General features: G+C 42.4%; 1 protein-coding gene and 2 long non-coding RNA genes across 5 annotated transcripts; 2 read left to right on the top strand and 1 right to left on the bottom strand.

Annotated features, from left to right (window-relative positions):
- Positions 1-43,798: 43,798 nt before the first annotated feature.
- LOC116797809 lies at positions 43,799-46,986 on the top strand. Of its 3 annotated transcripts, none has more exons than XR_004360758.1 (3): positions 43,799-43,993; positions 45,327-45,518; positions 46,307-46,986. It is a non-coding gene; the product is annotated as an uncharacterized LOC116797809 (long non-coding RNA). The 3 variants fall into 3 exon arrangements; XR_004360757.1 differs by having other exon boundaries at positions 45,310-45,518; XR_004360756.1 differs by having other exon boundaries at positions 43,799-44,057; positions 45,310-45,518.
- A 5,355-nt stretch (positions 46,987-52,341) lies between these two features.
- ST3GAL1 (ST3 beta-galactoside alpha-2,3-sialyltransferase 1) lies at positions 52,342-130,046 on the bottom strand. Its single transcript, XM_032709650.1, has 7 exons — positions 129,906-130,046; positions 77,701-78,534; positions 67,624-67,820; positions 64,340-64,519; positions 59,497-59,542; positions 57,243-57,362; positions 52,342-55,770 (listed from the first exon to the last, which is right to left on the bottom strand). Exons 2-7 carry the CDS (start codon positions 78,007-78,009, stop codon positions 55,597-55,599), a joined length of 1,026 nt encoding a protein of 341 aa, XP_032565541.1. The 5' UTR covers positions 78,010-78,534; positions 129,906-130,046; the 3' UTR covers positions 52,342-55,596.
- On the top strand, positions 129,639-141,791 carry LOC116797820. The gene is made up of 3 exons (XR_004360759.1): positions 129,639-129,838; positions 140,558-140,656; positions 141,680-141,791. It is a non-coding gene; the product is annotated as an uncharacterized LOC116797820 (long non-coding RNA).
- The last annotated feature ends 2,388 nt before the right edge of the window (positions 141,792-144,179 follow it).

Genomic DNA, 144,179 nt, shown 5'->3' with positions numbered 1-144,179 from the left:
ACACTCAGATTTCATACTTCTGGGTTTTTCCCTAAGACAGAGTCCTTGCTTATGGGGCTGGAAAGGCTGAAGGAGTTTTGGTCAGAGGGTCTCTAGACTCGTCAAGCTGGCTCAGTATGGAGTTGATGGTTGCTCAGATCCCCATCTTTGCAGGTGCTCTCCACAATGCAGACACTTACAGAAAAAATCTCCACCTGGCCACTTGTGCCAGAGTCTCATCCATGAGCCTGCTCTTACCACGCAAACCTGACTGTATGCTCCAGCAGACAAGCTATTCTGCTGTGGGCAGAGAGGAAAGGGCGGATGTCTGAGGTGAAATCTCTTCCTATGTTTTTCTGCCTGCATTTTTGTACCATTCTCATCTCCATGTTTCCTTTTAGTTCCTCTCACCTGGGCTGATCATAGTCCTCCATTCATAGGAACAGAGAATACTGTATGGCCCCATGCATTTTATTTTAGGCCATGAGGGTTGCATTACAGATGAGGATTGCCTAATCCAACACATCATCCAGCCAAATTGGCCAAGCATGTTACTGAGGGATTTTCTTATTTTGCTCAACCAAGGAGCTAAATGCTTTCTCTGCCTGGAAAAATTATCAAGAAATATTGTTTCATCTCAAGTGGGGATTAGACTTGTTTTAACTGGGGTAATCTGGAGTTGGAAAGCTGCACAGACATCTGAGAGAACCTGGTGACATGTGGAAGCGTAAAGGTGAGACTGACTCATAAAAGTGCACTCAAGGCTGTTTTACAACAGCATTTCACAGCATATCTGATCCAAAACAAAAGAGGGTTTGCTTGCCCGCAGGGATCACCGTGTACATACAGAGGAAACAAAGGGCTTACATCTTTCAACACAAAATATTTCAGTATAAATAGCTCACAGGAACGCAGCTAATCTCTAAGGCCTTCTGTCAACCAGCTGCAGAAGAGGGAGGAAAGAAAAAGCTTTTAGTGAAGGGCATCTTCAACGTGCAGGGTGGGCTTTTTTGTAGCCAAAAAACCCCATTGGTTTTTGCTTGGTGGTTGGTGTTTGAATCTAAAAAACAAGAGGGGTGACTATTTTAACCAGGAAATCCCCTTTCAAAAACCAGGGACTCTGTCTTCTCTGTCTCTGAGAGAGGACTGTACAATAAGCTCTGAACAGTTGGATCTCCCACCTGTGCTCCAGTATTATGTCTGCCTTACCAAATAAAAATCATCCAGGGAAGAAACTGAGGCAACTCAGACTGCTCACACTTCAAAACCATTTCTTTTCTCCTAGGATCTGTTAAAGAACAACCCAAGTAGCTCTAGCCAAGACAAAAGCCTGGTGTTGTGTGGGTGACACCTCCCCTAAGAAACCTTCCCCACTGGCAGTGAGGGTGAGACCAAATCAGATGCCTTATGTTGCCTTTATCATCACTCTTGTTTTGAACCCCCAGGTTCTCATGCTTTCCCATAGGAATGAGCCCTCAGGTTTGTATTACAAAATCACCACCTTGGTCTACCTTGCGATAGGAATGGAGAATCGATTCCTAGAGAGGATAAATTTTTAGTGCCCCACAGGGCAACAAGGCTGGTTCCCTGACGGCTGGTCTACTTTTCAGTGAAACTGTAGCATTTTAGGGGCAGAAAGACAAATTCTATTAGCCAGTTTGTCCATCTGCTGTCAGCCACAGAAGGCTGTTCAAGAGGGATGCAAGAAAGAAGATTATCTAAAAGTAAAGCAAGGGCAGGCAGGTAGAGTGGGCTTTGTGTGTACACACCTCTGACTTGTAAGAACAGCCTAAAATTTCCATTCAAACATTAATTCAGAATCCTGGAAAGCATCTAAGCACAAATTTAGGAGTTAATCTCAAAAAGGTCTTGCTTATGTGCTTATGTGCTAGGTTAACAAGGTCTACAGACCTGGTGTTAGCTCCTCAGGTTACTCAAACCAGGTGACTGCAAAACCTCAGAGGAATGAACTGATTTTCAAATGTTTGTGGAAAAAATTAATGAAAATCAAGAGTAGATTTCCACAGGCATGGGGGATAAGACAGAACAGACGAGGTCTGAGGGCGTTTTTGCCTATTTGCTGGATACACGTACAGACCACATGGTTTTCTCAGCTTTGCTTCAAGATGGTTTAATTGTCAACTTGTTAGCCTGGGAAGGAAGAGCAGCTGACAGAGGGTTTAAAAACATCCTATTCCATGGATACCTTGGCTGGTGGTGTAGCTACTGAGTAGGCAAGCTGTGCCATGGCACTGTGGTCCAGAGGCCTCAGCATTTGTTGGTGTAGAGTCAAGATGGGGGACATCCATGGCAATCAGGTGGGTTGGTGGTCTCAGCACTTTCCTTCTACCAGGACTGTCACTGTTACATGCAACACAAGAGAACCAAGCCTATTCTTCAGTTTGACAGCAAATGGAAGGAGGTTGTTCATGCCACAATGACAGTGTGACTGATGTGGTGATGGTTGCAAACAAGCCAAATTGCTCATGAGAGTAATGACATTGTGAAAAACGGTTTCTGCCAGCTTAGTTTGTCTCTTTTTGATATGCACAGACCCTGAGGTGGTGAGCAGAGATGACTATATGTAAGGAAAGGCCAGGAATAGCTCAGTGGTCTGTTTAATATTTCAGCTGCACAGGGACTAAGACTGTTCTATACAAAGCAGAAATATTGTGGAAAGTAAATGACTAATCCCTCACTGAGATATGCTCTACTTTTACTTGAATCCTCATCAAAAACATGGTGCTCCATGGTGGGGCTCCATGTTCAGCTCTTAGGTGGAACACAAGGTAGCAGAAGCACATTTCATGTACAGTGACAGATGACACTGCAACAAAACAAACTGTTCTCAGAGGACCTGTGGCCAGACGTTGCCCAGCCCTCAGGAATGCCAAGGCTCGGTCTTTATGTACACAGTCCTCACAATGAAATCCAGACACAAGATTCCCTAAACAGTGCATAAACATGATCTAAACATGAAGAACAAGCACTGCCTACCTGACAGGAACATGAAGTTCATGGGTTTACTGCACTGCTGTCCTACTCTGGATTTATATACCTAAAGTGGAAGAGAAATGGAATTATCGCTATCTGCTGGGGATGAAGGCCCTTCTCCTGAGAGCAGATGACTGCCATGTAGGGACTGCTCTCCTGGACCCAAGCACCTTCTGCTCTTGGCTATACCATGACTCATACTCCAGAGGAGTACCGGAGAAGTGTCTCATTCAGAATTGTCCATCACTTATTTTAGGGTACCTTATAGGCAGGTAGAGGATGTGCTATACAAAAGGTGTTCCTGTATAAAAGATGCCTGTCATTATTCATGATATAACAGTGCTGCTGAGGTGAGCAGGAATTGTGCAAAGGAGCTGTGAAATTGTTGAAGAGATATTCTGCCTGCATATCCTGTCTTTCTTTCCACTGTGGCCCAAACTAAAACTGGCGTGTCCTTCTACCTACCTAATCTCTAGATTGCAGGAATCAGTCTCCCCTTGCTGTGGCAATTATCAAGGCTCACAGTTCACAGCTTGGTGCACTAGACTCTAGGGAGCTACTGTGGTTGAGTGAAGTGAGGGAACAAAAGGTTTCTAGGCTTCAGCTGGTGGTTTTACAATTTTTGAGGTCTTATTGTTGGACTCTGCTGTCCCTACTGTCCTTCCCCTGCTATCCTGGCTGTCACTGACTGCCAACCACCCTACAGGCAGAGCAATATACAGTAGCACTCTTCAGTCAGCTGCTGAAGAAAATCAGCTCAGACCAACAAGCTGAACAATGAAAGTAATTCAGCTGATTTTCCACAAGGAAAAGAAACAACACTCCCACAAATGGCTCATCCAGTAGATTGGCAGTGACAAACATGTAGAAGGGATAACTACTGACATAAGTGCATCCCAGAAGCATGTCTAACAAGATGGACATTTCTGCTTGGGTCTCTATCAACCTGTCCTCTGCCTAAAAGGGAGTGTTTCCAGGAGAAGCAAAGCCTAGTAGAGATCCTTTCCTGCCTATGCATTCATTACTCTAACACACTTCAGAAAGAGATCTATTTCAGTTGAGATCTATTCTACAAATTATACGTTCAGGGCAAGACTCTTTCAGAGGGCTTTGCTTTGCATGTTAATTTGAATTATCTCCGAACTGCTTTCATGCCATTGAGCTCACTTTGGAAACTGATCTCTAAACATTCCAGCTCCTGATCAGTTGACAGAGCATTTCTTTCAGTTCCCATTTAAACACGCACATATGTTCTTCTCCTTGGAGTCTGCACAAAGCCCTGCATTGTGGGCTGTACAGGGTACTAAAGCTAGCACAGTTGGCTTAAACTTGCCTTTTTTAGATTTGCCCTGCCTCTTTAGAGCAAAACAAAGTCTTTTGTATCCTTGTGGCCAAAATGATTCAAGGGGAACCACAAGGATGAAAAGCCCCCAACTTCTCTCCCATTGCAATTTGCAGTCCGTTTCCCAGACCAGTGTGAATACAAGGGACAATCACATGGAACTGTCCTGTATAATTTGCTTTTAGGACATTCCAGAAGGGAATATCTGAGAGCAGAGGTGAATGTTCACACCACTTCTTCAGCCAGTCTCCAGAGCTGGAAGCAGTGTAGGTTTCCTTCCCCTTCCTATAATAAAGGATTCCTGTAACATCAGCATTGTGTGTTGGTTTACCCTCTGAACCTCCAACATCTTCATGATTTTCATAATGACTTTTGGCAGTGAGCAAGGTTACCATACTAAAATTAGAAAAGTATGTTTTGAAATCAAGATGTGATTGATGGCGTTTCTCTGGAAATGAAACAACAGAGGTTTGGTAGGGAGAGGGTAGGACAGGAGGAGAAAGAATGCATTAAAAATAAGGCATAGGGAAGAGAAGATCAGAGAGGTAGAGTTGACTTAAGACTGTGCCAAACACAGACACAAACAAATGCCTGCAGTTGCAATGTTTTGCTTCCTGAATAAGCCTGACCACAGAACTAGTTCAGTGACTGATCCTTGCGAAAGAGCAAGCGAGTGCAGAGGCTGTGAACAACCAGTTCCCTATGCTGAAAGGGGTGTACTATGTTGATACTACAGTGGTATCAACAGCAACACTCATGTTGTCTTGGGGAAACCCAAGAGCAGCAGTGGCAGCCTATGAAGGTCGAACATGAACATGCAAGGAAAGCTCTTATCACAATACTGGGTAAGAAAGCACGTGAAGTTTTAGCTGTGCCTGTTCAGTTGCCTGGCACCTTCTGTTGAAACCAGTCCTTCCAACCTACCCTGGATCCCAACCAAAACAAAAGGTTTTGGAAAGTCCCCCTTTTGCACAGGGGACTTTCAGTATAGAAAATCTCTAGCAGAGAGACTCCTGCTCCTCTGTGGCATGGGAGGACATGCTCCACTGATCATGGTGGTCCATACAGGAGGTACATGAAAAACAACAGCACAGTATAGATACAGTATGTGACATGACCTTGTCAAGGGATGAGAAATGTTACCTTTATTTGTGTCCTGGCAAGTTGTGAATTTACGAAATGTTATGTAAATTCTGTCCCTATTCTCTGTATGCATGTAGCTATGTATGCATGTAGCTGTGGTGTTGCGCAGTGAAGTATGGAGGGCACTAACCCATCCCTTCCCTAAGGACATGTTATATGGAGATTAGAGTAAGGCAGAGCCTAAGAATTTAATTTTTGCTAAACATATGAAGTTGGGTTCTGTATCAGTTCATCTAATAAAAAAAATAAAATAAGGATGACTTTGCTGCAAAAAAGCAGCAGCAAGTGCCTCAGACATGGATGAGGGGCAGCAGCAGGACCTCCTAGGCACTGGCTCACTGCTCACTGCTTTGTAGAGCTGCCTCAGTGCTACTCTTGTTACAGCTGCACAAGGCTCCTCTGACTGTCCTGGGTGGCTTTGGCAGGACAGAGCCCCTCTCCCATGGAGATGGGGTGTGCTGGGAGGCAGCACCAGGCATCTGGGAGAAGGGTGGCAATTCAGAGCAGACCCTGAAGGAAACCAAGCTGCAGCAATGGTCTCAGCTAGAGCTTTCCACTTCACAGGGGCAGCAGCCAGCTTTTGTGCTGAACTCCTGGAAGTGTTCAGGAGGCAATAATTCTCCAGCCTTCAAGGACTGCTAATGAATAGCTGATAAATTTAGGACAAGTTACCTTTGTCTGCAGAAGGTGGCATTAGATGGTCCAGGTCGTTAATGAGGCTGGAAAATACATAGTTTACTCACAAATCTGAATCATTAATTATCTTCATTGCAGAGTCTTGTGCCAGGTCATATGGTTGAATACAAATTATAGTTGTTTGCTTGATTGTTTTTTTAATCCATTTTATATTTGGCCTATAAACAGATATATTGTGATTGAAAGCCTAATCTCCCCCATATATCTATTAAAGTCATATTCCATAACTTGAAGGAAAAAAGCTCATTGTAATGCAGTGACTAAAATACTCCTTTAAAAACACTTTACCATGCCTGAACATTTCTCAGTTGGGAAAATATATTATTCACCCATTGTACAGCTAGATAGCTTTGGGCACAGGACTGTAAAGGAACTAGTCCATTCTGAGCAGGTATGTATCATAACTGGAAACACTTCAACCTTAAAAATAGACTCATGAAACTATAGCCTTATAGTTTACCCTGATTAGCCAGTGACAGACCTTCTGGCCCTTTGGCTAGATTACTTTTTGTGTCTGAGCTTTCATTTAGTTCATGTTGGGTGCAGTGTAGACATTCATTTTCAGTGAATCAGTGACAGAACCATAAGTCATCCAGGATGGCTGACTCACAGTCCCATGATTTTTAACAACAGACATAGTGGACGGTTTTAAATAAATGGTAGTAGTACCATTTCACTGACATCAATGTTTTGGAAAAAAAGGCAGATCAATTCCTCAGAGATAATCCCCACATTAAGTAGTGCAACACAGAGTTGAGTCTCATTCACCACCTAGTTACCCGAATTGCTTTGACTGGTAGGTCAGCTATAAAAATTTTAAATCAAATTAAACAATTTCTCTCCAGGTTTTTTGCTTCAAATGGCTTTAAAACACAAGGTACAATTCCTCCTAGACAATCCTGGGAGAAAGTAAATATGCTGTAAATGATTAACTAACTCGACCTACGCTTTTGGTGGAACAATGTCTTTTATATGGAAAGTTGGAAAACGCCAGTGAAAACTGATGTGTGACTGCAATTAACATTGCTGATTACTGTTGCTGCTTTGCCACCCACATTCTTTAAGAGGCCACTAGAAAAATGATCTCTTTTCAAAGCTCATTTAGCAATGCTATCACATGAGGTGCACAGGTCATGGTTTTCACAGTGGCACAGCACACTGATCTTCCATGCTCTGCAGTATTTTGTGCACAGGCCTGTGTTTCTCCACTTGAGCAACAACACACCAGATTTGGTTACTCGATTTACTCCAGGGAGAGGACATTCACCCCCCCTTTGCCACTGCTGTTGTTCACAGCATGAAATACTGTCTGTAGTTACCAAGAATGAAACCTGGGTGAAGGAGCTCAGCTAGGCAAAGAAGCCTCGGTAAAAAAAAAAGGCAGGTTTGGTGGCAACTTGAAAATAATGCTAACATGACAAGGTACTGGTGTCCTACAAGAAAGAGTTTCCCAGAAGGGCCCTAGAGCAGTGGCTTGTGTCAGCAATAGTGTGACCAGCAGGACCAGGACAGTGATTGCCCCCTGTACTTGGCACCAGTGAAGCCACACCTCAACTCCTGTGTTCAGTTTTGGGTCCCTCACCACACCTCAACTCCTATGTTCAGTTTTGGGTCCCTCACTACAAGAAAGACACTGAGGTTCTGGAGTGTGTCCAAGGAAAGGCAAGAGAACTGGGAAAGAGTCTGGAGAATAAATCCTATGAGGAGCTGCTGAGGGAGTTGGGGATGTTAAGTCTGGAGAAGAGAAGGCTGGGGCGGACCTTCTCTCTCTCTACAACTCTCTGGAAGGAGGCTGTGCTGAGGTGGGGGTTGGTCTCTTCTCCCAAGTAGCAAGTGATAGAAAAAGAGGGAATGGCCTTAAGTTACACCAGAGGATGTTTAGATAGAATATTGGGAACAATTTCTTCATGGAAGAGGTTGTCAAGTCCTGGAACAGGCTGCCCACAGAAGGGATTGCCTAGCCATCTCTGGCGGTATTTAAAAGACGTGTAGATGTGGCTCCTGGGGACAGGGTTTAATGGTGAACATAGTGGTGCTGGGTTAATGGCTGGACTTGATGATCTTGCAGGTCTTTTCCAAACTTAATGATTCTATGATTCAACGATTGTGTGACTCAGGTGTTAGGAGGGAAAGGGTGGGACAGGGAGAAAAAGAAGACAAGCATGAGCTAAGCAAGAGTGGAAATACAGGAAAGACTTTGGCAGTGTCAATGAGCTTAAATGGAGCAAGAGTTTAGAGCACATGAATGGGAGGATGGTGAAAAAGAAGGAAATTTTTAGACTTTGTCCATTGGCATTATATGAAGATGTGTATCATTTATCTCTGTACTTGGGAGTTCACCACTGGAGATATTTTACCTGGGTAGGAATCCGGGCAGCTGACATGGTGGGCAACACAGGGACATGTTTTCTGTTCTGGCAGAGAGGGGGTTGATATTTGGACTTTGAAAGAGCTGAGAGAAAGGGGGTTGATATTTGGACTTTGGAAGGGCTGAGAGAAGTGGACTCATGGACAGTGATTTCAGTATGGGTGTAGCTGTGGCACACAAATAACGCTTAGACCAAATAAATGCTCAAAATATTGACACAGCAATGACACTGCTATGTCAGCATAGAGACAAAATAATATGATCTGGTGGGCACATGGAGTTTGTTCAGTGTTTGTGTGTAGGACAGACACAAAAAATTAGACATGAAATCAGGAATTTGTAAGATATAAACTGTTTGTTCCCTTAAAGAGCTACTTCAGGGTGACTGTGGACACAAGGAACCTCAATCCACATGGAGGCCTCATAAGAACTTGTCCATCACACTGTCCATAGGACTGTCAACAGAGCCTGTACCTCAGCAAAGTTAACAGCATTGAGGCTGCCTGAAGCCATGTTAAGCCTTCTAAAATGGTACAATAGCTTAGATTGGAAATGACCTGCAAGATCACCAAGTCCTACCATTAACCCAGCATCACCATGTTCACAACCAAACCATGTCCCCAAGTGCCACATCTACATGTCTTTTAAATCCCCCCAGGGATGCCGACTCTACCACTCCCCTGGGCAGCCTGTTCCAATGCTTGACAAGTGTTTTGGTGAAGAAATTTTTCTCAATATCTAATCTAAATCTTCCTTGACACAACTTGAGACCATTTCCTCTTGTCCTATTGCTTGTTACCTGGGAGAAAAGACTGACCCCCTACAGTCAACCTTCCTTCAGGTAGTTGTAGAAAGAGGTAAGGTGCCCTCTGAGTTTCCTTCTCTCCAGGTTAAATAACCACATGAGTTGGATGAGTCTAAGGACTCTGGTAAACATGGCTTTAAATCTAATTCCCTCTAACTCTTGCTAGGGAAATGCTTCTGCATCTGCACAGTGGATGACTGTGGAGCACCCCTGTCGAAAGCACCTGGCATTCCCAGAGAAGCAGCCAGACTCAGATGGACAGAAGAAGTTGATAACTCATAGGAGCTGACCTGTAAAGGTCCAAACATGCAGTACTTAAGTCAAATACCAAGAAACAGGAGATAGAGTCTTTACAAGCAGAAAGGAAATGCTTAATGACACAGTCCAGCTGTCGGGTTTTTTTAGTGATGTGAAGATCTATAGATCAAAAACAAATCAAAGACTTCTTTTTTTTCTCCCTTTGTTTCTTATGAACAAAAGGAGAATCTGAAACTCTTCCTGTGAAAGATAAGGTTGAAAAGAGATGATGGTTTAGCACAACAGAGCTAAGACAAAAGAGAGGTCCTCCGAGAGATAAATATGTGTATAAAAACATTTACCATAAACACTACATTTACTGAGAGAAAAACAACTAGGCAATTCACATCTTGTATGTTTGCCAACAAGATCCATAGCAAAAGTAGTAAATCAATTGTTTACCTTTGATCACTCATGAAGACCAGGAACAGCTGCTCTTTGCCATATACAGCCTTTCTCAATATTAAAATGAAGGAATATTAAATCACACCTTTCATGACCAAAAAGATGCCAACAATACATATTTTATTGTAATGTGTTTGTTGGTCAGATGTTTCCAAACATTTAACAATCAATTATTAATTAAAGGGAGGTACTGTTGCTTGGTAGAGCTGATGATTTGGAGACAACAGACCCAAAGTCTTTCCCCAGACCTGCAATTGCCTTTTTCTGTCTTTTCTTGGCAAGCAATTCAGTTTTATGAGTTTCAATTTGTCTATCTGTAAATAGAGATAACATCTGCACTATAATAAATTTAGCTTTTCCTTCCATTCACAATCTGTCCATGAGCAGTCTGGTTCTGTATGTGAATCATCTCTGGTCAACAAATTTCTTTACATTTGCTGGTTACAAGCACAATGTTTCTTATCTAAAACTGAAACACTGATAATGACAACTGTTTTGACTCACTACTTCCATTTTTTCTGTAGTTAAAAAATATAATACTAATCTCTCTTGGGCACACTGGGGGTGGGACAGGGAGTGTGGAGGGAGAAGACATATATAATTTAAAGGAAGGATGTGCTTAACATGGAGTAAACCAAATCCTTTCATTGACATCTTATTTAAAAATGTACCACTGGCAGGTTTGCAGGAGATTAGTGTTGCTGAATGAGAAACAAGTTAGTTTCTGACTCCAGGGCTGCAAAGTAGAGCTGTTCACCACTACATTGCTCCATTCACAGTTCAGTCTTAGTGTCACTTAACATGTGCCAGGCAGAAAGAAAATCATAAATGCCTGCACTAATTTTTAAGAGTAATGATTAAAATCCCAATAGAGGGGCAAATCCCACCTTCTTCTGTACAGCAGTGGACGAATGAATAGGGGCAAATAGATGCTATTCTTTCCTCCACATGAGCTGGAGACTTTCCAAATCTGGTGCTTAACAGAGTGGTAAGCAGAACATCAATTAAATAGGACATGGGCACAGTTCGTACACTGTGACCCGGGGAGGTCAAGCTCTCAGCCCTAAGCTGAATCTGAATTACTGTGGTGCATCTTACAGGCAGTTTCCCATCGCCTCCTCGCTAAGCAAAAAAAAAGGAAAGCTCTGCCTGTATTTTTCTGACTACTTATGTATTTTCATTTTGTAGCACTAGTCAAATTTAAGGGCAATTCATGTTGTGGCCTTGGGAGTTGTGGGAGCTGCAAATAGTCAACAACAGAATCTGTGTTTATTTTTTATGTCTGGGTTAATAAAACCAAATCAACTGTATTCCTTCCATAGAGAGGGGAAATTTTCATCATGGCACATTGCAGTCTCCCACGTTGTCACAGATTTGATCTTTAATAAAGATGTCTTTAAAGAAACTGATACCTGGACCAGAGTTTTAGCAGTCTCAACATGTACCTGTTCTGTTTTACTGCACTTCCTATAAAATCCATTTTCACACTCCTATAGATGTTGCTCAGGGTGTAGAGTTTTGATCAGAAGTGTCTTTTAGGAAACCACCAAAATAACCAGGGTTCTGGTTTTTTATCACAAACATGTAGAAAATTCATTTCACCTCATTTTAAGCTGTCTTAAATGTATGCATCATCAAAATAAACTTGTGAGACCAGAAAATATTGTGACCTCCTTTACATTCTTAAAGAAGCTGAGGAAGGAACAGTCAATCAGTAATATTCCAAAATAGCACTCAGCTCCCAAAAAGAGAACTTAGAAATTGGGTGTTAAACCCAAGGAGATACCCACAAAATAGCCACTAGATAAATTTGGAGCCCAGAATTTCCATGAAATTACCTTCAAACATGTAGACTGTGGCACTGAGGCTACAGCAGGCAGTAGGGATTGAAGTCATCACAGCTCACTGTTCCCACACCAACACTGCTGAGCCCCTGCCATGAGAGCCATGAGCCCTCAGCAGCAAGCTGAACATGTAAAAGTCCATGCTTTTCCTAGTGTCCCAGCCTCAGAGTGCATGCAGAAGGATCAATGAACATCTCTGCTCCTCTAGCCCAGAGGACTCTACTGTACTCAGTGGGGAGGGCATGCACAGGAGAGGAGTCCTTAAAGCAGGGACCAAGGGAAACAAAGAATGGGAGTAAAACAGTCTCTACCCTCCCCTTGAGGATGCACTGCCTAAAATGAAAGGTTTAGGGAGCAACAGAGTGTAAGATGCTCAAGTCAGCAAGGAAGTCTCCTATCCCTGAGCAGGCAAACTAGTTTTCCATTTACTTCTTGGATTGTTTATGTATTTTTCTTAAAAAAAGTCACTGGGGGAAAAAAAGTGATAGCAGGCACACAGGAATCATAAAGACTGATTTCCAGGGAAAACCTCATGTTAAACTGGAGTAAAAGCCACAGGAGGACGGGAGGAGAAAGATGAACCTCAGTAGAATTTTGTAATTACAAGCACCAAACCACCCAGTTTATGTTCAACCACAAAATATATTGTGGCAAGAAGTCTATGTCCCAGGGAAAGTCATGCCTCTGAAGGCCTTTTGTACACCCGCAGTAGGACTTTACCCCACCCTGAGAAGAAAGACTTCAAGTTTTCCTTAGGTGGCTGGTGGCAGTGCCCCAAGTTAACTGAAGGCCTTCAAGTTCAAAACAAAACAGAACAATTCCTTCCTGGGGAGTTTCTTCCCATCAAGCATTTTTGTGAGGAATCCAACCTCTCCTGAGAGATCTGGCAGTCAAAATCCAGAAAGAAAATATTTAAGTGCTTCCCCTGCCCTTCTCTAGCTCCTTGGCTGCTCTGGTCAGGATGATGCTTTTATTGTGTTCAGGGTGACTTATTTTGGAGGAAGGCTGTAAGGCTGGAATTCCCAGGCCTCTTTGAGCCAGTAAAAGGAAGCTTTGATATATTTTGAGGCTGTCAGATGAGGCCAGGGCTTTCTCTGACCATGGGTGACCAGCCTGGGACTGATTCCTCTTTGACTTCTTGCTTGTCACCTGCTGTTGAGCCCCTCATCTTGCAGAGCAGGCTTACAGAGCCATATGCACCTAAGGGGGCTTGCACACAATACCTTATCACCCTAAAGCATCCTCCTGGGGAAGGAAATGCAATGAAGCACAGAGTAGAGGTTCAATTGTGGCACCTCAACAGCCTCGCTGATTCAGGGAATGGAAGTAGGCCAACATCTCTAGAAGATAGCTTGGTTAAACCATGTGCTTAGGGAGAGAAGGTTTCTTTTCTCTTTCAAGCAGGAAGATTGACCTCCCTTCTCCATTTCCTAAAGTCAGTTTGTTTCCCAGGACACTGCAGGGGAAGGAAACCAGCTCTGTCAAGACCACCCAACCTGCCCCAGCACCAACTCAATGGTAGGGACACAGCGGGGCTGGTTCTTACTTTGGCTCTTCTGTCCACCTGGGAGACAACCACCATGCTGACCAAGGGGAAACCTTGCAGCTTTGAAACTGCTGGAGTCAATGCAAAACTGAAATACCCAGTGGTTCTGAAGTTGCTGCACATCACAAACGCAGCCTTCTTTTACGACTGGTTTCTGTGATTTCTGTTACTTCAAATTTTTGACTCTGTTTGACTGCTTTGACCACTTCCTGCCTATGATGACAGCAACAGACACGAGTGAAATCCCACCTCCCTCTGATCCTAGGAGAAAAATTTCACTCAAGTGACCTGTAGATCTTAGAGGATCTCACAAGGATTTTAAGAATATTTGTTCCTTATACCTGTCTCAGAGTGGCAGCTGTGTAGCATCAATCCAAACACTCCATGATACACAAGAAGCTGAGACACCTGTATGACAGACTCCTGTTTACCTGCCAGCCTCCCTGCTTCTGCTGGGAGCATTGGACTTTCACAACTCACCCAGCATCCTAGTGGCTTCCAGTATTTTGGAATTCCTCTTACCCTTTTAGCAGCATTGTCCCTTAACAGCTTGTATGAAGTAGGCAACAAAAATCATCTGGTTTAACCTCATTGGTCTGATTGCTTATGAATCCAAAGTGTGAGAATGATTTACATTGAAATTATGGTTAACAGAAATTGAAAACTTACAAAGACGATGAAGACATAATTTTTCAAAGTATACATATTTTTTCCTTACAGTTCCAAGTACATAGATATGTCTATTCTATGTATGCATCTGTGTATATTATATATGCATATAATTTAGTATACATAAATACATTCATGTGTGATTTGCACTGTGCAGTGTGCAACAACAAAATCGATTTCTTGAACATGAAGCATTGCTGTCATTCTGTGCTGGCAGAATCTGAACTGGATCCTGTCATTGCAGTGAACTTTAGGTGGACATAATTTCTACCATTGCAGGGTCTTTGAGTAGCTGAGACTGCAGCAAAGTCTCCACTTGCACATTTTAGTTTCGTGGCCCATTATCCAAGTGTCTGAGGTGCCCTATTTAGATCTTAACATTGGATTTTGTGTACACACTTCTGCATCTACAGACATTTTACAATCAAGTCTATGTACCAAAAGATGTACAGAGCTGAAGCTCCTACAAAAACAGTGGATCTTATCCAAACCAGAGGCTTGTCTGCAGTGAAATATTTGATCTATCTGCTGTACTCTGAATATTGGTCTTAGACAATCATCTCCCTCTCGTGATTAGAACATGGAAGAAAAAGGGAGCTATGGAGAAACTTTCAAGTTGTTTGCAGAAAAGTACTTTGGATTGCCTCTTAGATTTTTATTTGGCTCGCAGATATATGTTGTCTATTTAAAGGTTCTGTTCTCTGCCACAGACATGTTTATTTAACATGGTCAGTGTTTTCTTTTTTTCTGACATTATAATTATATTAGCATTGCAGATTGAAGATTTAATCTAAACCACATTTTTTTTTATTCGGGCAGTGCTATATCCAAAGATTATTCCTTGGCTTTAGATATAGCTCTCTTTAATCTATGGGTCATATTTTCAACAGCTATTTTGTACTGATTTGCACCTGCTGAATTGCAGGGTCGTTGTAGTCCTCTGAGGACTACTAGCTGAGGTCTAAACTAATTGTCAATGTCTCATTAGCCAACTTCACAGACAATCCAGTCCTGGTGGATTTATACATTTGCACAGGTCTTGAAAGCAAGGGCAGGGAAAATAATATTGTGATTCTTCTCAATAAAATTAATACTGTGATTTCTTGCAGCTATCATATACTGATACAGACGCTACATTTTTTTCTCTTGTTACTAATAGCTGATTTCAGTGATACAATATAATTAGCAAAACCTCGCTTGTTAGGCATGAGTAGGGCGACCAGCCCCGCCCATGACACCGAAAGTCCCTGCCCAAAATGCTTATGATCTCAACAAGATAGTCACAGAGCAGACAGTGGAAAACATAATGAAGGAGCTGGTTTAAGGGACAAATAGCTATAAATTATTATAATCACTATTATAATAATTTGATCTAATTACACAAGAGACCGTTACCTGTTTGATGATACAGCAAGCATTGGTTTGTTCTCTGGCCAAGAATAAGTTAGTGACAAGAGTATCCTAGCTGTCTTTCCTGACTTGTAATGCCAACAGCTTCTATTCAGCAGTTGACTCTAATAAAATCATCTAGCTTTTTTGAAAAAGCAGGAGGGGAAGGCAGCAGCTTGATGGGTGACCTCAATTCGCTGAGCTTCAAGGCCAGTTTTTTGGACTCCCCTTCTATAAATGCTGCAATTATCTTCTGTACATAATTCCAGTTACAATTCTGATTGGAAAATGGAGCTGCTTAGGGGAGCTTACAAGACAACATCTGTTCAACAACAGACATCTGTGCCAGAACAGCAAACCAGGGCTGCCCGAGGTGGGGTGCTCGAGTAAGACACATGAAGAGAGTCACATCTGTATGTGCTGACATGGGCGAAAATTGGTTTTCCATCCGCATCTGTTTGTAACCCAGACCAAGTACTCTTTTACTCTCTGCATTCCAACATCAGTCATTAAGGAATGCTTTAAAAAAAATCTTATTAAAGAAACTTCCCTGGCTGTTATGTACAGCAATTCTTTAAATAAAATTACTTCAACAGATAACCATCCCCTACCCAGTGCAGAGAACCAAAAACAGACTAGTAAAACTAGTTTTCAAGTATCTTTTGATGAATCTTTGGACTTGTTTCATCTTTTGCTAGAGGATGGCTAGTGAATTAGCTGATTTCTCCACTAGCCCAGTGCCACCCTACGCTGTCAGCCTGCATCTGCAGTATCCCTGCCTGGCGACCAACAGCAAGCCCACTAGTTACACAGGGGTCTATTTGACTGCATTTAAGAGAAGATGTTGGAGCAAGTAACCCTTCCAACTGCTGTTGCTCCAGCCCAAGCCCTTGTGTCGTGTGTTGGGCTACTTGGTGAGTTATAGACAGCTCTCACTGAGTTTTATCATACTTTTGCTTGTCCTCAGGTTTATCCCACGGGACTTTCCAATTCTTGTATCTTTGTGCCTTTGCCAGGGTAAAGCACTGGTTAACAGCTGTGGATGGAGTCTGCCCTGACTCCTAAGACTCATATGTGCCAGCAAATTGGCCAGTTCTGCCTGTAAACAGGTATTGCAAATTGTTGTAGTATGTGGCTCGAGTAAAATGAAAAAATACTCTCCTCTCCCAGTATTTCCTCCTCCATCCCCTCACTACTGACAGAGCCAAATTATGGTCTTTTTCTCCTCATTCAGACAAAAGTCACAAGGTCTGCTGCTAAGTGAATAAGAATTTTTTTAATGAGGAAACCAAGAAAATACATAAACAAGCCAAAAACCAAAGAGAAAAACTTTTAATACTAAGCCATGTTTGAATAAAAATGACCAAAATTGTTATTTATGTGACAAGACATTGCTCTAAGAACTCACACTGATAAGTTTCTTTTTCAAGGGTAGTTGAGAAGTGCAATCTAGAGCACACAGTATTGTGCAACAGAGTAATACTTGACATAGTGAATAATATGAGGAAGATTTATCGCGTGCACTGTAAAAAATTGCTGAACTGCCTGATGAGTCTGTCCTGTCTCACACCATCTCCTTAGAAACACTCAGTGATGGGTGGCTCTAAGAGTCACAAATCACGACACCCTGTCATACCTGACCCACTTCCTTGCTTCAGTTGTACTGCTGGAAATGTGAAAGTGCATCACTGGTCCCACCCCTGCATTATCTTCTCAGATAAGCTCTTTCTGAAGCCAATGTGCCAATTTTAGACAAAGATCTGCCTATGCTGTCTGCTGGACCTTCTGAAACCTTCTGAAACTGGAAAATGGAGAATGGGGAAGGAAGGAAGGAAGGAAGAAAGGAAGGGTTCTCTTCCAGGTAATTTTAGTTCCCTCCCCTCTCTCTTTGGTGACCTTCCAGCTGGATAAGGACAGGGCTGTGGAACCAGTCTTTGTCTCAGTGTCCATGTTGTCTACACGCTGCTGTTTCACTTTAACAGCTCTCCTGTAAGGTCTGTCTCCTATAATTTCCCCATGCTATTTACCATGTGCACTACAACAGGACTTAATTGGGACCAGACCCCATTATACTGGACTCTGTGCAAACATCTACAAAGAGTATTTCAGGACTGGAAGAATTTCAAATGTCTGCCAACCTGAATGTAAATCTCTCTGTTGCCAACAAATTGTTAATTTCAAATGACAGTGGTTTGATGTGCAAATACAAACCCTCTATCTCCAAAAGTAGCGCTTCTCCCTCCAAATTTTTGGGGCATGATCTCCTGCAAAGTCAAGTGCGGGAAAGCCCAAGAAGATCAGTTCTCTCTGAATCTTACCTCTGCCAAGAGACTGTAGAAGAGTGTTTGTGGACCTGAACTTCAGATGAGTTAGATGTCAGCCAGCAGATTCACTGAACCTTTTTGCCTGGACCATTGCCCAGTTGTCTGCAAGAAGCTGGTTATTATATTGTCCCTAGCTCAGCCTCAAGAGTCTGGAGTGGAAGTGATTAGACATGTGAGCTGTGGTTTGGGAGACACACTTGCTGTGTGCCAAGGGACGTGCAGACAATCACGTAAAACAGAAATGCACACACTCACGCACTGCTGCTCTTGCTGGTGAGATGAACCTCCTATTGCAGCAGCTGTGACTCAGAGCAGCATTTGCATATCCTTGATCAAGAAAAAAATAAAAAAGGACCAGGAGCTGAAGAAGGGTGGGATGATCAGGGAACAGCCAAGATGAAAAGCATGTTCAGAAGTGGGTGAGGTTTTCCTCACCTGGGACGTGCTGCTTTGCACCTACAAATGTCTGCCTGGGCACAGCCCCACTCTCCTCCCCAAGTGCAATATTCCCATGCAGGCTGATACAAGCAACCAAGGGGCGGTGGGATCTGGCTTAACCTTGTCTGGGCAAGGTGAACCTTTTGGGATCTATATTTCAGCGGGAGGGAATTATGCGCATAACGGTAGTTATCTACATGAGTATTTTTACACCATTAAACTCAAAGATGGATGTTTAATTTCCCCTTACTCTGGTTCCCAGGAGTTAGGCATTATAAGGCTGTTGACTTTTGAGATTTTCTGTTAAAGGCATAATTGCTGAAACCCCATGAGGTTTGAAATAAGATACTGTATTATTTTCACACACCCACATACACACAAAGCAATTTTACTAACTGAAATTAAGACTATTTCTCTTAATTAACAGAGCCTGTAAAAAGAATGCTGCTACTTCAAGTGTAAACTTATATAGGGGTGAAAACAACCTCTTCTGGAGGCACAAATAAATGTTGCAGTGCTTTTAAAGGTAGCTCATTTGTTTAACAATGAGATCAGGAGAAAAGGGAGCACCACACTTTCACCTCGGTGAAAATTCTTCTCCCCCTTACAGTGGTGACAGAAACATATGTCCAGCTACAGAAACATGTAACTCAAGATGCTTATGTTGGAAGAATTCATGAGGTGCAATAAAACGTGTTTCATTTCTGTTCCTAAACAAAGGGACCAAATCCCACTCTCAGCTGGAAATCTCATCACCAGCCTTTCAAAGGAAGGGTTGGGCCCTGCTCTGACAGGGGTAGGAAGGGATAGGCATCCATCCCAGAGAGGCTTTAACTGAAGCAGGCTTTTAAGGAAGGAGAGGCAAAATCCTGTGCAGAGGGTATCTGAAAGGTTCCTTTGGACCACTGGTGTCAACACCATGTCTGGACGCAGGTATCTGCCTTAGGGTGTCCCTGCATATAACATAGCATGCCCCAGATGGAGGATTTGCATGTCCCAACAAAAAGCATCTGCAGCCTGGTTAAGCTAGAGTGGTGTCTGGGGGGAACAGGATTTGCTGGGCAGATAGAAAGGCTAAAGGAGACTTGTAGAAGACCCAAATAGGTCCATTTGTCTCTGTGTGTACTTCTGGATTGGGTAGAAGGGTTGCTTCATAGAGCTCCTTATAACCAGGGAAAAGGGGGCTGGTGAAGTGCCTCAAGCCCATGGTCACTGTCAGAAGCCACACAGGTCCAACAAAAGGGGCTCCAGTGTTGTTGCAAAACTCTGTGCTGCAGCAGGTTTCACTCCTGCAGAATAAGCAACAGTTTGTACATTCTGGCAAGGTTTTCTAGGCCGGGGCAGGGTGATCTGCAATAAAGGCACCCTGTGAAAGTTTCAATGAGTCCACCTCAGCTTTTCAGATCTTCTCCAGAGATACTAGGACAACAAAGCCCTAACAAAAGCAATCCTCTGATAGAAATCAGCATCATAAAGCTGCTCTGGTGTGAGGGCTATAGGGTGAAGCAGCATTTAAAGCACCCTTGGCAAAAAAAACCCATATAGAGCAAATGTGAGAAAATTATTGTTAAAGCTATCCTAGAGAGTTTAACATGGTAGTAACTGAAAACTGGCAGCTACATGGCCTTGCAGCCCACTTGTGAGATACTGAGATTTTTTGGTTATGGTTTTTTTTTTCTTTTGCAGATAGTTTTCTCAAGATCATCTTACAGAATCATGCTGGAGTAGACAACAAAGGTTTTATTATTCCCATGTTCTCTTTTTCTCTGTAGGCCCTGGACACACATTCTTTTACCTCCAAATATAAGTACGTTAGTTGACCTTGTTTCCTAACATTAATTCAATCTTTGCTTAAGGGAATGTTGCAACTGGATATTGATTTTTTTAAAAGAAGTAGGACAAGTCATTTCAATTCTTCATGAAACTCATCTTCCCTGTTGTTCTGGCACAACCTGAGGATGGAGGACCACCTCTCGCTCTGTCTCACTGCACTCCATGTTTTTTCTCAGCCTCTTCTTGCATCAAGTCCTTCTCTCCACTGTAGTCAGCTTTCTTGTTTTTGTTTTTTTGATGGTCTCTTCCCTTTCTGTGGGTGGCAGACCTGTCCTTCCCTGTTCTATTTCTGTTCCTTTCCTTCCTTCCCTTTTTTAGATCTTTGTGTCTAATTTTGGCCGAATGCTTCTACAAGAAACTCAAAGCAAACCTAAAACCACAAGAAAAGCAAGCAAACAAAATGTCTTAAGATTCAAACCTTGAAGTTCAGACTCATTTAAGGCATGGACACAACATGGAAAATTGCAGCCCAGTGTCATGAAATTTAGCAGTATTCCTAGAGATTAAACAGAAGGTTTGGGGCCTAAGTGTCAGGTCAGTGTGAAAAACCAGAAGCGGTCCCAGCTCGACCCATCTCTGTTTCCCATACAGTTTGATGGAAATGTCTACTCTCTTAGGTCTGATCACCCAGCACATGAGCTGCCTAATTTTACTTGGGATGTTGAAGCAGAAAGTATGACAGTTATTTTTGTTACCTTATTGTTTTCATCCCTTACTTAGCAATAGCTTCGATTTTTTTTCAAATGTAACAGTCCTTTCCATTGGACTTTGATGTTTGGCATGTAGGTACTTATTAACCAGTCAAAGCTAATCATTTGGACATCACCGGCTTTGTTTCTTATCTTGAACATATATTGTGATCACATTTCATATGCATTTATAAATGCATGTACACAACAGAAAGGCAGATCCCGCTAAGTCCAGAAAAATGCTTCCATTTGTAGGGAACATGCCTGCAGGCCTCCCTACTAATGCATATTTTCACCACAATATCTCCGCAAGAGCAGAAATTGCTTCATCTTTAAATGCACAGATCCTACCACAGACTCCTCAAGAGCCACAGACTGGTAACTGTCAGTCCAAAAGACATCTGTGTTTGGCAAAATACACATTGTAAAAATAGGACTGCACATGGAATTTTTTCAGCCCATGCTTTGTGGCACAAAAGCACTTGTATGTTACCAGTCCTTGTGTCTTTCCCATCCTCTATCAAAATGATCAAATCTCACATCCTGGGCCCAGATTATGGGCTTGTCCCTTGCAGAGTCCCATACTCCAACATAGAATCACAGAATCATTGAGTGGTTTGTGTTGGAAGTGACTTCAAAGATCATCTGGTTCCAAATCCCCTGCCGTGAGCAGGAATATATTCCATTAAACCAGATTCCTCAAAGCCCCAGACAACCTGACCTTCAACATTTTCAGGGATGGGGCATCTACAGCTTCTCTGGGCAAGCTGCTCCAGTGCCTCACCGCCCTCACAGTGAAGAATTTCTTCTGAGTATCTAATCTAAATCTTTTGGTTTGAAGCCATTGATGGGGAGGTCTGGCTGTGCTCCTGCTCTCTTATTCCATTCTCCCCTCAGCGGTAGTTCCTGAAAAAGGGTCACATGTGTGTTCAGTTATTATTATTATTAGTAAAGCTAACTGCATTTTTTCCAGTGAAAAGGTTCCATAAAACATTCCTGTCTTCACGTGTCTTTGATTAAAAATTTTCAGTGGTTTTGTCTTCTCAAATAGCAAAATGCTTCATTTTCAATTCTAGAATTCCAGAGAGCAATTTTCAGGACGTTATTGAACCAGATATAATAGAAAATACAGATAAACTTGGGAGCCAGATCTGCTTGTCAGGATTATCTTGTATCTGTCCTATAACAGCTCATTTATGATCAACCTGGGGATAGCTGAAGATTGGACCTGATGGTCCACTTAAGCTCTTTCACAGATGATTACGGCAGTGCTGCTGAGAGCAGGAGAGCAAGGTCTCAGCTAACAAAACTCATTTGAGCGAAAAAATGCATGAAGAGCGATGTGACACAGAGACTGCTGTTTATTACCAGTGATGTTCAGGTGAATCAAGCTACACGGACTTATATGATGGATGCAATGAAGGTGGTGGAACCCATCAATCTCTAAATCAGGGCTGGCTGCTGCTGGCAGGTTGACTCTGTACAGTTCTTGGACAATTACGTGCCTTCCTACAACCTTCAGAGCTTAAAGAGAGCATAAATGAGTACAAAATACATTGTCCATGCAGAACCAATAATAATAATACAAAAAACCCACAAATGTTGACCTCAGGTTTCAGACACCATGGGAAAAATTGGAAGTGCCAAGGGGAGATGTAGTGTCTGATAGATATTGTTTCAATCACCAAATCAGAGGAGTAATATCTGCTTACAGCACAGTTAATCAGGCACCGAATAATAACCATTTTCAGCCTAAAAAGCCATATTATCAGTGACAATGAAGATGTACTGCTGCAACTTTAAGGTTCATGCTTTTGAGATACTTGTTAATTCCAAGAGAAAGGCAGGAGGACTAGGCAACACACATAGACTTGGTTCATTTAGCCAGTAATGACAGAGTTCATGTTGACAAAAGCATTTGATCAAATTTCCCCCCAGACTGCATCAGTTGTAAATATACATATAAATAGGCTCCCTTTGCACGTATATCTTGCCTCTCTGTGCAGAGTTTTGCATGTGATATTACTACTTTAGTTTACACTACTATTCTTTCCCGCTCCTGATCAGTGCAGCGATGCCACTAAATTTTTGTATTTCAGATCTGCCCTGACCTGGAATTTTGATGGAGCGTTGTGATGCTTCCTGATGTGCTTGGGTACAAGTCTCGACTGGTCTGGTCACAGCTTAGATGTTTGATCCTTCACTTCAACCCTTCAGTCACCAAAAGTCAGGATTTTGGAGATGGGTTAGTAGCTATGTAGCTCTCAGCTAACATATTGAATTGCCATGTAACTTGGTGCTGGGAGTTTCCAGTGACGTTTACTGTGGGGTATGGATCCAGAATGCTGCTGGCTGAGGAGATACTCAGCGCATCTCAGATGTGGAATTGCTCTTGCAAAGAGGTTGCTGGGTAAGGGAATCCCTGGACTGTTATTTGCTGTTGTTTGCAGGATCAGATATTTGTGAATCCATTAAAATAAATAGGAATAACCTCAAGAAGTAGCTGACTCCAGGCAATTTCTCTCCATTCCATAAGAAGAAATTGCAAACCTCAAGCAGGTGCTAAATGATGTATCAACAGGACATGAAACATAATTTCTTTGCTTTTATGTTTTTTTAAAAATCTAAATGTTTGAACTTAGCCCAATTATCAGGACATGGCTGGAAGAAGGACTGTAGCAGCCCAGTGTTCAGCACTGGCCCGAAGACCAAATTCTGTGCAGCAAAAATGGCTTGAAAGTGCTCATTCAAATCTATTTGTTACATGAAGCATCAATGTGTAAATCTATTTCTTTTGGATTTTGCTCCTCATACTGTTTATAATGAAGATTAAGGATAGAATATTGTTTTAGCCAGGCCACAAGGAATCTGAGATGCTTATTTTTATCTTAGTTCTCCGTTCAGGTTTGCAATTATTTTTGCTGGCAAAAAAGTGATTTCAATTTTCTGTTTAATGAAAGAAGAAAAAGCTCTATTGCACATGATATTTTTCTTTGGGAAGTGCCTAAAGCCCAATGTTTTGTTCTACCTTCTGCTGCATGCTGAGCGTTCATGGTGAAGAAGAGCTGTATCATATCAGATTTCAGGAAGAAAGTGAACTTTGGACTCTGGAAACTTTTTCCACTTTCAAACTACAAAATTGTCCTCTGATACATCATTTCTCAAAACAGGATAATAAAGAGTTTTGGACATGCTGTTGAAAAACTTCAGCTTTTGTGTCATGAGTTTCCATGCACTGATTAGTTTGTTGATGGAAAGAAATTCAGAAAAGAAAGAAAGAAAAGAAAGAAATTCAAGAAACTGGATATTAAACTGAATATTGATAACACTGGAACAGAACTGGAGAGTCTTGACACACTGAACCAGATTCCCGAAAGGATTTGCTCCATAGACTATGGAAGATAAAGCAGCTGAATAGCGGATCAAAGACTATCAAACCAATGAATCACAATGTCAAGCTCTCTCTGGTTTAATGTTAATTAATTATTGTATGTACAGTGTTAGTGATTAAATACAGTTGGAGCAGTTGTACAAGGGAATATCCTGTAGACTATGAAAATACTCTCTGGAAAAAACTCTTCTGAAGAAAACAGGGACAAAGACTAGATCATATTAATCACTGGGCTTCTGATTAAAGAGCAAAGGCAGCTTGGAAATGATTAATTTTAGCAGTGTTTTACCAGCTTTTTAGGCTGCCATCAAGTCAAAGCAACCCAAAGGAGGGAGAAACTTCAAGGTGATGATTCACACCGCTTCTTCTTTTTTGCCTTTTTTTTTTCCCTTGGTTCATTGCTTGGGTTTTTTTTCCTATTAAGGAAAACAAACAGAGCAAAGAAATGAGGTGTCAGGAAGAGCAAAACAGCAGAGCAAGAAGTGGAACAAATGTCAGGAAAAGGGCAGGACCAAACTGTAAGAAGTTGTAATGTTCAAAAGATGTCACAGGGCAAAGTAAGAGGACGAGCCATGGACACGGGTCAGGCAAGTCTCAATACAATTGATGTCTGGCTGTCTGCTGGGCAGCCAAACTCACCACTGAGAAAAGCAAGGAGCTCCCCACAGTGTGGGGCTGGATGGGGTTTGTATTTGAAATGATACTGAGCTGCTTCTGAGCAGAAGTTTAAATGGGATAGCAGATATAACATGGAAAGCACGAAGTGCCAGGAGTTCTAGGTTTCTTCAGATGCAACAAAATGATTTTGAAGTTTCTCTTGGCTCTTGAACTGTTCTTTCCCTTAGTGTTTATAACCAATGCATTGAAAGGAGCTTTGATCTTTAAAAAATAACAGTAGCCACCCTAAATTGTAGCTGTGCAATCCCGAAGGCAGGTTTTTACTGTAGATTACTATAAAACCTCCACTTAAAGCAGTATCAAGAGTGAACTGATATGGTAGCCTTCTGGTCAGGTGAATCTATTTAATAAACAACAGCTATAAATAGACACTCCGTAAAATTTCATATAAAGGCTTAGCCCTTCCCAGGGCAGAGGCAAGGAGGGAGTTGTAATGTTGACAAGTGACACAGTGTCTGATGTTTTTGCCATTTACTGCTGAGATGGCTCAGTTTCAGTGCAGAGTTGAGATAATTCAGAGTAGCTAGGCATTGTTTGTTTGGTTTTGTGTTTTTTTTACCTCAGTGTATGTAATTTAAAAGTGGAATTCTTCTCTACTAAAAGACACATCAGTCATTTCCAGGCAATGCAGAAGCATCTAAGCAAGATTATCCATCACATCCCCAAAGGAGTGTCTAAGAGGGGTTGCATTGTCCTCCCATGTGTTTATTTTTTGCACTAATTACAGAGGGAGAGTACAAGATCAGTTTGCATTAAATATCAAACATTTAGGTGGGCAAAATTAGATAATCTCATCCTTGAAAGTCCTTCTATGAACAACAGGGAGAGATCATCAGAACTCCTTTTATGAGAGCAGGTATCATAGTGAGACCTCACATGTAGCTTACTAGAGGTTTGTGGAAAGCCTTTGCCTGCTCTGGCTTAAAAATCCAAGCATTTCACATGGAGAGAACATGTGAAGCCCATGTGAAGCCCACCAGGTCCTGCTCTGCATTTCCACAGGAAAGAACCACACTGTACCATCCAAAGGGTGCTGTCCTCCAGCATTTTTTGTCACAGCTGGGAAACAGTGGGCTGTGGCTGGGACTGCTAGGCACGACCTCAGAACAAATTAAAAGTCAGGATTCAATTAGCTGCAGGTTCCAAGTATCTCGTAAAACAATGAAGCAATACTTTAATAAAATATGAAAAATAAAGAAAACCCCCAGTGATTACACTAATGTTTGTTTGTGCCTGTATTGCTACTGCCAAGAAAAGACCGAATCTGACTGAATGAGGCTGCCAGAAGTTGGATTGTTTTGTCTTTGTGCATTAGGGAAGCATGTGATTTTTTTTGTGTCCTTCATAAAGCTTGACTTTATGCTCAAAAAATCCCAAGCCTGTTTCAGTTGCTCTTGTAAGTGCAGTACTGCCCACCACTCAGGAAAAGGTAGGTAAGTTCTGTGTATTGACCATAAAAAGATATAAGTAAAGAGAAAAAAAATAAATTTTTACTTGGACAAAATCAGAGTAAGACATCCCTGTATCTTATCTGAAGTTGTAAAGAAGAACTTTCTTAACTCTTCAAACAAGATGAACAAATTTGAACAAAAAAGAATGGCAGTTTGGTAATTTGTGATGTGTGTTTTAGGAAGAGTCTACAAACAACTGTTATCAAAAAAAATTGACAATATAATTAGTTTCTTAAGTAGAATTTGTTTTAATATCTGTTTCGTTTACAGTGTGTTGAACACTGGACTCTCTTTGCTCCACTGGCAAAAAAAAAAAAAGTCACAAAAACCCCTCAGTAAAATTCAAGCATGGTAAGAATCCAAAGAACCATATTAAAATTAAAGGTGGACATGAACTGAAATCTTGGATCCATATGTAGTGAACTATAAATATTTTTACTATTTCCATAGAGAAACATCAGAGAAAATATTCTGAAATTTTAATTCCTTGATCTAAATATGTTGGAAAAACTCTTATATTTCAGACACTTAGAATAAAGAAAATTTGTGTTTAGGATCATAAAATGATAGAATCATTTAGATCAGAAATGACCTCTAGGATCATTCAGTCCAACCATTAACCAAGAACTGCCAAATCCACCACTAAACCATATCCCCACATGCCACATCTACATGTTTTTTAAATCCCTCCACTACTTCTCTGGGCAGCCTGTTCCAATGCTTGATTGTTGAAGAAATTCTTCTCAATACCCAGTCTAAACCTCCCCTGGCAAAACTTCAGACCATTTCCTCTCCTACTGTCATTAGTTACCTGGGAGAAGAAACAGACCTCCATCTCACTACAACCTCCTTTCAGAGAGTTGTAGAGAGTGACAAGGTGACTTTTTAAAAGGAGTGGCCATACTTTGATTTTGAGAGGAGCCTGATCTTTCCAGGATGATGGTCTTGATGGCACAGAAAATGAAACTGGACCCTCAGGGGACAGAGCCAGGGCCCAGTATGGTTTCAAAACTGAGTGAACATGGGGATAAGGTGGCTGATTGCTTGGATAGGGCAGCTGAGTTCATGTGCAGAAGCTGATCAGTAGTCTGATTAACTGAGTGATGATTGAGGATTATTGAACATCCACAGCTGCCAAAGTCCTGTTGTATATGTCTTCATCTTTTTTTGCCAAAGGGCCATACAAAAATTTTAGGTGCAGTGTTTTGAGTGTAATCTTGAAGCAGTCCAAGCCTAAAATGAGAGTATGACCAAGATTAAGGCTAGAATTGACTGACCGGGACATGTAAAAACATTTCATTTGAGTGTCTGAGAGCTGCACAGAAACACAGGGAATAAACAATTTACACTGAAGGATTAATATGACCCTAGGCTCCAATAAATGCTTGACAAGATTAAATTTGATTTTTCTTTCCTGATGTCAAGCTGTTCTTTGTTCCAGGAAATTTATTTAACCATGTTCACCTCCTCAGAGATGTATTTTATGTACACTCTCCATGCATTGCAGCTAAACCCAAGTCACCCTGTAATATTGTATTATGAATGGACAACTCCTTGTTTGACCAGTGAATGACCTCTCACTCCACCCCAAATAAGTATGAAGTATTCTTCTCTGTGGCAAGAGCACTTACTATTATTAGTGCCTCAGAAATATTGCTGTAGTTGTATATTTATATATGGTGCAGGTAGAAGGGTGTAGCAGGTACGTGTGCATACTCATGTGTGTGCATGCAAGAGAACTCTTAAAATTAATTGCCTTGGCTCACAAAACCTTCTGGATCTGTTTACATTCCTGAGGCAAATTCCTTAATATATCTGTAGTTAAAGTGTTCCACAGCCTCTAAATGCATGGCTTTGGTATGCTACCCACCTTCCCTATGCAAGGAATCGCTGGGAACATTTAGTTCTTGCTGAGAATAAATGTGCCCCTGATATAACCACAGCAGCAATGTGTTAATATGCTCTGCTGATGCTACTTGATCCTGAGGATAATGTATTGGATTTTCTGCATATTATCTTAATATAGCATGGGAAAGGGAAATTTTTAGTTTGGAGTATGGAGCAGTGGGCAGGAGGAGGAGGAGGGAAGGGAGTGGAAAGTTTGAATACCTTCAGTAATGACCTCGGTGCTGATGGGGGACTCCCAGTCACATCAGGGTTTATGCTTAGTGTTTGAATTGAGGAAGGTTTGCCCAGTAATGTCAGATAATTTGTATTGTTATGGGCTGGGCAATGCTCATTCAAGATAACAGTAAGAAGTGATTGCACTCCTACAGGAGAGAGGGAGGGGGGTTCCTTCCCCAGCCCTCAAGGCCATATCAGTGCCATTCCCAGTGACCTTTCAAGGCCAAGAGTATCAGCTGAAAGATAAAGGTCTGGAAATCAGCCTTACTCATGCAGCCCTGATTTTCTCCCAGCAACCTGAGAGCTGACCCTCTTCTATATGGGTTTGTAATTCAGAATAGGGCAGTCCCATGAGTACCATGCTGTTCTCTGGCCTTAGATGACTGAAATGGGGATCTTATCTGCATAGCTGGTAAGTGTGCAGCATTTGAGAAAGGTGCTCGAGTGTTCTCCTGGCTCTGCTGCATGAGAAAAAAAAATAAAGGTCTGGAGAAGATGAAACAGAAGCAGTTCTACAGCTCCAAACACAGTGGCTCAGAGAAATACAGGAGACAGATACTTTTGGGCAGAGTGCTGGGCTGGAAAGGCAAACATGGGTCTGTACCCCTTCTTTTCTGACTCCTCTTACTTTGGTCTGCAGGATCACCTCTGAGTAATATCTTTTTCCACCATCACTTTGGTAGAGCACATCCTCCATTTGGCCTAACTTCTCAGTAAAGTCAATAGCAGCATGTTACAACTTCTCAACAGAATATATGTATGCATCGTGTTTTCTTTTCCAGAGTAAAGATCCCATCAAAAGAGTCAGCTATGCAAGGGATGTTTCAAATGGTGTAGCACAGTGCTGCTACAAATTAACTTATTCAGCTTATCAGTCTTCTGGTGTTGGATGCTAGTATTTGGGAATGTGATGTTCACCAAGATGGTGAGTTTATGCAACAAGTGCTTTATATAATACCTTACCTGGTTTTTTTAAGTGCAAGGTAAAGAAATAAAGAAATCACTTTAGTATGATGGAAGTATATATTTGTATTGGGGAGAAAAGGTCACATGTCAGAAGTTCCTTTTATTTTGAGTTTTTGTAAGACTAACACTTTTTTATTTGGTGTCAATTATTTTCATAGAGGCAGAGTTCAGAAACCCCCACATTGCTGAGGGCTCCAGGGTGGAAACTGCAGAGAGGGCTCTACAACATCTCCAACTCCTTTCTGGTTGCCCCACCCACCATTGCAAAGCCAGAATCCCATCTTCGCAAGCAGTAACAAGTGCTGGGGCTTCTGCTTGTGATTATAGCTCCAAGCTGCTTCCAGCAGCTCCCTGTGCCTCCTTGACCCAGCCTGGTGCTCTTTCCCCCGCATCATGATGAAAATGGAGACAGATTGAATGTTACCTGTTTACAATGATCACAGCTTGGAATAACACCATGGGAAGAGTGATGGGTCAGTAAAAAAAATACCACACAAGGAAAACAAGCAACCAAGTCTTCGTCAGTTATGGAAATCAAAAGCTCTGATGGACTCTAAATGTACCCTGTGCACACCTAAGGGAGGAAACCTCTTTCACAAGATGTGTGTTTGTAGCCACAGCTCAAAGTGCCAAAGGAATAGGAGTTGACTGAGGTCATTGCTGAACCTGTGAGGGATACAGTGCTAACTACAGACCTGTACCTCCTCCTTTCGGGATCAATGTCTGCTTGTTTCACCTTGCACACCTCCAAAATTAGAACTACCATATTGATACCAACCAAGAGATAAACTACTGCTCCTGGAGACACTACTGTTCTGGAGACACTATTTATTAGCACACTTGGACTCACTCCCCCTTGCATGTGTTTATTCAGAGCAGTCATGTGCTTGAGCAAAGATCAGTGGTGATTTGTGATGTCTGCTGCAAATCTCCTGAAAATCAGTTATTGATTAAATTCTCATTATCATTTGTAATATATTACTGTGCTAAGGGAGCTCTCAACACACTCGATGGGATTTACTGGGGGATAATGCAAAGCTTGGTCAACACCATCCTGAAATTAAGTACTGCTTTACTGTACTTTGCTTTCTGCTCAACAGGCATTTATGAGAGTTCAAAATGTAAACATGACGTTATTACTTCAGATAAGAATGCTTATCCAGAAATATGTGTTAATTACTCAGTTGTTTGCATTCATCTGCCTTTCTGTTCCTTTGTTGCTTTGAGACAGGTCTTTATCTCTCCTTTATATTTTAATAGTGACCATAATAGTAACCACCCGGCTACTACAGGGAACACATCATTCAGGGGTGTGTAACTGCAACACTGACAGGGATGAACAAGATAGGAGAAAAATAAAGCTTGCTTGATAAAAGTGCCACAACCCAGCTGTTGGTGCAGCAACTTGAACCTGTCACCCCGGGACCTGAGTGGAAAGGGATGAGGGAGGAAACAAGGTGAGATGGACTCCAATGGGAGCAGAAGCCAGGTTTGTGTCACTCAGTGTCCCTGCTCCATACAAACAAGTATCAACCTGTTGAAAGCCTGCACTGCTTACCCAAACAAACGGCTCATCTGCACCAGTACTGGAGCAGCTCTGGCTCCAAGGGCCACACCATCCTGTCCAAACTGTCCGAGTCTGACCAAAGATAACCTTTCCTGAAGGACACTAGTATTTTGAAACCTCAGACAGCTACTCAGTCTGCCCACTGACCTTTACCGAGAGGCCAGCCGGGAGCAGATACACATTTATCGAGACCTTGCACTGCATTTCTCAGAAGCTAAAATACCTTCTAACACGATTCACCATTCTTCAAAATGCTGCCTCAGTTAAGGGGAAGTATTATTTCCCCCACATAACTTGTAATCAAAACAATGAACATTATTATACTGTGTGAATGTGAGTGGGAGAAAGGGAGTCACAAGTTTTACTTACTAGACGAATTGTTTGATTGCCTCTTAAAAACATCACTAAATCTAGGACAGCAAAGCTGCAGCCACAGTTAGCTTTCAGGTTTTGCATTCCTCCAGAAAAGGATTTATCACTTGAACTAATGGCAGACATATGTCTCACCACTGAGTCACAGTGAATTACTCATTTTACCTTGTTTCCCACAAATGTACAGGATTTTTTCAACTGTGCCTCTGTCATTTGATTTTTCAGGTGTATTTTAGTGTTTAAAAATAAATAAATTAAAACAGAATGTGGGAAGCAAACAAACTAGTTGAAGACTTCACATGCTGGAGTATCCATTACTGAGTAGGGAAAGTGTTCTTAGGACTTTCTGTGGCTATGAATGTCAGAGTGTCATTTCAGAAGTGACGTGACATCTATGCAAATCTCTAAATGTGATGGAGACAAAGTCTGTATGAAGAGGTTATATTTCTACCTACTGCAGTTGGGTAAACCATACCAACTTGGAGAAGGGTTTGCAGTCCAGAAGCACCTTCTGCCTTTTCCAGCTGTGTCAAATAAATTGATAAAGGTCATCTCCCCTTAACCTCCTTGTCTCACAGTCTAGTTTTGCTGTTCCGGCATCCTTTAAACACAGCTGCAAGGCTGACCTTCTCTGTTTACTGCTCCCTGACCTCTCCCATCATCCCTCACCCCATCTTCGTGATCCTGCCCAGAGATGCCTGACCCACAGGGCAGGGCAAGCTGGGACAGGACATCACCATGGCATCAGTGGCAGCCCTGTCTCTGCTCCTCCTCCAGCTCCTCACTGATTGTCTGCTCACTCTTGCTAGTTCTGTGCTCACAGACTGCAAAAAACTTCTCTTCCTCTCTCATCTGACACAAGTTTTTACCCAGAGGTCCCCCAGGCTGGAAAGTCTTTGCTAAAGTCTCAATGCTGAGACGTTGTCCAAAATTCACTAGGTATAAAGCTCCCTGGATTTCCTGAGACTTGAGTCTCTTGATCTTTGAGGGCTCCTGCCTGCCCAGGTGCTGCACAAAGCAACCCCAGCTCCACAAAGCAACTCTGAATTATGAAAGAAAAGGCCATTTGTAAGTTGGAGTCCTGATTTTTTGCATTGGAAAAGAGAACAGAACTTTCCACTTGAGGTGATGATTAAGTGCATTATTTCTTTCTTGGCACTTCTGTCTGAAATGACAAATTCTTTAATCATTCTCTCCTAGGATATATTTTGAATTTATTTGCATCTGCATTTTCCCATGAAAGATGAAGATTTCTCAGAAGATTACCAGCAGGGTGTAAACACAACCCCACATTACCTGAGGTCTGCTGTGGGTGCAGAGTATATGTAGAATTCCCACAGCATGCACACACATACACACTTCTCCCTCCCCCTCCAGCCCCCCAAAAGGATATTTCTCCTATACACTACAGATAAATAATTAATATTAATATATTATTCATTAACAATAATTAATATTTAATATAATGACCCTGTGAGGATGGGACTAGATTTAAAAAAACCCCGACCAGACTGGTTCCGGCAGGCTGGATTAGAAGTCTGTGGAAGTGGGCACATTCCACTGTAATGGGACTCTCCGGGAGAAGTCACTGGGGAGAGGCATTACTGTAGGTAATATGGCATCACCAGCACCTTCCTGGATGTGTTCAAAGAGTAGGAAACCCTAGATAAGGTAAGAGAGGAAAGCACAGGGCAGTACCCTACAGATAACATGCCAGATAACACTGAAATCCTTTACATATTTAAACAGGATGGACCCCAGGATAAGTGATCCACCCAACAACTATTTCAGGAATGCACTTGGGATCCTGCAGGGAATAGCCCAGCCCTCAGTAGATGAGGCCCAACCTACTTTTAACGGGAAAAAAATCCTGAGACAGTTCCCTGGGTGTGAGGCCAAGGCACTGGAGCCTGAAGGAAACATTATACTGAATTGCAAGTACTTGCTCTTTGCAAATAAATCCTGTAAGGTCTGATAGAAGATTATACACCTGAAAGGAAGATTTGAGATGTCCTCTAGGAATTTACCCTTTTGCTATATATTTTACAGAAGTCAGGGTAGGGTGCGGCATTCTTGCTTCGCTGCAGAAAGCTAAATGCTCATAAAGTTTTTTGGAGTTTTGACAGGGAGGAAAAAAAACCCCGGATTTCGTATCACAGTATAATTTCCAGGGCACTACGTGAGGTCCACAGAAGTGGACTGCTCTGTCACAGCTGTTCTGTCACAGCTGGGCATGGTAGGATGCCCCATGCTAGAAGGAGTGGTAGGACCTGCCTGCTGTTGCGGAGCAGAACGGAGGTGTGGGGGATTTCTAAGAGCCTGGATGGAAAGCAGACCCACAGAGGAGGGTGGGGAAGGAAGATTTCTGCTTCTCCTGACACAAACTTTCAATTTCTTTGGGTGGAGCTCTCAGGAGGGATGAAAATAGCATAGCTGCCAGAAAACTTGTGAGAAAGCCTGTTGTAGGCTAGATTTATTTACCGGATAACATCCAGTACAGGTAACTTGCAGCCTGCCTTACACTGAAGGTTAAACATTTCTCTGTCTGTCACTGAAATTCAATTTACAGGTATGCTAATTATCCTATCTGGGATTCTCAGTGAGACTTGGGGCCATATTTTATTCCTTTTTACCTCCTAGAGAGTCTTTACATTGTAGAAAGATCAGGCGTCTAACAACTACCACTGGGGAATTGCATTTCTGAAGTATTTGAATAGTGCTATTCTAGCCCATTTGCTGCAGGTTTTGTTTTCACAAAAATGACATAATCATCATAAATAGCATTTTTTGTATTGCATTGTGCATGCTGTGAATTCATATGGTAATTCCCTGAAGCATCTGTTCTTCCATATTCATAGGTCCTTTAAAGGATCCCAGTCTACTATAGATCTTTGCATCTCAATATTTCCTGAATTCTACCGTAGACTAAGAGCATATTTCTCCTATGCATGCCAGTGAAATATGGAATATGTTAAAGACACCTCAGATAGATGCTCTCTGAAAGATCTTCCTAACTCTATCCTCTTGAAAGGACTTTTTGGAGGACAAGGCAGAAGGAGTGTGTAAAGTATTTTGTGAGGAGGTAGGTGGTATTGAATCTGCAGCTGTCTTGGGAAAATCTGGCATCAAGAAGCAGCGTTGGCAATGCTGACACAGACTGATGCTCTCTAGAACTTGGTTAAGTGTTTTCCTCTATAGAAAACCATTTTCCAGGCATAATTTTCACTAGAACTCCTTGCACATTTAAAAGAAATCACACTGCTGTGTAACAGTGATCTTCCTGATACCAGTTTTCTATGTCACTGCTGGTTTACAGACTTTGGTAGGTTTTGTATGGTCAGGTAGCTGGTCTGAGTTGGGCCCTGCAGTGCTTTAGTGAAGAAACAAAAGGAAAGAAAACATTTAACAACTGATAAGCTCCTCGGAGATCAACTGTTAAACCCCCAAAGTTTTATGCCAATAGCTTCATCATCCTGGGCTCTACTGAGTTTAGCTCTTCTTTGATGGAGTTGGTGCTATCGTTATGTGTTTGGGCACTTGTATAGCAAAGAGAAGACCTGGGCATCAGCCTGGGCTCCACTGAATGCTATTCAGTTTTATATTGCCATTTCTGAATTGCAGCAATATCCAGTCACTCAACTAGTCTGATCCCATCCCAACTTATACAGGATCTCTGCTTTTCAACAAAAAAGATTCTTAGTGCAGGACAGTAGGACAAGTAGTAACAACTTGAATTTCATCAGGAGAACATCTCTTTCCCTTTCAGCATACAAAGATATAGAGCCGGGCATGTGAGAACAGACACATCCTCATGATCTGTGTCTGGAGCACCATTAATTTTGTTGCTCTCTGTTTGGGGATGGAGAGTATTCGAGATCCGGAGAAACCAAGAAGGTATTTTCTTTGTACAGCGTATTACAGCTGATTCATCATGAACTCAGAGAGCCCCAGTTTAAAGTTCTAAAATCAAATCTACAGTGTGTTAATAATTCCTCAGGCTCTTCATAAATTCCTTACTCCTCTGCCATACTGAGCTCCCCCTACTAACACAAGACCCTCCTCTTAGTGATGACCCTTCAGGATGCACTGTTTGCACGGGGGGTTCATGTCACCATTATCTCCTTTTTACTGTTCTGTGAAGATGGTGCCAAACAGAACATTTAACCTATTCTATGTTGCTTTACTGTTTTTCTAGCAAGTGATCAATTTTAATTCTTTGTTGTGAAACCACAGCAGGGATTTCCCATTCAAATCCTGGGCAGGTTCAGGCTTAGCTCCTATTAGGAAGAGTGTTCAGACCATTAAATATAAGAGTTTATTCAATTTTTTGATACTAAAAATAGCAGTAAAATTGAGATGGTACTGCTGCATCTATGTGTGAAGCGTGGTACCGCTGGCACCTGTACAATCCTTGTGTGACTAAAAGAGGCCTATATCCTGGTCCACACTCATTTCCTCGAGGTCATCACCTCTGTTCCCTTTTGTCATATGTTTAGGCTGATTTTTTTCTCTTCTGACCCCGGGCCTGCTGACTTCAAAGGAAGGATTTTGCAAAGTGACCTAAAAGAGTTTATGTCTTGGATAACCCTGACTCTCTTAATCTCTCAGCTCTGAATTGAGACATGCTGTGCTGTTTGAATATCAGCACATGTGCACCACACAGATTACAGGCATGATTCTGGTATGAGGAAGCTGATGTGCAAATCAAGATTTTTTCTTTGTAGCCATCCTTGATGACAAAAGAGTGTCTCACCTTTCGTAGAGGAGCAAGGTGAGTCATCAAATCTGATGACTTCATCCTACCCACACACAGAGGCAGGGTAAAGTTCATGTCTTTTCCTTTCCTTATGTGCTGGAGGGCATTTTGGAGGGTGAAATGTCTCCGACACAAGCTCAGGGAAATACAGGATGTTTTAAAACAGAAGAGAGGTGGAACTTGCCAAGATTCACAGAAACCACGAAGCAGGAGGGGGAAGAGATGGAAATTGTTTTATCAAGATGAAGAACTGATATCAGAGAAGGAGAAAGGCACCTAAGAATTCAGAGATCTGCCACAGAGGACATGACTGGAAGCACCTAATTTTTTATTTTTTGGGGGTCTTAGTTTGTTATTATATTGATACATGAAGAGAAATGATGAATTCAGAAACCCAGTGTGAAACTCCCATGTGTTGGTGTCTGTGCATGTCTGTGTGTTGCATACTGCCCTTGTGCACCTCCCAGAATGGCAGTGGTGGTAAAAGCCGCCCTGAATGTACAGGGAAATCTGAGAGCTGCTCACCAGGCACAGGAGGGGGTGTACATACAAATGCTAAGATTATGTTAGGCCTTTCCAGGTTGCCTAGAGTTCAAGGCAAGACTAATGTTGAATTTCGTCCAAGAATCTCCATTGGTTTAAATGAAACTGAGCCTTGGGAATGCCTTGGATCTTATGAGTGGCTGCTCTGGGGAGGAGGATGAAAATTGGACCTAGAAATGCCCTCCGGGTAGTTATCAGGAGCAGTCATCTCCAGCCTCCTGCTCTTCGACTTCTAGTCCTTGTACATGTAAACACACAGTTAGGAAGTTCTGTGTCTGGCATTGGCAGGAACTGGAATATTATTGCTTGATTGGTCACTTTTCCCCATGTCTGGTTTCAACTTTCCAGAAATAAAACAACGATTAGTTGCAGAGGAGAGAAGTGGAGGCAAAGTTGAAAGTTAGCAGATTATAAATCTTGCTAGATTTGGTGAGTTCCAAGCTGAGCTGTGTAGTGTTAGGAAAGTAAAGTAAAATTTTAACTCAGACGAAAATCCCAGTGGTGAATCAGCAACTGATTCTCTAAAATCACGTCCCTGCAAGCACGTCCATAATGTCTCAAAGGAGTGAGTGATACCTTTTCCTGGGACATACACCTTTTATGTGATATTTCTGAGTTTAGTGCTAAAAGAAGAACAATGCTGCCTGGTGTGTTTTGACCTGTGTGAGCTCTGAGCACATCATTGCCTCTAATGAACTGTTCTCTTTCATCTTCCCTCTTCCATTCTTAATTGTTTTTGAGAATTAAGGTTGTGGTCATAAAAAGTGCTTCTGCTCGTATCTGTTGACTTCAGGTCTGGTGTGATTTTTTTCCATCTGAATATATTGTTATGTTTCTGAAAGATAATGCCTTTTCTCACAATGCAGATAAAAAGAGTATCTGTCTTCAGGCAAGGCAAACTGTGAAGAAAAGCTTTCCAAGTACAGCAAATTAGCTTTCCTGATTTGCAGGTCATATGTGCCTGTAATACCTGGTTCTGCCATGAGCAGTGTTTATCAGAAGATTTCAGAAGAGATTACAATGTAAGGGCATCTACTTGGGAAAACTTAATGGGAAATAAGTGGGAAACTAAGGGAATTTACTGTCTTGCCCCTTGTCTGTTGCAGCCATCCAGTCATCTCCTACCTCCATGGGTGGCCTACAGCCTGTGTGTGCTTTTCTCACCTGCAATCATTTGACTGAAGGTACCCACCAGAAATGATGACGTGTCACTGACTGAGCAGAAGAGATAAATTGGTTGCACAAGTAGTAGCTGAATGTAGACAGAAATGTACAAATTTGTTACTGACTTGTTAGCAACCATTGAATGGGGCAACATAGTTGTGGCTTGGTCACAGGTTTTCTTGGCATGTTCTGTGGAGGCTGATTTCTGCTCGTGCTGCAGAACATGGACCTCTGCTTGTTCTTTATTGTTCTGTTCTTTGAGGCCAAACTACTCCTCTACCTCCAGCAAATGGCAAATGGAAAATTACTGACCCCCTTTTTTGTGAGATCTCTCCCTCCTTTGCTATTCCTTTCTTTTGCCTCTTTCACCTCACTGCATATAACTGACAGAGTTAATAAAAAAATTGGTAACACAAAAATATTGTTTCCTCTTATCTCACTAGGGAGCTGGGGCTTTTCAGGCAGTTTAATAAATAGTACCATAAACGTAGGGCTGTTTTTGCAATAGATGACTTTATTTAGTGTTTAATTTAGGCTGGAAAGAGAGAAGCGAACTTCAGAATCAATGCTAGGAAGCTGGTAACATCATTGCCAGGTCAAGAGAGTTTCTTCTCTCAAAAGCAACCATGAAATTTGCCCAGCACAGTTCTGGATTTGTTGTTTCTGGCTGTCTGTGGTTAGACTTTTCCATCTTACAAGAAGAATATGCTCATCAATCCATCCTTCTTTTCCCAGTATCACTCCTTTAAACTCAGCCTGGGCTGCTGGCATCCAGCTCTGTGCTTTCAGGCTTGGCCAGCATCACCAGGAGTACACACTGCAGAAGCATTGCTGCCTTCATTTGCATACGTGCTTTTATTTTGGGTGGGCTCAGGCCCGTGTTCACAGTCTGATCTGCTGGACATCATGTGACTGAGAAAAGGCTCCGGGGAAGACAGCCCCACCAGGAAAGTGGAATTAAGTTAAAGAGAGAGCTGTAGCACTTCTGCTGAGCAAAGAGGAGTTAAACCTGGATTATTGCATGGCATTATCAGTAGTGAGAAAAGTGGATTATGAATATACACAAAGCTTTGACACCATGAACTTTTTAACAGTTGCTTTAAAAACTGTATTTTGAAGAAAGAGAGAGAGAGAAAAATAGCCAAAACCAGTGAGGACTTGGGGAGAAATGAAACACAAGAAGGAATCAGAATGATAGAGTGAGAAGAGGCATGGAGAGATGAGCTTCAGGAAGAATTGCATAAAAAATTCATAATATTGCTTAGTGTTGCCTTAACACACTTTTATAAATGTTAAAAACCTTCATGCTCAGCTGATTTACCATTGCAGTGCTCCTGGACCACACAGCAAAACTGGGAACAACAGGTCCTCCCCTATAGAAAGCACCTAATCCAAAATTCACTCTACAATAAAAATTTTTAACCTCCTTGCTCCTGTCCCAGTAAATGAAAACAGTGACATAGAGCAGAGGGAAGACATGTGGGCCACAAAACCTCTGGAGATCTCTCTGCTCCCCATGTTTCTGTGGTTCTGTGTGAACAGATGGAAAGGAAAGAACAACAGGAGATATTGAGAGAATATATAATGGGTAAAGTCATACTGGGGTGTGCATGGAGATTCATGTCTAAAAAACATCACTGAACTAGGAAGTTGCTAGACTAGAAGTGGAACAGACTGGTCTGTACTGAAGAGACTCAACTCTTTTTTTCTCTAGAAACACTTGAATTTTCCTTTCCATGTGTTAATGAATGTGGGATACAGCTGCTTACAGTCAAAATGGCCACCACTAAAAGTCCCAATATGTTGAGAGAACAGGTGTATTTAATCCCCTTCCCAGTAGTTACTCATTAAATGAAGGCAGAATAACCCAAACCAGCAGGTATTGCAACTGAGGAAAAAAATAGTTAAACGTGCAAGTGATAAACATCTGAGTTACTGATTAACTCCTGGCTTTTGTAACCCCAGCAGTTCTTCAGTTGGTTTACTAGGAGACCAAAACACAGAACTGTGCCACTTTAATAACTCATCGTGCACTTTATCTCTCCTTGGCACAGGTGTCCCTGGGCTGTGACAGTGAGAACAGCACTGCCCTCTCTTGATGGAAAGAGTTCAGACCTTTTTCAATGCCTGCAGAGCCTTTCAACGTGAGTCAAAACAGCAAGAGAAATCCACGTAGGACAGAATGGATTGAAGTATAACACCTTCTTTGGTGTGTCAACTGCCAGAAGTTGAGAGAGAATAGAAGGAATAATTGACTTGCTGTGTGTGCACATTCTCAGGCATCTGCTCCAGGATGTCCATTGCAGATGGGATGCTGGGGCAGCTGAGCCTTTTGTCTGGCCCTCTATGGCCAAGCTTAAGCTCTCAGGGAAAAATCTGGGCAGGAAGGGAACATGGAGACTTAAGACATTTCTGGAGCAATCAGAGTAAAAGCAATGCAACATGCGTGGCAGGATGGAAAACAGGCTGATGCTCACTGTGAGGAAGAAAAGGGTGATTTGATATGTCTTCTTCCACTTGCAGTGTCTTGTTTGCCCTCCTGCTTCCAACCAACTCCATTCAGTCCGGAGTGTCGCCTCAAGCAATATCTCTCCCTCACTGTCACTCCTGATGTATTCACTTGTTATTGCAGCCTGTCACTCAGTTTAATTGAGCACATGCTGTTTGCCATCTGGAGGAAAGTCTGAGAAGTGAGGTGGCAATACTCACCGTGATCAGGGGTTCAGCTGAGCCTCCTCAGAAGCTGGCTCTTCCATATCTTCACTGACTGGAACATCCTGAGCCATTGCAGAGTGTGAGGAAACTCCTGAAGATGTGTGACCCTGAAATGGGACAGCCTTGCCCTGTGGTGCAGAGGAAATCCTTCCAAAGTTTAATAACTGTGTTTTTCACTAATACAACTTGTGCTTAAGCAAAGTTGCTCTGGAAAGGAACTGATCCTGCAACACCACAATCTCTGTTTCACTCAGAGGAGGTAAATTTGAAGAAACAAGCAGGAGCACTCAGCTCCCTCAGCACAGATGGACACAGGATTCCTGGATGAGCAAGATGTCCAGAAATGGTGGAAGTCAGGGGCCTGGCAGGCTGGGAGTGGATGCTAGATTGTGGTGAGTTAACCCAAGGAGGGCCTAGCTGTGTCTGTGAGGACAAAGGCTGCCCTGTGAAATGAGCCTGAAAAGGTGCAAGCCTAATTTGTGTTCTGTCTTACTTCTGCTCAGACTCTTATAAAACAAACCCCTCATCTCTAAGCCAAAAATAACAATAGCCATTAAAAACCCCAAATTCTTGTTTGTCACCATCAGCTGTCACAGAAGGCAAAAATGGCCATTTGCTGGACCAGCTCATTCTGCTGCTTGACCTGCCTTTGCTATGCTCAGTTTTAATCTTTTTCACTTAGAATTTCACAGTAAGGCTCTATTTTCCTGGTCCCAAACAAACAGCAGGGTGCACGCTGAACAATAGCAAAGGGTTTGGCAGAGTGCGGGTTCCTCGTCTGTGCCAGAAAAGCTTCTCCGATAGCTCTGAGTTCCTCTTCACCCCCCTCTACCAGGGGCTGACATCAGAGAAAGAGAAAATACAATTGAATACCATCAAGAGTAGTGTCCTGTTTATTTTCCTGCTAACAGAATTATTTTCAGGACATCTCAGAAGTCAGAAATGGGAGCAAGGAGAGGGGTGAAAAAATCAGAACAAGCCCACACTGGGATTTCATTAGCTGTTACCAGAGAAGCCACTATAATCAGGACCAAAATGCAGGTCAGGGACAGAATAAATGAAACTGTACATATGTCACATGTCCTTGCCTACCCTTCTGGAAGAAGACCACAAAGAACTGGAGAGGTTTCTCTGCCAGAAGCAGGATAGTCTAATCTGTTAATTATGCTTGTTGCTTATTGCTGCTTCCTATAGCTGTGTGGGACAGCCAATCCAGAGCAGGTCTGGCACAAGTATGGATTTACTAAGGGAAAAAAAATCCAGTAGATATGGGCTCTTCATGAGCAGTGGCTGCTGCTGTTTGCTCCTGTGTCCAGAGATGTGGTTATGCAGCTGCACAGCCTCTTCCTTGCAACACGAAAAGGGAGAACCAGTCTGGCATCTCTTGGATCTTGAAAGGGACAGATTTCACTCTCTCTTTTCACATTCCCTCCTTCCCTTGCCCACAGTTGCAACATTACACTCCTGCTGCCTTGAACAACCTCTGGTTCTAATTAGATGGGAAGGGTTAAAAATCAAGCATCAGTTGGTTGGAGCTCTACCGGCTTCTGTAAAACAATTTCTTTTTTTTGTTCAGTAAGACTACTGTGTGAAAACCTGCTTTTTTAGCTCTTAACAGTGGAGGTCCTAGTCTGTTCTTCTTCAGAAAAAGTGTTCTGACTTAAAACCTGCTTATTTATCCCTTAAAATGAACGATCTTAGGATTCTGAGCTCTCTTATCCAGCACAGAGCAGAAGGACACATGGACTACCCGGATCATCTCAGGGTTAGTGGAATGTGCTGCATGTCTTCTTGCATGAGTAGGGGCTTCTTGTCCAAAAGCTATGTGGCTGTCAGAGATGCTCAGTTCTGCCTTCCAGGCTTTTGAACAGTCCTTAGGAGTTCAAGTGATCTCTTTCTTTTCAGGTCAGGAGAAATGAGGTGAGACACACATGCAATGAGATGTGGGTTGAGGAATATGGGATGATCTGCGTGGTTTGAAAAGGGGAAATCAGAGACCAATTATACTGCTCCTGACCACACAGTCTCTGGACCACCTCTGCCCACTTCTGTGTGAGAGATGTACCTCTTCTGGAAACCACCACAGGTTACGCTGTTCCCACTGCTCTAATTGTGATTCCCATCTCTGCAATTACAACTGCTGTAAGTGACGTGGATCAATAACAAACCGATGAGCCAGAGCCTTTCCTGAGGCTACTGCATGGAGCAGGGGATGAGGAACGGAATAGGAGGCTTTGCAGCTTCCAGTTCACTCCCTCCAGTCCTAGCAAGGTCAGTAACAACCCTAAATCAGGTGGAGTGAAGGGCTGATTCAGCAGGACATCCTGATGGGGCTGCTTCCTGCTCCCCTCTGAGCTGACCACACTGCAGATGATGCAGAGGGAATGTTGGACCTGTCACCTCCTCATGGCAGGCTGGTATCAGCCGTGGTCTTAACTGAGGATGGGATCATGTGTAGAATAGAAAAACCTGATGTCTCTCTCTCTTTCTCCATTCCCCAGGCCAGTTCAGGGATGTCTTTCCACAGCTAAATGGGCAATGAAATGAACAGACTATTTTCTAAAAGAAGTAATTCTTTCCATAGGAAAGAGTGAATGAAGCCATGAAATGACATTTCCTTTATGCATCATCAAGACCCGCACCTCAATTAACCTTCCAACCTGGACAATCTTTACTAATCTGAGTACTGTGAACTCCCTTCCCTTACCCATTCCCATTTTGGTAGAGACTACGTTCATGGCATCTTTTTCTTTCTACAACTATTTTTCAGCATAAATCTCTTTTCACTGTTCCAGCCCAACCACACAGTGGAAAAAAAAAACAAACGTGTATGGGTTTTGATTTTCATCTGTCTTGCTAGTAAAGAAGAAATACCAAGTCTGGTCTCTGAGTGGATCTAACAGTGGATTGATTGCCAGCATCTGCTCTGCAGTGGGGACGAAAGGTGATGGTGATGGCGAAGAACATGGGGGTGGCTCTTCCTGCCCCTGGCAGAGTTGCACTTCCCACAGCTTAGTAGTGCGTTGGTGGGACTTGGGTTTGAGCTCGAATTGGGCCCATAGTGATAAACAAAAGAAAACACAGACTAAAACCCTGCCCACAGTTGTCACTGCTACTTGGTTGCTTATGCTCTTTCTGGCCTGGTTTTGGGGGCCTTTCCCACGAGGAAGCACCTAGTATGTGGATCTAAATGCAGCCAGCTGGGTGGACGTGAGCTGTGCTGTTTCATAGAAGCAACAGCAGGGAAAGTTCTGTGGATTTTGACACGGACATCACCTGCAGTCCTCATCCAAACGTGTCACATCCTAAACTGAATTCAGGCCAACATGGGATCAGACCAACCTCACATAAGCAGCTTTAGGCTGATGTCAGCAGAGCGGTTGGTACAAATTCCCAGCAGCAGCAGGGTCAGTGCTGTGGGGTGAGGGCTTCCTGAAAGCTGGGACAGATGCTGGGGGTCCAATCCATGAATTTACAACTGTGAGCATGACACAGTCCAGTCAGGGTACATTTCAGAAGAGTGGCCTGGATAAGGGTTAATGACTGCTCTACAGAATAAATTATTGCAGGTGCAATGCATTAACCCCATGCTTAAAGCACCCTCATTGTGCCCTCGCTCCACAGAGGAGGGTTCTTTCAAAAGGGAATGGGACTTCACAAATAATTATTTTTTCCAGGGAAAATTTTCGCTTTGCTCCGGTGCTTTTTTCTATGTTGTAAAAACTGGTGATTTTTACTCTTTTCTCTGACCCTCAAAATTATTCCACAACTCCTAAAAATTTGGAATGGGGAAAAAAAAGATTGGGACAGCACATTAAAAAAAATTAAAACTCAGGCTCAAAGGATAGGTGAACTTTTGCTGCATAAATACATGTGTATTTCCATGCATCTCACTCTCTATATACAAAGAAGATGTTTAAGAAAATTTTGAAAATTATCTAGTCATTAATTCTTTTATTGATTATTCATGGTAGAACAGTAGATATATTAAATACTTACCTGGCCTGTGTATCTTGGGGATAGGAATATTTCTTTGTTCTGAGTTTGTACCTCTTCTGGTACTGGGGACAGACACTACATTACTGAAGGCTCTCAACACCTGTGGTGCAGCAAGAAGGACTCACCATGTCACTATCATTTCAGTGACCACCTGTGACCCTGTTGCATGCTATTAAGTGACAGGATTTTTAGGAACCTGTTGAGATGCAACATAACATTTGACTGGCCGGGTTTTGCTGAGTATTTTTTTTCATGGCTACTGAGCAGATCAAAACTGTCTGGTCAAGGCCCAGACCCTCCTGTGTTAAGCACGAGGCAGAGGTCTGATAAAAGACAAGCTCAAACAGTTAGATGGAAAGGAAGACAGGGTATGGAATATGGCATTTCCATAAATCCAGATCCAGAAAGTTAAATTTAGAAAGAGAGTTCAGGTGATGACAAAAATTGATTTTTTTTTCTTTTTTTTTTTTTGGAAAAAAGTGGAAAATGGAAAATCCTACCGACTGGTGTAAATTGATGTAGCTTTGACCTCTGGGAAGAACATGGCCAAGTAATACTGTGCTGTGTGACTGCACAGGAGAGGAGGGTCTGAAGGGCACTGTTATCAAAGGAAGCGAATACCTGAAACGCAACGATCTAAAGTTTTTCTGTACCAGCCATGAGGCCAACTTTTGTTCCTGTAAGCACAGTAATCTTTCTGTCCTTCCTGCAAAACACAGCCTCTCCCAAAAACAACTGGATGACAGAGACTCTTCACTGATGGGTTTAATTAAATCTTTCTGTGTTTTGTTCACAACCCTGCAATGTCACCTGGTTCAACAGAGTCATTCTCCAACTAGGGAAGCCTGCTGCCATAACCCCACAACCCCAACCTTGCAAATCAATAGAAAAATGCTGTTCACCAGAGATTTTTAGACACTTCAGCTGAAAGGACTCCCTGAAGGTGTTTAACCCAAGGTGGAATCCACAGTGCTGTATCAGACCAAACCTGGCTTTTTCTAGCTATGCCTTGATGTCCTACAAAGACAGAGGTACCATTTCTTCTCTTGGCTGACCTGTTATATTCTCACCCTCCTAGTGAGAAAAGCATTTTGCTTAATGTCCAGCCTGAACTTCCCAAGCTGCAGTGCATGGCCATTATTACTTTTACTGCCATTTGATACTACAGAAATGAACTTGTCTCAGCCATCTTCACCTCTTCCCTCTCCTTAATAGAAGGGCAAGGGCATCAAAGCCAGACAGTACTTTTTGGCCCTTTATTTATTGCTTGCTCATATTGTACAAAAGAAGGCACAGGCTACATATGCAGGCTAGAGACTAACTAGGACCCAACATCATCCATGTTATTAAGTCCATAGTCTGCTTCCTGGCACTGTTTTAGCTCATAGATTCTCATCCCCTCAGAGAGTATGCCCTGGCTTAGCCTGGGACACAGCATGAGCCAAGGACTGTTCCCAAAAGACAGTATAGATAAAACCATCCAGTATTTTTAAGACACTGTGCAGTCATACTCCATGCTACATCTGTACCCTCAGTCACAAGAATGTGACCTGACCTATCTTATTATATCCTATTTTTATGTTTACATATCTCTCTATATAAACATCTCCCAGAATATGCCTACTCTTAAGTGCCAGCTGCCAGCTCACCCTTCGCACTCTCCACTATTCCCTTCATGCCACCCTCTGGGGACACAATGTAAACATTCAGCTTTATGTCATAGGAATCACACTTTGATGGTGCTGCTGCAGTGCTCTTACATTATTTCATATACTTTTGTTTAAATATATAAGAGTTTAAGTAAGAACTTTATTTGAAGTCACAGGAACAGTGCTTGGGGACTACAAGAGATGCAGGATCAGGTGCTCAGCAAAGCAGATATGGTCAGTCAGCTGGAGAGAACTAGTCCTCATCAGTGTGGGTGAGATCAACTCCAGAAGATGATATATAAGCAGTGCTGATGTAGCCACAGGAATGAATGGCTCGTTATTCCTGGAAAGATGTCTAGGACTGGAAGATGAGCCATACTGTGTTTTCCATTATTATGAAGGAAGCATTGGGCAAACTTACTCTTGTGAATGCAGGTCAGCATGATCACGAAAACACATCACGGGTCTCCTGAGATGCAGGTGATCCAGTGCAGGATTATTCTCAATAAGTGTACACTCAAAAAGGAAAAGTCACATTACAAACCTCAGCACATCCTTTCCTTGCCTGCTCTGGGATTTTGCTACTCAGGAGATAAGAGTAAGAATGAGCTGCCATGTCATTGAAAATAGTAAACGTCACTGGAAGTAGAGCAAAGCAACAACAGCTGCAAAATCTGCAAGCCAGGCTGGTGAATTTTGCCCTGGACTATAATTCTGCATCACCTGTGATCAGTCATGAGAGTTTGGTCAATGAGATGGGAGTTGTTGGGCTTGGTGAAGGACCTCACACTCATATCTGACATGGGCAAAGAACAAGAACAATAAATAAAAATTCTTCAGTTTGAAAGGAGTGGACTGTGGGAATATTCATCACAGGAGATGAAGTGGAACAATTATTCACCGTGCTAATATCACAATATGGAATACCTGGGAGCCTGATGAAGCATTTGAATAGAAAATTTAAAACTGAAGGTAGTAGCTGTTCAAATAACACAGTTTTAAACAGGGGAACTTACTGCCTCAGGCCAGGGTGAGAGTCTGGCATTGCTATGGGAGGTGCAACTTTCCCATGTGGGCTGAGTGTGCTGCACTGGGTCCCTTTTGCTGGATTCTCAACCTGGTACAAACCTGGCATAAGCCCGTGAGATGGGTGGGAGGCAGCTCTGCAGCCATCTGGGGGATAATGGGCGATGCTGGTGTGGCCCAGCCAGAGCCACGTACCAGAGTGCTGGGGACGGGAACACCTTCCCCCACGGTGGACAGGCAATGGGATGTGGTGTGATCACCCAGCAGAGCTACCCTGAGAGAGGAGTCCGGATGGATCCCTGCCATTGACCATGGCATGCTCCCCAACTCTAGGGCATGAGCATATGTGCTGCTGGCAGTCAGCAGCCAGATAGAGCCTCTGCTTTCATTGAACCCTGCTAATTAATTTACAGCATTGATTGCTTTTTACAATATATCTGTCCCTCATTTAACATTTGGGTACTACAGCTGAGAACAAATATATCCAAAACTGTACAAGCTGATGATATTGGTGGCATAACATGAAAGTCCTGTTAGAAACAACTGAGTTGCTTTTATGGTCCACAAAGGACATTTTGATCTGCTATAGCTAAAGCCTTTTACATCCCAAACTAAAATGATTTGAGCATTGCAACAGAGCCAGGAGCCCCACATATTTGTCCCTTGTTAGGAAATTAGGTTTCAAGGGAAGAATTTTCTTTTTCTTTTTCTTTTTCTTTTTTTTTTTAGTTGTGAGCATTTCCAAAGGGTCAGTAAACACCACCCCCTCCCACCCCCCCTTCCCTAGCTAGGAGTGTTGTCCCCTTTCAAACAGGAAAGGAAAACTGTAGAGATAACAGTGAACCCTCAGAGTATGAAGCCTTGAAGGACTTATCCCCTCTTCCTTCTCATCCCTTTCATGGCCTGTGGGCTCCTGCGTTTAGTTCTTACCCAGAGGCCAAAATGGATAAATTTAGCAAATAAATCCCAAGCCTTACAGCTGTGAAGATAGTAGCGCCAGGACGGAATAAACTTTGAGCCCGTGATGTGACACACACTGCTGTAAGAGAGCTGAGCGCACCAGGAGTCACCGGATAACTCATGGGAACAGGAAAACAGCACGCTCTAGTGGGGAAATTATTAAAGTCTACTAGAAAAATCTAGTAGAAAACAAATCAGTGCGCTCCGTGTGAAAGCAGCCATTGCTTCCTATCTCTATCCGGTGTTTCTTCTCCCATCACTGTGCATCTCACATCATTTGTTGCCCCTGTTACCCACTAGCCCAGGCAGGGGGACAGTCCTTCCAAGGTTCTCCCACCTACAGTCTCAGAGCTTGGGTTGATTCCATTTTCAGGAAACAGAATTGGGTCCACTCCCTCTGACTTGCTGAGTGCACTTGGCACAGTGCATGTTTTTCCATGCCAGGGTGGCAGGGCCAGTTCCCAGGGTGCGGGAGGGCAGTGGGGTCAGTGACAGGCAGTGGCGAGGTGCCCCATTAGCACGGTAATCAGGGGGCTCCTTCCCTCTCCCTTTCACTGTCACCCACTGGAAAACTCTGTCTCCATTAAGAAGGAGAACTCATTACTGGCAAAACAGACACTAATCAGGTATTAGTTGTAACCATTAATGAAAAAGCTAATGAGGTGCTGAGATTCCCAGCGCTGACTGAAATGAGTTAATCACGTCTCACTGCTCAAAGGCCTGTTAGTCTGCGTGCATGCTGATGCTTCCCATTCCGTTGCTTATTATAGGAAATAAAAACTTCACTCCGGCTTCATTTACTTGCATCTGCTGGATCTCTCTGCTAAGCTGTAAAGTCATGTATTGTGGGCCAAACTTGCAACTTTTGCTGCCAAGCAGCAAAGTTCCCTTGGCCCCCACGAAGCCACCCCAGAGAGGGCTGTCACTGGTGGAATAGCACCCAGGGAAGGAAGCATTGTGCTGACCTGGGGAGGGAAGCAAACACCATGCCCACAGTCACATGAAACAGTGATTTCTCATGGCCTCTGGCTGTTGGTTTAAAATGTTATTCCAGCTCCCACAGTAACAAGAACTGAAGTGTCACCAATGTCCCAGCTGCACTCCTCCTGAAGCAGCTCCTGGTTTTTGTTTCAGTTGGTATCCTGTCATTCCTGCTAGTGGTGAGTAATAATCTCACCAGAATCCAGTGCTATCTGGGATGAACGAGTCATTGGAAACAACTAGCAACTGAGGTAATTTGGTTAAATTTGACCCAAAGATTTATCTCAAGTGTTGTTGGTAATACCGGCTCTCAGACTTCAGGAAAGGTCTTAGGACCCCTTGAATTCACAGGCGCCTTTAAGAATCTAGTTTATTTTAATCTGGTGGAATGGAGGTAGGTTTCTTCCTAGCAGCCCATATAGTGCTGAGTTTGGGATTGGTGGTGGGGGAATGTGAGTGAGCGGCTGTGTGGGTGCTTGGCTGCTGGCCAGGGTCAAATCAAAATGCATGCTCAAAAGTGTCGCCAGCCTAATTCTCTTCTGGTTCATCAACTTTGATGGACCAAACAAAGGGGTAAACCCCTACTTTTCTTCAAAAGGTTTCCTAGAAGATCCATTTGGTTTTATTTTTATGTATCCTGTCTTCACCCTAATGTCTGTTTATTTCTATTTCCTTACCTTCCTATTCAAATCAAACCCTTAAATGACAGCCTGTCATCTTGCAGAATTTATCCCTGCAGCCAACTCTTTGATGTCTCTCATGATGAACCATCAGTCATCAGTCTCTCCCATGACTTTGCCTGTGATTCCACCACTGCAGGCAGAAACTCATCAGCATCTTGGGGAACTTGCTCATGCATATCCACCTGATATCTGAACGTGAGGATGTGTTGTAAAAAATACTTGAATGTTTAAAGGAGAGTGGAAATAGTGATAGGACAAGGGGGAGCCATTTTAATTTAAAAGACTGGAGATTTATGTTAGATGTTATGAAGAAATTATTTACCGTGAGAATGGTGAGGCAATGGTTACCCAGAGAAGTTGTGGATGCCCCATCTCTGGAAGTGTTCAAGGCCAGAGTGGATGTGACTTTGAGCCACCTGGTCTAGTGCAAGGAGTCCCTGCCCATGGCAGCTTGGTTGGAATGAAATTATCTTGAAGATCCCTTCCAACCAAGCCATTCTATGATTCTGGGATTGATTCTATGAAATCACTCTTTCCATTTTTTTCTGCCGTACAAAACCCACTCAGGTATTTGCGCAGGCTGAACACAGGATGTGGCTGCAATCTGGACATGCTTCAAAGCACAACCCAAGTATGGCCAATGCATTCAAATATGCAGCAGGATGGGGCTGGGGGAGCAAAGTGCAGCTCCCCTGGGTGGTGGCAGCTCTTTGGGGCCAGCCTCAGGAAAGAAGGGAGGGGAACAAAACAATCCACGTGGGGAGAAACTGCCTTAAAGGTGTCCTTGACATAACACTTGAGTTGAAGGCAGTTGGGGCATTCTTGGAGGAACACCATGGTGCTGCAGGATGCAGCATTAGTGGCACAGGTTAGGACACTTTTCTCAGTGACCTAGTGTCTGGGTGGACAGGGAAGCAGCTGCAGTTGCCGTGTAAATCTGGAGTCTCTGATTATGTGGGAAAAGTAACTATTGTGGGAAACGTACTGTCAGAGTAGAAGATTTAAGTGAAAACACAGATTTACCTCTGCATACAAGTACCTAAGAAATTTTCATTTTGTGAACCATATTTTATTTCATATTGCCTGATGATAACAAAATGTAGTGAGATCTGTTCCCTGAAATTCTGTAGGAGAGATAAGTGAAAACAGAGATTTTTACCTTTTTGTTTGTTGAGTTTAATTGTTATTCTGACTGTGTGCCATCAGAGGAACCCACGCCATGAACTGAAGCCATATACTTCCCCTGTGGGTACTTACTTTCTTCATTTGATGCTGTTAGCAAAGTCCTTTGTCCAAGTCCTGTCGGTCCATCTGTCTGCGTGTTGCTGCTGCATGTCTTACTAGTCTCAGGCATTTTTTCAGTTGTAATTCTATGCAAATTACTTTCCTGACAAAATAATTTCAGACCTGGAAGCTGCATTTCTTATGAGTGGACATGAAGCAAAATGCAAAATGATGTTCAAGAGCAAGCTGTTACCTTCTGACAAAGGAGCAAGGGATTTGCATCTCCTCTGCACCTGAAGTGACTGGGACAGCTCCTCAGGCTTCTGTGCCTCTGCTTCCTACTCATTTTCAACAAGTGTGATTCTGGCTGGTTTGTATCTGTTAATGGTGGTTAATATGTCAGTGATGTAGCATGTCCAGAACCTGGGTTAAAAAGCAAAATGTAAAGCAGCTTCTGAGAATCCGATCCTCTGAAGGTCATACTGCACAGCAGCTCTTACTGTGACCGTCAGATCATTGCCCATCTCTGAATAGGAACTTCTCGAGCTGCCCTCTGATGGCTTTTTGACTTTCTTACCACTAAGCAACCAGGATAGTTGCATTTCAATGGATAACTTCTATCACTGCTAGATCATCTACCCTAGTCACTCGATTAAACAATAAAAGGAAACAGTACATAAAGAAAGTGAGCTGTTGATGGGGTCCATAATAGCTCAGGTGGAGTCTCCATATGGTCATGCAGATGCAGTGGTGTGGCCTGCTGAAGCGATGCCTGATCAAAGACATCATCTCCTACATGGGGTTCTTCTAATGCACATTTGGCCCATCTGTGACTGAAGGGTTCGTGTGATCACAGCAGATGAATTAGGCCCTTAAAACAGGGATCTGGTGTGGATACTCAGCATCTCAGTCAGCTCTGTGGGTCACAGAGGAGACAGACAAGTTGAGTCTCTTCTCAAGTAACTGATTTCTGAGCTTGCCTTAATTTCCCTTACATATTACCTAAATAGAGCACAGATTCGTCAGGAGACCACAGGCATATAAAGCTCAGGTTTTTTTCTCCAGAGAGGCCTAGAGCTGCCAGAAGGTGAGCAGCGTGATGCCCAAGACCACAAGGTTTCTAGCAGCCTGAAACATAGCAAGGTCACCCGAGGGATCAAGGTATCATAAAAGTAGGAAAAGACTTCTAAGACCATTGAGTCCAACTGGATGGGAGGGAGGGAAGTCATATAAGGTTTCATTACACTGTTATGTGACAGAGGAGGTTCTAGAAGATAATGAAAATACTGTGGAAAGAAGAAGTGTGTACAGAGAGAAACACCTTTGATTTGATTATAAGAAAAAATTTATTTGATTCATACCATACTGAAAAATTAAATAAATAAAATGACAAGAATGATCGAGACTCTCCACCACCAGAGAAAAAAAAATCATAACTGAATTGTGTAGTCAGACAAAATAGGAAGAGAATCTGGTCATGGGAAGAAAAAAGTGCTCAAGATATTTGGCTTTGGTAAAAAACATAACACACACTCAAGGAGTGCTTCAGAGACTTTGCAGTGGTGGCAAATACAGTCCAAGAGTTTGTTGCTGAATTTTTTCCTTGGTTGTTCTTTATAAAACAAAATAAACCCAGAAGTTTCTATCAAGAACAGAGTCTTCAACAATGGCAGTGGAAATTAATTCTTCCCTCAGCATCATCTGTTGGTATCTCAAAGGCATTTGAAAGAGCAGTAAAATTGTGGAGAACTGAGACAAAGATCTAGCACCACAGTCAGCTGCCTAAAGAACTCTAGAAAATGTTCCTCTGGAATAGAATGTGATAGCACAGACTATTCTTCATACTACACCTGGAGACATCCACCTCTGCTCTCCTCATACTCTGAAAAATGAACATCAGTGTACACAGTTACTGCTTGCTGATGGTAAGAAAATTAATGGGAATTTCAGCTGTTCCATGATGAAGACACAAAATTTATCCGCAATAGTATGAGCCATAAGGTTTATATGTGCTGTTAGAGGCAGAATATTCAGGGAAAATGGGAAATTTAATTAGAACAGGAAAGGAAACTTCCAAAACGACACAGACTAGAATATATCTTGGCTTCTTTTACCACGTTCTTTGATTCTAAACTGCCTCCTGTGATAAAAAAATATATCAATGGGATATGGGTACTGAACCACCATGAGTTTTCTTCTAAATCCTTCTAAAAATGACTGAAAGAGCACTTCTGAATTCCTGACATCTTTCCATGAAAAAAACCCCAGCATTTGAGGATCCAAAATCCAGCACAGTGTGAAGATACCACTGGGGTCTTCCATGTAGTCTTTTTCCTTTTCAAGTTGTTTTGCTCATATTACTGCACCATCTCACCAGAAGCATATTGATTAACATCAATTTAAACAGCAGGAATGCTTAAAGCAAACAAACATGGCTCGGTAGAAATGTTCATTCTTTACATAGGACATATAGAAGACAGTAAGCCCGTTCAATTTGCTGTGCCTATGACATGCAGGTGAGTTCTGCTGGCTACCATGCTGGGAAAGGGCTTCTTGACATAAGGATCATCAACAAGGCTCAACATGAGGGTTTGACATCCTGCCATTTCCATATTGCTAAGCTGAGGGGTCACAGGTAGATGCAAAGGGAGCTCAATATCCACATGTTCATTTGGCATTCTCGGCTCTTTGTACACCAAGGGTGCACCTCATACCCATGTGGGTAAAGCAGTTTATGTTGGTGAGTGGTGCTGTGGCCCAAAATTGCAGCTGACCATGCCATTATGCCATGTCTTGCTGCCTTGGCGGGCACCTCCCTCTTACCAGCTGCCACAGAAAGACAAGGGGATAAATCTTGGATGAAGCATGTCACTGATTCAAGGGCTTTCACTGAGCTCAAAATACTCATTTGCTTGGACATCCTGCCACAACTGGTGCACGGAAGAGGCGATATTTAGATGATGATTTCTTTTGCCATAAACCCCAGCCACTGTGATATATTAAAAATTAAATATGCCATTTTTAACAAGCCTGATTGGAAGTCCCTTGAAGTCTCTGGCAGACTTCACTAGAGCTGAAACTGGGTCAATAACCCAGGAGTCCTGTTTTCATGAAATCAGAAGAAAACACCACTGTTTTCCATTCTTCACCTGCCTGAACTTGGATTCATACTTTATCTAGTCCTTGAGGCTTAAATGTGTAGATTCCAGCAAAAATCTGTGGATATAAAACCTCTACTGTAACCTCCCTTCTCTCACTGCCTAGAGGTCTGACATTAACATGCTCATTCCTCCAGAGATGCACATAATTTTGAAGTCTTATGCTGTAAGATCAGCTTCCACAGATTGTGTCTTGTAGGTGCTGCTACAGAGCAAACAATTCTTATTGTATTACTAGTTGGTGTCCCAACCCATGATATTTTTCCCATTTTGAATAGAGACCTTGTAAAGAGATACACCTTTTTTAAATTTGTAAAAAAATAAGAAGAAAAGTTTCCTTGGGACTTTGGATATTTTCTCATAAAAAAGGTAAAAGCTACCTTTAAAAATTAGTCTTGTTTGTGTTTGCTCAAATGCAACATAGGAGTTGCTATTATTGGTTTTGACTACAAAAATGTACCAGATAGAAGATAAACTTTGGTTAATTTCCCCCCCTTTTATAAAAAAGTTTAATTTACGGTTTGTCATCTTAAAAAAAAATCACATTTGTTGCACAATTATAAAAGGCACATATAAATGACTTAAAGAAGAAAGTCCACTTTCCAACTTTAAATTGATTAAATAAAAAGAGCATTCCAGAGTATTTTCCACCAAAAAAAAACCGAAAAAAGAAAAAAAAGAAGAACAAAAATTACATATAACCAAACAAGACAAATAAGTGGCTAAAAAGGCCTTTTTTTTTTCTAGAGTTTTCAGTATTGTTTTCTCCCATCATTATGGCTGTATAGGAAGCAATATTAAATACTACAAGATAAGAAATGTTTTGATTCATATTTTCTAGACTCTATCAATGCAGAATGAGGCAATGGCTCAAATATTTACTACTCCAGGCAACTTCATCATGTTTTTCCTTAATACAGCATGGAAACAGAAGTAATAGAAAAAACAGAAGAAACAGTTCAAAAGAAGATCAACAGCAGAAGTGAATTCATTTCTTGAGGTAATCCTTACTATGATGTTCACAGCTGCCTAATGGGTCTCAGGTCCCAAAAGTCGTTTTCACTCTTCTTTCAGGGATCTCCTGCCTGCTCAAGGAAAGAATGGACACACAGACAGCAGTTCCTGTGCCCAGGTTTCCTCTAATTGCAACAGGCAGATCTTTCATCAGGAATTCAAGAATCAAGCCGCAGAGCCTAAGCAGAGACTAATTTATTCCCACAACTGATTGATAGCTCCCGGCTGTTCGTGGATAGGAAATCATGTGCAGCATGGAGGCCGGTCCTTGGCCCAGTTCCCTGCAGTCTGAGATGCTCCGATTCCACCGCAGGTCCACGCCTTCAAACCTGGCTGGCGCCCAGATCATCTTCACTGAGCTTTGCTCTGCTGCATGTTGGAAATTGCAGCCCCCACTCCTCCCCGTGGCCAGGGTCATCTGCCCTTGAAAAATTTAATTTTTTCAATGGAGGCAAGAGTCAAAGTTATATTGAACTCAAAATCCCCATCATGGACGCCTGTCTTCCGGAAAGCCCCACCTGAAGTGTTGTTTTCCCAGTAGTGATGCCAGTGTCCTTTGCTGTCTGCTCCAAAGCCGTACACACTCACCTAGGATGTAAGAGGTAACTAGTGTTATGGACTAGAAAGTAATTGGTCTTCATCTAAAATGCTGAAGAAACTCTCTTAATTCTCAGTGTATTTATAGGCAGCAGCACCTGAGGACATCAGTGGCATGCCAAGTTCTTCTACTGCATGACATGATGCAACCACAGATTAATGGCCCAAGGCCTCCTCAAGGGATGTTACATCCTAAGCTATGCTGAGACACAACCATACCTGGATTCAAAGAGAAAAGGAAATTTCTATCCATTCATTCTTGTTCAGCAATATGAAAACCACATTTCTACCCCTTAAGCATGATGTTTGACCTCGAGACATCAGTGGCTTGGGATGGGAATGTCTTTTTTAGCTGATTAAGGCCACAAAGAGTGAAAAAATTTTGGTTTGGTCCTAGTCTTCCAAGTAATTACCGATGTTGACCCCACTTACATGCGTAATTATATGATACTTGCAGTTACTTCAGAGAGGGATATTATGTTCCTTGTTTGTATACACCTACAACCTTTCCTCTCCCAGAGGCTTGTTCATCAATGGCTATGCTTGTATCCTCTGGTGGTAAAAGTCTAAACATCACAGTTAATTTATTTAAACTAAAAGTGATGATATGGCTGGGCTTGAATGGGTCATAACCACAAAACAAAATCCCTAAACCACCCACACATGGGCCCACCCAAATATGAGCTGGTTTTAAGTCATTTTTGCTAACGTCAGAGCCCTGTTCACTGCCTGCTCACCAGAAAACAGGCTCCACCCAAGCCACCCATACTTTCTCCTGGGTACCATTTTTAGTATTTCCACCACCTTTCCAAGGTGCAACACAGTCCTGGGTGACCAAAACTCTTTCATCAGCAGATCAGTATCCAGGACAGAGATTTTGCCACCACAGTGATTTTTATCCCCCATACTGACAAGCCCATGCTTGTGGGATTTTGCAGAGCTGACCTGGCCTTACTCTAACTAGCTGAGTCTTCAGTCACCTAGGAGCACATTACCTCAGTCAAACTAGGGAATTTCCTCAAGGAACTGCTGAAGTGGAGGCACTTTCTATAACCTACTGTATAAACCCACAAGCTTGAGTTTAAAAATAGACCAGGGCAACAGCAACTGCTCTTAGTCTTTAAGAGCTAGACAAAATATAATTCTTCACTAGCAAGATGGGCACAGACACCCTCCATGTTTAGATGTCTTTTGATACCAAGTGGAATCTCTGTTTATGTTTAATTATATTCTCCTGGAATGCATCTTAAACTCTACCACTTGCTGACATTAAAAAATCCATCAGTCAGTTGAGTGTGTCTGCATGTTACTGAAGAATTTGTATATGTTTGAATAAGTAAATGGCAGAGAAGGTGGAGAAGGGAAAACAAAGGCTGAGTCAGTGCCCAGGGGTTGTTCCTGGCTCTTCAGTGTGAAATGTCCTGATTTTCTATCCATATATCCAAAACACAGTCAGACTTTACCTCATCGCATACATGGAGAGCAAACATCAAAGACAGAAGGCCTGTGGAGGGATATCTCCCATGATGCTCGAGCCAGTTTTCATAGATGTATTTCATAAAAGCTGGATTGTAAACCAGGATCTAGGCAAAATTGCAGTGAAAGACTCGTTAGTAAAATACCCTAGGGAAATTAGGGTTAGGGAAAAAACAATGATTGCACATTATTCCTTAGGGTCACTGGGATAAGGGATTGGGTGAGAAAGGAATAATAGTTATTCCTTGAGGGCAGGTGAAAGGCAAAAAGATCCATATAAAGTGCATTCAGGAACACTTCTCATGTGCAATTACATATGAATAGTCCTTCTTTGGTCTTGATATCCCACCTGCTTACACTAACGTAAATTCTAGTGATTCCTACTGAAAGCAAAAGGTATGAAATGGTACAAGGGAGATGGAGATGTAGATTAGACATCAGGCATTCAACTCTCCCTGAGTTCTGGGAGGCTGGAGTTCTGAGCAAGGCAAGCATGAGACGCCATGACACTTTTCATAGAATTACAGATTAATTTAGGTTGGAAAAGACTCTGAAGATCATTAAGCTCAACTGTAATTTGAGTTTTCTCCACAATATACCAACCACGTCTTGATATCTCTATAGGTACAGATCTCAGGAAACCAAGGATCAGGTGTAAACTATAAGGAAGTCTGTCAGGTAGTGTCAGCTGCTTTCCCCCTGTTTCTCAAACGTGCTATTTTCCTATGCTTTATACTTTTTCTTACGAGACATAAAATACACTTGATTATCTCCTGGAAAATTATGAGTTATCTCACAGAGATGGAACATTTAAGATCAGACATGAGCATACAGTAAATCCAAGGAATGGTGGTATTCCTTGGTTTCAACACCCTCCCCTGAATGAGGCAAATGGAGGCTTATCCCTCCTCCATGCTGTGTTTTTAATTAGAGTGACAGCATTTCAGTGCTATTTTTTTAGCTGCAGGGCTTTTCCTTTTACAAAGTCAGAAGCTAATTGCTGATATCACATCCATGTGTAATAGCCTCTCACAGGGTGTTTTGCATTGCACAGTGTGGGAAGAGATACAAGCTCTCATCTCCCCATTTGGGAAGCTGCTGTGTATCACCAGCTGCACCCTGGGCTGCTGCTACTCAACAACTCACCCTAGTGCATCTCACAGGGGTTTTGCAGAGGTTATCATGTTCATCACAACAGTTGGGATGAGCTAAGGGATTATTTAATGCACCCTAGAAGTCCATGGTTTGAAGCATAGGGATATAAACTTGTTCTAGTTCAAGGTCTCATCTGAAGCCTTTGCCAAAACCTGGTTTCTTGAATGAAGGGTGTGTGCTCTGTAATTTTAATGCTCTGGAACTAAAGTCATATTTTAAGAGCCCTTGAGACATTAGACTCCTTTTGAAAGTCAGCCTCTCCAAAGGCTGATTGAATGAGATTTTTATTTTGCTGGAAGCTCTATGGAAGATGTTTTTCCTCTCCCTACACAGCCTACCTTGTTTATGTCCTCAAACCAGGAAGCTACAACAACAGAAGTCTTTGCAGGGTGGCTTAGGGTCCAACATGGGAATCAGCATCCTGACTCATGGAAATCCTACCTCCAGCCTGTCCCTGTACAAAGCAGGGAATACTCCCTGGTCTGTGCTGTCCTCCAAAACATGCTCCAAACTTGTTTAATTGGTAAAGGTAGTTACTACAGCTTAGCTGTGGGCTAAGACCCTACATTCGGGAATTTTCCACTGACTTAGAAACTCATAGTTTTATTTGTTCAGAGTTCACTTAGCTCCTTATTACAAGGAGCAGACCTGGGAATGAGAAACATCCTAGGTGTTCAAATAGCAACATGATTTAGAAAAAAACCCTCCAAAATCTCTCCACAGTGCCATTAAATCCAAATGACTGCAATAGGTGGTAACAGAGCAACTGCTGTGGAGGACAACGATGCACTTTTAATGTCCCTGAGCAGCACCAGAGGAAGTGACGCAACCTTCAGAACAATGTTCGTACAATGGAATCACAAGAGCAATTTCTTTCCAACCTCAGTTATTTTGTGGTTGTCTATGGCCTAAAATGGCACACAGGAGCTAAATCTTAGCTAGCTGAGCCTTGTAAAGTGTCTGTATTTTGGCTGCAACTTTTTATGAATGTCAAGGGCTTGCTTAGATTCTTGCAGCCTCTGAAAGAGGTAAATGACCTACAAGTGAATTAGCAGAACATATAATGCCCAAACCAGCCTCGCTCACCTTTTCTTTTTTGACTTTGATCTTCCGTGGAACTGGAACATATGTGCTGTTAAAAGAAAAACAAAAACAGCAGTAAGATAAATAAAAAGCCCAACTTATCAGTATTTTCAAGTAATTCCAAATAAAGAATATTCTTTATGCACCATAATAAATTCAAATTAATTGAAAGTAGTAAATTCAAGAAGTTTTTGTAAAATGAAGCTGCAGTTAAGTAACATAGCAAGAAAAGAATTGAGCTGTCACTGAAGCAAGTTTATAGGAAACCATTTTGTTCTTAAATTTTCAAACTAATTATTGAAAGTAGGACAACGAAGATTTAGCTAAGAATATACCGTAGAGACAATACTATGTTGAGCTCAAGACTCCTAATTCTTGCATCGTGACTGTTGTAGTCTTTGCACTTTGAGGATGGGAAGGACTTTCAATTTAATTGCATGGCAGAAAAACCTTTTTCCACCAGGGGGAGACCTTTCCCCTCCTAATATTTGGAGGTACCTCACAGTTTTCCAAGTCTGTGGCAGCAGAGTTCATAATTTCTGTGGCTATGTGCAACTCGGCGCTCCCAGTACACAGCCCCTCACCAGCAAGCTACTCCCCTCCTCCCCAGGGTAATGTTGAAGGCTTCCTGCGGTTCCCAGCATAAAAATTCCAAGTTATGCCTTATGACTGGATTGAAATCACAAGTCATGACTTGAAAACAAAAAACTTTTAGTTCCCATATCTCTTGCACAGTGTGTGCTGGCATTGCACAGTTCATCACGAGTGCTGTAAAAAAAAAAAATCTCCCTGAGTTCGTTTCAAGTAAAAAAATTCTGGTGAACTGGCCTCGTAATTGAAGTACATCCCAAAATATACTTTGCATACTTTTTAGATGTGTTGTGGTAAGTCACCAAAGCCATTAGATTAATGTAAATGTTTTCACTTGGTTTTTGGTAACTACAAGGCTCCTGTCATTAATGTTTTATTTTCTTTGAACCGTGGAACATAAACACTTTGAAACCTTAGTCTAAATCTTCCCAAGCCAGTGGTGACCTGTCAACGTTCTTGTCTCCTTAGGGCATCATCTTGTCTCCTTGTCTCCTTCTGGGTATCCCTGACCTGCGATTCCTGCTCTAGGTTGGATGCACTGAGAAAGATGATGGGTGGTTCCTGCCCTTCTGAGAGGTGACACAAGATGCTAATGGGGAAAGGGACACTCATGCAGACTTCTTGATCTGCTCTCAGAAAAATATACCCTTGAAGCTGCTTCCCGTGTCTGACCTTGGTTAGCAAATCAGCAGACATAGTCTTGGTGATCCCATGTCCTTTTTGTGGTTATGAAGACAAAAAGGGCTTCTTTCAGGAGGAATACCCAAGTTCTGTTGTCACTTGGCTGCAGAATTTCATAAAATTGCACAGAAAATATTGGTACACTGATAAACACCAAATGGAGACCTATGCTCTTACGATTATGTAAAACCTGGGCTGCAGGGCTGCCAGGGACTGAGTGACCCAGTAAGTACCACATAGGAGTGAGAGAGAGTGTCCTGTGATGAAGGTGGCTACAGATGGTATAATATATCATTTGGGAAACACCTTCTAGGAGCCACTTTGAAGGGCTCTAGTGAAGCCTGCCATTGTTCCTGGACACCTTGCACAAGACATTTACTGAACCCTTGAAGCAAGAAGAAGATGTGCAACATTTCAAGGAATACAAACATAGTCCTTGCCAAACCAAGTGGAGCTTTTTTTGCACTATGCAGATTCCTAGAAGATGTAGAAGGCAAGTTAAGGCAACTAGGCTAAATATATGGCCGATGAAGGCCTGAAGGTTTCCTATCCCTGAAAAGGCTTTTCTTAGTCTTTTCTGGGATAATGCTTAGTCTTAGAGAGACACTTTAAGATGGGACATATATCAGTCAAATGGGATATGGCTCAGAAAATCATTCAGCTATCAATTCAAAGTAATATTAAGACAATCTGCGGTTTAGATTTTGGTTTGAACCGAAAAAACCCTTGGTATATTACCGGGAGCAGAATATGTTTAATTCACAAGTTTTGAGTTTTAGGAAATTATTCTTTCATTTGAATGGGATACAGAAAATTAAACCCTGTGTAAAAGTCTAACCAATACAGGATGTTTATCTTTTTTGACTGTGAGTGTATTTAGATTCTTATTAGCCTAAACTCAGTTGACACTATGCAGCCTGTGCACAAGACATGATGACCAACCAGGTCAGGGAAGGGAAGTAAGTACTTCTTTTCTTCTGAATTGCCAGTTTTCAGATGTGTTTTTGTCATGGTTTGAGATAGCCCAAAATCCAATTCCTAGCTCCATTCCCCCTCCCACATCTCAACCCAATGTGAGATGGGTTTTTCCAGACAAAACACACCCAGTTTTATTTTTATTTCATGCCTTCTCCCCTTTAAAAACGTACACTAAACATTTTCCTTATACACAGTATCCGACATGGTGTGTTTAATGTGCGCTCATAGGTTAATTCTGCTAGCCTAAAATTATGTTACATATATTGCTATGATTTGTGTGCTTATGATTCCCTGCTTTTATTATTCTAGAATTATACCAGCTTATTAATTATGCAATTTCCCTGCTTTGAGTATGGAAAAAATAATAAAATACTGGTATTTCTTCTGTGTGGTTAAATACTCACACACTAATTTATGCCAGGTGCTTAACAAGCCCATGTATACAGTCTACTTATAAATATATAATATATCCTGTGATTTATTAAGCAAAAATATTTTCCCTTTCATGTGCTGTGACTGTATTATAGTCAACCAGTTATATCTTCCTAATAGGCTAAAGGCTCACTCGACTTGCAGTGCAGACTTCAGAGCTCAGGAAGTGCCTAGAGCTTTCTCCTGGGGCAAGGATAGGCAGTAGATCTGCTTGCAAAAGGTGTGCCCAGGTGAATTATAGAACCATAGAATCATAGAATCATTTAAATTGGAAAGACCTCTAAGATCATTGAGTCAGAAGTTAACTCAGCACTGCCAAGTCATCACTAAACCATATCCCCAAGTGCCACACCTACATGTCTTTTAAATCTCTCCAGGGATGGTGGCTCCACCACTCTCCTGGACATCCTGTTCCAATGCTAGACAGCCCTGTTGGTGAAGAAATTGTTCCTAATGTCTAATTGAAAACTCCTCTGGTACAGCTTCAGGCCATGTCCTCTGGTGTTATCGCTTGCTACGTGGGAGAAGAGACTGACCCCCACCTCACCACAAACCTCTTTTCAGGTAGTTTCAGAAAGCAATAAGGTCTCCCTTGACCCTCTCTTACTCCAGACTATCTGGAGTATCCCTGCTATCCCAGTTGCTCCTGATCAGACTTGTGCTCCAGACCATTCACCAGCTCTACTGCCCTTCTCTGGACAGGCTCCAGTACCTCACTGTCTTTCTGAGCTGTCCAGTTTCCTAAGTGACCTGATTTTTCCAAGTTACAAGGGTATCCTGAGGGTGGATTTTTTTCAAGACAACTTACCACTATATAGATTAAATGCTGGTGGTGAAAAGGGTAAAAGGAAACTAACCCAGATTTGTTACAAGTTAAGAAAATCTTAATAAGAAGTGTAAATAATCTAAAATGCAAATGCAAAGAGAGAAAAGAAAAAAAAAAGAATATATAAACTTCATTTTTTGTTCCATCAAAAAGCTTTCTGTAAAATTGCAAAGTGGGTCTTATGCCCAGTCAACATGCCCAGGACATATTTTTCCAAGCTGTAAATGTTCTGAGACTTTGAAATTGGGAAAAAAGTTGAAATGTCTTGAAATACTTCTCTCTGGAATCAAGTAATCTGATCTGCTCTTTTTGTCTGTGTGTTGCAGGGTGCCACCAAGTAATCCCACAAGGCTGTGGCTTTACATACAGCAGATAACTTCACACACAGTACAAATGTCACATACTTCATTCTCTGGATTAGGAAAAGCCAGCTTATGGGAGGGAGAAATCTGGTAAGTAGGCGTCCAGCAGAAACATGCATTTTGATTGCATTTCTAATTCTGGTGCTGCCATATTAAGCAGGACAACCTTTACTTCTGACAGCACTCATAAAGAAGTACTGGAGAATAAATTCCAGTGTGGCACATTATTGACAAGAAGAACACTTGAATTTAAGGCTAAGACATGCAGGTGACACACAGAACGTTGTCTCCTCTGCACAGTTCTCAATCACATTCCACCAGGAAAGACAGACCAAACTCCTGACCAACCTGTCCAGGGGAGAATGCTGTGGATGGGACACAAAGTGCTGAGGTCTGCATCTGCTCTCACTGCTCAGGTGAGCAACCTGCACACACCTCTCCCTCCCTATCCTCTTCTACAAGTGGAATATTGTATGTTGGAGGACCATTTGGCCACCCAAGTGTCTTGGGTGGGATAATGTAGGTGTCTAGGACCACCACTAAATGAATAACCCACCGAACACTCGATTCTGCAGATGGCTTTCTGATGGGTACATGCTGGCTGCACTCACTGTACTCCCAAGGGACCAGAGACAAGGAAAGATGAGCAGAAACCCAAAATGAGGCACTGAATCCCAAAGCTCAGGAGGCTTCTGCTCAAACTGGCTGCCTTCAGCAGCAAAAACTCCCCTTTTCATATCTCTGAGAACACTGTGTAGGGTTGTGAAGAAATGGGTCTGGATCTTTGCCTCAATTACTGCACCATAACATTAAGCTTTTCCTAGAAAATAAGTGTTCAGGGCTGAACTCTGATTTGAGAGGGCTGTAAAGCACCCCTAGGCCTTATCAGAAGGGATTTGTTCCATGTAAGCTATGATCTCCTACAGCAGCAACATGAAGTATGGAGCTCCCACCCTCTGTGCCTGCCTCTACTCACAAGTTGATGGTGCCTGTGGTGAGAGCGGTGACAACCCAGCGCAGGTCCAAGGTTTTGAAGGGGATCAGGATCATGCTCACATTTGCTGCCAGCTCTTTGTAGCTCTCAGGATAAACAAAGTGGTGAGTGGTCTTGCTCCCAACATCTGATTCGTAGCCAGCGGTGGGGGCACGGTTCATTCTGTAGCCAAAAAGTAAAAAGTGAAAAAGTGAAGAAACAGAAGAGGAATTAGGTAGGTACAAACACATGTGAAAGTCATTTGCTTGAGGGGCAGGAACATGCTCCTATGGCTCTTCACACAGCCTTGACTGGGTGTTGGGGTCCTCAAGCAAGCTGGAATGATCATCACCCATATAGATAAACACTAAATGAAAGCTCAGCTTTGGTGTGGAATTTCTTGATTGAATAGGAGTGTCTACCAAGAAGGTATATCTCTGAGCATATTCCTGATTTCCCTTTACAATCAGAAGAGAGCTGATTAAAAGAGTGGTGAGTCCAGGACATATCTCATTTCATCCTAAAGCTGCATCCTCCAGTTGGTGAGAAAAACATTGCCCTGAAGTACATCAGCTTGACTTCTTGCAGTTTCTTTCCCCCCACTTCTACAGGTGTATTTGAATGTCTAGAATCAAAGATGTTATGTGTGATGAGGAGCAGCCAATACTCCTTATGGTTGTCCCATGAAAAGACATCAAAGCCACAGTGACAAATACAGGACCTGCGGCTGCCCCTTCATGTACTCAAACCTTACTTTGTAGTGTTTCCTCCAACATTGATACGTCCACTCAGGGTGACTGTGCACACATGTGAGCTGCTTTAGGCAACCCTGGGGTCAGTGCATGGAGATCTGCCCAGGGCCACCAGGGCTCAGTCAAGACGTGTTCGCAAAACAGGGCTACCCCACCTTGTGTTGTGTGTATCAGGAAACAGAGAGGGAGATTTTGAACTTAAGGGGTTTTGGAACTGCAGAAATGCCTTTATGCTTGTGTTCACTTCTGAAAGCAAATCTAGGAACACATCAGCAATTCTTTCCCCTGATGCTTTAGCCCCTTGGTGGTAGATTTGCATATTTCTGTGGTGCACCAAAGTGCACATCAAAGATCCCCAAAGCAACTTGCACAAATCCATGGTGCTGTGAAACACCATGGAGAAACCCTTCATCTGTCTCTGAGCACAATGGGGTTTTTCTGCAGTGACATTAGCTCACTCCTGGCAGAAGCACAAGGAAGACAAGAAAGGATGTGGCTGATGAGGTGATGAGGAGCATCGTACGTTGCCAGATAATATGCTGCCCTGGATGCTGCTAACAGGGGAGGCAAAATCTGCTTATCAAGTCTATGCCAGGCTGTGTTATTGCAGTGCTCTCCCAGGTGAATTACTTAGGTTTCTTCTAACTCCCTATGAGGGAGTTATTAGCGTAGGCAGAATAGCCTGCCAGCCTACATGGATTTCTTATTGAGTTCCCTGTTATTGGGTTCCCTGCCAGTGACCCTTATCAGTGTAAAAATACCAGTAAAGCTTGAGACTTTCTATGTTTTATCTTGAGATTAGTCAGTTGAAGGTATAAAATATGGAGGTTTGTTTCTATCAAGATGATGACAATGGCGACATCTTAGTTATCTTGCAACCTTGCAACCTGCCCTCAGATCTATGTACCTTTCCTACGATCCGTGGTGGGGCTGCCTGTACCACATGGCAGAAGGCAGTGTTCACACGCAGTCTCATCAGGAAGGACTGAGCAGGAATTTCCCTTCTGTCATGAAAGTAGATAGTTATGCAAATAAAAGTGGACTGGAACACGCTGTAAGGAAAGGTGTCCCCTCAGACTCTCTGGCTCTTCCTTACACTCGGTTGTGTTGCCAGAGCACGTGGAAGTGAGTATCAGGTTACCATAGATTTTGTGTTTGACGCACAGAGGGATCACCTTCTCTGCACAAATTCCCATGGTGAATCCTAAAACCTTGCGCAATCCTTTCAGATCTGGCTTAAGATTGCTGAAATATAAATCCGAGACTGGAAGGTTCAATTTCAAGTCCCAGAGAGTTCTGCCCTTGCCAGGGATGCATGGCTGTGGGATGGGCAAGGCCTCAGAGCAGAAACATGTACCTGAGTGTGTTACTCTTTAGTTATCACTTTAAGTCAAGCAAAGCCTTTTCTGTATCAATCTGGAAACATAGGCCAGACAATATAAAAAAGTCCACGCAGGAATGAGACGGTCTCCATAGGGATGGACACAAAGTTTGGCATAAATGCACCACAGCTTCCCACATTTGCAGCTGCCCCACATTTGCAACCTGTAGGACTAGTGTTGAGGGCTCTCCCTTTCCCTTTGTGGATCTCAAGACCAGGTTGGCTGCCTCTGCCTTTGGGGAGATACTTTTGGCAGGGAGCAAGATACACAGCTGAAAGAAGCAACTCCTGAAGTGATTTGTTGTGAACATTTAGATGTCATCTGAAGACTCTATGGTATGTCTGAGTCACACTGGAAGCCAAGATGGCTTAACAGTTCAAATAGTGCTTATCTTTTTTGATTTACTCTTGGTTTCAGTGCACAGCTTCCTACTGAGTGTTTTGTTGTTTCTGAAAGTGTAATCCTACTTGTGGTATTTTCAATCCCTCCCTTCCTGCCCTTTATTTCTCTCCAAATTGTACTGTACTGGTAGGTGTGGTGTGAAAGGCAGATGATATGTTGGAGATTAATTTAGTCAGTCCAGGAATCTTGGCTGCCATCTGGATGATTAGCTCTGCTTACCTAGTTCCCGCTTGCATCTCAGTGGGACAAAGTAGCCAACTTCATTGCCTCAAAAGGGAAAGGAGATGTGATCCTTTAAAAAAGTACTTGCAGCCAAACAGCTGCCTCCTGTCCACTGAAAAGTGATTTTGGCTTCCTCACCCCACCATTGCTTGAGAATGAACCAGTGCAAGAAAGTAAAATCTGATACAGTCAGTTAAATGTCTAAAAGATACTTTGTGAGTAATAGCTGCAGAAGTAGTTTTTATTCAAAACTGACAATTTCTTTTCCACCTCTGTTTTTTAACACGGATGATTATGGATCATGCAGAACAAGCTACAGTATCAACAGCTATTAACACTTTTTTTTTCCAAGCTAAAACATGGGGTCATATCTCCAACACACATAATTTATATTCCTGGAACTTAGATTTGACTTTAGCACCAGATTTCACTAGGTAGCCCCTGAAGTCTTGTTTGCTCAATTGTCACTCAAAATACCAGTGAATTTTAGACAAAAAAGGGATCTGGAGCTGAGGTGGTTTTTACTTACCTGAGCACAAAGTCATGGGAGTCAATATCTCGGCCATACTGCGACTGCCGGAGGTTCCCAGAGTTGCCCACGACAGCGCATCGTCTGCACGTGTAAGTACCTCTCTCCTGCAGGGGATCCCCGTCCCCGGGAATGACCCCAAACAGTTCTGTGAGAGTAGTGTTCAAATTCCTTGGAGCTTTCTCTGCTTGCAATTTCTGTTAGGGAGGAAAATCATTTCAGGTTATCAATACAGAAAGCTTTTCTGTGAGCTAGACACAGCTTCAAATGTCTCCTCAAAGATCATTCTTGGGTCCACCTGAAGACACTGCTTTCTGCAGCACAAGGCTTGAGGCTGGGAGCCAAAGTGTGAAAAAAATAAAGTAAAAACCATTTCCCATTAACTTTTTAAACTTGTCTCCCCTTTTCTCCTCCATCTCCTCAGATTCCCACACATCCTCAGACTGTCTAGCCGTGAAGGAACAGATCACACATTCTCCCCAAGGCTGGCCTTAGCAGAATAAATGTTCCTCTGGTCTCTGTAAGCCTACACTCACCCTGGGCCAGGTATCTTCTGGTAGGACTTGTATAATGTCTTTCAGCTCTTCTAAAAAGGACAGAAAAGTCTCAGGGAACCTGAGGGAACACAGAAATGGCTTATATCCCTTCCACATATTTTGGCATATGCTAGAAGTGGGAGAGGGAGATGGGAAGTGAAGTGTGGAGGAACCAGCTGCTTGTGCAATAGAAAACTACAGTAGAGTTAGCCCTGAGGGCTGGAGATGCAAAATCATCTAAAAAAAATCTCCAGGATGAGGAAAACCACCCGGACCTTGGTCATTGTGTCTGTTGCCATGGAGGGAAACTGTTTTGTAGCAGCTCTATGGTGCATGGTGGAAACAATGGCTGGATTGGGAAGGTACAGGCAAGGTGCAGGGTGTGTGATGGTCAGACACTCCCTTTCTGGGGCTCAGCTCTCTGAGGTCTACTAAAAAGTTTGGGAGTGCTGGCAGGCTCACAGACACCATTGTCCACCCTCTTGGTGTTACTTGCTTGCAAGCTCACAAAGGGAGAATGGCTCCAGCACAAAATGGGCCAAAAAGGCTCTGTCTTGCTCTGCCAGCCCAGGGCGAGGAGAGACAGGGAGGAAGAGAAGAGAAACACCTTTTCCCACAACTCCCAGGAACGGCCTGGGGGAATTTGGCTTTAGTTTCCAATGCGTTTCCCTTGGCTGCACCAGGAACTGTTAATTTGTCCTTGTATCTCCCTCTCTCACACAAACAGATGTAGTACTGTAATTTTTGTTTAAATTCCGTGCTGTCTCCTTGCAGAACGTTATTTGCACTGAAATGAACAACAGGTCTGTGGAGTTCAGAGCTACAAGATGATGTTAAGACCAAGAACTCGAAACAAAGAAGACAAAGACATTTTGCATACATAATCTTCTGACTAATCCTTCCTAGTCTATATAGAACTGTATCTTGCAAAATACACCATCTAAGGAGTCTTTCTGCTGCGCCTTTTGCAATCAGATATGTCTATCACGTATTGGCCTCATAAGCCACCAGCGTGCCTGTAGCAAATGTGGATAGTGCCTTCCCAAATCTTCGTTCGCGAAGCCTAGCCATGAATATACTTGCATATGGACTGCAGAAGGTGATTAGGATGCAAAGTAATTAGGATGTCCAAACAAATACTACACTAATGATCACATATGTCACTGTTCAGTGGATGGCTCAATTATTTAAGTGAAAAAGGTTGTCTTCCAAATTCCTGTGTGATAATAAAAACACATGGCCACATAACTAAACTGTTGTGTATTCTTTGTGAATCCAATCTAACCTGATATTACTCTGAATATGTGAAAACCAATGTTAGGAAGCGTGCAGCCTTCAAAATAATTGGAGATTTCATAGATGTCATAGAGTGTAGTAGCAGGTGTATAATGTAGTAAAATCTGACCTTTTTTAAAAAAAGGAACCTGTTTTGAGTTATTTGAATACACATTTGCACACACCCATGTATACTCTCTCTCTGTAAAGGTGAGCTGATTTTAACCGTATTTAAGAAATGAAAGGCAAAACCACCGAAATCTTATTCTTGAACTGATTTTGCCTGAGAAAATTCAGATGTGGAAGGTAATTTTGAGAAAATTCTAAAATTCTACCTGGGCTCCCTTTTTAGGTTAAATTGCCTTTTCATTCAGAATGACAGAATCATGAAAGGACCTGGAGTATTGATGCATTTTTGATGCATTAAAATGGTAAAAAACATCCTGGATAGGCACCTGCATTTGCACAAAACAGGTATCTGCCTTTCTATTATGCTGCTGTCAGTGTAGAGTAACTACTGCAAACAAGTTGAAACATGGGCACCAACATAAGCCTGAAAGCAGGATACCATCATCCTACAATCTCTCAGTTGTGCACAACTCCAACAGGAAAGACTATTATTAATGTTAGAAATCCTCTCAGTGACCTCAAGTAGGATGATGACCTGACTGCACTGTGTGCTGGACATTCATACAATGAGACATTTGTCTTTAACTCATTTCAAGTCCTCTGTTTAAATTTCCTCAATGATCATCTGATTGAACTTTACTTTTCAGGTCTAATCTTCAATTAACACTAGTCAGTCTTTGATTTTTCAACAAAACAGAGAAGAGTAGGGAACAAAGGTGGTTAACTCCAAAGCATATCTAACTTCTAAAAGTTCAGATCTAATGCACAGCCAATGCCTTATTGCACAATGTTTACTTGGCTTATTGAAAAAGACCATTTTAATAGCATTAAAATTACAAGCCGATTATAGTTCACTTTCCCACACCAAACTTTTGTCCTATTTTTTTTGAATAATGTAATTTTATTTTTTTTTTACAAAGTCTGGCCTTTCCCATAAATCAACAGAAGCATTGGGTGAAAGTCTGTCCACTCTGTGCAAGGCAGAGCCATAACAGTGCCATGTGGCATTGCTGGGACAACATCCTCTCTCGAAGTTCTGTAGTTGTGTGACAGGGATATGCATACGGATATAGCTGCTAGAAGTGGCCTTATATACACTGAAATACCTGATCCCTGTGTCCTGAGTGAAGTGGCTGCTTTTCTCAGAAGTCTGTACAAGCAATACCTGTGTCTAAAGAAGCAGTTTAACCTCTTGCCCAAGATCACAAAACATCTTCATCCACCTTCTGTCCATATATAAAATATTAATGGATCACTTAACTCTCCAGCTTCCCTGCATAAAATATTTGTCTGGCACTTGAGAATTAACTCTTCACCTTAGATTGTTAAAAATCGTAATCAGGAGTTCAGATTGAGAAGTTTCCTAATCATCTTCACAGGGAAGATGTTATCTAAGCTGTTATCCAGCCTTAAAAACTCTGCATTTCACATACAGAAATTTACTAGTTGGATTTACATCTTCTTATTTTAAAAAAATCAAGCAAGAAAAAAAAAAAAAGGAAAGTAAGAAAAAGAACCATCAAAGTTTATGCTCTTTCTTTCTTTAGCCATGAATGGCTTTCCAAGGAAGTGCTTGTTCCTTCTCTCATCACTATACATGCACCTTCATTAAGGATAAGGGATTTGCTGCTTTTATAAACTGCTCAGAAGGCTTTACTGAGCTCTCTGGTAGATCACATTGACAACTACTGCAAGAAGCAATACCCAAAAACTTGGCTAAGGGGTTGCAAAGGGAGAATGTAAATTCAGCCAAGGCTGCTCAGAGCTAATAGCTTGGAGTGGTGATGATACAGCTACAGCCATTGAACCATAGAATACTAGAATGGGTTGAGTTGGAAGGGACCTTAGAGATCATCTGATTACAACCCCCCTGCCATGGGTAGACACAGGTCCCACTAGATCAGGTTGCCCCAAGCCCCATCCAACCTGGCCTTGAACACTACCAGGGATGGGGCATCCACTTCTCTGGGTAACCTGGGCCAGTGCCTCACCACACTCAAAGGAAAGAATTTCTTCCTAATAACTAATCTTAAAACTATCCTCTTCCAGGTTAAAGCCATTACCCCTTGTCCTACCACTACATGCCCTTGTGAAAAGTCCCTCTCCAGCTTTCTTGTAGCCCCCTTTAGGTATTGAAAGGCTGCAATAAGATCTCTCTGGAGCCTTTTCTTTTCCAAGTTCAACAACCCCAACACTCTCAATCTATCTTTGTAGGAAAGGTATTCCAGCCTCTGAGTGTCTTCCCAACCTCCTCTGGACTTGGCCTAAGAGATCCACATCCTTCTTATGTTGAGGCCTCAAAGGAATGCTGTCCTGGTGCCTGTGCACCCTGCACAAACGGTCAAGTTTGGCAGTGTATTAAACACAACATCAAAATCCCAAATTATTAGCAGGTTGAATAGATTAACTTGTAATCTTTGGTGTGATGTGGATGCAGGTAGAACACATATGAAGGCAGAGGAGTATAGGTGTGGGTCTGGCAGCAGCCAGCACTGATGAGGCATCACTGCCGGCACACAGCCAGGCAGCTGGGGGAAGTTGGTGCAGCAGTAATGGGGTTTGTGGCTTTTCTAAATTTTTGAACTGTTTTAAAAAGTTTAAGAGGGAATAAAGTCCCATGAGAACCTCTTTTGCACAGCTACTAATTGCCTTGCTGCAGCAGTTTGGAGGTATTACACTCATGCAACACTATAAGACATTATACATTATATGAAGATTAATCCTAGCAACGCCGGTGGGGCAAACCCAGGTAATCTCCATTTTGCAGACTGAAGGGGAGGTTAAAAGGAAACCATCGATTTTTAAAATTCCCCCTTGATTTGGAAAATATGGCATTATATTGTCCTGTAACTCCTATGCATCAAAGAGTTGGAAGGGGAAGAATATAGACGCCTTCATGAGTCTGGTCTTTATTTAATGATTTGTGTCATCAAAAAATTTACACTCTCACATATGAATGCATATGTGCATATATTATGTAAATAGCACACAATAAAATGCATATGCCAAATTGTGTGATTTCTGACTGCCATGGCAGATATGAGTCACCTCTACGCCACTCTTGTGTCAAGACAATGCCTGTGCAAGCTCTGTGTGCCCTTGTTTCTGGCTTCAGGGTGTTTGCAGCTCAGGACAGTGCATCACAGTGCTTAGAGAGACCTGTGAGCTTGGACCACCTTCACATCCATCTATCTTCACCATAGGAGGAGCAGCTCCACCCCAGCAGGACTCGTGTTGTGGCTGCCACTGGGGGTAAGAGGTCAGGTTCTTCCAGTATGCCCAAATCTGATCTAAATGTCATCCTTCCAACCAAGTAGTGCAACAGCAGGAGGGACTGGTATGTGGCAGGTACTGGGAGCAGAGCCTGGGACCTGGCCTGGATTCAGTACCACCTTCTGCAGAGGTCTGGTAGCTACACGCTTCTTTCAGTGCGCTGAACCCTTCAAAGTGTCACCGAGAGCGTCCCAGTTTAAAGAAAACTTCTGGTGATCAAAGCACTTGGGCACATTTTCTACAAAGAGCATTCAAAATGCATGACTCAGGTGCCAAGAAGCTCTGCCACTGTCTTAAAAATAAGTGCAGCTTCCACAGCTTCCCCAGGGTACGTGTTGGGGATGTCCTTTTGTTCACTAGCTGATTAGCAAATTTTTAAGCCATATATTACATTTTTTCCTACAAATATAATGACTTAAAATTAATATTTTCCTTTAGATACACCAATAACATGGCCTCAAGAGCTGAGCTATCTTCCAAAAACAAAAGAAGGCAAAACTCTCAAATATCATAAGACTCAAGATAAAAATTGCTATAACACGATAGTTTATGAACAATGTGCTACAGATAAGATTGCCAGGAAACTCTGAGCCTGAATTTGCTTATCACACCTTTAATCCATCAACCTCAACACACTTATTTTGAATTTAGAACAGCATGTTCTGATCTCATATTTTTAATATTTTATGACCACTAAGAACAATGCATCCACCCTGAAACAAAACAAGGAAAACTATAAATAAATGCCTGTGCTGCGTTACAGCATGTAATTCTTGATATGTTTCCTTATATGGGGGTTACTAAGTTTAGTGAGAACATCCACAGCATTTGTGTCATAGTAAAACAATGGAAAACTTGCAGGTGGACCAGCTCAGGGAGGTGGGAAAGAAAATATAAACAGAAAGGAATGTATCATGTAACAGCAGGTGCCACCTTCCAAACACTGAGACTCTCACAGTCCCTGAGAATAAGGTGAGGGAAAGTAAAGAGAGAGAGGAGGTGAGAGACCGGAAGGGAGGGAAGGACGCGAAGGGAAGGAAAGAAGGAAGTAAGGAAGGAAGTTCTGACAAAATGGCTACAGCCTGGAGTGTTATTAAGGCCCAGATCCTTCCCCAGAGCAGAGGACTTGAATTCAACTTTAAGTCAGAAAGAGTACAGAGCAGCTGCAGGGGTGTATCCAGGAGGAGAATTTTGGCCATTATGTGCTACCAGACAAAAGTAATGAAGACAGAGTTTATCAGCTGTGTAGATTTAAGCAAATGAAAAGCAATGAGCAGTCCTGACAACATCCCTCTTGTTTCCGTGAACTCAGAAACAGCCAGGTACGTTTTCAGGTGCTTCTCCAGAGCAGCCCTGCCTCGTGCAGCGGGATGGTGGCACTGACCTTCTCTTCCCTGCTCCTTCTCACCTTCATAGGTGGTAGCACTAAATCCAGTATGGACAAACAACTTTATTCAGAGCAGGCAGGAATATTTCCTTCCAAAAGGCCACATTCCTCCAAGATTAAAGAGTTTAAACCATATATTCTCCAAATAAACCATGAAGCAGCCTGGCAGCCATGTAAGCAAGTGAAACCATCCCATTCTTCAGCCCCAAATACCACTTTGTCTCCAATATTGGCCATTAGTCTCTGAAATCAGTCCTAACTTTCCTAGCAGTGGAAGGATACTAATGCTGCAGGACCATTTGGATGAATAACATTCACATGTACAGCAACAGAGCTAAAGGGGGTGGGAGGCCAGACTGAGCTTGGTAGATGGGCAGCTCTCCAGCAAGGGCTCTGCCTGCATTTAGTCCAAACACAACCCATGACAGGAAAGTCACAGCCATGTAATTAATAACTCCAGTGAAGTCACCATCACCTCAGAGTCTCAGTTACAGCACAAGGAAACCACCACACTGTCTGAAGGCAGTTCCTGAGAGCGAACACAGTCATTTCTCCCCTGAATAGAAGTTTGAGCAATCTCAGGTCTCCTCATGCCTCATCTTTATGTACAAATATAGTAAAAAGTGACAAATTACTGTGTTGGCAAAACCCACAAGAGTAAAGCATGGCCATGAGCAATGTTTTCTTAAAGACTGGCTGAAATCTCAGAATCACTTTGAAGATGAACCTAAAAATGAACAGTGAAAAGGGAGTGCCATCAGGATGCACCTGGGAGTTATTTACTGCAAAAATGACACTGACTGTCTTGAAAAAGCTTAACCAAAACAACATGTACATTAGAAATCAGTAGCAATGAGGAGGTGAGGCCACATTGTGTCTGGGTTTACCCAAGACCATCTTTCAAAGGAGTCAGGGCACTTTCTCCATTTATCATGGGTTAGGGCAAAGATTTCCAGTAAGTTACTGACTTCCAATACACAAACCAGTTTTGGGGGACACCAAGAAATTTCACACATCATGGTGGAGGATACAAAATGTCTAGAAATATTAAAAGATTTATTTTTACCATCTGAAAAAAAAGAATGCTTTGATTTTGTATTCTGAAGTGGTATATTCCCTTTGAACTTGATCTGAATTAAAAAAAAAAAGAAAGAAGAAAACACTAAAATAGGGTTAGACAGCTCTGAAAACTAATGAACAGCTTTTATTTGGGGCAGAGAAGGGAAGACTTTTGACTGTTCTGAAAGTCACTGTTTTTTTTCATTTTGCTGAAAAAGAAACAGACCTTCCCTGAAAGAATCTGTTTCAGGTTAAGCTGAATTTTTAATGCACTGGTGAGGTCACATCTTGACTACTGTGTCCAGTTCCGGGCCCCTCACTTCAAGAAGGACACTGAGGCTCTGAGTGAGTCCAAAGAAGGGCAATGAAGCTGGTGAAGGGTCTGGAGCACAAGTTCAATGAGGAGTGACTGAGCGAACTGCAGTTGTTTAGCCTGAAGAAGAAGAGGCTCAGGGGTGACCTTAGCATTGTCTACAACTGCCTGAAAGGAGGTTGTAGCCAGGTAGGGGTTGGTCTCTTCTCCCCGGCAACTAGGGACAGGATAAGAGGACATAGTCTAAAACTGCACTGGGGAGGCTTAGGTTGGACATTAGGAGGACTTTCTTCACAGAAAGTCCGATTAGATATTGGAATGGGCTGCTTAGGGAGGTGATGGAGTCACTGTCCTTGGAGGTGTTTAAGGAAAGCCTGGACATGGCATCAGTGTCATGGTCTAATTGACAAGGTGGTGTTCTGTCACAGGTTGGACTCAATTATCTCAAAGGTCTTTTCTAACCTAATTGATTCTGTGAATTCAGATGTCTTTTTTTTTTCTCTCAGTTTCACTACAAGAAGGAGAATCACAAATTTAGTGTACTGAGTGTCCCAAGCTTTTTCTTCATTTTTTTTTTTAAGAGAGAATGCATTTAAACCTCTTGTTTAAATCAGTGAGTTCTCAATGCAGAATGCAGTGTGGCTTTACTTGGGGTACTGTGCAAGTGATCCACTAAGCTCAATTTGGGGTATGCCCCTTCCTCTGAAAACTGCCAGTTGTTAGCTCAGCTCAGCTCCCTGATGAAATCTCAAGCCAGGGCAAGGGGAACTTGGACCTGAGCTTGCCATGTTCCCTTCTCACAACTTCAGCAGAGCCCAGCTAGGAAACCCCCACAATGGGGACCACAAGGAAAAGTGTCTGGAGGCTGCAAGAAAAAACACAAGCAATGGGAAATCAGAGTCATGGCCAAGGAGCAGGTGAAAGGATACAGCACCTGGAGTACACGAGACTCATAGCAAAAACAATGGTTTCATCATAAAACAATCATATCATTTGTACAACAATTAAAAATGTCAGAGTTCAGTGGCATTTATTTTTCACCAGTAAATGCAACAGTGAGAAGAGTGAGAAGTGATAAATCCAATACAGCCTCATTCCCACAGCACTAGACATCCCCTCCAAAACCTAAATGTCCCCACCACAATAATGGGTGCCTATCAGAAAGGCCCCCTCAGGGTGCCATAGAAGGGCTGAAAGCCCTGGATTCAATAACAAGGATTATGATTGCCACAAGACACCAAGTTGGAGGCTGTTGTGTGTTCAAAGAAAGGCACAGGGGACTATTTTTCCCAAAGAGGGGGAAAACAAGTGCAATACAACTGTGATTTCACTGGGGTCGCTGCAGCCAGAACTTGTGCTTTAGCAGCTCGACAGTGCATGCCACGAGTAGATTATTCAATCGAGGTCTTGTTTCAAGAGAATATAAAAGGGGCTTTTACTGGGCAAAACATCAGGATGGACCTTTTTCCCTTTTGTGCTTTTTGAACAAGGTATCCACTAGCTTTCATGGTACTTGGATCATGCTCCAAGGGTGGTTGGACCGTCCTGCTCAAGGATATGCTGGGGCTGCTCCTTCTCAGCAACCCACAGCCACCCATGTGCTTTCCAGGCCTGTTTTACATCATCAGCCATAATGGAGAATGTTTTCATATGCATGCAATTAATCATTTTTCATTTAATCCTGCTAATTATTTACACATCTTATGCGAGGGAGAGCCCCAGGAAAATTACACACTTCACAATGAGTTTGCTTTGCTACCTCGGCGGATGGCAAAAAACCCATCTGATGCAAAACCAGCCGGCTTACAAATTCTGGTCTTTCAAAGAGAAGGGAGAAAACTGCAATATTGACACTTGCAAATTCTGGATTTACCACCTAACTCTGTCAGGGACTTTTCTAGCTTGGAGCAAGTGAACGTGCACTACAAGCCCCTCTGAGCTAAACAGCAGCACAAACACCCAATTCCTCCCACCTCTGCCTTCCTTGTCAGCTGAGACAGCAAATGCTTTTGGCAGAAACTATCTCTTATCTGCTCAGCATCACTTGAAGCCTGAAACTGTGACTGTCACTCAAACTCTGGGCTGTATCCACAAGTCCCACTTACCAACCACCACCTGTAGCTGTCTTCTGGGATCAAGGCATTTTGTGAGGTCAAGAAAGGTTGCATAGTTGAATTAAACCTCTGATCGAACCAGAGCGAATGTCCCATCTCCGAAATGCACGTGCGACAGCTGCAAGATCTCCTGGGGTACTTGAAGAGTTTTTGGACTTGCTCTGAAAACTGCATGACGAGATGCCTGGGATCCCAGGTGGTTGTGGTCACTTGGTGTGTGTAGTTCAGCAGAAACGATGTTACCGTGATGAGCAAAAAGGCGAATGTAAACATTTTCACATTTCTCCTCCTTACAACCATCTTTCCCACTCAGGTTCTGCCACCACTGCTGATCAAGTACAATGCAGGGTCCAGTGTAAGGCAAAAGGAAAAGGTGCAGCACGCACCGATCAGTTACCACCCTGGGCTTAGGCTGAACAGACTGACTCCAATACCTTCATCCATAAGGGAAGAAGCTTCATCTTTCCCAAATGGGCTTAAAAAAGGCAAAGCTAAGTATTTCCTTTCACTTTCTCAGGGTGCTTCCAAGTTCCTTCCACCTCTCTGTGTTCTGCTGCTACCCTCTCCTGATGAGAGTTTAATGGACACAGACCCTTGTCTTTCTGTGTACCAGAATATTTAAAGGGGAGCAATATCAGCATTAAAATTCAGGTTTTGAACATAAGAGTAAGCCAGACATTAAAACAAGCAAATTGTAGAAAGAAGAGGGTGGTTATTCTTTTTCTTGGAAGTTAGTTCTTGAGGGATTGGATCATTTGGGGATGTACATTCCATCAGAGAGACATGCTTTGATGCCCATTTAAGCCATGGAGAGCAGTTTGCGACCTAGAGACAAACAAAAAAAAAAAGAAAGAATAATAATTTTCAGAATTTTTTTTGCATTCCTCCCAACCTATTTTCTCTGCTTTTCTCAGCCAATCCCAAAACTTCTGATCAGCTCAGAGACCTGAACACAGCAGCAGCAGATTCCAGCTCTGCTGTGGTATTTGCGTACTGAGAAATTTCAGGGTGAAATTTTGGAAAGGGCAGAGCATCGACCTGTGGACATTGAGTCTCTTTGTATTGAATCAGCCTCCTCACTCTGCTCTGGCCTTATTTGAATTACAGTTTGTAGCTATTTGAATGGCAATGATTCACCACCTTTCTTCAAGATGACCTTGATAGCCACAAGATATGCAGCAAAGTGTTCATAACTCAGAGCAGCTGAACAAAAAGCACCCGGCAAAGGAGGGAGGAGCAGGATAGGGAGAAGGATGAATTGCTTCCTTTCTCCTGCTCGCCCCACCCAGCTTGATTTCTTAAAGTTTGGGACTAGACCTGTGATTCAGAGAAGCCAAGCAAGAACAGCTGTCATGTCCTGGGACAGAGGGGGGAAATCAAAGTATAAAATAGCCTTTGTTTCACATGGGTTTTTTTTGCTGTTTTTTCTGCCAAGGAAGGGTAGGTGATGGCAGCCTGTGATCTCAGAGAGTTCCTATGAGACCCCAAGAGAGAGGTAGAGAGGCATGAAGCTGCCTTGGGGATACAGAAGAAAGAGCTGCTCACCCTTCCCCTCTTGGTGTCCTGGGCCTAGCAGCAGTGATTTAAAGAAGATTTTAAAAGTCAAAAAATTAATCCCTTCCTCTCACAGTGCTGTTGTTTTGTGGGAAGAAAAACATGTTACTGTGTCAGAATATGCCCAATTTACGAACAAGCAAAAACCCAGAGAGAAAAGTCTCATTCACTGCTAAGCTGCAGGCTTCACACCAACAAAGAACAAAAATGCAACTTTTACCATTAAACCCCACCATTTTAACCCATTCTGTGTGCCACATTGATGCAGAATCCCCCTCATTGCATCACTCAAATGTGATGCTTATCCAGATGTGGGGGAAGAGTAGCTGGTAGCCACAGCATCCCCAGCTTTGCCGCTGGCTCCTCTTCTGGAGATTTTAGAGGAGCTGCCCCAGGCCAAACCACTTTTCCAGAGGGTTTGACAGGGCATCTTGGAAACAGCATAGACTTGGATTTTCGAGGTGGTGTGTAAATATTTACCAAGTCCCAAAAAGCCGAATCCGAAGACAGGAGCCTCAGTCCATGGTCTTGAGCCTTTGGTCCAGGTTTCTCCCTGCACGTGATGGGCAGCATGTGCCCTTCAATTAGCTGCTGATTGCCAAATGCCTCAAGATTTATTTTAAGTCTGGTCCCTCCAACTGCATTTATAGGAGCTCAAGGGTTGACCAGTGGGTCAGACTGGATAACAAAAGGCTTTATTAACCCCGTCTGCTCATGCTCCTTCCACGGTAAATCACACAGCACCAGGAAATCATCATGTGCTTGCTTTAATGTTTAAGAGGGAAGTTTTTGGACTAACCAGGAATCTTTGGAACTATTCCCAGGTAAAGTTCAAGAATTGCATCCTGAGAGGTGATGAGGATGTTGCCTATGTGACTTGGAGATTTAGAAAGGGAGCTTAGGAGAACAGCCCCCGTGCACAGCCCCATCCACACCAGCTGGTCTCTGTGTCACAGAGCAGCCCCAAACACATTTGCTTTACTAGCCTGGATATAGTTGTTAGTCTAAACAGAAACACAGCCTCTATCACCTCCCAATAAGCCAAATCCCAGAAGCAAATTAGTTCTCCATTTATGGAGTGGATAATTCAAGAGCTGTGATGTTGGGGGGTCGAATCCCCACTACTGTCAGCACTAGGCCAAGTCAGTATTTGTAAACACAACTCCTGCTCTTCTGTTATATTTTTCAGAGGAGGAGGGAGGGGGATTATCCAGCCTTTCTTGGAAAAAGCCTGTAAAATGGAGTATTGTTCATAAAACAGTTCTGGCCTCCAAAACAAGCACTTATTTCATCAGATTTATTTATTTAATTTCTGTAATTCAGCTAAGGTTAAAGTTATATTTACAATTTTGGAAAAAAAAAAAAAAGAAGACCCAAACCAGTGTTTTACACAGTGGACTGCAATGTTTTCAAACTTCTAATCATCCTGTCTTTTATAACATGTGATGGGAAGGTGAGAAACCAGAACTCCGAAGGCTTTTTTCCCATGTGGATATAAACACTCCATGGTCTATTTTAATTGTTGCTACTTAGTTTCCTATAAATGTTCACTTTTCCTATGGATACTTGTGATATATATACATATATATAACATATATACATATATAACAAATGTATACATATGTAACAAATATATACATATATACATCACAGAAAGGCTCCAGGAACTACATATGTGATTTAGGGCCTGAGAAAAAGGAAGACTGAAGGCAACCAGCAGTAGGACAAGAAGGTATGATCTTGAGCTCTGCCAGGGGAGGTTTAGGTTGGATATTAGGAAGAAATTCTTTACAGAGAGAGTAATCAGACATTGGAATGGGCTGCCAAGGGAGGTGGTGGATTCATCGTCCCTGGAGGTTTTTAAGATGAGACTGAATGTGGCACTTAGTGCCATGGTCTGGTAACCATGGCAGTGTTGGATCAAGGGTTGGACTTGATGATCTCAGAGGTCTTTTCCAACCCAGTTGATTCTATGATTCTATGAATGGAAAATGCTTTCTTCTTCAAGTTCATTGTGACTTGAACCAGGACTTCTTTTCCTTTCTAATAACACATGCAAGATCCAAGCCAGACATCACTACTTGTATTCTTCACAGCATCTTGCACCATATCTCTGACTGTCCCTGAATCTCCCCCTGCTCACATTTGATTCATAAGTCTTTGCAAAAGGGTTTCCAAAAGATTCATCAAGGTGTTGTGATGTGAGAAGGGTAGGGATTGCTCTGGGAAATCACTCAGGGCTGCCAACTGCAGCTGTTCGGAATGTTCTACCTCTGGATACTATGGGTGTTAGTTAAATTAAGCCATTACAAGTAAGTATCATGATACCAAACACAGCCCTTGGCATGACCTCGGCATTAGCACATCTGTGAACAGGCTATTTTGGCCTCAGAGACCCAGAAAAAATTCCTGGGGACTTCAGGTACAGAGATTTAGTGCCCAGCCCTCTCCCAGCCACAGTCCCCTGAGAGATAAACAGAACTTAATACTGCATGCCTGTGGCTGTGCCTGTGGGCAGAGATCTCAGCTTAGCTCATGAAAGCAGCAGGTTAAGCTACCTTAAGTGGTTGGGTGCTTAAGGTCTTATTTCTGGTCTGGATTTTGCCTGCTACCTTCCCACTCCTCCCCTTTCCGAGGTATCCTGTTGTCCCCATGTAAGACACCTTTGTACACCCTGAGATAAATTACTTATGCTGGTAACACCCAGTGATGGGAAATGGAGGCAAAATGTGAAATGTTACATACCAGGAAGAGTAGAGGGAGACAAGTTCAGAAGAAGGGGTGGGTTCCTCCGAGCTCTATTGTGAGCATAGAACTGGGTGTGTTGTAATTAAATGGTCATAAATGAGTGCAGAGCTTAATCCTTTGTCTACATTTTACATTATAAAATATACCAGGATCAATCCATCGTTATTATTTACCTTCATTGTCTTCTTATGTTTTACAGAGAAGGAACAGAAAGAACTTTTTTTCCCCCTCAGTCTATTTTTTTTTCCCTCCAAGGTAGGTTTTATTTGCATTGAAAACTTACAGTCTGAAGAATGTCCCTTGCCAATCTGGCAATTAACAGACAAAGATAAAAACACATCGGTTCAATGGACTAATATAAAACAATTCTTAACACCTTCAGGAAATATTTTTTACAAATCCACCTACAAATGAGATGTATTCCCACTGCACTTGTCATGTTCTGTGACAAAAGCTCATCTGCACACCCACAAAGGAGCACAAAAAGAAAATAGCAGGATGGGGAACCTAAATAAAACCCTGCTCCAGCTGTACCAAGCCCATCCCAGGGGCCATCAACCCATAAAAGTCTGCACCAGCCCAAAGGAGCCCAGGGGTACAAAGGCAGGTGGGAACCTGAAATAAGGACTCAGAAAAAGGGATACCCTCCCTGGGTGCCTCCCAGGGCTGGTCCTGCACAGCTTCAGCCTCAGGTGTGAAACTCACCCAGATGAATCAACCTTACCTTTGGGACTGAGATGTGTTCCTGCCTCGGGGCATGGGACACCTTATGGTGTGCAGGGGAAGGGCATTTGGGGATTACGCAAGATCTGTGTGGTCAGTCACACAATATTAGCACAATGGTTAATTTTTTTGATGTCTTTGAAAAGATGGGCCTTAAACAAAAATAATGTAGATAATAATAATGAAAAAACATTGAGAAACAAATCACCACACTACTACTCATCCCTCCACATTGTAAATGTCCCAGTACGCTGGTGTTTGACTCCTTTTTGATGCCTACTTTCCCAGAAAAGACGTGCTCTGTACCAGCACCATGTTGAGGAGATCTTTGTTAACTTGTGTTACATGTTGATGGTTCAGGATCCAGCTTTTCTGGTCTGTAACTCACATTAAGACCTTGGTGTGAAATGCACTCTCTACTTTGAGGTTGCCAGCATTTTCCAGACACAGCTTGTCAGGCAGAATAGCACAAAGGTAATAGAGAGCAGCATCCCTGTACAGAGATACTGCCAGCGTTCCATTCACAGCTTGAATTGCTCAAAGGCGCCAAAGTCCTTTAGACTCAAAACTCACATATTCACCTACCGTGTTGGAATCTGCAGTAGGACAACGTGACCTCCTGCAGCTCTCTCACGATTGATGGTGATCATCACAGAACCCTTCTACATCCCACAGTATTTTACAGCTGGAAACTCTATACTTCAAGGAGTAAATTCAAGGTTTGCTGCAATATGACTTCTAAAAACTGTGCTGCGCTAGAAAGGTCTCGGTGGCAGAACTGCAAGTGCCCGTTTTTAGAAGTACAGCTCAGATTCCTGCCCTGTAAATCCTCCAGAGATGAATTAGTTTCTCAGCTGAGCCACTGACAGCTACATTGTTATAAACCCTTTTGGCGACACCAACAGTGTGTCTCCAAGCATCCTTTCTGCTGTTTTGGGACTTTCTTCCTGTCCACATTCCTTGTGAGTAACTACTTGAGCAACTCTTGGTCTCAAAGCCCTGGGCTGGGAGAAGATGGAAGGTTAAATCTTGCCTTACTGAACCTACAGAGGCCCAGAACAGTCTTGGAAGATATCATTCTAGGGCAACAAAAACATATCCCTGGAAAAATACACACAGATTTCCATGCCAGGTCTGGGCTTAGGCCTGGAGAGAAACAATGGAGGGGACTGTTTCACTCCAAACCACAGGCTCGTCTGCCCTACCCTGGCTCATCACTGGCCGCCTCCCACTGACTGAAGCTGGCTGACATTTAGAAAGAAACACTTCATTGGTCTGACACCTCCAGAGACCTCTGGGCAAGAGGTTTTTGCTACGTTAGACAGAGTGTGAATTACAAGACAGCCTGGCAACCAGTCAAACACAGGACAGAAGTGTGGATGATGCTGGGACCCCCCTGTGAGACCTCTGGTACATCTCCTTCAGCTCCAGCAGATCAGTCTCACCAGGCATTGAAGGCCGCATGTGGGCTGGAGACATGAGTGGGTGCTGCCTGTGCCCCAGCACATCCTCTGCCACGCCAGCCTGTCCATGGCATGACATCCACAGCTCTGGCAGGCAAAGGTGAGCCCTGTCCTTCTCAGACACCAAAAGCCACCACAGGACACAATTTTGGAAAGCACAAGCAAATCACACTAATCATATTAACAAAAGCATTCAGGAACCTTTAAGCCATGAGAAAAAGTAGCTTCAGACAAATTTGAAGGCAGGAGCTCTATTGTGCTTATTGAATTTGAAGTCAGCTATTGGCCAGTGTTTCATCTATCACAGTGAATAGAAGAAAAAAATGGAGGGGGTTTATGGAGCATAACTGTATGGCATTTTAGGTGCCAGTGATCTGAAAAAAAATCATTACCTACTTGTGTCTTATCAATGAACAGATTTGCCGGCAGGCTCGGGCTGGCCAGGTCAATAGGGAATCTCCCTGGCACTCTAGCACAGCCTGCCCTGACTTTCTGCATAACAGGTCTGGGTGGTCAGGGCAAGCTTTTTGTGCAAGATGTGTATGAGATTAACAGAAACTTGGGTGGGGAATTTGCATTCCGATGCCTCAAAATAAATATTTGTCTTGGCAGACTTTTTCAGGCTTGTTGCTGAGTGGTCTGGAAACGAAAACTCCCTCACAGTGTTTGAAGAAATGACTGGAGGATCTGGCTCAGAAAAGGTCAGGAGTCTTTCTTTAACCTTGGATGCTGAGAGTTGCCACCTCTCACCATGGTGAAGACATTTTTTCCTCTACCACCTCCTCCTCCCTCGCATACCAAGAGTTGACTCCTGCAAAGCCTAGAGAAATCGCAGTGGTAATATCCTGGATTAATTGTACTACAATGTCCTCCATTTTCTACTCATGTGTTCAGGCTAAATGGGAAATTTTTTTTTGAATGCTACTGGAAGTGCCCTAACAGGTTGTCTGGCTCTAAAATCTTTTTCATGAGGTTAAACCAGACCAAGCACAGGGTCTTGCACCTGCACTAGGGCAACTCCCTCTACCAATAGAGACAAGAGGATGAAGGGATAGACAACAGCCTTGAGGAGAAGTACTTAGGCTACTGGGGGAGCAACAGGTGCTCACAGGCCAGAAAGCCAACTGTATCCTGGGCTGCGTTGAAAGCAGCATGGCCATCAGCCTGAGGGAGGTGATTCTCCCCCTCTACTCTGCTCTGGTGAGACCCCACCTGGAGTGCTGTATCCAGCTGTGGGGTCCCCAGCACAGGGAAGACATGGACCTGTTAGAGTGAGTTGAGAGGAGGGTCACAAAAATGATCAGAGGGTTGGAACACCTCGCCTATGAAGACAGGCTGAGAGAGTTGGGTTTGTTCATCCTGGAGAAGAGAAGGCTCTGGGGAGCCTCAGAGCAGGTTCCCAGTGCCCAAAGGGGGCTTATAAGAAAGATAGGGAGGGACTTTTTAGCAGAGCCTGTAGTGATAGGACGAGGAGAGATGCTTTTGGCCTGGGGGGAGCTCATCTGGGGGAGCTTGGCTCCCTCCCCTTGTGTCACCAGCTATGCAAGGACAACATTCACCTTGGTATCACTTATCACTCAGAAACACATGGATGACTGGGACTATGGAGATAAACTCACGATCAATTTATTGCCAGTGGGAACTATAATGTGAATAAGCCACTGTTTATGTAATGGCCCTTTGTTACTGCATTCAGGATTGGTATCATGCCAGCTCAAGGGAAAAAAAGCACAACTTTCCAGGTTAAGTCTAGTGTTAAGTTTTCCAGGTCATTACAGTGCCAACAGAGAACTCAGCTGCATCATACCATGAAACAACCATGAGATAAACTGGGAGAGGCCAGTGAAAAGGGTGATTAATTCAAACTTAACGGGCAGCTCCACTGCTGACCTGTTTATGTTCTATTCCTTTGGACCAACCCTCGATTCAAACACTTTCAGGACAGAACAGGAACACTGGAATGACAGCACTGTCCAGCCAAGCAGTGAACAGTAGCACTTACGGCCAAGAGGCTGGAGTCTGCCAGGTCACACCAGGGATGTGTTGAAAAACAACATTGGAAAAGTAAGCTGCTGGTAGGAATTTGTTCCACAACCCCTGTCTTGCTAGAAAGTGATTTCAGAGGAGTCCTACCTTCCTTGCACACACTATTCATGAAAAAACGGCATCTCTGCTTACCTGGTGGTACTTTATTTTCTTTTATTCCCTTCCCTAGAAACATATTGATGTTTTAAATAGCAAATATGTTGCTACAAGCTCTTAACAAATACTCTTTTCCTTCCTTATCCAGTAGTTTGCAGTGCTGGACACGCTGCTGCATGAGAGCTTTTCTGTGGTGGGCCAATATCCACCAGTGGGTTGTGATGGGATTCTTTTGGCCAGCAGGCTGAGAGCCCAAAGCTGTGGTAATGAACACAACTAACTTCATGGTGAAAATCCTAAACTAAAATTCACTCCCTCACTAAAATTGATTCACTCTGTTTCTGTGAATTACTTTACTTCAAAGAGTTCTTTGAAAACATCAAAGCAGACAAGTGGACACACAAAATTTGCTGTTGAGTTTTGTTGACAAACTTTGGTGTCAGAGTCCATGGTGGACAGAGTGCCCCTGTACTCTCACATCCTTCCCTCTCACATGCCTTTAGGTGATTTGTAGACTGGGATCAAAGCTCAGCTACCCTTTGCTTGGGAAAAAAAGAGTTACCAAAGGGATTTCCAGACACCTATATGTGATTGCACCTAGAGGAATTTTTAAGTGGTTCATGATAGGACAAGTGTACAATTGGAGCTGGTAAGGAGCTTCTCAAGCACAATTTATTTTTATTTCTATCTTGTTTCAAATCAGTTTGTCAAAATTGAATCTATTTTCCACTTTGATTTTCTGTTTTAAGAAACTTTCAAAAAAAGATCTTTGGCATTTTAAATGAAAAAAAAATTAGTTTTCATTTTGCAAAAAAACTTCTTGTAGAAAATGTATAATTTATGGTAATTAAAGCAAAACATTTAGAAATTCAAAATAAAAAAAACAAGTAACAAGAAGAAAAAAAACCCTAAACAACAAAAAAAGCTCTATTTTCACTCCTGGTAAGAGAGAGATGAGAAAAATTACCACTTATTCTTTTTTGTTTTACCTTCATATTGGGATGACTATGGATTTTTTTTAAAGTCTTGCTCATTCCCCAGAGACAGTAAAAATTCAAATACACAGAGACAAATTAACGATGGCAGCAGCAGTAGTAGAAATAGAGGCAAGCTAAAAGTATTGCAGAAGTGAATTCCTGTATATATACATTTGTTTTAATTTCATAGGGTTACAGGTGAGGATATAGGATTATTTCAGATTGCAGAACACTGAACTAAAGGTGTGTGTAGTGGGTTGACCCTGGCTGGATTCCAGCTGCCCATGTTGGATATGGGGGACATCTTCTGGCAGCTTCTCACAGGAGCCAGCCCTGTAGCCCCACTCCATCTCCACCACCAAAACCTGACCTCTCAGATCCTGTAAAACCGCAGGTGTTTTGCTACACTGTAAATATCCAGCTCAAAAATGTTCACCAATCTATTTCTTAGTTAAAACTGTAGGGAAATGTTGCTCACGACTTCAAAGAATATGTTGCAAGGAGCTCTAATTTCTGATATTAAGTGAGTGATTAATACACTGCAGGAACCCTCATGGCATTACTATTCTAAATACAGAGAAAGATTAGATGGCAATCACAATAATACTGATGGCATTGTCAATAATCCCTAAAACCTAGGAAACATTTCCATGCCCGTGTGAGCATCTCAGACTCTCTGCTCGGGGATTCCTGCCCTGAAGCAACACCAAGCAGTTGTTGGCACTGTGAGGCTATTAACTGGAGCTCACACTGATGGGATCCTCGTTAAACCAACTGCATTTCTCTTACAATCGATGGCACCATCTGACACGGTTCTGCATTAAACATTTATTCATCGGGCAGACTGAATTCGCTCTGGAGAAGATTTAATGACACCACAGAGATTTTCTCATTCATTAACCTGGGATTTACATTTAGCCTTTATGGTGCTACAAAGATGTCAAACTACCCACAATTAAATTCAGAGGTGTTTTAGCATCTGTGCATAGTCTGGACCTGGCAGCCACTACAAACTATGGCAAGTACAAAATAATACTCCCAAGTTTTCTGTCTACTGTGCACACTACTTTAAGCTTGGCAGCCACGGAAAGTTTATAAGAAGTCTATAAATAATACAATAACATATATCACAGATATGAGTAACATGTTTGATAATTAATATACTGTGTTACAAGCCAGAATTACAAAGTCATTAGGCAACCACTTTAATTGATGGATCATTTATGTCCCTAATAGGTGTACTTGACCTGTTTGGATCCAACTGTACTATGTGTACTAGCCTGGGTATTATCCAGCCTCTAGTTGTATGGTGACGTTCTCATTCCAGCTTTTGCTGTATATCTACAATGGAGTTGACAGTCAAGAAAGAAATTAATGATTCAGACTGACTTTTATTCAGAGGACTGCTAGATCTCAGCTTGTCTCTAGTACCTGATAGATATAAGTAGCTGCCCAGAGCAGATCATATTCATATGGCCCTTTGGTGTTCCGTAGGTAGAAGTTTTGCTTTGGACTACGTGGGAGCCTGGGCACTGAAAAACCACAGGTTTTCAGTGAAGAAGAAATTTTGTCTACTTGTCTGGAACTTAAGTGTTTTTAGAGAAACAAAGATTAGCATACATCAAAGTCACACAGAAAAGGCTTCCCATAATCCTGAATATGAAGATATGTCAAGAGCTGCGTGCAAAATGGATTTGCATACATCAGAGCTGCACATACAGCCACTCAGCTGAGCATCCCGAAGTGCATTAAAAACGATAATACTGAGTTTTGTGGGTGCTGGAGAAACACACAGAGATGTGTGCAAAACTGTAGCATCTTTTCCACTTGTCTTAGTCAGATGGCTCAAACATAAAGAGGGAGGCTGCTAAGGTAGCCAGCAATCCTTGAATATTTAAGGGCTTTCTGGTTCAAAGAGAAACTCAAAGTATCACTTAGCCATACAGAAATAATTAGCAAAGGAAGACAATTTTTTAGTATTCAAATTTTCAGTTCTAAAATGGCCTCATACTATCACCCATTGATTTTGTAAAAGCATTTGCCCAGTTGGTGGTGCATTAGAAAACCAAGAACTTTTTCTTCTGCATTAAGAAAAGATAAACACCAGTCCTACCTGGGCTGGTTTAGTGCTGATCAGAAGCCCCATCTTCAGCCTTGGTGTCACTATCCTTAAGCGACCATAACTGTATCAGCACTATGTCAGCACAAGCCCCACAGGGGGGCAACATCTAAAGCTAAATTCTGTCTTTGGGTTCAAGATCACATCTCCCATTCAAACACTGAGAACTGGATCACTCACTCATCGCAATATTCTTTCCCCATCTAAAACATCCTTCCATTTTCAGTGGGACAGGGAAGCTTTTTCTTGGTGTTGCAAGCTTTTGTGCTTACGACTATTGCAATGAATGTGATCGTGTTCTCACTCACTCGGAAAATTTCATGGTAACCTTTAAAATGGGGCTTACAAAAATGTCACTGCTTGCTCTAGCAATAAAGCTCCTGGCAAGTTTTAATGGGCAGAGTGTTAAAAACTAACAGTCCCCAATGACTGCAGGCAGCAGGAACCTGGGGCTTTGGGTTTTCTCTTAAACGAGCCACCCATTTGTGTCAAAAAGTTTGCTTTGAAAGTGGAAGCTACAATATTTTTATTTGCGCTTTGCCTTTATCAAGCAAAGGAAAAAGAAAAGTCATATTAGCTTTAATTAAAATCTCTCAAGGATTTGCAGGGAACTGTATAAGAAGAAACTCTGGAAAATACACCGTTCTGCTTGGCTTGGTTTTAAACAGGGTAAGACGAGTTTTTAATCTCTTTTCACTACGACTTTCTTGGTCAAAAATAAAAAGTGAATGCTGAAAAATAATGACTGCATCCAAAGGGAAGTCATTACAAATGCAACTTAGACATTCCCAGAGGAGAACTGACCTATGACTTCTTACGGAGGCAATGCAGCATCCCTTGGAGGGCATCACTTTTTCTAAGTTACTCTAAAAGGAGATGAGAGTCCCCAGCCCCAGAAGTGTTGTCACACTCAGCGACAAGGTGTTGATCCAGTATGTGGTACTTGTTGTTGCCAGGGAGTTCCCATCCTTAGGAAAAGCAAGTGGATACCAGGGGCTCCTGTGCTGCAATAGGTTGCTGGATCTTTGTTTTTTTAAAAGATGAAGTTTCCAAGTTTCCAGTCACCAGCATTATTGCTGCTGAGCTATTTCCAAACTTGCAGCTGATGGAAATTGTTCTCATTTTACTGCCCTCTGTATTTCTTGCTTCTGAATTTCATTGACCTGCTCTGGTTTACATGCACAGCAGCTTTGGTTCATCTCTGATTTGTATGAGAATCAGTGAGGAAAGTGAGAGAGACAGACAGCAATGGGGCTCACAGCAACAGCACATGGCATATGGAGGCAAAATGATCTTCCTTGAGTTTTACAAATATCTGCAGTAATTTCTGTTCATCAGATGGAAAGGCAGCTGAGGAGAGGACTGTTTACCCCTCACAACCGCTCAGAGAGGTGCAATTCCTGGCTGACACCCGGAACTGAGACGGTTTGGCTTTAATTCTGGACATTTGTTCATAGACTCGTGGGAGGCTCAGCTGGGTGAGGTGCTGAGAGGTTTCCTCCCATGCAAAAGCAGCACCAACCAGTTACACACAGCTAATAGAAGATTTTTTAACTCCTTCTCTGCAAACAACCAGTAGAGGAAATTCTCCTGCTTCTCTGAGCAATTTGTTACCATTACAAGATCATAAGACAACAGCAAAAAACATGCTTCCCCAGAGTCCTATTTGATTAACAAAAGAAGAAATTGAAACAAGCCCAGCCTTCAGATGAAACACTGTGCTGTGATCCTTTCAGTCCTGAATCAAAATCAAACTCTTGGGGATCACCTGAGAGCATCCTCCTGCAGAGTCTGCAAGTATCCCCCTGCTGTTGAAGCTGCACCCTGGCTTGCACAGCGGTGCAGGGGGGCAAGAATCACAGAAACATTTAGGTTGGAAAAGACCTCTGAGGTCATCAAGTCCAACTGTTAGCCCAGCACTGTCATATCCCTAAGTACCACATCCACATGTTGTTTGAACACTTCCAGGGATGGTGATTCCACCACTTCCCTGAGCAGCCTGATCCAATGATTGGCAGCCTTTTTGATGAAGAAGTTTTTCTAAATATCCAATCTTAATGTCCCCTGGCACAGCTTGAGGCTGTTTCTCCTCATTCTGTTTCTTGTGACTTGGAAGAAGAGACTTACCCCCATCTTATCTCAAGTTGGCCAGATATCTTTAAAAGATTGCAGAAATACCAAGCTAATTAAGAAATTAAGATAGAGCTGTCTTCCTGATGAGCAAGCAAACAAAGAAAAACTCTAATAGTCCTATACATAAAAAAAAAAAAAGCACCAGACTGGAAGTGACAAAATCAAGGTGGCATTTGTGGTTACCTCCTCCTTTCAGGTAGTTGAAGAGAACGAGAAAGTCTCCCCTCGACCTCTTTTTCTCCAGACTAAATGAACCAGGGGGAATGTCTCCCTGGTTCCAGATACAGGCAGATTAAAAAATAGGCTCAGCCTGTAATCCTTTCCCTTATTTACAGGACATCACTCTATGGTGGGAAAGATAGGAAAAGTCCTAGGATGCCACTGTCCAGGTGGTCAACTGAAGAGGAGAGTGTAGGCTGAGCAGACTGCACACAGTACATAGCCCACAGGGACAGCAGGGGCCACGCTGTACTTTGGGGAGGCTGAGTTTGCTCTCAAACACATACCAAAATTGTTAAAGTGTGTTTCCATAACTTTCCTTCCTTTCCTTCATCCTCATCTTTTTACTTCAAGGTAATGGAAGAAAGAAAAGGTACAAGGAAAGAGGATTTGCCTGGATTAGCTGGGAGCAGGAAGGGTCTGGGAGCAGGTTTACTGACCTGCTGACAGGGCTTACCATTGGAATTAACCCTTATATGGGTCACGCTGCTGCCTGCAAGGAGGGTGGGAGGAACACAGAGATGTCTAAATTTCTGCTGCTTTGAATCAAACTAACCTCCCACTGTGAGAAAACCCTTTTTATACAGCAAGGTATGAAAAAAGGAGAGACACTGCCCGTTTTTCCTCCCCTTAGAATCAGGGAATCGTTTTGGTTCAAAAGGACCTTTAAAGTTTGTCTAGTTCAACCCCTCTGCAATGATCAGGGACATCTTCATCTAGATCAGCTTGCTTAGAGGTCCATCCAACCTGACCTTGAATGTTTCCAGGGATGGGGCACCTACCACCTCTCTGGGCAACCTGTGCCAGTGTTTCACCACCCTCATCCTAAAAATTTCTTCCTTATATCTCGTCTGAATCCATCCTCTTTTAGTTTAAAACTACTACCCCTTGCCCCAGGACTACAGGCCTTAGGGTGTTTCTGGTGCCCTTTAACTCATCAAAGTAGGGTTGGGTCTGCAATGTCACCCATGGGATGAAACATGATTTACAGTTCAACTTGTTCAACACCGGCAGGATAAAAATGGAATTTGCTTTCAGAAATAGCTTTACAAAACCCATGGAAGTGAGCTTCATGTTTGGTGGCTAGGTTCCCCAGCATCCTCACAGCAGACAGAGGGAATGAAGAAGTTTTGCAGCCCCACCAGTGCTACTGGGGAGGAATAAAGCTCCTTTGCTGCCCAGATGCCTGTCAGCGATATCCCCCCTATGCAGGTGAGGTTCCTGTAGGTGATATCTGTCCCAAGTTCAGACAATATGGCTCTGTAAGAGCACACATGGTGTGTACATGTTCTTCTGTCTCCAGGATATCTAGTCCTAGTGTCTAAAGCCTTTGGCTTGGCAGGTGTTGCACATTACTTCAAGTTGGCCAGACATCTTTAAACGAGTGCAGAAATACCAAGCTAATTAAGAAATGAAAATAGAGCTGTCTTCCTGATGGGCAAGCAAAGAAAGAAAAATTCTAACAGTCCTAGACAGAAAAAAAAAAGCCAGACTTGAAGTGACAAAATCCAGGTGGCATTTGTGGCTATGCAATGACAAACAAGTAACAGCCACAGCAATTCCTGCTTCCATTTGGGATACTCCACATGAGACTTTTGGAGTATGAGTTTCCAGATATGCTAAACATCCACCCCTCACTGTTTTCCACAATTTTTGTCACTCAATGACCACAAGTAGCCAGAGTAGAATCCTTCAGGATTGGTTTGCCTTTCTTCAAACTGAGAACCACACAATTTACCCCAGTTTTCAATAACATTCAGCTTTGGTCTGACAGCATCTCTTGCCACACTCGTGCACGGACATCACACATCCTGCAGCTGAGACAGGGCCTCGCTACTGCTTTCGAAGCACACCGAGAAGGTGTTACAGAAATGGACTGATCAGCTCTGTTTTCATTTCCTGACCCACTGAAGCTCTCCTTTGATGTGGGAGGACTAATCCCTCAGAGAAAAAGGTAGCACAAAACAAGAGGGTTATTCAACTCCCATGACAACTATTCACAACAAGCCTTTTTTTTAGTAATTCTTCGAAATACTGCACTGCAAAAGACATGCTGTTGCCAGCTCTGCTTTACAGATGGGGAAGGGGTCAGTAAGCCTGTGGGCATTCATTTTATTGTTACCCTTACAGAGCCTGAGGCAGAAATGTAACATCCATCCCTGGCTCCCAACTCTGCTACTGAGTCTGCTCCTCTTGCCCACTGCTGCTCAGCATTTTGAAGGTTAATCAGTAGGAATGGCAAGCTGGTGCAGTAGCAGAAACGTTACTTTGCCCTCTGTAGCCCCTTCACACCTCCAACCTTCAGCTTTTTCAGGGCTGTGTTTCAGCTTGGGTCCTCCAAGCACTTGTTAGGCAGCCGTCGCTGGCAGGAGTAAAAATTAGTTTACGATGCAGTTGGCTGCTGTTTCCATTGCTCTTTGCCAGTTCCCTCAGCAGATTTCCTGGCATACTGGGCCACAGTTGGACCGAAGGAGAAGCACAAGCCATGCAAGGGCTACTGGTAAGGGCCATTTAGTTTGCAAATGCACGGGTAGCTATCTTAGCACTAAGCAGGTAATAGGAGAGTCAAAACATAAAAATGCATTTTAAGGCTTCTTTGATCCAATTCACATCCTTGTGCATTTGTTTGTGGCGAGTCAAGCTGAGTTCAGTCAAGCTGAGTTTTGTAGTTTCGTTTACGATCACCGGATGGGAAGTGCTGCACCCCATCGGCCCTGCCGGCAGTGCACAACCTGCAGGCACTGCAGTCACTCCTCCATCATCAGCAGTGGGAGTCTGGGCTTCCACCAGAGACCTTATGTCCCCCTATTCCCAGCTGAGCTGGGACATTAGGCCCTCTTGCAACTTCTAAAGGTTCTCATTTTGCAGTGGCTTCCATGGCTCCTGCTGCAGATCTTTCCTGTTCTCACATGCCTTCACTGACACCAGCAGAGCTGCTAAATTGAATTACTGTCCCCTGCCTCCCATACAATAATCCCTACCTGTACAAACTCCAGGGTTAAGGGGTTGCATGGTGCTTTTTATAACTTTACCACCAACTCAGTTTTTAAGAGCCTTTTCCTCCACTGTTTTTAAGAGTCTGTTTTGTCCACTCTGCAACTCGATTGCATTGCTACGGCAGTATTACTAAAAAAGTAATTTCTTTTTCTTAAAAAAAAATAAAAAATCAATAATTGGCATTGCTGTGTGAGGTCTCTGACATTAATTATAAATAAATGTTAGACCTACTAAAATAGGAAATCAAATTTACAACAGTAGGCTGAATGCTGCTGTTGATATGAAATATAAAGTCTTGAGGACTGCAGTTTGCATTTTATTGCCAAGGAAAATGAATGTGTAAATAGCAATAAAATGCACAATTATTTAGCACAAAGCCAAAAGGCTCCACAGCATTTATAGGCTGATGGATAGCTTGCCTGTCTGCTCTAATTTTCCATAAAACAAGGAAGACAAGAACAAAGGAAAATAAACAATAGTTCCTGTCACTATGATTAGCTGCAAGCGCCAGGTGAGAGCAGCCGGTCTCTGAAGAGGGTAACACTGAGCAGCATCAGCTGCCTTTTGCTTCAGGGATTGAGTCCAGATTGCAGTGCTGCTTGGCAAAGGCAGCTGAGTGGGAGCTGGGCAGGGAGGCAGGATTGCTCTTCCCAGGGTTCTCATGTGCCCCATCCCTGATGCCTCCGGCAGAAGGACAGAGCAGCCGCTTGGGGTGTGGTAAGGGCTTCATGCCTGCAGCAGGAAGAGAGGACTATTAGGCCCTCTGTAACAGATTGGAAAAAAAGGCGTTTGGACTTGATAACCTTAGAGGTCTTTTCCAACCTTAATGACTCACTCTATGATTCTATGAAAAGGTTGCTGGCGCAGCAGTCAACTCTCATGAGGAGTCATCACCCATGACATGAGGAGAGGCTGAGACAAAAACTGGGGGGACAAAAAGGTAAAAGTCCTTCAATGACATCTGTTAAAAGCAAGGAGGGAGGGAAGCATTTGAAACAGTTTATGGGATAAAGTAAGCTGCAGACAGAGAGAGAGCTACCAGCTGGCTCCCTGGCTCTGATTCCATGACCTGTGGCGATGCCTGCAAAGGAGCCGCAGGGTTTCATGCTGTGTCCTGGCAGCAGGAGCTGGTTTGCCTGGCACCAGTCACCATAGTTATCTGCTGCCTCCACCTGCATCTAGAAGACACTATGCTATTGTCATCCACCCTATTCAAGAGCATTTTTGAGTGTGACACAGGTACACATTATCAACTTGGGTTTTATTTGTTTTTTTTTTCTACCTATGTGTGTCCATGTAGGCATACAAGCCCAAATTTTACATACTACCTTTCTCTGGGGCAGAGAAGCCACGTGCAGCTGCTCCCATTTGCATAATCCCTTTTAGGTCATTGAGGTTGCAAAAACATGAATCTGGTGCTTAGTGTGATATTAGCCACAGGTTCCTTATGCAGACAGCAGTACTCTCACAGAGGGCAATAAAAGTAACCTGGTGATGATGGAGCAGCTGAATGGACATGGATAAGCTCTGGGATCACTCCTCACGAACAGCCAGGATAAGAGCCAGGATGTGCAGTTCCAGTCTGTCACTGAGACACATGCCTCAGTCTCATGCTTTCAACTTACACTTGTAATTTTGAAGTTAAATTCCTCCACTGAGTGATCATGGAGCAGGTACTCACTGCAACGTGGGGACTCTTGCTGTGGTGGGTTGACCGGTACAGGTCAGGTGCCCACCAAAGCCACTCTGTCACTGCCCTCCTCAGCTGGACAGAGGAGAGAAAACACAATAGAAGGCTTGTGGGATGAGATAAGGACAAGGAGAGAGCTCTCACCAGTTACTACCACAAGCAAAACAGACTCAACCTGGGGATAAGACTAGCACGATGAGAAATAAAACCAAATCTTAAAACACCTTCTCCCCACCCCTCCCTTCTTCCTGGGCTCAACTTCACTCCTGATTTGTCTCCCTCCTCCCTACCAGCAGTGCAGGGAGATGGGGAATGGAGTCTTCAGTCAGTTCATCCCATGTCTCTGCCACTCCCTCCTCCTCAGGGAGCTACTCCTCCACTTTTCCAACATGAGTCCTTCCCATGGGCTGCAGTTCTTCATGAACCCATTGTGGGTCCCTTCCACAGGGTGCAGCCCTTCAGGAACAGACATCAGTGACCTCAGTGTCTGCAGAGCTACTGCTCTTACATATTCCCACTCCTCTCTCCTCTGGCTGCTGTTGAGCAGCTTTTTTCCTTCTTAAATATGTTAACCCAGAGGCACTACCACCACTGCTGATGGGCTTGGCTTTGGTCGGTGGCGGGTCCATCTTGGAGCAGACTTGGCATTGGCTCGTGGGGGGAAGCTTCTGGCACATTCTCACAGAAGCCACCCCTGTAGTCCCCCTGCTGCCGAAACCAAGCAAATTTGCCAAGCAAATTCAAGAGATTTGCATTTTCACGTACTGGGCTCCTAATTTAGACACTGAAATTCAGTGCCTAAGGAGAGGCAGCGTGAGTAATCTGGAGTGCAGAGGAAGGAGATACATTAGCTGACAACAAACACAGAGATTTTTTTCACTGCTGGACTTCTCAGTGTATTTTGAGCCTGCTCCAAGTTCACGTAAAGCCAGCAGAGTCTTTCAAATTATTTGCACCAGCTATTTTATCCAAAGTCCCATTTTAAAAAATTAAGGATGAATTTTAGTATTGCTCCTGTTTATAACAGTGGAAATTTTGTGAAGGACAACTTCTATATTCAACAGAATCAGTACAAAAGAATCCAAAATAACAGAATGGAGACAAGTGCTTTCTATTCACATCTACTCCACTCACTTCAATGAGAACTCCAGAAGCAGGTCCTGCAAGAAGGAAATTATTACTCTTGCTAGGGGAAATGTCCTGTGAAGGACTCTTGATGTGGCTTGTCAGACCTTGTTCAGAGCACAAAGCCAGCAGAAAAGGTTTAAGTAACACGTGCAAAAAATGCAACATCTTTCATCAATTACCAAGCTGCAATGTAAAATGAAAAGTAAAATGCTAAATACCAAGTTCTGCTTTTCCTCAAACATTTCCCTTCATAAGAGTAAAAAAATATATAAATCAAGTAATCATCAGTTGGACTGTGTACTTGGATTTGAAAGCAGATAATAAATAGCACAGCCTTCTTTCACTTATTAACATAACTAAGCTCATTGCATAATATCTGCTTATTTTTGGAAAGCAGCCCTTTTTACCTGTCCCAATAGCACATTACTGAGTTGGCAAGAAGCATGAGCTTTTGAGTAAATAAGAGAATTTCTTCAGTTTGAACTCACTTGCCAAAAATTTCGTCTTGAAAGTCTGGGTCTCCAATTAAACAACTTTTTTTTTTGAAGGACAAAGTCCCCTTGACTCAAAAGTTCCTTTGTTATAGTCCCCTTTACCAGCTTTGCCATTATTTCCATTTTATTTGGCTATGTGTGATGCTGTCAGTTTATTTATCTCACAAATGATTACAAAGAACATTTTGGTAGAGAAGACTGTTCTGCCAGATCAAACACTCAGAGTGTTGAGAAGACACATCTCCTCCCATCTATCTTTGCTCAGGACAAAACCTGTAGCTCCAAACCAGGGGTTAGACTGCCAGAAAATGGTCCATGACTGTTATCATCCCGTGCCCTGTGCTGGTTCTGCTCCATGAAGCTGAAGGCTTAATCCTGAACCATGCAGAGGATGAACCTCCCAGAACACCCTGATTGGCCTTGAGCCCTAAGTCATCTCATTCCTGCCCCTCTGACAGACCTGCAACAGCTGAGGATTTCCTGCAAAGTTTTGATGGTTTCTCTGCACTATTTTGTCCTTGCTTTCAGTAACAGTCCTATTGTGGCTGTCATCCAGTGTTTATATTCCTTAGTTCAAGTCTCATAAAAAGCCCAGTTGCTGGTCTTGGAATGATAAATCAGCATTTCAGAATTTACTCTTGCTTCCATGCAGTGCTATCAATCATGTCCAATATATATTTTATAGTGCTTCTCTTTTCCTTAACCTCATCATTGTACAAAACAGTGCTGAGGGAGAGAACGCTGGCATGTATCTGAATATCAGTAATTACAAGATTTGAGAGTTTAGGGTGTTGGATTATATCTGTATCTCTGAGTGGGATTCTCAGGATTTTATGAAGACAATAAAGCCTGGGGATGCCTTAGCCCTTAGACCGAAAACCTTTCTGACTGCTCAGCCTGGTTTTGTACCAGCAAGGGAGAGTCAACACTGCCCAAATACATGAGCACAACAAATAAGGCACTAGTTGGCACTTTAAGTGGCTCTTAATGTCCCTCCACAACACTGCAATGTGCTGTCATCATGACAAGCCAGGCACCAGATGCCTTTATTTTAATTGCACTGAAGAGATACTGGTCCCATCGAAGGCTCTGCCCAAAGGCAAGACTGATCACAGCTCCTCCCTGGGCAACTGCTGCTCTGAGATGTCATTTTCCCCAGCACTGAAAAATGTTTCTAGTTCAAAAATTCATGGCATGAGTTCAAATGTCTCCCAGAAGCTCTTTCAACCACAACCGCAAATATGGTTTCACTCTTCAAATGCTGCACTGGCAGCAAAATCAAAGCTTTACCACTGCTCGACTGTTCCAGTTTGGAAACAAATTTTATAGCCAAGATTTCCCCAGTCAGCCTAATTCCCACTAGCCAAAAATCATAACAGTCTGTCCAGAGGAAGGCAATAGTCTGAATCTGTCCACAGCAAAGTAACCCCTTGATTTTGGTACTCTTGTGAACTTTTCCCCAAAGGTAAATTTCTCTACACGTGAATCATTACACCGAACCCTTCTGTCTTCTGACCTACTATTGAACCACCCAGGAGACAGCATTTAAATGCAAGAAGGTAAAACAGTAGTATTGACTGTTCTTTGTCTGGGTTTATTTAATTCTGTAAAGCAAACAGTTTGTGTGAATTGCATTCCTGGTAATAAAATCGTCTTGCACATTTGCTTACAGAGGGTCACCAGGGAGAGCAAATGCACCTGTACTCAGCAATAAATGTTTGATTCTGTGTTGCACAGCAATTATTCAAAATGAGAGAGACTATTGGATCCAAGATTGCTGCCCTTTAGGACTAGCCTGTCAAGATGCGTAGCTCTGTACTTATCCAAGTGAATTTCATCTCCACAGACTTATTACTGGGTGATATTCCAGTCTTTCAGTCCAAGTTGCACCTAGCTTGAAAAGAACATTTGACTACCAGACTGCCTTTTCTTTGTTATAAGGAGCATTGCTTTTTTTATCATTATCATTTTTATCAATATGCCATAGCATATGAAAGGAGCAAAATTTAAAATGCATGGGTGGTTTATTCTGAGAGGACAGAGAAAGACAGAGATTTCAATTTAATCAGCCCTAAAATTGCTTCTTCCCTGGCTTTAAAAATACTGTAGCTTTAGTCATCAAGGGGAAGTTATGATACTGGCATATATTTATTTTCTTGGTTTTTTGGACTTACTTTGGAAATTTATCATGAATCTGGTATTTTTCTGTCTTCTTAAATTAAACAAGGAGTCACTAATATATTTTATAAATATATCCTTCTGTAGATACTTTCTCGACATTTATTACTTATCTAGGCTTGCACTCATATACTTTTATATATTCCTCAGCAAAGAGAAATATAGCACAATTCCGCTGAGCTTAAGTGCATCCAGAGCTGTGAGCCACTTCTGCTTAAAGTAAGATTTAATCAACGCAGTGCCACCTCAACCCTGACCAGATGATCAGTCACCACTTTGAGTAATATCTTGGGAAGTCTGAGCTTACAGACAATTACAGACCACTTAATCACCAAATTTAATCAAGATAATAATTAGGCAGTGCATCCTGCTTAATGCACAAGGATGTGAGCCTTCCAGCTCCCGCTGCCAGATCGGAACTGAGCACAGGAATGAGGTAAAGAATCAGTGAAGTCAACAGACTATATCTTTAATGATAGAAGAAAAGCTAAACTCAGCTTGCCAAGTCCTTAAGAAATCCAGTTCTTTGTGCCAGCTGAAAACCCAAGCCTATGTGATTCTTTCAACAAGCTATTTCTTCAGAAGACCAATTTATTATTTTGTATTTGACCAGGCTTGAGAGATAAAACTCAGAGCCCTGGCCAGTAGGTGCTTTATTGGTGCTTAGTAAGCACTTTCTGCTCAGATAAACCCTGCTCTGCCGAATGGATAAGGGGGGAAAGGAAAAGCTCAATTAGATGACTTTTTGAAGGTCAAAATGAAGAATATAATTCTGTCAGTCATTTCAGCCACTGTACTACACTGCCTCTGTTGCGTCAGCATTGTAGGTCTAAGGAAAGCGTTACAAGACTCTGTTGTTAATAAATTTTTTGAAGCACCTCATATTTACTGTAAGCTAAGCAAAGTCACTTTCTGTGATAGATGCTATTAAGAAATTTTTTCCATATTTTCCTCTGACTTCAAAGTGCCATGTGAGTTTTCTTGTTAGAGCCTGGTGACATCCACATGTCACTGAACTAGAGGAACAGTGGCAGCAGCAATGCATCTGTAAATATTAAAAAGCCCAGAAACATGAAGTCTTGGAAGAAATAATGGGGGGTATAGAAAATTGACCACTCCCATTTCCAAATTCTACAAGCCCTCTGGGTTAAAAATAGGATGAAAAATGTATAAGTGTATTTTTTTTTTCTTTTAAACCACTGGGGATACTGGCTAATATTTTAAATTCAAAAAGTGAATAACTTCTGATAGTGGCCAGCAGAAAACCAACTCTACAGAGTTATGGGGAAGTAAAATCCTTTATTTGCATATATGAGACCTAAAAAATAGAAGAGAAAAGGTAACATTTCAATCTTCAGAGCTGCTGCTAGCTACAATATAATCCCTTTTGTAAATTTGGTGTCTTGAGCTGCCAATTCTTATCAAGGGTGTAACTATCAGCCATTGTGGGACTGCAAACAAGAATTCTCACTGTATTTTAATGGCTGCTGGCCATATCCATCAAACAGGGGACTCTAACAGACATACAGTTATCATTGTTCAAATTTTAATGAATATATGGCAATCCCATTCATTATTTAAGTGACATTCAGATGCAGTTTCAGTCAAAGCTTTCTCTTCATAAATGTTATTAGCTACAAATGCGCCTTTATTAAAATATTACATTGTGCAAAAGTAAAGTGTTGTACTGATAATCAAAGGAAAATGAATGGAAAAAACTAAAATCCACAGCAATACAATCTGAACTCCCTATTCAGTGAAAAACCTCTTTGGTTTTAGCGGGCAGTTTCTCAGAGCCAGCACAAGAATGCAAGGTCAGGCCCACTGGGCACACACAGAGACACAAAAACCACCTTCTCCACACTCTTGTGGCTCCCATGCAGACTGCTACCTGATTGTTTAACTCCAAACATGTCTATCTGTGGTCAGTCGGGCCACAACTCAATAATACTGTCTGCAAATCCAATATACATGGTCCTCTGGACAACCTCACATTTGTTATCGAACTGTTCGGACCACGCACCTTGAAAAACCCTCTGTAAATGAGTGTTGGGGCTGTTGTATATGGTTTAATAGAGTTAAAGGTCTGCTTTTCTCATGGATGCTTATATTTCTTTATACACCTTTGTGTCAAGGTTTCTCAAGTTAGGCACTCAGAGCTGAAACAACCTAAATCTAATCAGGCTGCACAGGCTGGCTGCAGACTGCTTCCTACTCAAGCCAGGAAGCAGCTATTTATTTTCTCTAAAGTAATCCCACCTCAGCAAGACATTTAAGCACACATCTAACTTTGTAACAATAGAGTGGGTTTCCCACTCACTTAAATAATGCAGATGCAAATGCTCTGCTGAATCAGGTTTATAAAAATCCAATAGCAATCGGTAATACTGTGAAATAGAAGACCAATCTCCGCTCTGCAGTCAGGAGATTGGAGCACACCGCTGGGATCTCTAACACGGTGTCCTTGATAGTGCCATGGGAATGCCTCCACTTCCCTGCCTCCCGCTCTGTTACCCAGGCACAGAGCCACACACACTCCTCCTGTTCTCTCTGTCTCAGAATAAGATGTATTTCTATATTGAAGGTATCTATTATGCAAGATTTATCTTGGGTTTCCCTGCCCTGCTTTTCTAACTGTGCATTTGAAATGAATCTACTGTCAGCAGCTAGGCTGGGTATCTGAAGCAGCAGGGACAGGAGCAGAGGTGGTTTATTTGCCAGGGCAGAAGGCTTTTCTTCTGCAGCAACTTTGTATGAAATTGTATTTATTACTACCAGGATGAAAGAACAAAACAACATTTCACTGGAGTTGCGAACCTGTCCCCACTAACTATATATAGAGCACACTGAAGATGAAGGCAAAACCAGTCCCTGCTAAACCTGGTCAACTCTGATGGACTCTGGGAAAGGATCAGAGAGACAACAACAAGAGACTAACAAGGATGCCTGAGAGCAAACTTCTGCATCAACCCCCTTCTAGTCAGTAGCCTTCTTCCCACACTGGCACCTAAACTCTGCAGGGACTTTGTCTTAAAAGAGAGAAAAAAAAGAAATTGTAATAGCAGTAGCAGTATTAATGTTCCCAGAAGTACCTGAGGTGATGCCTCTGCACACTGCATCTTGGCAGGAGTCAATATTTGCCATATATCTCATGGCTGTGCACAACAGGCACCCAGAAATCAGGATTTCCCTGTCTGTGTTTCCATGGAGTCCCCACATTGTATGTGTTGTGCCCAACACACAGGGACAAGATGGGCTTTTGCAGAAATGTCAGCCACAAGCATGAGTTTTGTTGAGAAGATGACAAAGGGACATCCTCCCTTCCCACCACTAAAGGCTCTGCTCAGACTCTCACCTGCAGGATTAATAATCTGTGCCCTGAAAGAAGACAACATGGTTTGTTACTTTTTGGGGAAGGAGGAAGGGCTTGAGAGGTACTTTTGGGTGAAGGTTCAAGTTGAAGGATCTAGAGTACAGAAAATGCAGCCTCATTTTAGTCTGAATAAGGTCTTCAAACAACTGTGACTACACACACGCATGATCTGGCCTTGACTGATGTACAACGTATAAATGACACTTAATGGTTGAAGGAAAAAGACCAAAACAACCTCCTAACATTAGCCAATTCAATCGCTTTAGGAGAAGGACCATCAGCATCAAGAAAGACATAGCCATGGAGAGATGCTCAAGGGCAGAGGGCACCTTTGTAAGAATAAACCTGGATTAATTGAGCCATCCATCCCAGAGAAACACATCAGTGTCTCTATACATTGACTATGATTTTTTTTCCTATAGTTTGTGTAAGCCTTTCAGATATCCACCACTTCACCTTGAAGGTTCAATTCTGTAAAAAAGTTGCAGTGGGAGGTGGTTAACCTCCAGCCTGGGTGGAATCTGTCACTGTTGCCAATTTAAAAGGTGATCGTAAGAAGACATCTCAACCCAGGCTGCAAGAAACAACATCTTAATCTTGAAACTCTTACTGTTATTCAGGAACCAGAGGCAAGAAGCGCCCTCTCCACTGCTGCTCCTTGGATAAGAGTTAGAATGCTTTCCAAATTAAACATTTATAAGCAAGGTAATTTCTCCATGCCTTTGCTAGATTTAAAAATGAAAATTAAAGCATTATTAGGGAGTAAGGGTCAGGCATATACCCAGCCAACCATCTGGCAGTGAGTCCACCTGGAAAAAAGAGATTCCAAAATAAATTTTTTAATGAGAAGGATGGCAAAAAGCCAATCAGAAGCTGCAGAAGACACCTCATTAAAGAAATTGATAAGCCTAAGTCAGGTCAATCTGTTTAAGTAACTCAATGGCTTCAGTCAGATTGGAATAGATCTGTTTAATTTCACTTCAGAAAAGCAGCAGCACAGTGGGAGTGGAGGAGGAGACCTTGTAGGGAGCCATAAGTGTTCTATAAAAGTTGGGAATCATGCGGGAAGTTGCACCTGTGGTTCACCCTCTTGGAAGAGAGACATCTCACACAAACAGAGCTGAAGGAGTTGTAGGCAGCAAGAGCAGCCACACAGGAGGAGCAGATCTTCATTTTGCAGTGCGTGCTGATACTGTGGGACCTCCCTTGCTCAGCCACAGCCCATGTGGGGAACACAGGTCCCACCAAAAGAGCCAATCTGGTAAATGCAAAACGTTAAACTTAAGGCATGAGCCAGAATCTGACTTATTTTTACACCTCTGCAGCACCGAGAGAGCTTCAGCAGGAAAAAGGAGCTGATTTTCTGCTGGAACAAAGAGATTAAAATATGGTTCTCGTTTTGAAAGTCAAGCTCGGGGGCCCCGAATGGGAAAATAAATTCTTGTAGTTCCAAAAGACTGTGCTGTGAACCAAGCAGCACTGCCTGCTCTCTGTCAGGATGTCTACCCTGCCCCTGCTCACCATGCTGACTGCAGGGTTATCACTTACCTCAGGATTTCCATGACGCTGAGAGCAGCATAGCCACCACTGTGCTGTGCATCCCAGCTGGAAACTGCCAGCAGCCAAATGGCATCATGCTAATGAACGCTGCTTCCAGGGCACAGCATCAACTGTAATTAGCAAACCACTGCTAAGTTCAGGGACCTTGTTTGCAGGTGTCGGAGTGACCTCACTGGTACAACTTTAGGGCTTATTTCAACATCGAGTAGAAAAATAATGTCTTTTAGTAATTGTATGGTTTGGTAATAGGTAAATAAGAACTTTGCTTCAAAAAAAATTAAAATAAACCCAGCACTGCTTTTATCAGGCAGATCGCAGCAGCAAACCCGTAGAAGGTTTTGTCATGCTTGGACTTAATCTACCTTTTTTAGAAATGATGTATAAGAAATTATCATAATGATTAAGAGGCAAACACAGCACAAATGGAGTCCCTATCACCCAGGCTGCAAGTAAACATTAAGTTTTATAATTTATGACTGTACACCATAATAAATATGTCTATCTCTCTGAGGCTTTTTTTCCTTGTAGCCATACTCTGAGGGGTTTGGTGGATGTCAGCAGCCCCAACATTAAATACCCTTCAGTCGAGCCTCAGAAATGATGAGGTTTTGAATTCTTTGAATAGACCTATTGGTCTCAGCACTGGGAATCACACCTCAATGCTTATCCTAACAGGAAAGTTAGAAAAAACCCCTTAAAATGCAAAGGGAGAGATTCCCACATTTCTATCCAGCCTGAAAAGGAGGCATTTTGGTGAAACACCATTAGGATGATCATGACAATATCATTAATCTTATCAACATGGCAATAATGCACAATACTAAAACCTGCAGCATCAATGTCAAATTAAAACCCATTTGTCTGGAACTGAGTAATTATTTTTTACACTGGAAATGGTACTACATCGCAATGGAAGGCTCTCTTGATTTTCGTAAAGGGGGTATGTTAGGCAAATACTTCACCAGTGATGTGGGAATCCCAGGGGTCCCAGACGTTTCTTGATGCACCAACATCACCTGCCCTACTCTTGACATAGAGTCACAGAACAGTTTTGGTTAGAAGGAACTTTAAGATCACTTAGTTCCAACTCTCCTGCCACGAGCAGGGATGCCTTCCACTAGACCAGCCTCATCCAACCTGGCCTCAAACACACAACAAGGCATAACTAAGACCCCTTTAGGGGGAAAGGAGGCAAACACAGGAGCTACACAGGTCGAAGAGATGAGGATTTTAGCTAGGATTTTGGATAGATGATTACTACAGACCATTAAGCTGTTCTCCTCTGCCTGAATTTATTGTTGTCTCAACAAAGGAACATGCAGGGGGCTGGGTACCTGCCAGGGCTGTGCAGAGCAGTTGCGCCAATTTTTTTTTTTTTGAAAAAAGGAAAAGCCAATGTAAAATCGGAAGGAAGCCATAGACACTTGTTTTCTCTTGCACCTGCAAAACCAAAGCTAACTTCCGTCTCAATAGAAAACCTAATGCAGAACCCAGAAGCTTAGGAGAAATACACCCTGCCCCTTACTTCCTTCCACGAATATTTCCGGTGGATGTTTAAAAATCTCCATCACACACTCCAGTTCCAGTTGAGCACATTTTGCTTCACCTTCTCCTAGCAGCTTGCACTTCTTTTTCTAGGGCATATGAATGATAAAGTAATAAGAAGGGGAAAAAGCACACCTGACAAACGCTCACATCCCCAAGGCAGCCAGCTCTGAGCAGCAGGACAACTCAGGAATCACTTGTGTCTCAAGAGTGACAAGAGATGGGTGATTTGCATGTGCAGAGAGCTTAGGTTAGTCAAATGATTTTTGCAGGGCTTTGTGCCAGAATGAAGCAGAATGAAACAGAGATAATCCCCTGAAAGATGCTCCACACAGCAGGGGAACAGCCAGATGCTTCCTGTGCATGACATTTCAGGGTAGTGCAAGATACATATCAGGACAGAGGTTCAGCAAGGTCATCATCAGCAGGCCAGAGGGAGAAAAAAGGTTTTAAAAAAGTGAAATATAACAAAACAAGAACAGAACTACAGGGCAAACGCTTCGTGCTGGGAAGTTGTGCTGAGGTCTGGTATTGAGAAATGGCAGTTGGGGCACCAGAGAGCCATCCCAGAGCAAAGCTGCACGTGGGCAGATGGTAATTTGGGGGTGTGTGCAAAATCAAATATTCATAAATGGCTAAGCACAAACCTTGGAAATAAAGAAAGCATCACTGTGAAGCAGACTTAGCATTCCCAGCTACCTGAAATGCAACTTGTGATTTAAAAGCTTACAGAATTAAAAAAAAAAAAAAGGATAAAATAATCAACTTGCTAAAATGGCATACAGTAGGGGGTTCTTTGCTTGTTTGCTTTTCTGTAAGCATCTGAACTTTGAAAGTCTATAACAGTCACATTAGACCTCAAAAGAACTGCCTGCAATTTAGTTTTGTTTCTACCATAGTTCCTTAAATGTCTAAAATTACTAATTTAGAAAATAGTACCTCTAGCAGACATCTGGGTTTTCTGTGGTCAGACTTTCCAGTTATATCATGTGCTGTTTAGCAACATCTTTCCTTGTCTTTGAGTATTTTAGTGTCTCAGGGGATTTTAGATCGCATCACATCTAAGGCTATAGCTGCCCAGCTAGTCACAAATAATCAAAATATTATGAGCTGAACACACAGAGAGACAGAGAGTAGAGTGTTGAGAGCCAGAGGTGTGATGCAAAATTACAATCAAAATCTTCTGAACAGGAATCATGTTTTCACATCCCACAGCTGCATTTGTAAGGCAGCAGTCCTTTTACTTCTCTGTAAATAAACCAATATTTTTACTTTATTCTTTTACATATTAAACTGTTAGCAGAGAACAGAAATTATGTTTCTCTACTAAACAAACTTCACTTCTGCATACTGTCATCCCTTCCTCAGAAAAGCCAACAAAAGAACTTTTTTGCAATGACAGTGAACACGTGTAAGAGCAATGGGCTATCAAATTAAAGACAAATGTGTTATAATTTCAACATTGACTTGCATGCACAGCAGAGCTATCCTGATGAAAAAAGAACTAATGAAACCCCTGCTACAAATCATCAGAACAGTGTGAACAAAGGGAAATTGCCACAGAAATTACAGCTACTCAGATGGCTGTACAGGAGAAATTCCATCTCCAGGTTATCACAGCAGCTGGTGTTCAAAAGACCACTAGAAAGTTATAAAAGGTTCTTTAAGATAGGAAAGGCCACTTCCTCCTTAACCTTATGGAGGCAGTATTACAGCCCAAAGCATGAGACACAGTATCTGGTGTATCAGAAACCCTGTTCTCCTGGTTTACTCAAAACTACAGCACAGTGGCAAGTTTCAGGGTCAATTAGACTTTGACAAAGCATCAACGCTTCACTGAAACTTGGATGTTGTTATTCTTTCATTTGAGAAAAAAAACCCCTAACATTTGCCCTGTGACAGAGGGCTCACAGCATCCTTTTAATCAGACAAGGTCACATATTAAATACTTGAGGAAGCTGTTTTCTCACGTGGAAAACAAACACTTTGCAAAAGGATTCACTCATTGCATGTGTGGGCACTTGGGATCAGGTCAGTCTGGACTTCTCATCTATGACAGTGTACATGGGGTGTACACAGCAGGAAGGCTTCAAATAGTTTTCAGCTAAGCCATGGATCTTAGCATGACTGATTATTTGGGTTTTGAGTCTGGTTTTATGTATTAAGGTTTTTGAAAAGGAGTCTGGGTCCTGGGTTTGGTAGGACAGATCTGAGTCAATAAGGCCAGAAAGACTTTTATTTCCCTCCCTACAGAAAGAGGAGCAGATCTTGTTAATTTTGGACCATAAGGAAGCTTCTCCATCTCTTTTGTATTCATCTAAAAGGGACAAAATCTATGTGCTGGATATTTTTCAAAAGATTACAAATAGTTAGTTCGTTAGTTAGCTATTTTTAATGACATAAAAGAAGTGGGCAGGCACAGTGTTCACTGACTTTCAGTAAGGTACAAACAACTCAGTGCTGTTTGGGCTCTGAAAGTCTCCGATCAGCTTATCTGATGGACACAGCCTTGGTGCTTCAATTCTCCACAGCAGAAGATAACCAGAGAATCAGTATTATCTCCTTCAGTTAGACACCCCAGCCTCTGCCCTTTGGCACTTGCATACTTAGATAAGAGGTTAATAGGATCTCACTCCAAGCCCTGCTCAGGCAGGACCCATCTGATCAAACGTCACACCTCAAGGACTGGGCAAGTCACCAAGGCTTCTTTAATTGTCAACAGAGAGGAAGTCCCATATCCCAAACCTATTTTTTCAGTGTTTCCTCTAAAACGAGACAAATCACATGTTAAAGTACCTATTTCTCTTTGTGACCTAAAAAAAGAGGACAGATTACTGCTCTGACAGCAGCACATACGTTGCAGATGCTTGCACTCTGTCAGATGCATCCCACACCAATATCCTGCACTGTAAGAAAGTTCTCAGCACAGGAAAACACTCCCTGTTCCAGAAGGAACACAAACTGCTTTCACCTCACACCATGCCTGTCCTCCATGCACTCACTTCCTTTGATTTTCTAAGTTTCTCCCAATTAAAAGAAACTGGAGTATTCTTAAAAGAAAATGAAGATCCAATTCCCTCAGAGACTCCCTTCTGCAAGGTTGTTTTTAACTTATGGCACAGCAGTGTACTGTTCCCAATATCGATTCTGCCAATGGCTCTGTCAGCCAGTAGCATAGAGAGGGAGCAGAGGGAGTGGAAGTCTTGTCCATGAGAGCCACACATGTATTAGCCCCAGAGTGAGATGGAGAAACCGAGCCCTGCACTCAGAGTTGAAAGGAAGGTCTTGTTGCCAAACATGAGTGTGGTTTTCCTTCATGTCTTAGTCATCTCACATGTTTTTGCTTTTCACTGTGTTTCCTAAGGAAATGAGTCCCAGAAGCCAGGTTTTTTTCACAGCTCTTTTTTTTCTTGGCTCCTCTGAGCACTGGCTCCACTTAACAGTTTTCCCTTGCCCCTTTTTGTCCTCTCCGCTGACCCAGGACACCCAGGATGACAGTGCTCAGAGCCTCCTTACCTGAAAAGCCACAGAAATGAAGAATAAAGACATGTCTGGGGACAAAATGTACTGTAGCTGTGACAGGAAGCCCTGCAAACCTAAAACCACCTTCCATGGCACGGGGGCAATAGCCACATTTCAACCCCCCTTGCCAGCACTGTGACCAAGAGGAGACAGAGATAACACTGTTACAGGCTTCATCCTACCAGATAAGCAAAGATGAGTTCTGTAATGGTGGATGTCAAGTATGAGACAGTATGAGAATAACACCTCTGAGTAGTTGCTGCCCATACAGCACCTCGGATCACGGAGCTGCCTGGGCAGCAGTAATTCCTCCTGCCACCAAGGTTTTCTGCTTGAAAGGCTGACACCTTTGCAGCTACTTTGGGCCTGGCACCTCTCCAAACTACAGTCCCATGGGGCAGCACTGTGCACCTGGGCTAACTTATTCCTGCATTCACACACCCTTATCTGCTCAAGGGTCATTGTGGCTGGATTTCACCCCTGCTTTCAGGGCAGGTAGCAAGCAGCATCCCACTTTCATACCCTCTACAGCAGTGTTCTAAATCCTTGAAAAGCTGATGGCAAATCTTGCTGAGGGACACCTACACTGTCATTTGCAACCATGTTTCCTACCTGTCAAGAGCTATTAGTCATAGAATGGCCTGGGGTGGAAGGGACCTTAGAGATCTTCTTGTTCCAACCCCCTGCCATGGGCAGGGTCACTTCCTCCTAGACCAGGTTGCTCAGAGCCCCATCCAACCTGGCCTTGAACACTTCCAGGGATGAAGTTAGTTAAGGAAGGGAGCAAACTGTCACTTCTCTCTATCTCCTTCTTTTGAAAAGGAAAGAAAGTTGGAACATTTAATCTACCTGCCCCATTTAACCTGACCTTGAACTCTTTCAGCCATGGGACATCCACAGCTTATCTGGGCAAGCTGTTTCAGTGCCTCTCCACTCTCACAGTAAATGAATCACATTCGTTTTTCTCATCCAGTAAATTAAAGGCTACAAGGTTGTAGCTTACAAAACCAAAACCAGGTCAAGATTCTCAGATATTGAGAGCTCAGGCATCATAAACTACCTGTCCAGCAAAAGAAAGCATGTTTTATTTTATAAATAGGTATATTTAGGATCAAGTAAGCATTATACTCTCCTTTCCCCATCCAAAACAGTGGAGTCTGCAGGAATATTGCTCTGACATATTTCAATATCTCATCAGTCATGTTTGCACAATGTGGGATATGGAGAACCCTTAAAGAGAGAAAAATGGAGCCCATAGTATTATTTATCCTACCAGAATCTTCTTATACTGCAAATCCAAAGGTTCCCTATGCGTCTTCATTAGTTTAAACTTTTGACATCTGTGACTTCTCCACAAAAATAAGCTTTCTGCCTTTCAGCTCTTCAAGGACAGATGCCTAAGGACTGCCAATGTTTTGGTATTGTATCTACGTGGTACTGTACCAACTCATCCCACTGTTCCAAAAATTTTTAGTGTGATAGCACATTAAAAAAAATTATAGAAAAGAAATATTAATTAAAACTAGAGAAGCTCTTAAAGAGGTGTAAAGTAACAGGTACAGACTACAGCTCACAAAACCATACCAAAGTGGAGTTCACAGATCTTCTCTGGTAGAAATAGAAATGAAACTCCGTCTTCAATATAGTGTCCTAACCAAAGTCTATCCCGTTTTGCTTACTTTAAAAATAAGCAGTTTCTATTTACCTAATCTCTACAAACAAGAACCCTTCAAAGGCTGGACTCAAGAGATCATATCACAGACCTTTGTTGGAAGAAAGATTAAATAAATGTTATCTTGTTTCCCTGAAACTGTAAGCCACCAGTTCTCACCCTGCAACTACAATAGTTAAGAATAAACTCAGATCAATACTGCCACTGAAATCCAACCTTTCAAAGCACTGGCTATAGCAGTGTTGCAGGTAGAGGGGCCAAATGCCACCAGATGTGGTTGGGAAGTGCAGTTGGGAGGTTAGTGACTAGGGCTTCTGTCAGTAGGCTGTGTTACAGACCTATTCTGGATACTTCATGAATAACAGACTTCAGTCAGCCAGAAGTGTTTTTCCTTGATTGAGGACAGGTTGATAGATAGGTTGTGTATATATATTTATATCTCATCTGCTCCAAGAGGTATATTGTATAGGGCTCAGCTTGTCCAAATGCTCAATCTAAACCTGCCTCTACTTTTCTTTCCTGTACATTAGAAGGCAAGAGAAGTGCTACCATTTCTCTTGTTGCAGTTTGGGAACTCGCAGTGCAGACCATGCTAGTTTTTATTATTCCCACATGTAGAATAGCTCCCCTTCCCATTGTTATCCACTGACACACTGTCACTGCAGGGGTAAAAAGGAAAAGAAGGTAATGACACAAAACACAAGGTTTTAACCTGAAGTTTATTCCTCTTTGGGTGTCTGAGGCTGATTAAAGCATGAATCCAGTTCTGCCGTTTAAAACAGGAATTACCCAAGTGACTCACCTCTTGTTGAGAGAGAGACCACTGGCTTGTTCATCATGTGCCAGTGCTCAGAGCATGACACTTATCTCCATTTAGAGCAAGAACCTGATTCCTGCAATTTATTCTTGGGTCTGTTGTGGATTGCATGGCTTTGGGGAAATTGCAATAAAAACTTGAAAACTTGACAATTTTAAACTGACGCTTCCATTACCAACAGACTCTTCCTGTACAGATTGGTTAAGCTCCGATGCTGAAGCTGAGATTTCAAACTTGTGTTTGCTTTATAAGTCTCATTTGCATAGTCATCAAGGCATCAATTAGCAGCATTAAATTGGGGGAGAATCTGCTATGAAATTTAGTCATCTGGTACCACGAAAAAGTGCTGGCATGGTTGTTTGATGTTGTGAAGGAGGCTGATGCTCCAAACCAGGAGATACCAGAGCTTTTCAAGTTCTGCTCATTAGTTGTTTTGCAATGACAAAGGAAACCGTAAGGGCTTTAATCTGTAAATAATTTTTCATTCAGGGATTTGGGAACAATCTAGAGGACACAGAATTTGTTTTGTTTTGTTTTGTTTTGTTTTCTCCATTAAATCCTTCATTAAAGTACTGCTCGTTTAATAGAAAGTTTGGGGAGAAAAGAAAAAGGAAGTAAGTGATGTGTTTTTATGCAGAACCAAAACTCTGGCACCTCTTTGTTCTTGTTGTGCAACAAACAGTTTGCTTTAGTTGCAGGAGATTTGCATAAGAATGTTTCACAGTACAAGCAGGGAAAAATGATTCTAAAACACAAGGGAAAAATTAAGAGGAAAAACACAAGATAAGGTGGCCAGATGAGCAGCTAAAGACTCTGACACCTTGATCTCGGCACATCAAACAGAACACCTCTACTTACATGCAGACTGTGTCCTCCTCCAAAAAACACATTCCCCCCTTGGTGCACAGATACTCAACTTCAGATCAAAGCATTCTCAAGGTTGTTTGAGTGCTTTTTTTTATCAGTCAGTTCTAGTCACTTCCTCTAGTAACCCTCAGTCCTTCAAAACACCCCTTGATACATCAGATACATGGCAGCACTTTTGGGTTTGAGTTTTAGTGCTGTACATCACCATGCCTGATTAGACTTCAGCAAAAACACTGTGTAATGATAATTTCAGGAAGAGGGAGGATTAATTTTGCTGTGATACTGCAAATCAATCTTCATTTTACAGTAATTAAGTGCAGCAGCTACAAGCCTTGCAACACAAACACTACGGCTGCAGGTACCCACTAGCAGTTCTGCCCAGGTAGCCTGCAGCAATGCAAGCTATGAGCTTTGTAATCAACATAGATTTATGGAGGGACTCTTCTGCCCAGTAACCCCCACTAGTGAGACAGTATCACCACAAAAGGCTGCCCAGAACAGTGGTGGATGCTCCACACCTGTAAACACTCAAGGGTAGGTTGGACAGGGCTCTGAACAAACTGATCTAGTGGAAGGTGTCCCTGCATGTTGCAGAGGGGTTGGACTAGATGACTTTTAAAGGTCCTTTCCAATACAAATCATTCTGTGGTTCTATGATTCTTCTTCCCTGACAGCCTGTCCCCAAGGTCAGAGGCAGAGTACAATGCTTGTATGTTAGAGGAGCAGTAAATACAACACCTGAGGGAGTCACACTGCTCATCCAGGCAAAATGCAGTGAAATCCTGGCCACAGTAAATTTGGTAAAAGCTGCAGGGAGAGGAAAGAATTAAATAGTCTGATTTGTGGAGGCTGGTTATTTTAAGGATACTGGAAAATGCATTGATGAGCCTAGTTTAATAATTAAGAGCATCAAACTAAAACTTCAGGCCAAATTACGTTCTCATTTTAGTTCATTTAGATCTGTGAAAATAGATTGAATTACTCAAGATCTTCATCGATGTAATAAAGCTGGTCATTTTGGCATTGCAATCCACGGGTACTCATCACAGAAGCTAAACCACAGCCTCGCTCCAGGTGGCTTCTCTCTACAACACAACATACATCCAAGGCACTTCAGAAACTAATCACCTACTGATCATATCCCTTCAATTAAAAATTACTCAATATTTCCAAGTGCTGGCAACCGTTTTAGAAACCAGAAAATTACAAAGTTCTTGACCAATAATATGCAGCTTTTCCTACACTGCAGAAGTGTCAGCTAAACAACATTAACCAGTTCAGCAAGGCAGTATAGTGTGTATCTGGTATGTGGTATATTTGAAAGTTTCTCCACCTCTACATCTGCTGTGACAACAGACTTAGTGGGACCAGCTGAGAGCAAAGACAAATAAGGAAAAATGTTTCTTACCCTATGGTGGAGATATAAATGGAGAGAATTTTTAGATCAATTTGATTCAATCAAATGGTAAAAGCTCCGAAGGTGTCTCTGGTATCACTCTTTTTTGATGAAGGGGACCCAGGCTGATGCACATGTTGCCACAGAGGAGAGATCTGATTTACTGGGGAAATGAGCTTTGCTGAGCAGTGTGGGGTTAACAAGGAAGTCTCATTTCCCCAGTAAATCACATATTTGCTTATGTGGCACTTAGTCTGGTTTATATCAGGTGAACAGAAAAGTAAAGAGGTGTGGACCTGAGATGATGATGATGTTTATTTTGAAGAGAACAGAAAAATACAGAGAGCTCACTACAGTTTTCTGCTTTTCTTATACAAACTATAGACACAAAGCAAACTGTTTTTTTTATTTTAATGCAAACTCCTCAGAGCATCGCTCACCAGATATTTCAGATTGAATTAATGAAGTCTCATCTCCAGGAATGCAGTCATTAGCTCCTCCAGTCTCTGCTGAAAGACAGGTTGGACTTACATTAGCCATGGCTAACAGCTTGGAGTAACTAGCAATAAAGCCAAATTACATACACCTTTGTTGAAGTAAGACTTTCTCACTCATTGTAAAGAAAATAAAGGGATTTTCCATATGACCGCACATGTCAAATTTGGTTCAATATATTTAATGTCATAACCACACTTTCAGCCAGGAAAAGGTTGCTCAGCTCCACAGCAGGAGTCAATGTTTGCATGGGAGAGCTGAACCAGTGTGAGCAAAATCTTTCTATACTGTGCCTTCTCAACAAGTGTCCCAGAATTCAGTGTTTTTTCATTATGCTGGGTGACTTATGGGATGTAGGTGTCCTACGGTCCATAAACACAGGGCCCACCACAGTCATATAACTACTGTAGTTTAAAGCTTGGAGTATATCAAACTGACATGGCAAAGAGACAGTTATTGGGAAATCAAAGCTGATAGTAGAATTCAAGAATAAAATTTTAAAAGGGAATAGGCCACGTGTCTTGCTCCCACTATATGGCTGCATTTAGTTAGTTCAAACACTGTGCCAATGTGTGACTCTACCAAAAATGTGCTTTGCAGCAATGACAAATGCGACTTGGTCATTTGGGGATATGCACAGGCATACATACCAGAGGAAACATACCAGTTTCCTCTAGAGCAGCCCTATGAAAAGGTGTTCTCAACTTTCCTTTTATCATAATACAGACAAGTACAATATAAACATAGCCTTAAAAATTAGCATGTAGGCAATCAAAACATGAACTAAAAGTATATCACTTTGGGGCTGTAAAGGAGTTGCCATAATGAGTTAAAGGCTACCCGTGCTTTCCCACTCCAAAACTGTACATTTGTTTTTGGTACCTGCCTCAGTGAACATTAACTCAACTTCTGCTAATAAAAATCAATTTTCTTCTCAACAGCTAAGTATGCCGTAGCCTTTATTCCAGAAACCTCAGTATTTTCAGCTAGCAGCTTCACACTGTTCTAGGTTTCAGACCTCTTCTTACAGATGGCACTCATGACCAGAGACCCAACATACTAACTTATTTTTGCTTCACTGCTAGCAACAAGAATCACTGTAGGTCATTAAAGAGATTTGTCTGGCTGAACAGCTTTCAGAGTTGCAATTAAATAGTTATTTAATATCCTCAAATGAAAGGTACTACGCAAATAAACAGCACTGTGTTGCACCAAAGAGGGTCCTCTGAGTACCATCTTCTATTAGTACAATAAAGGTAAATGGGTTCTAGCCTAAATTTTTGCAATACAATTTCCTGAACAGGCTTTAGTTTGAAATAAACGCTGCTAAACAAATTGTTGTCGACTTAGCTTGATAATTTTAAGCAATTAACCCATGGGAACTCAGGTTTCCTTTCCATATTTGCAGGTCAGCTGCCTCAAGACAATGTCTGAAGTACAAAGAGGCTTTCAGGGTCAGATTCTGATTTCATTCAGCACGGTGTAAATCAGGAATAATCCCTTTAGAGATTAGTAGGAGTGAGATCAGATTCAAGCACTTGGAATTAAGCACAAACCATGTGCTTGGAGGCTTATTCTAATTCTGCTAAGTACAAAGCAATTCTCCTTCATGTCCCTCTCCCATTCTGTCTAAAACACTCTGAGCTGAGTAGCAAAGAATGTGCCGCTGTGAACACCCAAAAGAAGATGTTCAGCATTACAAAATACTTTTGCCTATGGAGTGATTAAATAAACCTTGCAACTGAAAAAAACAAAACAAAACAAAACAAAAAAAACAACCAAAAAAAACAAAAACCCCAAACACTCCCCCCCCAGGAAAAAAAAAAAAAAGCCACCTTCAAATCACACAAGCAGAACAAAGATGTGTTTAAAGATCCCTCCTGATCCCCTAACCATGAAATGAACTATAGAAACCAACATATTTAATTACTCCAATTTACAGCATCTGGTTCTGTTTCTGGGCATATATTGAAGGAAAACATGAGCAGAGCTTTTGCCAGATGCCTGTAACATCCTCAGGAAGCATTTCAATGGGAATTCCAGCATTGTTATGAATTAATGCAATGTCATCTGAAAGTTACTTGTGTCATTTCCCTCACACTGTTTCCTTTGATAGGTCAGGCAATGAAAAGATAACCATGCCAGTGGGCACCTTGCTTATTTTTAATTAAGATCAAAAGCCAAGGAGCAAAAACCTTAGTGAAACTGTGCATGTCCGTGCAACTAAACCAAAAGGATATAACTTCTGCCATTCACAATGCCTCTGGTACATCCCTGCTTAATATACAGCTTTGAGTGTGCACCTGAAGAATCCTGGTGAAAGAGGCCAAGTTACAAATCTCTATCCTACTTAGATCAAGATAAAAATCTCACAAGTGATAGGGAACTATGAAGTTACCTACTGAGAAGGATAGCATGAGCCTGCATAAATACTATTTTCATTAGGTGTGGAGTGATGTGCTGGTTTGGGCTAGTATGGGCTATGTTTTGGATTAGTGCTGAACACAGTGTTGATAATATAGAGATGTTTCTGTCATTGCTGAGCAGGGCTCTCCAAGGCTTTTTCTGCTTTTCACACTGCCAGAGTGGCGAGGAGACTGGGAAGGTATGGGAGTTTGGGAGGAGGTGCAGCCAGGAGAGTGACCTAAACTAAACAAAGGGGTACTCCAGACCATATAATATGCTCAAGCATATAAAATAGGGGGAAGAAGGAGGAAGTGGGGAACAGCTGAAATGATGACATTTGTCTTTCCAAGTCCCTGTTACATGTGACGGGGTGTGCTCTCCTGGAGATGATTCAATACCTGCTTGCTCGAGGGAAGCAGTGAATTCCTTGTTTTGTTTTGCTTGCATGCACAGCTTTTACTTTATCTTTCGTGTTGTCTTTGTCTCAACTCAGGAGTTTTCCAGTTTTTACCCTTCCAGTTCTCTCCCTGATCCAGTGGGGGAGTGAGTGACTGGCTGCCTGGTACTTGGTTGCTGGCTGGGGTGAAATGACAAGTGTTTTAGTCTCTCTGTTGTAATGTTTACATCACCTATGCCTCCTAAAATAGCCCACTGAGCAGGCTGAAGGACACCTTTATTGCAAGATGCCAGTGCTGTGGCTTTGTTGTGCACCTCCCAGAAAAAAACCCAAAACAATTTCAACTCTACCAACAACCAAGACACTCTCCTGATGGCTGCTGCATGCCTTAAAGATTGCTCATCAGGTCTGAAATCTTTCACCATGTACTGTTGACAAGGATCCCTTATCCCATGGCCTTTGTGGAAGTAAAAAAGTCTTGTTAACTATCTCACGTCCTAACAACTTTGGACAGGAAGTTGAAATTCTATAGGAGCTAAAAGTGGACTGGCAAGAGCTGACACATCTATGAAAGAATTTCCTTTGGGAAGGGCAGGGTAAGTTTATAAGAAAGAAAATTTTATCTTTATTCACTTTGAGCTGGACTTTTGGACAGTGATGACTGATGGCTCTAAGGAAAGGTTCTGCTATACAGATGGAAAAATCCTGTTGGCTTTGTGTAAAGAAACCACAAGCCTGTTCATACAAGTGCCATGTGTTTTACAGATTATGAGAAGCCACAAGCTTTGTAAGTCTCAGTAAGCAGATGACAGCTTCAGCAATGGATTCAAATACACGTGCTGAGCAACATCCCTGTGCTGACTCAGAGGGAATCATGCTGCCCACGCTGTCTCCATGAGATTCTTTGGTCTTGCCTTCGATAGTCTCCAGGTAATGAGCAGATCAAGTCCTAATAAGCTCACTAGATATGACAAGTCTATACTCAAGGTTACTGTGCACGACCCTATTCTCTCTTGGAGAAAGGTGGAACTGTCATGCAGCCTTTGTTTCTGATGGAAGAGAGTATCATAAACAAATCACAGGACTTGATTCAAGATGCAGAAATACTTTAATTTCCTTAGAAGTCAATATTGTTGGTGCCAGGCAAAATAATGTTGCCACGTACCTGCCCAGGAGTAGCAATCAGCTCACAAGAGAATATGGCAGCTGGAGGGGAAGACCTGAAAGATTGATTCTGACAGCTATAAAAGAGGTTTTTAATATTCAGAAAAGTGTCAGTGCCCTAAAAACGGAATTTCTGTCTCTAAGAACTACACTTGAGAAACGTAACCTGACGAGATACAAAAGTAGCAAAGGCAAATTTAGATCTCTTCCCTTCGTAGAGATGAAGGACTGTGAGAGAAATGCTTTTCAAAACAAGCCAATCTCTCCCAGTTTTACCCTCGACCCTTGGGCGCTGATGGCAGTATGCCACGTCTCACTACTTAAGGGAGGAGGATGCCAGCAGCGCTGAAGCAGGTGCCAGTTCTAATGGCACCAAGTTTCACCCCATGAAAGAGCTGTCTTGTAGAACCAGCTGTTTTTTTCCAAAAGTGGGAAGGGTTACATGCCACCCTGGTAATCCCACCCTCAGTGTGTGCACCTCTGCCAGGCAAGCCTGAAACTCCCATAGGAAGTGCATCAAGTTGCCTTGGGGTCTTGTTCCACTTCCAGTCTGTTCCACGAGAAGCTCTTCACCGAAGATACACACCAATATCTTCTGTGTATCACAGCCAGTAAGTTTCCAAGCGAGATAGTAAAGGTGCAAAATGGCAGAGAACAGCCAGACCCATAATATCATTTTCCAAATTCAGAGACATGCCAAAAGTGTGGTTAGTGGCTCTGAGAACAACCTCGGTGGAGAGTTACACCTTAATGAAAAGTCATTTTCCAAAACAAAGGTGTGCTGTTTCTTTTTTTTTTTTTTCCAATGAAATATACAGACACTGTAAGTTTGTGTGTGGTATGATAAATCAGGGAAAAGACATTTTGAGTGAGGCTTTTTTAAAAATTCACACACACAAGCACAGGCAAAAGAGGAAAAGTTGGGGATGTGTGAGTCCCTGAGAGCTTGCCTGAGGAGGAGCTAAGGATTGCTTTCTGCTGCACTAAGATATAACACTTGGTCTGGCTTGTTCCCACAGGACAATTGTCATTTTTCCAAAAGAATAACTTGAAAATGGGGCAAACTTCTTATGTTTGTTTCTCAATTAGTGTGATGATAAGTCACCACAGAAAGGACTTGGGTGTTTTAAGCCAAAGGGACAAAGGTCTACTGTCCTTGGTGTTTTCTCCAAGAAACAGTAGAGACAGTAGCTGCACAAAGCACTTCTGCCTTAATCTGGTAAAATTTAAACTTTATATAGCTGGTGAAGGGGTTGCAGTACAAGTCTCAAGAGGAGCAGCTGAGGGAGGTGGGAGTGTTTATCCTGGAGAAAATGAGGTTGAGGGGAGACTTGATCTCTCTCTACAATTCCCTGAAAGGAGGTTGTAGTTTGGTGGGGGTTGGTCTTTTCTCCCAACATGTGACAGGATGAAGGGGAATGGCCTCAAGCTGCCCCAGGGGAAGTTTAGATTGGATATTAGGGCATTTTTTTTCATTAAATGGGTTGTAAAGCATTGGAACAGGCTGCCCAGAGAAGTGGTGGAGTCACCACTTGGAAGTGTTCAAAATAAACACGCAGATATGGCACTTGAGGACGTGGTGTTGGGATTAGGTTGATGGTTGGACTTGATGATCTTAGAGGTCTTTTCCAACCTCAACGACTCTATGATTCTACAATAGCATTATTCATCCAGACCTTTTAGAGGTAAAGGAAAAATATGTGTCCTCCTTCTAAGAGAGCAGAAACAAAGCTCAGCCAACAAGTCTCTCGCCTACTGCAGCAGTGGGTCAGATGACAGCAGAGGAAGAAATGAGCAGCCTCTTCTTCTCGTGGTCTATGAAAGAGAGACATCCCCCTCCAAAGAAGCTGGATTAGTAATTCTAACCTATTGATTCTTTTCCATACAAACCTCCATTTTTCCTCTATTCAAAATATTCCAAAGTGAATTGCAATTACATAGCAACATCTTCTGCCAATACTTAACTCAGTATTGACAGGAGACTGCGGTCTTGCAGAGAATCAGCTTATTCTGAACTCCTTTGTTTCATTGCTACTAGGAAACATTTTAACCACTTCTGCAATTATCACCTTTTTCTGTTTTTCAATAACCTTGTATTTTTCCAACAGCCAGCATCCATCTCCTGCTCCTTTGCTCTTTGGTGCTCTGACCTCACAACCAGTTATGTAGTTGCTTGAGGTTATTTTTGTTTGAAGCATTGGCTGTTTTACAGAGCAGAGTTACAGTGTTTTTGGAGAAAACTGGGCATTTACACCCAACTTTCTTTTGTTGGTGTATTTAACTGCCTGAATGCTGAGTATTATGTCAAACTGCTCCTAACAAAACTGGTGACCTTCTACAATGGGTTTACAGTGTTAGTGGATGATAGAAGAGCAATTGACATCATCTACATGGATTTGTGCAAAGCACTTGACACACTGTTTCACACAACATCCTTGCCTTTAAACCAGAGAGACATGGATTTGACAGCTGTGGATTCCTTATCCACAGGATGCTGTTTGACGTCTTTGTTGGTGACATGGACAGAGTAATTGAGTGCACCCTCAGCAAGATCACTGATGTGGTGCAGTCAGCACACATCCAGAGAGACCTAGACAGGCTTGAGATGTGAGTCCTTGCAGACCTCACGAAGCTCAACAAGGCCAAGCACCAGGTCCTGCACCTGGGACAGGGCAATCCCAACAGATACAGGCTGGGTGGAGAATGGATTGAGAGCCCTGAGGAGAACTTGGTTGATGAAAAGCTCAACATGACCCAGCAAAGCACACTTTCAGCCCAGAAAACCGACTATGCCCTAAGCTGCATCAAAAGATCTGTGACCAGCAGGTCAAGGGAGGGGAACCTGTCTTAACAAGGTAATGAAGTGGCCATTTGAGATGACAGGACAGCTCTGCTCCAGCATCCCCATAGTTTTATCACAAAATTGTGAAGCTGTTGCTATTCACACATCCTGCTAACACCATATAGGCTTTTTCTCTGTAACTCCTGGTCTGAAGCAGTTTTTAATTTAACATATCTATTTTTGCACGCTTTTAAACAGAAAATCTGCTGTGACAGCCATAGCAAGTCAATGACACTTTATGTTCCTCTGTGAGGTCTCAGGATTCAGGTGAGTAAAAGCAGTGCACAAACAGTCACATGGAAAAAACACCAAATTGAGGTTATCACCATAGTGCTACAAGGATTGTGCATTGTAGTAAATAAAACAGAATTATAGGTGACTTATGTAGCATCAGCCATGCTTCTGCACATCTCTGGTGACTGCATTACTCAATGGAGTGGCAGAGAGTAAATCGCTAAAGCCAGTATTCCATCTCTAAAGCCCTTCTCTCCATGCAGTTGAATATTCACTTTTACTTTTCCAATTCAAAATCAAGCTGTTGGTCAAAAGGCAACACTCATATCTTTACTGGAGTTTCCATTGATTTTACAGGCTGAACTAAACCTCCAGGAAACTGAAATGCTTTCATTGACAGCTGCAAAACTGGAGCAGAGAGCTGAGAAGGCAGACACTAATCTCTTCTCTGTGGTGACCAGTGACAGGACCCCAGGGAACGGCATGAAACTGTGTCAGGGGATGTTTAGGTTTAATATTAGGAAAAGGTTCTTCACTGAGAAGATGGTTGAGCATTGAAACAGGGTTCCCAGGGAAGTGGCCATGGCTCAAAGCCTGACAGAGTTCAAGAGGTGTTTGGATAAAATTCGCAAGCACATGGTGTGATTATTGGGGTTATCCTGTGCAGGCCCAGGAGTTGGAGTCAATGAAACTGTGGGTCCCTTTCAACTCAGGATATTCTGTGATAACTCGAATAATTTCATTGCAAAGATTATTGCATTCTCAGCTGCTGAACTCTACATGCCTCCATGTCCTGCTTACACACTTAGTGTTTCTCTGCTTCGTGTTTCCACCAGTGCTACTGCTTAATCACCCAGAGATATTAGGCAGCCCTCAGCATTAGTAGCTGAAGTTTGAAGCTGAACTTTTTTGTAATGGGATGCAGGGTAAGCAAAAGTTCACTTACCCCTCTCAGGCTGAATTTTTAGGCTAGAATTAGGCCTAAGTTTGAGAAGAGCAGCAGGTCTATTTGTAAGATGCAGAGTGAACCCACAGGAGAACTGATCATATTTGCTTCTTGATAAAAGCAAATTTTAACTGAAGGGGAAAAGCAGAGTATGTAGGAGGGGCAAAGAGAAGAGACATCAAGAAGCAAGAATTCTAATTCTTCTAATAAGCATTAGACCAAGTAGCAGGAGAGGTCCTTTCTTGAAATGTACAGAATTGCCCCTGAAAAGCAGGGTGAACCTTCCTAAGAATAATAACTTTAATACAAAAATAGCTTCAAAGAGACAAGAAATAAACCCTAAATTCAGGTGTAATATCAGTATTGCCATCAGCTGGCAAACTGTGTTGGTGCAGGTCACATCAAATTCAGAAGAATCATTCTGACATTTCCGAAAGTAAACTTTCTTGGGTCTTTTAAAATGAGTAATTCTGACTACCTAAGAATTTGAAATGGAATTAAGATTAAGTAAACAAAAAAGCAAGAATGCCTCACTTTATCAAAACCATAATTTTCTTGACCTACCTTCCTTTGACTAAGATTGTTTCAATTTGATGTAAACCAGTATTTTTATCAGCATTGTCACACACACACAAAAAAAAATCTAAATCAGATCATCTGCACAAACTGATTTAAGTCAAACTCTAGTAAGAGAAATCATTAGATGCACGAAGCAATAGTGTAGACAGCTAAAGTCTCTCACTAACGCAGCTGCAGCCTGCATATCTGCCCAAGCAGGTCATGTAAAAGGCATCACCATATCCCAACAGGCTAAAGGAATTTAGGATATAAGCCTGGATGTCCTTATCATACCCTGACAGCTTTGGATGCACTGTAGGGTGTCATAAGAGACAAACACTGTCAGTTCAGCTCGATTCAAGTTGCAGGTAGCTCTATACCATGTTCTTTGCATAGGAGTTTGTAGAAGTCTCAGGGTGAAGTAACACGGGTCTCTGCTTGATGACTAATCTGAAGGACCACCTGCAGGACTCAAACTGCTATGTTTTAACCCAAATATTCAGATGCCATCTTCCAATTTAATCTGTAGTTTTGCATGCCAGGATGGAAGCAGGTACCTTAAAAAAAAAAAAAAAATATCCGAACCTGGCCTCATGCAGTGTGCTTTGAATTTGAGCTGAAGTGTGGGAATCTGATTCCTACCTAAAAAACCTAGAGGTGATGCCTTATGCTTCCCTGGTAGGGTCATATTAACTGAGTTGGCAGATTTGATAGAATTAGATTTCTTTTTTGAGCTGGTACAGCACTGTGATGTGTCAGCACACACAGTATTTCAGGTAAGTAAGATTAAGTCATTGATCGAAGATCCAGCCTCTAGAAATAATGTAGTGTCCTTTAAAAGGAACAGCCTTTGTTTTGTGTTGGTGTACCGCAACTCTAAAAACAAAAGGAAAAAAAAAAATCTAAAAATCCACTGATCCTGGGAAAATGTCAGTAGCAATTATCTAGTCTAGAGACATTTTAAAATTGCATCAGATTTAATACCTCAGTGTCACTGTGCCAATTTTTACTCTGCAGAACAACCCTCCAAAGGGATGGATAAGGAGTGATCCATTGCAGGAGAGTTTTGGGGATACCAAGAGTAAGTGAGGTCACCTCCATGGCAGCAGTAGTCCTGTGTCAGGCGCCGGGAAATTTTGTGGTTGGACGCTGTGGGCTCCAACTAGTCTCTCACTGCTTGTCCTCCACTCAGACCTTTTGGGATGGAAAGCTACAGAATACTGAGCCTGCATTGTAAACTACTGCTGGGAGAAAGGACTTCCAGAGACGGAAAAGATACTACAAAAAAAAAAAAAAAAAAAAACCAACAAAAAAACAATGGCTTTATTGAGATTACGTCCTCAGAGCAGGAAAGCTACACTCCAAGTATTTGTAACTATTTACATTGTATCTCTGGCACTCTGAGATACCTTGAGACTGTCTGACAGAAATAACTGTGGGATCAGCCAATGGAAACACTGTGGTTTGAGAGATTAACAGATTTCCTGAAATAATACAAGTCCTCTCTGACCAAAGTCTTTGTCATCTCATACACAGGGCACCAGCCTTCTTCTCCCTGAGAAAGGATGTGCACTTTAGTCCAGATGAAGCAACTTAATCACAAGCACTTCAACGAGCAGCAAAGCCCAGAACGAATTACTTTCCACCCTCCTTTCCCCCCAGAATTGCATTTTAACAATTCCTACAGTCTTTACAATCTATGACATCCCTAATCTTAACTCATGCTTCAGAGCATATTCTACTGATATTATTTGGAGCTTCTTTTAAAAAGAGCTTCCTGTCCCCCAAAGCCCCCATTTTCCACAATCCACAGCTATTTCACAGCCCTGATGTACAGGAGCTTGTCAAGCTTTGTAGGACGTTTTCCACAAAGTGACTTGAGTTTGCTACTTATAAAGCAGAGCATGAGACGCTTGGCACCAGTGTGAAGTGCAGGATGGAGTAAGAGTGGGAAAGATGACCAAAAGAGTGACAGTAGTTCCTCTCTGGCTGCTGTGAATGAATGCCAGCGTAGCAGAGCCCTTATCAGAATAAGAGGAGTCACATGAAGGGGTAACTTTGAACAATTAACTAACTTACATCCTGAATGGAGATCACTTATATTGATAATGTTATCTACCTCATAAGTTAAATATTAGTGCCCAGAAAGCAAATATAGCTCCTTCAGAATCAATTCAGTTGTCAGACACATGTTTTAGGCACTACTGGAGATACTCCAGACGTCAAATCCACCTTTCTGGAGTCTCAAGTACAACATGAGGAGTCAAAGACTCACATCCTTCTGTACTAGCTCCAGAAGACAAGGGCAGATAGTTCAGGGCAGTTCAAATGGCACTTAGTGGCTATGGTTAAGAGGCTAAGATCCCTGAAGCCTGGTAGGAGATTCTCAGCTCCCTGGAGCAGATACCTGTTGGACAATACAGAGCAAATACCTACTGGGCAATGAATCAATCCTCAAACACCAAACTAGCCCAGAGAGGGATGCAGACCCGCTCTAGATGGGCTGCAAAGGCACTTGTTGTTCCCACCAGAGGGACCAGGCGTACCACGCCTGCCAGGGCTGGAGAGGCTGACGGGAGCTGTCTGCTGCCACTGGCACTATGGCAATAAGAGCAATACAGATCTTTACAGCAGCAATTTGTCTGCAAGTTTGTGTCTTCTCTTGCACTAGTCATAGTTCTCAGGAAATGTCTGTGTGGGTCAAGAAGCTGATAATTAGCCCTAGAGTTTATTTTTAGTTTGCATACCTCTGACCATGAACACGACAAACAGGCTTTGACGCAGTTAAGCAAGATCATGTCAGAGAGAGGCAAAGGTATGTTTGCGACACTTCACCGTATTCACTGGAATTCCCACCCATGTTTTAACAACCTATACGAGCAATCTCTTATCAGTTAAAAATGCGCCTTTTTCCTCTTCGTGCAAGCTTGATTACACAGAAATATTTTAGAGTAAATAAAAGTATGTTATATTATTTTATAGTAATATTTATATAAAAATATAAAAATTACTAGTACCAAGTTACTTGGGCTTGCACTGAAAGGTTTTATCAGAGTATCTTGGAAAAAGGGCTGGTTATTAAAAATAATTCTTCTGCTTAAGAAGTACTCCTAGGTGAAAACTTTATCCCCCACTTCACCAGTTCATCTATATATTAAGGAGTGCTGCTTCAGATAAGACACCAGTAGTCCTATGCTGCCTTCTGCAAAGTAAAGAAGACACAGAAGATATTAAAAATTCTTAAAGTTTGGTATGAGAAAGAAAAAAGTTAAAGAAATTCTACAAATGGCATGTGACAGTGTTGAAAAAAGACAAAAAATGAACCCTTATTCAGAGTTCCCTCCGCTAGAGCCATGAAAAGCTCCACCAGGTGGTGGGATTAACAGCACTAGAAATATGCTCTGGAGCTGAGCTTGCTCTTACTCCTTTGCTTTTAAAAGCACATTTCTGCTTCACCATGCTCTTGAAAATACTTCTAAAAGATGACCCTAATAAAAATGTATTTCTGCTACCATTTAACAGCAGGATTTGCAGTGCACTTAACACAAAAGATGTATTTATAACTTAGAAGATGGAACTGCCATCTGTATGACCCTAATTTCCCCTCAAGTTACTTTCAGTTTTACATAAACAAAAAAGTAAATTGATTAGCAGATACTAAACTATATTTAGCTTTAAAAGCGACCTTCTTCAATTGAGATGCCATCACCATTATTAGTATTATCAAGTTTGAAAGAAAATCTGCAAAAAAAGGCTACAAGCTCCTTTCTGGCTGGGATGTGTGAAAAATTCATACAAACAGGGCAACTCAGTGCCTCTCCTGCACAATCAGACTGTGCACTGAGTGAGCCAGAAGTACAAGAAATTGGATTTTTCTCTTCTTTTGCCCTTTCAGACACTATGCTCTTACATGTTACTAGCAGAAAGGTAAAATAAATGTATATTAGCACAACTGTACTTTAAAAACTTAGTGGTGGCTTTAAAGCCAGTTTGGCAGGACCATAGACTGGGACTTTAGTGCTGCTGTAGGGCAAAATTTCAGTGGTAGGGGGTTGATATCCTGTGCCTCAACAAAGTAGAGTAACTGAAGTGAGAAACTGGCAGAGGAACCCAGTGCCAAGTTCACCATAGATCTATGGTGGGGTTTTGTTGTTTCCAGGATAATCAAGAAAACAAGTGCCTTTAACTGATGAACAAATTCACCCTTTCTATTCACACACAGCTATTTCCCCCCTCACCCCAGCCCGAACACATGTTCAAACAGATTAAAAACTGTCAGTTTCCAGATGAGCTCAGAAAGGACCTTAAGCACAGACGTGACCTGCAGGTAACCATCCTGCCGTTTCCAAAAGCAGGAAAGGGAACACAAGGCCAGCCCCAGCTTCTTCTAACACGAGAGCAGCGCTGTCAAAGCATTGTGAACAGTGGGTAGAGCACTGTTGGCTTTGGATGAAGACGGAAAAAGTGAGGAGGGGTGAACATACAGGTTGTGGAAGGTATTGCCTGGCATGGATGGCACAATGCTATGGATGTAACAATCTAAGTATTTCCAAGCAGATGCTTCACACAGAGCCACCCCTCCAGCTAAAGCCGTGTAAATAATATACAGGAGGAGCCTGCTGCTAATTGAGTACCTTCCAAAACGCCAAGAGGTAGGAAGACTCCAGTTAAGGAAGACTCTTCTTTTTAACTTGTGTCACTGAAGAGCACCAAAGTAAATGAACTCCGGAGGACAAGATCAAAGTAGAATAAGAGACTTTTCTTTTTATATCCTTGAATCTCCTGTCGCTTTTGCACACCGAAATTTAATTTCCTTTTCAAAGAGAGCTTTTGGAGCTTATGAAAATTGACCCAAAAGATTACAAGGGCTTTGTCACCCTTCCAATCTCCCTGAAAGATCCATAATTAGGGAGGCTTTTCCTTTAACATATGTGCCCAGCGGGCAAATATATAATTCAGATTTACAATTATATGGATGAGTTATTCCAATGTATTGGATACATACAAGCCCAACCGCTATAAAGAGTTGAAAAATCTTGTGTGCCTCAAACGAGTAGTTTGTTTTCATTTATGCCAAGACTACACACAATCACAGTAAGGACCTGAGATGTATGTTTGTTGAAGAGATAAATATATCAAGTGCAATAGAAACAAACTGCTGACCTCGAAGATTAGTTATTTATACTCCACTGGAAATTAATTCTGCAAGGAGGGAGGTGCGAACGGATACCTAAGACAGCTAGTCTGATTTTTGCTCTCTAACGGAGTAACACTGGCTTTCCTCGCTCGGCACACAGCCTATTCAGGACGAAAAAAAAATAAAACAAAATGAAAGAAAATAGAAAAGAAATCGGGGTACAGGACTATGCCGGGATGGACTCTCCCGCTGCTCCCGCCCCGCGGCGACGTGAGGCAGGACTGGTCCCCCGCAGGGCAGCCTGGGGTTGGGGGGAGGGAGAGGGGGTATCCCCCGCCGCTGTTGCCTTCTGAGCATGGCCCGAAGGTGCCCCTTGCTCCAGAGCCCACACTGGCACCCGCCGCCTCCCCTCTGCCTCCCTCCAGCGGGGAAATCCCGGCTGGATGGGGCGACGCCTCCCCGCTCCGGAGCACCCGCCGGACGATGCTGCGAGCTCCGCCAGCGCAGGGGCCACCCCTGCTTCTAAATAATAGTCGTAATTAAAAAAAACCCAACAACAGCCGAACGAGGAGCGGGGAGTCTGGGAGGCTCCCACCGCGCCTTTTGCAGCAGTGGGGAGCGGAGGATTTGCAGGTAAGAGGGGAGAAAGGAGAGGGAGGAGGGCGGCGGGGAGGGAGGGAGGGGGTCCCGCGGTACTCACGGCGGGGCGCGGGGGGCGGGCGGGCGGCCGAGCCCCATGGCCGGGGAGGGGACGGGCGGGCGGGCGCGGCTATCGCTGCTGCTGCCGCCGCGCTGTCTTGTCTGTCTGCCGGCGCTGCTCGCCGAGCCGCTCCGGGAACCCCGTCCCTCCCCTTCGCTTCCTGCCTGCTCATATAGCGCGCCCTCGGCCACGTGGACGACGCGGGGACCCGCCGGCTCCTCCTCGGGGCCGGGCGGAGAAGGGCGGACCCCCCGATCAAGCTCTCCATCTCCCCCCTCCATCACCTCCCTCCATCACCCTCCTCCGTCACCCCCCTCCATCACCCCCCTCCATCATCCACTTTCATCTTCTCCCCTCACCCCGTCTCACCCCACTCACCACCGCCCCCCATGTCATCCTCCCATTACCCCCTCCCCAATTACCTCCCCCCACCCCGTCATCACCCCCACCGTCCCCCCACCGTCCCCCCCCCCCCCCCCCCCGCCTTCTCAGGCCTCCGAGCGGGGTTTCGCGGCGGAGAGGTTCAGTGGGAACCCGGACTCACCTCTGCGAGGCGCGGGGATGAAATCTTGCTCCCGGCGGGTCCTCCCTAGAGGATCACCACCCAGGAATGTCTGTGTTCCCCCGCCCCCAGCCCTCCAAACTGCCGTGTGTGAAATTGGGCTGCGTGGATCTCAAAGGTGATCGCAGCAGGAAAAGTGAAAAGAAATTCTGCACTTCTCGCAGGAGAAAATGTGCGTTGGGTCATTAATAAAATATAGCACATAGTCCAGAATCGTAGAAAGGTCTGGGTTGGAAGGCCTCTTAAAGATCTTTAAGTTTCAAACCTGCTGCCATGGGCAGGGACACTTTCCATCAGATCAGTTTGCTCAGAGACCCATCCAACCTGGACTTGAACACTTCCAGGAATGGGGCATCCACAACTTCTCTGGGCAACCTGTTCCATCATCACCCTCACAGGAAAGAAAGTCTTCTGAATATCTAATCTATACCTACCCTCTTTCAGTTTAAAGACATTCCGCCTTGTCCTATCACTACATTTCCTTGGAAAAAAATCCCTCTCCAGCTCTCTTGAAGTCCCTTTAGGTGCTGGAAGGTGATATAAGATCTTCCAGAGGCTTCTCTCCTCCAGGCTGAGGAACTCCAACTCTCTCCTTCTCTGGAGAGTTGCCTCAGACCTCTTCTTTCAGTCCAGCACCACACACTTTTTAAGGTGACTATAAAAAACTGTTGTATTAAAAAGAATACAGCATCATTAAAGAATCTCCCAGACAGACACATTCAAATGATAAAGTATCTGCTAGAACTATTTAACAACATCATGCTGGCTTTTTTAGTGGCAATGTGCAAAGACTGGAGCCAAGACTAGAAGCAGGGGGGTTATAGCACCTCTAAAGAAACAAATGATCTCTGATCTTCTCCGCCCTTCTGTAGGCAGTGTTACATGCACTGTCACAGTGTTACAGTGAACATACAGAGCGCACATACAGAGAGGAAAATGTATTCCTGAGCTCTTAAAAACATGTTCCTTAATGCTGGACAGCCAGTGCATAACTCCCTTTGTGAAGCAAATAAGTTTACAGGTTATTAATCTAGTTACCAAGACTGCCCACACTGTTGGTTTATTACATTCAGCACAACATACTTCCACTGGAAACTAACGTGCTATGTAGGAGCTGTAAGTCATCAATCATCACTGAGCTTGTTTCCATAGAGTTATATTAGTAAAAGCTAAAGTGTGAATTCAGACCGGTGTCACATCATGTACTGCGCTGTGCAGACATTTGCATTCGGGTGAGAGTACCTGTGATAGCCTGAGCTTTCTGCTTAGGGAGCATAAACCCATACAAAGGGACATAAACCCTTCAAGGGACACACCTCATCACTAAATCTGGACTTTGGATACTGAAGAGCAGCATAATATTATATCCTTCATAAACAGGGCTTGGAACAGATTTAATATAAAGCAATGAATATTGAAAAAAAAACCCAAAACATTAGTCTTCTTTTGCAAGGAATGTATCAACACAAGGAATTACTGTGTGATGGAAACAGTCTATTAAATAGCTCTTCACTGCTTCTTACCAGGAGCTGCTTGACACTTTGCTGGAGATGGGATAGGGCCCTCAAGGAGCTCCAATTTGATCATCTGTGAAAGTTTCTGTTACCTTCTTGACTTGATACTCTCATACCTTCAGGCAAAGTAGTTGAATGTGGTCCTTTGTTTCCTTAACAATACAAGTGGGTGAGTGGGTCTATTTTATGGAAAAAAAAAATCTCTGGGGAACAGCTCACCAGTAATAGGGTTGTGCATCAGGTTTGGAGATTTCTCCCAAGTATTTTTGAGGGGATGGAGAGAGTGAAAGGTTGATGAGGACTCCAAAGCATATCCTATGGAAGTGACATTACCTGAGGAAGGAAATGTCTAAGCACTCTGCATTTCACTACCTGCTGTACCACGCCTGGTCCGTCCATGAGTTCAACAGAGAAAAAGAATGAATGGAGTAAACAGGTGATTTATCATCATACAGCAGACAAAGTTTTGCTAGGTTGTGGAAAGTTTAACCCTGCAGTCAAGAATGTCCTAATTAATGATAGTTAATCAAGATGACACTGGAATAGGTTGTCCAGAGAAGCTGTGGATGCCCCATCTCTATAAGTGTTCAAGCCCAGGCTGAATGAGGCCCTGAATAGCCTGGTGATCCTTTTGGAGCCATTATATGATTGCATGACTGAAGAAAAGCAGCAAGAGATAATACTATTCTTTTTTCCACCTGCATTTTCAGTCCTATCTCTGCACCGTTTCTCTGGAGCACACAAGGGATAGGATATGGCGTGTCCCTTCAGCAAGTTACAAGTGCAAGGAGGAGATACAGAAGCGAGCTTTGCAGTGGCTGGATTTGGTCAGAGGCTCCTTTCTGTAGTGCAAGGCAGAAGAGGAGTGTGCCAGAAATGCCTCAGGGAGGTATGCCACAGTGATATGGGTGTAGCATGGAGAAGTGCAGAACATGGAGAAGTTCCTCAGGTCTCTGCTAGCACCTGGCTGAGCCAAGAGCAGAGAACAAGACTGAATCCTCCTGAAACAGCAAGTGTGGAACCTATTTCTCTTTATTGTATCAGTGTTACACTCAGTTAATTCCTTCAGATGCTCTCAGCTTCCCTGATGCACCCCAGTGAGTGTGCAGGTAACAAGTGCTCTCCGATAATGCCATCGCAACTACAGCAGGTCCAACCCAGTGTGTTGGATCCGCTCCCCCTTATGCTGTAGCATTTCCCTAGCAAGTGTCATTTAGATGATTTTGGGAAAGAATCCAGGGTTTGTTTCACAGACAGTATTTCCTCAACAGCTCAGTGAATATGGAATAGTTTGAACTAACCATGCAAATCTCACTCGTCTTCTTATGTAGAGAAACTTTATCTACTCTAAACTCTGGGCCAGGGCTTTCAACTGCTGATGAGGGACAGCTATGCAAACTTCAAAGGAACTATATCAGCTTTCACCAAGTGAGGATCCAACCCTTTATTCATATTTTAAAATTCAGAAACTGTGCCTAGGTAAAGCAATTTTCTCTATATTTTTAAGTAGCCAGCTTTTTATTTTATAGCTGTTCCCTCAGTGGCAGGATTGTTTCTCAGTAGTCAGTGTTTAAAGGCCCTTCAAGGCTGAAGGAATTAAAAATGAATAATTTAAAGCTGCTCTATGATGCATAATTTTTAACATATGTTTTACAGGCCATGTGGAACAATTTTTTCTGAGTTGTCAGTAGATATTTTACAAACATGCTGTGCTGGAACCAAACCCTTTTTTATTTAAGACTCAGATTTGAGCCCTCCTATGCATCGACACAGCAGTGTACTGGAGCCTACAAGCCATAACAAAGAAATCATTATCACCAGCACTGATCAGAAAAGAGCAGAAATGTAGCAATTGCTTTCTACCTCTTACACACACTCAATAGGGGCAGAACTGTGGCTCTCCCATCTCAAGAAGCCTCATCCCAAGGTAGAGAGAGAGTATATGTGATTTTTTTAACCTAAAGCTGAAAAAGGGATGGACCCAGGTGGTGCTGGAGAAGGAGGCATGAGACATGTTGGCTTTTGATTACTTTTTGAAGCTTGGCTGGAGTATCTTTATGCCAGCCTCCAGTTAACTCCCTAAACCATGTGGTGCTTGGAATGTCATATTAGTAATTCCTGGCAATTTTAATAGGCAAAGCTAATTGCTGGTGAATAACAATGATTCACCTTTTTATAGATTTCATTTCTTGTCCCTTCCTAACTCCTTGCAACAAGAAAGGGAGGAGGCATCTACTCTGCAGATGCTCAAAATCAGCCTGAGTTTCAGCCTTCTCGACTGGTTTCCACACTCTTCCTTGTTTTCGTGGATTGTCGAGATTTTTATTTCTGTTTTATAGGTTCTTCATATTTGCAGCTAAAAATAAGTTGGTTTGGTTATTTCAAAAACTCTTTGAGTCCAAACTCAGTTTCAAGTATTTCAGCAAGTTGTAAAGTTAGGCATAGCAGATTTAGACTTGTGTTTGCTCCTCCCTTCATTTGCTCTCCCTTCAGTTCATAATCTGTCATCTTTCAAACAAGCCAATTACCATTGTATCTAGAAGAAGTCAAAATAGAAAATTAGCATTTGGTATGTACGCTGTTGCCAAGAAGCTATTTCTTCTTGCCTGTGTAAATAAATAGTCGTTTAAAAATGATTGGCTTGCTCTAAAAGATGTGCTAAGTGCTACCACTGCACTGTGCTCCCACTGGGAGGAAAGAGGTGAGGATCCAGAAGTGTGGCCAATGAGTGTCCCATCTCCAGCTTCTCCCACTGGTGCTGTGGAATGGTACCGTTCTTCACACAGGCCAAATTGGTAGTTGGATAGTTCCTGTCTCAATGGACATAGCAGAAGTGATTACTGACCTTGCCAGTCCCCAGGCCAGGCCCAAGCTCCGCACACGTGGATCCCTTTAAAAGGGATTTACTGGTAAGTCTCTATATTTTTATGTAGCTAATCATTCACATTTATTATGTATTACACAGATACACACCTATTGATTGGTAGGACTAGATGTGAAAGAGATTAAATACTTTCAAACTTTATAAATATGAAACGAAGAATATTGACACAGATGGGCTGTGCACGATTTATTTGTTCTGACTGGCAAAAGAGACAGATGACAGATGTTTATCTTACCTACACTGAAGACGTAAAAGGTGTTCTGTAATCAAATGTATACTTTTGTAACACTGGTCTTATCTTTCATAACTTGCTACAGTATCACACAGTGCTATGAAACACTCTGACAGATGTTGCAGAACTGTCTTAGTCTTCCCTGATCCAAAGTCTACGACAAGTAACTGGTAACAATGCAGATTTAAAACAGGGGTTTAGATCATATCCTCTGCCTCCACACTTCACAGGGCCAGGCTGTATTAAGAGGTGTATTAAGAGCAAAGAGAAAAGATATAAAAAAGCACACAGCATCCTTTCCTGCTTGCTCTTGGAGTTCAAATGGTGAGAGGAGCTGCAAGAGGTCAGCGGTACTGACACACAGTCAGCGCTCTCAGCATTTGTTTCACAGCACCTACGTACAGGACCACATCTGAGACAACTTTGACAGCAGAGCAGGATTTCTTCTGAGGCCAAACTGTTACACAGAGACGTGTTTTTACCTGCTAGGACTCATTACTGCTCTATATGGGAGCATTGGCCGTGGGTGAAGGTTGTGATATGGTGCAGTCTGTTCTCAATAAATGTCTGAGAAAGCCTGTGAAACTTTTCAGTATTACAGCACATAAAAACACACAGCAAACACCACGAGCCTGATTTGCAGAAATATTCAGCAAATCTGGAGCTTATGCAACTCACGTAAAAAGTAATCCAAGCTATAAAATACTTCTTTGCTCTTGCACTCTTAGATGAATGTGAGTTTTGCTACAAGGACAGTATAAAGCCTGAGAGGACTAATAAGCACTAAATAAGCACATAACCCATGGAGATGTTAAATAGATAAAACCATAATGAGGAAGTGGTGGAATCACCATCCTTAGAAGTGTCCAAAAAATGAGTGGACATGACATGTGGCAATATGGTTTAGTGAGCATAGTGGTATTTGAAAGTTGGATTGATGATCTTGGAGGTCTTTTCCAACCTTAATGATTCTATGATTTTATCTCTGTCAGGACACGGGAAGATTAAATTGGTGTAAAAAACATTAATTGGCCATAAATACTTTACCGCAGAAGAAATGAATGGCATAAGCACCCAAATTGAGGATAAAGGTAAGTAACTATGTGGCAAAGAGACAGCTATGGTGTACTTTCTGGGTGTTTCATACACACGTAGCATAGTCAATCTCTCCAATACAAATGACCCTTCTCAGCAGTCCAGGCATCACCTACAGAACATCATAACAGTAAAATTAGCCTGATTTACCTTTGTGCATCCTGATCTCACTGTTTCTTGAGTACCATCTATTCCAGAGCACAGACTTGAAAATATGTGCATTAAGTGATTGGGAAGTTATTAGCATCATTTAATTTTATTTAATTTCAGCTGTCCCTGAGGGCAGTCAAGAATAAACCAGAAGGTGAAATTAAACTTAAAAAATAGATGTTCTTGATTAAGTTGAAGTGTCTATTAGGCTTCTGTTTTAGGTTTCCAGCCCACAAGAAGAATGGGAAGCAGAGCCTGGTAAGGAAACATTTTGACAAGAATGCATTTTTCTGTGGCTCAAACAAAATAAATATAGTAACACAGAAGAACCTTTTCAAAGTCAGGCTTATGTGTTTGTCTGATCAGCACCAGCAAACCATTTCATCTCTCCTGAATGTCACAGAAGCACACAAGTTGTGCCACCGTGCAGTTTTCAAGACAAATGTTTTCCCTCAAAGGACATCGCACACATACCGAGGGCTGTACATGCTGTATTAAGTTAAACACAGGAACAAAACAAAATGCTAATTCCATGTGGAAGTCATCCTCTGGGAAAGTTGTGAATAAAGCAGTGAAGCACACCTGGCAGATGTTAGTCACATGGTTTCATTTAGTATGGAGAGGCATTTATGTTGAATGATAGAAAAGCAACATAATAAGCTAGATAGGACAGAAAAGTTTGTGTGTTTTTCTTTTCCTGCTATATATATAGGTTAAAATGACTTTTAGCAGTCCCTTCCACCTACTGGGAGAGGTTGGGAAAGGATGAATGGTGTGGATAGAATACCTCCGGGGAGGGACAGTGAGCACTTGTACTGCAGTACTGCTGAAGATCTGCTGTTAACCCACAGCTTGGAGCTTGGTGTAGGACAGAGTAGCTCAGATGCTACTAAAGGGAAAAAAAAAAGGTCTAGAAACCAATTTCCCAGACGTTGCCTAGAAAATACTTATGTCACATTACTTCTCTGTGTAAAAGCTAGCAGAACGCTTCACTAAAGCAGCACTAAGTCAGCTGGTAATGCTGGTTTAGATCTGGTATTAACAAATCAGCATTTACAGAAGATCTTGTCATCAAAGGTGGTTTTGGAGTAACAGATCATGACTTTTTTCCACTTCAGTTGCGTGGTAAAATAAAAAGCAAAACTACAAATATAGTTCCCTGAGGCAGAAGAGCAAACTTGGGTAAACTAAGGAATTGTTTTAATTATTAGAGGTGAGAGCTGGAGAAAAGGTTTCAAAGACTTCAAAATGGTCTTACTATAAATGAAACAGGTGCTGCATTCAGAGCATAACTTACATCTAGGAAATGGAAAAAAAAATAAAGTGATTTAGAAACCAGAGAACCATTAATCTAATCTTAATACATTGTGATTTCTTAGACTAAATTTAGAAGAAAAAATATTTAAATCTGGAAATAAATACCAAATGGGATAAAATGCAAACTTTTGTTTAGCAGAAAGAGAGTTTATTTGAGGTAAGAAGTGATTCTCAGTAGAAGATTAGTGTAGTATATTGTGTTTACCTGGGCTTTGATTAAATGGATAAAAGGTGCTACTCAGATAACTAGCTGTTTTCTTGGAGGCTAAGGGAGGAACCAGACTGGTAGTGCAGAGTCCATGTGTGCTGAGCATGGACTACCCTGCAGCTGAGTTGAAAGCAGCCCTGAGAAGACGGACTTGGGGATGTTGGTGGACAAGAAGCTCAGTGTGTCCCAGCAATGTGCTCTGAAAGCCCAGAAAGCCAACATTGTCCTGGGCTGCATCAAAAGTAGTGTGGGCAGCAGGTCGAGGGAGGTGATTCTGCCCCCCCCTCTTCTCTTGTGAGGTCCCACCTGGAGTCCTGTATCCAGCTCTGGGGTCCCCAACATGCAAAGGATATGGACCCCTTGGAAGTAGCCCAGAGGAGGCCATCAGGATGATCGGAGGGCTGGAGCACCTCTCCTGTGAAGACAGGCTGAGAGGGTTGGGCTCGTTCAGCCCAGAGAAGAAAAGTCGCTGGGGAGACCTTAAACTAGACCTTCTGGTACCTAAGGGGGCTACAAGAGAGCAGGAGAGGGATGTTTTACAAGGACATGTAGTGATAAGGGAGAATGGCCTTGAAATGAAAGAGAGTAGATTTAGATTGTATATTAGGAAGAAATTCTTTCCTGTGAGGGTGATGAGGCACTGGAACAGGTTACCCAGGGAAGCTGTGGATGCCCCATCCCTGGAAGGTTGGTTGGATGAGCAACCTGAATTGTGAAAGGTGTCCCTGCCCATGACAGGGGGGTTGGAACGAGATGATCATTACGATCCCTTCCAGCCCACATCAAACTATGGTTCAATGAAGATACAGACAGAGAAAGTGAAAGTGGATTCAAAAGAGCTTCCTAATAATAAATGGGAACCTTTAACATTTTCCAGTCTCTTACAATGTCATTGGATGTACTGTTTATTCCTGGCGCTGAGGTGCTCACTTGGGCTGCTGCAGCAGCCCAGCTGATGTGCAAGGCTCTGCCTGCAGCCAGGGTGCAGAAACGTCTCTGCCCCAGCCCTGGAGCAAAGTGCATGTCCATTGTAGTTTAAAACAATGCACAGTACATGTCTGTGAGTCAGGGTGTCATGTCATCCAAGACAAAAAGATAAAAGACAAACCCACTGCTCAGGAAGAGGAGGTATAAAGCACAGAAACATGAAATCATTAAGATTGAAAAAGACCTCCAAGATATGTGTAGGAAATGTTACCTGGACTGGGAGGTTAACAGCTGAAAAGCAGTCAGTAAATTTAAGGGAGTTGTCAAGCTGTGCTTCAGAGCAAGGTAAGTGAGGTGAACCTCACCCTTAGAAGTTTATAAAACAGTCTACCTTGGGATAAGAGCTCTTTACTTGCTTCCTGTGTAAGAGGGGAAAAATTGTGTGTACAAGATGACTTTGGGCTGCTAGAAGGATGAAGTCATGAAATGGGCAAACAAGATTTGCTCAGCCTTGTAAAATGAATGAAAGCTGAGGGGGAATCCAATCGCTGTCGATTGATTGGGAAGTAAATGTCAGGGAAGTGGAGAAGGTATAGTAGCTAAAGAAGGAATGAGTATCAGGTGCAGGCCGATGTATTCAGGCTGTAAATTAAAATGATGATGGTAACTATCATATCAAGAGTTAAAAAGATGCAAGAAAGCCTCCAGGAAGAACAAGTCCTCTGAAGTTTATATAGGGGGCTTGATGCACTCCTGGAAAATATATTTTTTTGTGTATGAGAAAACAACCTACCATAATACATTAGACCTACACCTCCTTATATAAGGAGATGTAGCTTGATCTTCCCACAAAACTATTTCTTGTTTTACACCAAGGAAAATGTGTAAAGGAAGAAACAATATGTGTAAAGACATATTGCATGGATCACCCCCAGCTAACCCCATGATGCATTAACTCTGATCCACAGAGGAGTCAGAGGAGCTGACTGGCAGCCACTCGTCAGGCAGTAGAACATGTTCTACTGAATTCTCTAAGATCTAAATTGAGTCAGCAATGCAGAGCTCAGGGCAAATTTTTCTCATTTTCTCAGAAACCAGGTGGTTACGGACACCAATACCACCTGAAAGGGGCTGAACAAACTCAATCTCTCTAACCTCCATTTGTCACTTAACTAAGTACAAGATCAAAGAACCATTGATTCCAGGAACAGCAGCTCAGATTTTGCTTGCAAAATTGTTCCTATCTGTGCAGGTGAAATCTTTGTGCTCACTGACATTATTATATAAAATACAGTTATTTTCAAAAAGGATTATCTCTTTTTCAGCAAACAAAAAACCTGCTGTACTTCTATCTATTTATTTATTTATTTCCCCAGCAGAACAGAGGAGAACATAGACTCTTAATTATAGAAAAGTGTGTAGGTTTTAAAACAAATTTAATACAGGGACAAGCCAGAAGTTCTGGACAAGTAATCTGGTCTGATTTATGGAGCAACACAGTTTTATTCAGCTTAATAGGTTTTTGCATTTAGTCCATATTGAGTGCAACTGGAGCATTGGTGTTTCAGAAAGACATTGGAGGCTTCCATAGATCAAGAAGCCACTTTCCTCAGCAGTGTTTTGTCTCACTCGTTATACAAAATCTTTCACTTCATATTTTCTTTGCATTATACCTAGTTTCAGCCTACTGTTGATTCCTGTTATTCTGTGTAGTCTGCTTGTGATGAATTAAGTAAACTGAATTTTTTTGATCTCTCACGTAGGATATATCTGGCCAGATGTGCACTTCTACCCAACAGAGGGCTGTTCAGCACTAGTCACTATCCATTTGGAGTCAGCTCAGAGAAATGAGCCCTTCCAGGGTGAGGTTCATCTCACCCCAAAGCGAATCTTTAAGCCAGATCCCATAAATGTCCCTCACAGCATTCCTTTCTCTCTCTAGCAAAAATCAAGGAAGCCTGTACTGGCTACCTCTTATGTCACTGCCTGCATTATAGACTTTTATATTTAGGCAAGAGGAATCTGACTCTTGGGCTAAGTCATTTTCCCAGCTTTGAAACATTTCCTTGGCGTCCTCCTCTGCACCTCACACTGATGAGGCTTTGCAGATCTCCAGCAGATGCATGGCATTAATGCCTGTGTATGAGGAGGCCTCACTCTCAGGTTCTGGGAGTGCACACAGGGGCAATTCACTGAAAATCTGGTTAGGGAGATAGAGCTGGATTTCGATATGTATGCTGTCCATACTTGCTATTGATTGCACCTTTTTAATGAGTTGCATGTGGCACTGATGAGAAAATGCCTTAATAATTATGGTCCCCCTGGAAAAAGAGTAGATTATGTAACTATTGATCTTGGTATTTTTTGTTCTATTTTTCCATTTTTCCCATACTAAAAACTGCTGCAGCATCACAGGCTTCAGCTCCTTCCATCCAGCTTCTTTTCCAACATTAGCCATTCCGCTGTATCTATTCATACCAGGCTCGGCCACTAGCCCAGTCAGACAGCTGCCAGGTGTTTTATTTTTAAATAAATACTTACATCTGTCAAGTTATAAAGCAGAGAGTTATGAATCCATTCTTGATGTCTTTTTCTTTTTTTTCTCTGTCACTTGAATAGAACATGCTAAGAATTGCACACTCTCTGCAACAAAAGCCAAAATATTTGTGCACCTGGGCAGGTTCCCTTTAATTAGTACTAAACATATTTAAGTGCTGGGGTTTTAATCATCCCTCCATAGTGGTTTATTAGGTCTGAAAGAAAGGAGGGTAAGGATAATTCTTTCTTGCCCAATGCCTTACCCTTGTGTTAAGAATGAGTAGCTGGAATGTCCTCATGTATAAATATGATTGATATATTTATATATTGCCTACTTGCATGGGCAGCAAGCATGGTTGAAGAGGAACTTGCAGGTCTTTCTGGCTAGGAGAAATAAGGAGTTTTCCCAACAGTCCTGATGTTCCATTTGGGGATCTTCTACCACAAGCAGCACAAACAGTTCAGGTGAGCCCTACCCCCATCTGTCCCTCTCATGCCTGTGTCTTGCCCACTCTCTCTGCATCCCTGTCTTCTTCCCTCCATCATGTTCACTAACTCTGATTGCAGACACTTTCAGGGAAAGGAACAACACTTTTGGGCCAGTGTTGCCATTTTTTCTTACCTGTGTCCTCACAGACGTGAAGGCTATGTTAGAAAACCAATTTTCAGCCTGCACGTGGCTGCATCCTCTGACATCAGCTACCTCCTTATCTATAAACTGGCCCAATAAAGATAATGCAAACAAATTAATTGTGGCATTTATTATACTGTCTTCTCATGTGCTCTTACCATGGCTTTCTTTTGGGACAGTAAGAATGAATTGCAGTAGAGAAGTGATTCGATTTTTCTTGTTGAATTTTGCTGTACACTACTGCAGTCAGTGAGCCGAGATGTTCAGGTGAGACCACACCACTCCCCTGCAGCTCCATGTTGCTCTAAAAGTGATTTGTATCCATTTAGTTTTAGTCGGTAAGTATCAGCTTCGGGTAAATCAATATAATGTGGGCTTGCATTGATTTGAGACAAATCAGCAATGGGTAGTGCTGGTTTAAATAATCGTTCTCAAAACCTTTGGAACCTTTAGTTAAAAAATGGCACATAAGCCAGCGTGAGAGATACAGATAAATCAGTCTATTTTTAGTGATGGATCATCGCAAGGGTAGTAAAAACTAGGCAAAAGTGAAAATCTTGTGGGATAAATGTGAAAGTGTTAAAGACATGAAACAATTCAGTAAGAATCCAAGCCATGTCTGGTATTTTGAAGCTAATCTTTACTTAGCTAATATAATCCTGCTTTAAAAAAAAAAAAAAAAAAAAAAAAAAAAAAAGAAGTAAGGTTTTCATTTCTTCCTTTATTCTTCTGCTTTTCATATCAGAAAATTTTTTAAATCATCTGTTCACAACATCACACAAACAACCCTGTGGCAATTGCAATAATGTTTCCTAGAGGATTAGGGGAATTTGTAGAAAGAATCATTGCTTCATGTGGGAACAATCAGACACTCATTGCATGCATCTTTGTTGCTTAATTTCTTTGTGCTGGTACCTTGATTTTTTTCTCAAATTTAACAAAGAAGGGTATGAACCAACTAAAAATCTAAAATTACAATGTAACCATATGGAAATATTAAGTTAAGGAAGTCTAAGCACTTAAACCAACTGTTCAGGGTATTTTCCCCTTAATGTGCTTACATAAATCACATTAGTTTTTATGAGAGTTATTTTTCAAATTTATAGACTTTTTCAGATAGATCTTCATCTCCCAAGGTAGCATATGCAGCAGCTGAGTGTGTTTCTGCAAATTAAAGACTCTGGCATTCAAATTTTAACTCTGACACTGGATTCATGGATGTCATTGCATAAGCAAGTTATTCATGGACTTTTGGAAATAGCTTTTACTTTTTAATGCTCAGCTTTAGAAAGCTGAATTGTCACTTCTGAATACCCAACACTCAAATTACTGATTTAACAAGCAATGTTTGTGTGGCAGTTCTAGAACTGGTCTGTGCTATGGCTTCATCTCTAACAAAATCTGAAGGGGCAAAAAAATCACTGCCACTGTTTGAGCAAACACAGTGCATAGAAGTGCTGCCTGTTTCACTGAAATCTCCCATTTCTGGAAATAGCTTATTTGGGGGTGTTGTGGTTTAACCCTGGTAGTCAGCTCATCCCCTCACTGTGGGATAGGGGACAGAAGTGGAAGGGTAGAAGTGAGAAGATTCGTGGGTTGAGTTAAAAACAGTTTAACAGGTAAAGCAAAAGCCACATGCCCAAGCAAAGCAAAACAAGGAATTCACTCACCATTTCCCGTGGGTAGACAGGTGCTCAGCCATCCCCAGGAAAACAGGGGATCAGCTTCCCAGGGATAACTCTACCTGGGAAGAAAAATGACATCACTTCAAAAGTACCCCCTTCCTTCTTCTTCCCCAGCTTTATGTACTGAGTGTGATGCTGTAAGCTATGAAATATCCCTTGGGTCAGCTGGGGTCAGCTCTCCCAGCTGTGTCCCTGCCCTGGGACACAGGTCCTTGTGCACCCCCAGCATCCTCTCTGGTGGAGTGGGGGAAGGAGCAGAAAAGGCCTTGACTCCATGAGAGCTCTGCTCAGCAGTAACAAAAACATCCCTGTGTAATCAACACTGTTTTCAGCACAAATCCAAAACACAGCAGCACCATATGAGCTGCTATGAAGAAAATTAACACTATCCCAGGAAAAAAACCCACACAGGGGAATATCTTATAATTTAGAAAAATAATATTTCTAAATAATATGTCTGTCTTTGATGAATTATATTAATATTTATGTGCTTAAATGTTTATATTTATATAATAATACTTAGATATAATG

Source organism: Chiroxiphia lanceolata, chromosome 1, assembly GCF_009829145.1.
Source record: "Chiroxiphia lanceolata isolate bChiLan1 chromosome 1, bChiLan1.pri, whole genome shotgun sequence".
In the NCBI taxonomy this organism is placed as follows: domain Eukaryota; kingdom Metazoa; phylum Chordata; class Aves; order Passeriformes; family Pipridae; genus Chiroxiphia; species Chiroxiphia lanceolata.
The sequence above is the reverse complement of the archived record's forward strand: the minus strand, read 5'-3'. Positions and strand labels throughout refer to the sequence as shown.

Coding starts and splice junctions, on each gene's coding strand:
- ST3GAL1 (XM_032709650.1), bottom strand. CDS start 78,009: ATGGTTGTAAGGAGGAGAAATGTGAAAATGTTTACATTCGCCTTTTTG. Junction 67,821..77,700: donor ACAGCTACAGGTGGTGGTTG/GTAAGTGGGACT, acceptor CCTCCCTAACAG/AAATTGCAAGCAGAGAAAGC. Junction 59,543..64,339: donor ACCACAGGCACCATCAACTT/GTGAGTAGAGGC, acceptor TTCTTTTAACAG/CACATATGTTCCAGTTCCAC.